The sequence below is a fragment of the Mustela lutreola genome, chromosome X (genome assembly GCF_030435805.1).
Source record: "Mustela lutreola isolate mMusLut2 chromosome X, mMusLut2.pri, whole genome shotgun sequence".
Taxonomy (NCBI): Eukaryota; Metazoa; Chordata; class Mammalia; order Carnivora; family Mustelidae; genus Mustela; species Mustela lutreola.
Window position 1 is genome coordinate 42,826,962 of NC_081308.1, and position 112,191 is coordinate 42,939,152.

Genomic DNA, 112,191 nt, shown 5'->3' on the forward strand with positions numbered 1-112,191 from the left:
CAACCTACTGAATAGGAGAAGATGTCTGCAAATTATATACACAATAAAGGGTTAATATTCAAAATATATAAAGAACTTATACAACTTAAATGCAAAAAACAAATAATCCAATCAAAAACGGGCAGAAGACTTGAACAGACATTTTTCCAAAGAAGATACACAGATGGCCAACAGACACATGAAAAGATGCTCAGCATCATTCATCAACACAGAAATGCAAATCAAAACCACAATGAGATATCACCTCACACCAGACAGAATGGCTATTATTGAAAAGACAAGAAAGAACAAGTGTTGACAAGAATGTGGAGAAAAAGGAACTCTTCTACACTGTTGGTGGGAATGCAAAGTGGTGCAGCCACTGTGGAAATAGTATGGGAGTTTCTCAAAACGTTAAAAATAGAATTACCATATGATTCAGTAATTCCACTGGGGCGCCTGGGTGTCTCAGTCGGTTAAGTGTCTGCCTTAGGCTCAGGTCATGATCTGCTTTTCTCTCTCCCTCTGTTGCTCCCCCTGCTTGTACTCTCTTTCTCCGTCAGATAAATAAATAAAAATCTTTTAAAAAAATTCCACTACTGTGTATTTACTCAAAGAAAATGAAAACACTAATTCAAAAAGATATATGCACCCATATGCTTATTGTAGCATTACTTACAATAGCCAAGATACGGAAGCAACCCAAGTGTTCACTGATCAATGAATGGTTAAAGAAGTTGTATATGGGGCATCTGGCTGGCTTAGTTGGTGTAGCATATGACTCTTGATCTCAGGGTTGTGAGTTCAAGCCCCACTTTGGGCATAGAGATTACTTAATATTTTTAAAATAAAAATAGAAATTAAAAAAGAAGAGGGGCTATAATTGAATATGGAATATTACTCAGCCGTAAAAAAGAATGAGATCTTGCCATTTGCAACAACATGGTTAGAACCAGAAGGTATAGTGGTAAGTGAAATAAGCCAGTCACAGAAAGACCATTACCGGGGCGCCTGGGTGGCTCAGTGGGTTAAGCCTCTGCCTTCGGCTCAGGTCAAGATCCCAGGGTCCAGGGATCGAGCCCAGCTCTGCTCAGCAGAGAGCCTGCTTCCCCCTCTCTCTCTGCTTGCCTCTCTGCCTACTTGTGATTTCTGTCTGTCAAATAAATAAATAAAATCTTTAAAAAAGACCATTACCATATGATTTCACTCCTATGTGGAATTTAAGAAATAAAACAAAGAGACAAACAACATGAACAATAACAACCCAAACCCAGATTCTTAAATATAAAGAATAAACTGGTGGTTGCCAGAGCGGAGGTGGGTCGGAGCACGGGTGAAATAGATAAAGGGGATTAAGAGTACAATTATCATCAGGAGTGCTGAATAATGTATAGAATTGCTATATCATTATACTGTACACCTGAAACTAATATGAGATACCTGGGTGGCTCAGTTGGTTAAGCATCTGCCTCTGGCTAAAGTTATGATCCTAGGGTTCTGGGATCAAGCCCCACATTGGGCTCCCTGCTGAGCACGGAGCCTGCTTCTCCCTCTGCCTGCTGCTTCCCTTGTGTTATCTCTCTGACAAATAAATAAATAAATAAGATCTTTTTAAAAAATAAAACTAATATAACACTATATGTTAATTATACTTCAACAACAACAACAAATAAAAGACCATTAGATGTATAAAAAAAATTCTCAACCCATTTCTAAATTTAGATAAGATTGCACTAAGCAGGGGCACCTGAGTGGCTCAGTCAGTTAAGCATCTGCCTTCAGCTCAGGTCAAGATCCCTAGGTAATGGAATTGAACCTCAAGTCAGGCTCCTGCTGAGAGCATGGAGTTTGCTTGTCCCTCTCCCTCTACCCTTCCCTCTGCTCGCGCTCACTCTGTCTCTCAAATAAATAAATTTTTTTTTAGATTTTATTTATTTATTTGACAGAGAGAGAAAGATCACAAGTAGAGGTAGAGAGGCAAGCGGGGGGCGGGGGGAAGCAGGCTCTCTGCTGAGCAGAGAGCCCGATGTGGGGCTCAATACCTGACCCGAGCTGAAGGCAGAGGTTTTAACCCACTGAGCCACCCAGGCACCCCTCAAATAAATAGAATCTTAAAAAAAATAAAAGATTGCACTAAACAAAATTCGTGAATCACTTTTAGAAGATCTAAACATAAGGTTGAATTTATATTACAAATTATTGATTTTACATGCTGCTTCAAACTATTTTGGATAAATTTCTGCAGGACTTAGATCAAAATATTAAGAGCTAAGTCAATGGCCTCCTTTTGTAAATCAGATGTATTTGTAGAAAATAACTTACCTCTGGATAGAATCCAAAATCTGAAGCCACTAATTTTTCTTATTACCATTTGATATGTGAAATTAGAGTATCTATGATTTCATTAATTTCTGTTTGATATGCACTTTCTCCATAATATGTGATATTCTCAGTGATTCATACATTTGCAACTTCTTTTTTCTTTTTACATTTTCAAATTCTGTACTATCTTTTTTAGTTTATTTTAAAATTTGATAGTTATAGGATACCTGGTTGGCTTGGTTGATGGAATGTATGACTCTGGATCTTGGGGTTATAAGTTTGAGCCCCACATTGGGTATAGAGTTTACTTTCAAAAAATTAAAAGAAATTTGAGAAGTACATTCATATCTTGTGCTCCCATTGTACATTCAGTAAAATTTCTTTCGAAGTCACATTCTCTTATTTGTTCTAAGCAGAAGAATGGGCCATCTACTAAGCATGCAGCTTTTTATATAGTCATTTTTAAAAAGACTTTATTTATTTATTTGAGTGAGGCAGAGAGGGAGAGCCTGAGCAGAGTGAGGGAGAAGCTGACTCCTTGCTGAGCATGGAGCCCAACATGGGGCTTAATCCCAGACCCTGGAATCATGACCGGAGCCAAAGGCAGATGCTTAATGGACTGAAATACCCAGGCATCAAGTCATGTTTTTTAATTTTGTTTTTTGTTTTTTTTTTTTTTTATTACAGAACTTTACTAACTTTTCCCACTTGGCTCAAAATATCACTCCACACAGATTAGTCCCATACAAAATTGTAACTGATTTTCACCAAGATGCTTTTGTTTTCAGAATAATATATTTCATCATTTCATAGTATATATCTTAATATATGATAAACGTTTTTTATTTGTGAGCAAAATGCCTTGATTATATTTGATCTTGGTGCCCATTAAATACCTGTACCTGTTTTTGATGTTGTTTTTAGGCCAGACATAAGGATATCCCATCTACTATTTGGATTCACAAATCATTTCACAGTATATACATATAGGACATAATCATGTTGTATACCTTAAACACACACCCAACCATCCAGGCATCTCAATTTTGATTCATTTCTTAACACATTTTTCTCCTGAACACTGTACCACTTGATTTTTTTTTAAAGAGATGAGGTGTTTTTCTTTTTTAAGATTTTAAAAATTTATCTGACAGACAGAGATCACAAGTAGGCAGAGAGTCAGGCAAAGAGAGAGGGGGAAGCAGGCTCCCCTGCTGAGCAGAGAGCCCGATGTGGGGCTTGATCCCAGGACCCTGGGATCATGACCTGAGCTGAAGGCAGAGGCTTTAACCCACTGAGCCACCCAGGCGCCCCTGTACCACTTGATTTTTTTAGATGCCATATTTGTCTAGAATATTTTTAGTATAAATTTAAGATATTTTTATTTTTACTAACAATGTTTTGAGTAAATATATGTAATATATGATTAATATATATTAAGATCCTACAAATTATAATATTTAATAAAACAGGTATGCATAAACACTTATAAATACTTATAAATACATAAACATAAATGCATAAACACATAAATACAACAATCAGCCATTACAAATAGCAGAAAATGATGTACCCTATTTCCAGACAATGTTGGTGAGAAACAAATATTGAAAAATAATTTTGTGGGGTGCCTGGGTGGCTCAGTCGGTTAAGCATCTGCCCTCGGCTCAGGTCATGATCCCAGGGCCCTGGGATAGAGCCATGCGTCAGGCTCCCTGCTCAGTGGAGAGTCTGCTTCTCCCTCTGTCCCTCCCCCGCTCGTGGTCTCTCTCTCAAATAAATAAAATCTTTTTAAAAGAAGAATAATAAATTTTTTATGAAAGAATTTAATAATAGCAAACCTTCACTATCTTAAGTGTATAAATGTTTCCTGGTCAATTATTTTTCCTGGTAAAAAATACTGTTTGTTCAGCAAATGTTTGATATTTGATCAGATTTAATTGGTGAAAAGTCAAATATATCAATAGATCAAATTTGTATTACTTTCCTAAGTGCTCTTAATATTTAAAAAATCACACAAGCATCTCAATTTTGATTCATTTCTTAACACATTTTTCTCCTGAACATTGTACCACTTGATTTTTTTTTTAAAGAGATGAGGTGTTTTTTTTTTTAAGATTTTAAAAATTTATCTGACAGACAGAGATCACAAGTAGGCAGAGAGTCAGGCAAAGAGAGAGGGGGAAGCAGGCTCCCTGCTGAGCAGAGAGCCCGATGTGGGGCTTGATCCCAGGACCCTGAGATCATGACCTGAGCCGAAGGCAGTGGCTTAACCCACTGAGCCACCCAGGCGCCCCCAAATGTATTTTAAAATTCAATTGTTATTCTTCTATTGGCTTTTCACCTGTCCCTGTTTTCATTATTTTCTTTAGAGGTAGCCTTGATAATTACAAAGTACATCCTTAACTTATCACAGTGAACTGAAAGTTCATATTGTACCATTTCACATGAGATGCAAAATCCTTGCAATGGTATAGTTTCCCAAATTCTGTCCTTTGTGTCATTGTTATGTATATTACATCTACATACATTGTGAATACCACAATTCTGCTTGAGCCTTTTTTTTTTAAGTAATCCAATACCCCTAATGAGAAACAAACACCCCAGAAAGACCATGCCTCAAGAGTAGGCCAGTTCAGCCCTAGCTAGAGTAAGAGTTACTGTAGATCCTCTCTAACATATCCTTAAAACATGTCTTGAGACAATAAAGCTGGGAAATGCCTATCTGGCTCAGTTAGTAGAGCATGAGACATACCTACAGCATTTGTCTACTCAGGCTGTCCAAGACTTCTGTCTCCCTGAACTGTGCGAGTATCCATTTAGTTCACAGAATCCCAGGACTGATCTCTGCTAAGCCTCCCAGTGTTTTGTTTTTTTTTGTTTTACTTTATTTTAAAAGATTTTTATTTATTTATTTGACAGAGAGACAGAGAGCACAAGTAGGCAGAGTGGCAGGCAGAGGGAGAAGGAGAAGCAGGTGCTGCATCAAGCAGGGAGCCTGATGCAAGACTTGATCCCAGGAGCCCGGGATGATGACCTGAGCCAAAGGGAGTCGCTTAACCTACTGGGCCACCCAGGCGCCCCATCTCCCAGTGTGTGTTTGTTTTTTTTTTTTAAAGATTTATTTATTTGACAGAGAGAAATCACAAGTAGACAGAGAGGCAGCCAGAGAGAGAGAGGGAGAGGGAAGCAGGCTCCCTGCTGAGCAGAGAGCCCAATGCGGGACTCGATCCCAGGACCCTGAGATCATGACCTGAGCCGAAGGCAGCGGCTTAATCCACTGAGCCACCCAGGCGCCCCTCTCACAATGTTTTATTGTGAGCCTGCATAGCCTAGCATTTGGCCAAATACCTACAGCAATGCCTATGGTGATTTCTACAAAGCTTCTTTTTCTCCAGTAGATTGAAATCCCAGCTGCCCTGCAATCTGATCAGTCCCTCCCAGATCAGCTCCATTGCTTTCCTCTGCTTAAGCTCTACTTCCCTACAGGGAGGTCCTGAAAATGACCCAGGTGGAAAGAAGGTACAGTCCAGGCTCACTGCGTGTTTCTCTTCTCTCAGCCATCATGTTCCAACCAGTGGAGCATAGGACAGCAGATAGCCTTGATAAACTTATTCGAAGAATGACGCCAGCTTCTGGGTCTCAGCACCTCGCCTCAAAAAAAAAAAAAAAAAAAAAAAAAAAAAAAAAAAAAAGCCAGAATTGACATATGGAGACAAACATGATTGAGTTTGCTTAAATATAAGGCCAATCTTTCTTTGTCTTGTGTGATCTTGACACTTGAAGAATGCGGGTAAAATATTTTGTAGGATGTCCTTGTCCCAATTCATTTTTTCCCTGCTATTTTCTCATCATTACACAGGGGTTATGGGGTTTTGAGGAAGAATACTATGAACGTGAAATGCTTTCTCATTGTATCACTTCCAGGGATACCTGACAGCAATGTGTCTTAGAACTGGTGATGTTAACTCATCTTTTGGTTAAGGTGGGGTCTGTCAGATTTTTCTACTGCAAAGTTACTGTTTTTCACTTTTTTTACTCTTGTCTTTTGATGCAAGTGACTGAGCCCAGCTTAGATTCAAGAGGAGGAGAATTAAGCTCCAACTCTTTTGGGTGTGTGTGTGTGTGTGTGTGTGTGTGGAATCAAGTATTTAATAAAAATTTGGGGGACACCTTGATGGCTCAGTCAGTTAAGTGGCTGCCCTCAACTCAGGTCATGATCCCAGGGTCCTGGAATCAAGCCCCATATCAGGCTCCTGGCTTGATGGGGAGCCTGCTTCTCCCTCTCCCTCTGCCTGCCTGCCTGCCACTACCCCCGCTTGTGCTCACTCACTCATTATCCCTCTCTCTGTGTCAAATAAATAAATAAAAATCTTTTAAAAAAATTTTGGAGTGATACTTTATGGCCTTGCAACTATCCTGTTCACCTTAAAGTTTTGCCCACTAATATTTGCATTTAGTGGATCAGGTCCGCAGCAGTTATTACTATGGTATTTTAACAGTAATTTTCTATTTCCCTCATTCCTTCTATAATTATTATTATTTGGAATTCTTATGCATGGAGTTGTCCAGTAGCCAGCATTTATTTATTCAATCATATCACTGATTTATATAAGTGTGGCATCACAGATATTTCATTTTGGGGACTATAAACCAATACTATCATTATTTTTTTGTTGCTCAAGCTGGGCCAGCTTTGGCCATTGGGAGCTTTCAGGATGGCTCTTCTATCCTTAAGACATGTTCCTTTTTTTTTTCTTTCTGGTACTTCCTTACTCTGTGGGACTATAGGAGGCTCCAGTCCCATCCTGTACTTCCCTACCCTGGCCTTATGACCAGCCATTTCTCCAGGGATCCCTGGTTCCTTTTACTGGATAATGTCATGTAGAAACCAAGATCTGGGTACTAAAGATGCTCATTGTTTTTAGAAGAGCAGCTTCTAGCCCTTCTCTGTGGACAAAGCACGAAACTGTCAGAGGAAACCAAGATGTGGCTGCTAAGTGCAATGCGGTAGGGAGCTGCTAAGATGGTCCCTCAGTGGTCCCGACCTACTGATATTCATGGTCTTTTGTAATCCCCTCCCCTGGAGTAACTTGATTCTAACCAAGAAAATGCCTTGCCTTTGAGGAGATGTCACTTCCTGTGATTACATTACAAGAGACTGCAACTTCCATTTTGCTAGTTGACTCTCTTGCAGGTTTGACAAAGCAAACCACCATGCGTGAGCGCCTCATGGAAGGAAAGGAACACATGTGAAGGACTGGGAGCTCCCCAGCTGATAACCAACGAGGAACAGGGCCCTCAGTTCAGCAGGCTACAGAGCTGAGACCTGCTCAAACTCATGGGAGCTCAGACCAGATCCTTCCTTAGTCCCGCTTTCCAGAGGAGTCCTGAATCCTGCCCAATACCTTCCTTGGTAGTATCCTCGGGAAAGCCACTGGAATAGAAGACCCAGCTAAGCCAGCCTAGATTCGTGACCCACAAAATCTGGGAGAATGTGAACGTGTGTTGTTTTTAGTCACTGAGATTGTGGTAATTTGCTACACAGGAAGAGATAACAGAGTTTCCTTACTTGGATCCTAGAACAGAAAAAAAAAAAAATTCTTGGAAAAATCAGTCAAATCCAAATAAAGCCTGAAAGTTGAGTTCCTGGTACTGTGCCAATGTTATTTTCTTAGCATTGATAAATATGCCATGGTTCTGTAGGATATTCACATAAGAGGATGCTGGTTGATGGGTCCAGGAACGTCAATGCTTTCGCAGCTCTTCCGTTAAGTAAGCTCAACTTCCTTCAGAATACAAACTTGGAGAAAAACATTTCTGGGCGTTATGTGTTATGTTCACAAAATGAAAAAGAGAACACAGCAGATTCGAGGAGGAGGAAGTCCAGAAAAGGTTATCAGGGACACATCAGTCTGGTGCCAGAGGCTCGGCAACCAGGCCTTAATGGTCAGTGTGACAAGCCAGAAAGGACTAGGAAGGGTGGCGGTCACAATCTGCTAGGGGAGATGCAAGGCCAGGCCTGATGCCCATCCTGGGAGCCAGAGTCTGGTGGAGGAGTTCCAAAAATAATATTTTTTCCCCAACTTTCAAGAAGAGTATTTGTGTTTGTTTACCTCCATTTAAACCGCCCCCCCAATGTCAACATTTGTCCCTAAACGGAACTGCTTGCCTGTCCCTCCACCCTTATGGTTTTTGTTTGTGCCCTTTGGACCATCTGGCAGACCTCTACCGCCTGCCAGGAGTTATCCTCATACGCTTCCTGATCGGTTTCCAAAAGTGAGCCTGCAAGAAAATCTTTGCTGCCTCTGCCCTCAGTGATGACATGCTTCACAGCAGATCTCTCGCTCTCCTAACTTTACCATTTAGCTCTTCGTCCATCTACTAGCTATGTATCTTCAGGGAGTTAGTTAAACTCTAGTTCTCAGCTTCTTCCAACATGGAATGGGTCTGAGAAGTGGCACTTTCTTCATAATTAGTCCTTGGATTAAACAATTAGGGGAAACATAACAGGAGGGTGCCTGGCAGGTAGTTAAGGACTGACTGCTTTTGCTCGCAGGTTATTTTCCTCCAACCCCTCTAAGTTCTTTAGTCCATCCCACATAAATGTTTCTTCCAAGAACCTTCTTCCTCCTGGCCAGCCCCAACCGTGCTCACTGTACAGTCAAAAGCAAGGATAGGAGACCCTCTGCCAAAGTTAAAAGCGCATCAAACACGCCTAGCATTTATTATTTTAATCACAAACCTACAGACCCCTTAGTACACCCTCCTTGGGGCTTGACCCCAAGGATCTGAAGCTGACAACCTTGGGTGTATGTGGTAGGAAGGGTGGGCATGGGCAGGGAGTGTCTCACAGCTCTGAAATGGGGAGGAGTCCTCCCAAATGGAGAACGGGGTGGATGGAGGCCGGAGATTGGAGGTGACCTAGCTTCTGAGAAATGGGGGTGGGGGTCAGTAAAAAAAATCAGATAAACAAAAGAGGTGTACATATGCTTTTGCAACCCTCCCTCCAAGCCTCTGCTTTGGTGGGATAGGCTTCCACTTTTCCCCGGGCTTGGGAACTCCCCAGAAAGGCCCCTTCCTTCATCCTGCTCCTCTATAGACTGCAAGAGTGCTGCGGTGCTGGTTCTGGGAACCTGGACTCCGTACCCTCTAATTCCCATCACCTCCCTAAACTGCCCTTCAAAGTAGGGGGCGGGACTCTACCCAAGGGTGAGGGTCTAGTTCTCCTGATCGAGGTCTGGAATGTCGCCCCACAAGATTTCAAGATCGGCCCTCTTCTCCAAGGGCAAGGTTGGCTCAGAGCCCTCCTGGGTTAGGTCCCATTGGTCCCAGGTTAAGGCTGGGGAGCCAAAGTACCACTCTCCCCCCTCCCTGCAGCGTGGAATGCTCTGATGGGATGTTGCTAAGGGACAAGGTCTGATCTCCACATGGCCTGATCTCACGGACTCCCCCATGTTTGAAATACCTGCGCTCTGCTGAGCCTATAGGGAAGGGGCGGGGCCTGGCTCCCGCACGGCCGGAAGGCCAGGACTGTGCTCCCAGGTGAAGGGCTCTCCTCACGTCTGTTCCTTGGCTGGACAGGGCAGGGCTGAGAGGAAAGGGCAGGGCTTAAACCCCCAGGGTGAGACCTCTATTATTTTGACTCCTCTTCCCTGCCCGGATTGACTAGACTAGTGGTTCCAAGAGAGGGGGTGGGCCAGTATCTTGCTATCTCCTTACCCCAGGAGACCTGGCTAGGAGAGTCCCTAAGCAAAGGTGGGCCTAGCTCATGCTGCCTCCTTCCCTCACCTGGGCAAGGGCGCATCCCACAGGGCGGGGCGAGGCTGCAATCTCCAGGGGAATGGCCCGAGGTTACCGCCTTCTCCATTGCTGAAACGCCTCACCGGCTGGTCTGGTGGGGAAGGGGGCGGGGCCTCACCTGACTCCTCCTCCTTGCCTGGTTGCAGGGGTGGGACCTCATCATGTCTGCTCTTCCCCCCAACACCTGGGCAGGGCAGTCTCACGGGAGGGTGGGGGGGAAAAGGTGGGGCCTCATCCTGAGGCATCCTCCTTTCCTGGGTGGGGATGTCCCAGGGGAGGGGTGAGGCCTGATCAGGACTCCTCCTCCATGCTGAAGCTGCTGCGGCGACTGCTGGCCTTGGAGACAGCGGGGGAGACCGACGAGAGCAGGGGGTCAGAGGCTGCCCGCAGTGGGGACAGGGCGCCCGACAGTCCCCCCGCCACCCCTTCCTCCTCCTCCTCCATCAGAATGTCCTCCAGCCCCAGGTGGAAGGGGTCCCCCAGATCCCCCAGGTGGTCGCTGGGAAAGTGCAGGTCCAGAAGGGCATCCGAGGGTGGCGCTGGGGGCTGCTGATGGGGGGCACTCTGGGCAGATCCCCCTGCTGCGTGAAATGCTGCTGTGCCTGGCCTGCCCTCCTCCTCAATGTCCAGCTGCTCTGGCTTGAGGCTGTCAGAGGCTGAAGTTGTGGCCAGGGAGAGCAGCCCCGGGGTGGGAGGTACCGGCAGACCGTGGATCTGTGCCTGCAATTCTAGCTCCTGCGAAAAGTAGGGGGGGGGCAGGATCAGATGGGGTTCATGGTTCCTCAGAGGCAGAGAAGTCTGATGGTGCCAAGGGCAGGCTGCTGCTCACGGGTTGTGTGACTTGAGGCAAGTTTTGCTTAACGTCGCTGGGCCTCAGAGTCCCACTCTGTAAAACGAGTGGAATAACGGTCCCTGCCTCACGGAAGCATACAGAGGGTTACCTTAGCAAATGGAGATAAGGCTCCTGTTGCCGTGCGCTGCACGAGACAAACACCATATACATTAGCCAGTATTCGTCGCTGTTCTAGGTAGGGTTATGATTGCTACTTGTCACTGTCGTGTGAGTTGGGGAAGCCTGGGGATCCCCCAAGTAGGCCAGGAAATCCCAGCCTGCTCTTCCTCTGCCTCTGCCTGTAGGGAGCCCCCGTCCCCTCTGCCACGGCCTCCTTGTCCCAAACCTGAATTCGGAGCTGCAGACTGCGGTTGGTCTGTTCCAGTGAACGTTGCCGGCTCTCCAGGTCTTTCGAGCGTTGCTGCTCCTTCTGCAACTTGCGGATGTAATCCACAGAGGCTTTCAGGATGGTGCCTTTGTTCCAGCGCATCTCCCTGTAGGGCCCGACGGGGAGGAAAGGAGGCAGTGTTGCGTAGGGGGGCTCTCGGGAGCTGATGGGGCAACTGCACCAGCACAGGCCTAGACCAGAAGTTCAGGGGTGGGGCATACCTCAAGGGTATGGAATGCCCTTCCCACTTGTTCTGGGGGAAGAACAGATTCATGCTCCTAGAACATGGAAAACCACTCCCACCTCAGGGCCTCCAGGCCATCAGTGCCCTCCGCCGAGAACACTCTTCGAAGCCCAGACACCAAGATGGCTCCTGCCTCACCGCCCATGTTTGCTTGTCAGTCCAGGCCTGCCCTGTGCCCACCCCTCCTCACCCTAAGTTGTAACCCTTGCCAACATTCCCCGATCTTCTATTCTTTTTCTTTTTTTTTTTTTTTTTTTTTTTTTTTAAAGATTTTATTTATTTTTTTGACAGACAGAAATCACAAGTAGGCAGAGAGGCAGGCAGAGAGAGAGGGGGAAGCAGGCTCCCCACTGAGCAGAGAGCCTGATGCGGGGCTCGATCCCAGGACCCTGGGATCATGACCTGAGCCGAAGGCAGAGGCTTTAACCCACTGAGCCACCCAGGCGCCCCTTCTATTCTTTTTCTAAAGTCATCTCTATGACCAACATGGGGCTTGAACTCACAAACCTGAGGTCAAGAGTCACACACTGGGGAGCCTGGGTGGCTCAGACGGCTAAGCGTTTGCCTTTGGCTCAGGTCACAATCTTTAGGTCCCTTGCATCGAGTCCCGCATCTGGCTCCCTGCTCAGCCGGGAGTCTGCTTCTCCCTCTCCCCCTGCTTGTGCTCTATCTCTCACTCTCTCTCAAATGAATAAATAAAATCTTTAAAAAAAAAAAAAAAAAGAGTCACACACTCTACTGAGCCAGCCAGGCACGCCCCCATTTTCTCTTTATTTTTCTCCACTACAATCCTTGTAACCTCCCAGATTTTATTTATCTTGTTTATGGTCTGTCTGCCTCCACTAAAGTATCAGTTCCAGGAGCTCAGGGATTTTTGTCTATTTTGTCCCTCTGATATCCTCAAGGCCTAGCACAGTCCCTGACACAAAGCAGCTCGATGCGTCCCTTGAATGAATAATTCGGAAGTACTAAATGAACCCAAAATGAGTGCCTATGTCAGATGGGGACCAGATGAGGCACACTGACTGCAATGTCATGCACTTAAAATTGTAGGTTAGGGGCTACAAGGGGCTATGCCCCTATGCAGGGTCCTGAAAGCTGGATGGACCCAGAGCAGAAATGCCAGGCGCTTCCCACCCAGGAACAGCTTTAGGGGAACAGGGCCCTCATCCCACCTTCTGCCAGCCCAAGGCCCTCCCCCCATCCTAGACTCACGGGTCACTGGACTTTGGGATGAGGGTACCCAGCTCCTTGATCCTGTCGTTAATGTTGAATCGCCGGCGACGCTCGACTTTGGGGGTGGGGTGGGGAGAAGAGTGGGAAAGCTGTCAACAGCCTGAGGAGGGAGGAGGAGCTGGGGATGGGGAGGCTGTTGCAGGGACAGGCCCCCCTCAAGGAAGGCCAGGGCAGGGAGTGAGGCAGGGCTGGAGAGCATGCTGGCAAGGGCACGGGAGCCCACTCACTTAGGTTGTGATTGTCTTTCTTCTGTCGTTCCTTCAAAAGGGCCTTGGCCTCCGTCTCTGGAAGAGAGGTGGGGGTGGCGGGTAGTCAGGACCTCTGGGCGTGGGAAAGACAGAGGGCAGCATGTACGGCTGCGGGGGTAGGAGATGGTGGGTGGAGACAGGGAAGTGACTTTTTTTTTTGAAGTGCCACTTTCATGACTTTTTTAAAAAGAGCCCTGGTGACTGGTCATTTGTTAAACCCAAGACAAGAGGAAATGGGGTGAAAGCTAGCCCATAGGCCATGTGGAAGGAGAGGGCAAACAGCCCCTTTCTGTCTGCTTAAGTCCCTTCCCCCAGCATCAGGCCCACCTGGTTGACAAAGGGCTCACCCCGGGGTCCAGAATGGGCGCCTGGGGCCAAGTCCCTGGCCCTTACCAGAGATCTCCCGTTTGATGTTGGGCAGCTCAGCCGGGCAGGAGTTGCTGACAGTGATGGCTGGTGTGGCCACGCCCTGACTACTGTACACATCAAGCAGATTCCCTGACACAGGCAGCTGGGGGCAGGGAGGGCAGAGAGACGACGGCTCGGAGCAGCCCCAGGCTTGGCCCCCTTCTCAGAACCTGGCCCCCACCCTTCCACACGCTCCACAGATGCCCTAACACAAAGACTGGCTGGCTCAACACAGGGACCCTTCCCTCTCGTTCAAGGGAACTTTGCAGGGCGACTCAGTGGGGAGGACAGGATCACGTGGACCCACCCAGCTTGGTCAGGGGACCAGAGTCTGCTGGACCCTTTCCTTGTGCCCCTGAGTGCCCCCAAATACCTCAGCAACCTAGGAGGCCCCTCTCCCCAACTCTGGGGTTGGCCCTGAGAAGTGCTGGAAAACCACTCCTCCTCAGGTCTTTCTCGGCTACGATGCAACCTTCCAGCCCGTCAGCCCCTCCTAGCACAATGTTCCAAGTCGGCATTCTTGGAACACTCCAGCTCAATCTTCTCATGGTAACATTCTATCCAAAATATGGCCTTTCAGAGAGTTCCAGCCCGATCTCTAGCCTTCTGCCGTGGCTGTTGTGTTCCACCACCTTATCATGTACATGGTCATGCACCGAGCTCCTGACTTCTGGTATCTTCCTACGCATTCCAATCTCTCAGGATTTCTTGTCCAACTATTCAACAAGCACTGCTCTTTTATGCCAGCCTTGATTTTTTTGTTCTCTTTCCTTCACCCTCTCCTGGATATACTCCAAGGTAACACACTAAACCCTGAATAATTAATCCCACCTCTTGATGAGTTATCATCTCTTGAAACCCCTGCTAGTCTGCTGGATCCACGTTAATATAAGGTCCCAGTCCCTAGCTGTGTCCAAATCAATAAAAAGTTCTGATAAGCTGGTGCCGTATTTATACACGCTTCTGTCCTTTTGGTGTGTTGGAAGGAAACAAAGCCACAGCCCCCTTGGTATGTCCCAAAGCAAGTTATAGGACTCCTGGAATGTTCCAGAACCAGAACTGTATAATTTATTGGCACATCCCTTGCTCCAGAGAGTTTTACCCACTCTCCACAAGGATCCAGCCTCTTGGCATGGTTCACTGAAAGAAATGTACTTTCCGATCACCCTGAGGTTCAACCATACCAGGTTTTTAAGACTTTTGATATGTTCCAATCGCTACATGGTCTGGCTATATCCCAATGACCTGAATCTCTTGCTACAAGAGTCCCATTCCTTGGTCCCTCCCACACTGCAGTTTGACTGCCTAGGTATGCCTGATTACCTCCCCAGAGTCCCTGCCCTTGTATCTCTCAGAATCCACCAGGACAACCTCTCCACACAGCCTAACACAAGGTACCAGGGCCCTAGTGTGCTCTCTTCTCATCCCCATGGCGTGCTTCACTATCTTCGTACAATCCAAAGTAAGGGTCTTATATACACAGCCAGCCTGGGTGTCGTGTCAGGGACAGAGGGATGCGACTAAGCCTCAGCCAGCCTCCCATCTCAGGGCCTCACCGTGCTGGGGAGCTGCAGCCCTGCAGTGCCTCCGGGCAGATAGCTGAGCATCTCATCATTGTAACTGGATTCCAGGCTGATGATCTCATCAATGACATCGTCAATCTGAGGGAAGAAGGGAATATGGACAAGGGTTAGAGGAAGCTGGACGACGGGGAGTGTGGTAAGGTTGTCTGCAGCTACTGACCTCCTTCTCTGAGCTGGACCCAATGGTGAGGAGCGCCATGGGGCTATTGGGGGCGCTGCCTGTGGGGCCGGCAGCATGGGCAGCCTCGGGCGCTGGGAGCGGCTGGGCGCTAGCAGCTCCCGGTGGTGGCGTGAGGGCCTGGGAAGCCAGCTTGGGGCCGAGTGTGGTGGACAGGTACTGTTTCACCTGCTGCCGGCGTGCCTGCTGGAGGTGGTAGCGCGTCGGGTTCTCTAGGTGGGTCTGCACCTGTTGGAAGGAAGCAAGGAGGGGTGGAAGGGGACAAGGTAGGATGGGCTGACTATGTGCCCCAGGCTGACCCTCAGAGGTCACCTGTTTCTAGGCTCAGGCCAGCAAACCCGGCCCAGAATCAGAAACCCCTCCTACCTCCCCCAATACTGGGAAGTCTTCCCCAGGGGCCCAAACTCTTTCTCAGAAATCCCTCAGTTTCTGGGGCACCCTGGCACAGGTCCCAAGACTCCCTCTCCAGTCTCTGACATCACCTAGGAGACGTAGAAGCCACATGTGGCTTCCCAAGTCACTCCAGTGGCCAAACTCTTAATGTATGACATACACAGGAAACTCTTCCTATGAATTTCTTCCTGGGGTTACTTCATAGGAGGCCCTAGGGCCCACTCGAGGCACTTACAACCTTCCAGGGCCCACCCAGACATCCTGTGCCTCCTAAGAACCCCTCATGGCTGCGCGAGAATGCCCTGGAACCCCTAAATATAACGGGACACTAACACAGCCTATTTGAACAGTAACTGGGACCTTCCTGAGAGCCCCTAGGACCTTGGCTGAAAAGCCACCACGACCACTCCTCAGTCACCAAGACCCCTCCCAGGTCCTCTGGATGTCACCTTACCTTGAGCACCTCCCTGGGCACCTGAGCAGGGGGAGGACGGCCCAGTGTGTGGCCCCCTGCAGAGACGCCCACAACTGAGATGGCAGGAGAGGCAGGGGCAGGGCTGGGGAAGGAAGAGGCTGCGGCCTGTTCCCGTCGCTCACGCCTCTCCTGCTCCTGGGCCTGGGCCCGCATGAGCTGCTGCCGCAGCAAGACCCGCGATGAAGAAGAGGACGACATGGCAGGGGTCCTGGAGCCCCCTGCAGAAGATGATGCAGAGAGTGGAGCTGGGGTGGCTTGCAGTGATATTGGGAGGCTGTGGAATGGGAAATATGGGGCCATAGGTAAGCTAAAAGTCTTGTCCTGAGCCTAAGTAGTCACCGTGGGAGGAAGCGGATACTGGAATTAGGCCTGTTTTCTGCCTTCAGGGGCCACAACGTGGAGGGGGACACCCAGGAAGCACACCTGCTCAGGGCTCTCTGGGTTCACAGTCTGACGGGGGAGATACTGGGACCAGGCCGAGTCCCAGCCCTTAGAGGTCACAGTCTGGTGGGGGAAAGGTTTAGCCTTCGATCCTTATGGTGAAGGCTGGATCTGGGCCTGTTCAAACACTGAGGAGAGATGCCATTGCTAGGCTGTGGGAGAGGGGGTCCATCCCATTTAAAGGAGAGCAGAAGGATGCCAAATGGGGGCCATGGCAGTAGGTTAGGGTATAGAGGGCTCTTAAAGCTCCGTTTGGGGCTGAGGATGCTCAGCTCCTGGTCATGGGCATCTGGCTACAGGGGTAAGTGCAGGGCCTTCCTCAGCCCCAGCCTGGGCCTCTAGACCCAGGAGCTAGGCAGTCTTGAAAATCTCAGAGATTTCACAATCCTCTCTTCCTGCCCCTCTTCCAGGTCCCCTCCCCTCTCTCAGAGCCCGGGCCGATGACTCAGCACATTTAGACTTCCAAGCTTGGGGAAAGAAGAGACCAGCAGGGGTTCCTCAAGGGCTGGGGGGGTGAGTTTGTTGAGTGGGGAAAGGGGTGAGCAGGGATTGTGGGTACAGCTCCGCCCACCTGGCGGCTGGGCACCCGCAGGCCAACCGAGGCTTCCAGCAATATTTGTGTATGAATGGGTGTTCGGGTTGGGAGGAGGGAGGCAGGGGAGGTCTGGTTCAAGCTAATGGAATCCCAGCGTGGCCACCTGCTTTCCTGTGTGACGTACACTTTCAGGCCCTTAATTTTACCATCTGGAAAATGCACTCTGCCGAAAGGGTTGTCCTGGCACTGAGGGCCTCTGCCTGTCAAGAGGGGATGGAGGGGCCTGAGGAATTGGGAGGGGAGTCAGGGGAGACAGACCTTGAGCGTAGGGGTAGGGGCTGGCTTTTGAGCTCGTAGAAGCTGTCCGGATCGAGGACGCTTTCTAATTCGATGTCAGCAACAATCCCAGATTCCGGAAGCAAAGAGTTGAGGCTGAGGGTGGAAGGGAGGGAAGGGTGATTGTCAGTGAGTATGTGGAGACCTCACTCCCCTCCAAGAGAGAAAGAAAGAGTGGGCAGTGGGAAGGAGAGAGACACACATCAGGGGAGAGGGGACCAGAGCGCAGGCCGCAGAAGAGGCTACTCCTTGGTTACCACCATCGGGAATTTCCAGGTTTTCCTCTCTCCCCACACCCCTCTTCCCTCCCCACTTGCTTTTGCTGTTACCCATAGTCCCTTAGGATTCAAAATAGTAACAGTGCCTGGATCCCAACTCCTCACTCTAACACAGTCACGTGTAATAACCTGGGTTGGAGGGAAAAGAGAAGCAAAGAATTTAGGAAGGACAATTCACTTTGCAGGAGTCCTGACCTCGCAGTCAGAGTTGTTCCAGCCCCCATACCTCTTCCTGGGGTCCTGGCAGCTGAATGTGAGCCCACATAGGTCTACACACTTCCAGCACTGTGGGGGCACCCTTCGGCACAACAGCCCATTGTAACAGAAACTGAATGCATCACAAAGAACTGGGGTCGATGATTCACAGGACGGAAGGATCCACCATTTTTGCAAATAAGTAACCCCCGCCCCAGCCCGAGTTCAGGGGAAGCCAATACACACCCCCAATACAAAACGGAAATATCAAGGGCTCCCCTCATTCCGGTAATTTGGATTTAAAAGAGGGAGCGCTGGGGTGGGTGATCCGCTTCCGCAAGCAAGCATTCTTTTCTTGGCGGGAGGAGCCTGTCCAGCGCTCTCCTGGATTTTTGTGACAGCGCGCGCGCGCGCGCGCGCACACACACAACCCTACCTCTAAAACCAATATCCACTGACACAAAATAAAAAGCTGTACACCCCTCCCTTTCAACTATTCCCACTACTGTGATGAGCCAGGTTGTTTCGAAGTCGTCAGAAAATGGGCAAGCACTGGGTGCAAAGGCTCTCTCTCACTCAGTCCTCCAGGCCAGGGGCAAGACCCTAGTGTGTAGGAAGCATTCACATGCACGTGAATGGATATGCATCCTGAATCGAGTCAAAGACTTAGAATCCTGAAACACTGTGGGTGACTTTGCTTAACAAGAACTCTCTCCCGCGGCTCCGAGGATCTGTTTTCTACCTTCCTTTCCTCACCCTCAGTTGGGGACCTAAAACCACCCAGGAAGTCGAGAAGAGGAAGCTTGGGGAGCTGCTGAGCTCAGCACAATCCCAGGAAGAAAGCAGGCAAAGCCCCATCCCTGCTCACACACCCATTGCACTGAAGTTTGAAGAGATGGGCACTGGGGTGGGCAGGGTGAGAACAGAGTGGGCTGGCGCTTACAAGCCTGCTGATCGAAGTGAGGATGTGAAGAGGCCACAGAGGACCCACCCAGGCAGGGATGGTGAACCTGGCCCTCATTCCAGCTCTAGGGACAGATTCGAGATGATTGATTTCCAGGGTCTGACTGTCTGACGGGCAGGGGGAGAAAAAGAATCCAGGCACGCGCAGAGGGTGAGCCAGGCTGGCTGAGAGGCTGGGATGGTTGGCAGCAGGAACGAGACCCTCCTCTGGGTTCCCAAGTAAGGTCTGAGGCCTTCTCCGAGCTAAGAAGTAGGACCATCTCTGTTGCCTCTGTCTGTCTCACTGTCTCTCATTCAAGCCCCTGTGGGGGTGTGGGAAGAGGGCTTTTCCACTATCCCTGACCATGATCTGACCCAGCTGGGTGGGTGGGCAGGGGTAATAAAGTGATTATTCTGGTCAAGCCTTGATGAATGTTGCTTCTCTTGCTCACGCACACACACACACAAAGCTGGTCCCACGTAGCATATCTGAGATACCCCCAAATCCCTCCAGATTCCTGTTATCCCCAAACATAGTCAAGCAACCGGCCACTGGGAATCATCCAGCTTCCAAGACAGCACTTCTGTCTTCCAGGACCCCTTCTCTGACACTGAGGGGAAAATTCCCTTCACATCAGTGCCTTGCCTACAGAGTACCCCCTCAAATTCATTCCCCTCACGCCTAACTCAAGGACCCCAAATTCAGCCCCAGTCCCCCAAGTTCAGTTGCCCCAGACCAGGCTCGGGACACAACAGAATCTTACCCCTCTAAACCCAGTCAAGTGCCCCCCAAATTAGAACCAGGCCTCCCTTAAGGCACTTCCATGACTTCTTTAAGCCTCAGTTCAAGCAGGCCACCAGCGGATTCCTTAGGTACCCTCCCAAGACCGGCGCCCCGACGTCCTCCAAGCCTAGGCCGAGGGCCTGCAATCCCAGGCCCGGGCTCCCGTTGTCCCCCCCAGAAACCCCAGTCGGCACTACCGGTCGCAGGCGGCCCCGCACCTGAGCAGCTGGGCCGAGTCGGCTGGCCTGCGCTCCTCCAACAGCACGAACACGGCTCGAGGGCCTTCCGCGCTGGCCTCTACGCCGTCCCGAGCTGGCTCGGCCGCATGAGACATGACGCCCGGCCCCGGGCGAGCCCTGCCAGGCCGGTCGGGCCCCGGCCCGGTCCCCCTAACAAAATAAGAGTCCCCCTCCCCCCGTTCGCCACCGCCTCCTCCGCTAAGCCATGGAGCGAGCTCTGCGCGGGCGGGCGGCGTCGGGACGATGGGATGGGCCGTGAGTCATCCCCCGCCCTGAACGGACCAACACCCCCCCCCAGCCTAACCCTGGACGACCGCCCTCCTCCCCCTCGTCCTCTTCCCCCTCCTCCCTGGGCTGGGGAAACTCCACAGGAAGTGACCGCACGGAGGATGGACGGCTCGCTGGCCCACCCCCTCTGAATGAGGCGGCCAATCATCGAGGGGTGGCTCGAGGGCCCGCCCTAAACTACGCCTCCGACACAGAGGGAAAACTCGATTCGGCCGGCCCTCATTCCGAGAAGGACGCTCTAGGCCACGCCCCCAGGAACAGTGGCCAATCAGCGAGACATACTTTGATTAAGCCACGCCCCCGAAAGCGAGCCCTCCGCAGGATTTTTTTAAGCCGCTTCTTGCGTCCTCTGCGCCTGCGCACCGGTGGCCTGTCTGCGCGCATAGGGTCTCCAGGCCACGCTTCTAGCAGCAGGACCGCGCCCCCTCTTGGCCGATATTTGTAACGACCGCTCCCTAGATCGCGAGGCAACCTCCATCCAGCCATGCCTCCTCAGCAGAAGCCTTAACTGGGAGGCCTAGGCAGCTAAGTTCCCCCGAGGTGCGAACCAGAAACCCCGCCCTTTCGGTACCCACAAACTAACCGCCCAGCTGGTCTTCCCGGGAGCATTCCGCCTACTCTGTGTCACCTAGAGCTATTGCTGTACTAGGTCGTTGTACTACATAGTGAGTGCTTAATAAATCCCTGACAGACGAATGAATGAGTGAAAGGATGGAAATCTGGTCTCTTCAGTGAATGACTTCGAGAATAATAAAGATCCGGGTTTGGATTTGAGCAAGGGACTGCCCCTCTCCGATCCTCAGCTTTCCTGGCCTGTCAGATGGGGGTCATAATTACCTGTCTGGCAGGATTGTTATGAGGATTAGAGATAAGTTATGAAAAGTGCTAGCAGGTTGTTTGGCATGCAATCGGCTCTCCAAAACTTGATTCACTCATTTGTGCACTGGCTGAACAAATATTTATTGAGCTAGTCTGTGTTCCAGATACAGACAAGCTAGCTCACACACAGCAAAGATGCCCCAGCCATACACGGTCAGCTCAAAGAACACCTGGACCCTTCCCTTCCCTTCCCCCTTCCCAACATCCCAAGACCCTACCCAGTTGTTGGACCTCAAATAACTTCACTGAGTTCTCATCCGTCTTGCGCGTTACTGTATTGGCCCAGGACGTTGGCTTAGTAAATACGCACCTCCCCACATGCTTGCACAACCCCAATCCCATTATCCACATAATAAAGATGACAATTAGGTCCCAAATTAGTCTTTTTTTTAAAAAAATATTTATTTATTTATTTCAGAGAGAGAAAGAGAAAGAGAGGGCACATGCGTGGGGCAGAGGGAGGCGGAGAGAGAGTCTCAGCTGGTCCTGGGGCTTGATCTCAGGAACCTGAGATAACGACCTGAGCCCAAACCAAGAGTCTGGTACTTAATTGACTGCGCCACCCAGGCCCACCCCCTCCATTAAACTTAAAAAAAAAAATCAACACATTACTAATAAAAATTCCAAAATGGAACTGGTAGACCTGTTGTTAAAGTTCTTATGGTGCCTTAAATATGTAAGAATATCTAATTTGAGGGGCTCCCGGGTGGCTCAGATGCTTAAACTTCTGCCTTCCACTCCAGTCATGATCCCAGCATACTGGTATGGAGTCTCAGCGGGGAGTCTGCTTCACCCTCTCCCCCTGCTCATGCTCTCTCTCTCTCTCTCTGTATCTCTCTGTTTCAGATAAATAAATAAAATCCTTTAAATAAAGAATATCTAATTTTATGAAAGAGGAAGAAAGGGGGAGGCATAATCTTAACAAATTCAGAGTATATCACAAAGCACTAGTAATTAAAACACTGTGATACAGGAGTTGGAATAGAAAATTAGATCGATGGCACAGGAAAAATCCAAAAATCGACCTAGGTACTTGTGAGAATTAGTAAATGATATTTTAAGAATGATATTTCAAGTAACTGGGAGGGAGATGGACTAATTTATCTAAATGGTTTGGGGAGAAATGATTATCTTTTGGGAGAGGGATCAGACTCCTAATTTACACAATTCAGAAAAAAATAATTCCATGGGGCACCTGGCTGTCTCAGTTGGTGGAGCATGCGATTTTTGATCTCGGGGTTGTAAGTTCAAGCCTCATGTTGGGTGTAGAAGTTACTTAAAACTAGGGTGCCTGGGTGGCTCAGTGGGTTAAGCCGCTGCCTTCGGCTCAGGTCATGATCTCAGGGTCCTGGGATCGAGTCCCGCATCGGGCTCTCTGCTCAGCGGGGAGCCTGCTTCCTCCTCTCTCTCTCTGCCTGCCTCTCTGCCTACTTGTGATCTCCCTCTGTCAAATAAATAAATAAAATCTTTAAAAAAAAAAAAAAACAACTAAAATATTTTGGGGGCACCTGGGTGGCTAAATGGGTTAAAGCCTCTGCTTTCAGCTTGGGTCATGATCCCAGGGTCCTGGGATCGAGTCCTGCATCAGGCTCTCTGCTTAACAGTGAGCCTGTTTCCCCCCCCCTCTCTGCCTGCCTCTCTGCCTACTTGTGATCTCTGTCTGTCAAATAAATAAATAAATAATCTTTAAAATAAAGCCTAAAATTTTCTTTAAAAAGCGAAAAGAAAAAGGAATTTCAGATTAGTTAAAGACCTAAACATTAAAAAAAAAAAAACTATAAAAAACATCAGAACAGGGGCACCTGTGTGGCTCAGTCAGTTAAGCATCTGCCTTCACCTCAAGTCATGGTCCCAGGATCCTGGGATCCAGCTCCACTTTGGGCTCCCTACTCAGGGGGAGTCTCCTTCTCTCTTTGCCTCTGCTCCTCCCCTTGCTCATGTTCTCTTTCTCTCTCTCAAGTAAATAACATCTTAAAAAAAAAAAAAAACACATCAGAACAGAATATTTTTGGAGAATGTGTTTAAAACCTTGGCAAAAAAAAAAAAGCCTTCTTGGGGCACCTGGGTGGCTCAGTGGGTTAAAGCCTCTGCCTTAGGCTCAGGTCATGATCCCAGAGTCCTGGGATTGAGTCCCGCTTCAGCTCTCTGCTCAGCAGGGAGCCTGATTCCCCCTTTCTCTCTGCCTGCCTCTCTGCCTACTTGTGATCTCTGTCTGTCAAATAAATAAATAAAATCTTTGAAAAAACAAAAACAAAAACAGAACCTCACAACAGTAAGGTTCCATTTATTATCCCAACGTCTAGATCAGGAAACCAGGGTACAGCTAGGTTAAGTCATTTTCACTAGGTCACCCCAATTTATAAAATCTGGAATTAGAACCCAGGTGTTCTTTACCACCCCGCTGCACCATCTCTCCAGTTTGATCCCGTGGAAATATAAAACTGTAGTCCATTGCAAGATGCTACAAAGTTAAAAAAAAAAAAAAAAGAAAACTTACAGCTGACTGGGAGGAAAAAAATCTACAGCATTAGACCCCCACGTTAATTATCCTGTCACACACCCCAGTTCTACAAACACCAGCTTCATACACATACCCCAGATATGTCCATGACAAATGCTTCCCCATCACCTGCACAATAAACCCATTCTTCATCTCCCTCAGTCTCTTTCTTAATCTCTTGCTCACATCTTTCCAACTTTTTCTTTTTTTTTTTTTAAGGTATTTGGTTTTTTTTTTTAAAGATTTTATTTATTTTATTTGACAGAGAGAGAGATCACAAGTAGGCAGAGAGGCAGGCAGAGACAGAGGGGGAGGCAGGCTCCCTGCTGAGCAGAGAGCCTGATGCGGGGCTCAATCCCAGGACACTGAGATCATGACCCGAGCAAGGCAGAGGCTTAATCCACTGAGCCACCTAGGCGCCCCTTTCCAACTTTTTCAACACGGCTCTTTCTCTCTCTCTCTCTCTGGTGCGTATGGGTTCTCATTGCAAGGCGACTGTGGAATGGGATTAACAGAAAATATGGAGAGAAAAGAAGGCAATTGGAGGGTGACATTGGGGATGTCTAGAGACAGATGTGAGTGGAGATCAAAGGTGGCTTGGGGCGAGGTTGGGATCTATTACAGGACAGTTTGTAGGCAACTAAAGGATTACGTGAAGGGCTTCAGGAGGAATGGGGCTACTAGAAGCAAGTTTAAGAGTGCAGGCGGGAGCCACTGAAGGGTGAACTGGGAATACCATTGGAGGATTGGAAGGGACTATGGGAAGTTGGTGAGTGATTAGAGACAAAGTCCGGTCTTCTGTAAAGTTATTATGTTCACTCTCATACGATGGTGTGATCAGCTGACTAATGGCTCCCCAAAATACGTCCATGTCCTAATCCCTGGTACCTGTGAATATTACCTTGTGTGGCAAACAATGCGTTGCAGATGTGATTTAATTACGAATTTTGAGATGGGGAGATTATCCTGGATTATTTTAATAGAATCTGGTTGTAATCTCAAGTGTCCTTATAAGAGAAAGGCAGAGGCAGCTTTGATAGAAAAGGAGAAGGCAGGGCTGCCTGGGTGGTTCATTGGGTTAAACATCTGCCTTCGGGTCAGGTCATGATCCTCGGGTCCTGGGATCGAGCCCCACATTGGGCTCTCTTTCTCCCTCTCCCTCTGCTGCTCCCCCTGCCTGTCCCTCTGCAAATAAATAAATGAAATCCTAAATAGAAGAGAAAGAAAAGGAGAAGGCAATGTGACCACTGAGGCAGAGATCTTAGCGATGTAGCCACGAGACACAGAATGAAAGCAGCCACCAGAAGCGGGAAGAGGCAACAAGAAGATTCTCCTCCAAAGTCTGCAGAGAGAGTACAGCTCTTCTGACACCTTGATTTTGACCCAGTGAAACTGATTTTGGGTTTTGGGCCCCCAGAACCGTGAAAGAATACAGTTCTTATATTTCAAGCTGTCAAGTGTGTTGTAATTAGTTATAGCAGCCACAGGAAATAAACACAGATTTTGGTGCATTCATGCACACAGATTGTGGCTTTGTCCTAGTCTGCTTGGGGTGTCCTAATAGAATACCACAGACTGGGCACATTAAACAACAGAACTGTATTTTCTCACCGTTCAGGAGGCCAGAAGTCTGAGACCAAGGTGTCATCTGGATTCATTTCTGATAAGGTCTGTCGGTCTCACAGGCAGATAGTTGCTTTTTGTTGTGTCCTCACATGGTCTTTTCTTTGTGCACACACACTCCTGGTTTTTATTTATTTATTTTTCTTTAAAAAAGATGCTATTTATTCATTTGACACACACACACAGAGAGAGAGAGAGAGAGAGAGAGAGAGAGAGAGAGAGCAAAAGCAGTGGGGAGAGGCAGAGGGAGAAGCAGACTCCCCACTGAGCAGAGAGCCTGATGCGGGGCTCGATCCCAGGAACCTGGGATCACGACCCAAGCCAATGGCAGATGCCCAACTGACTGAGCCACCCAGGGGCCCCCTTCCTCTTTTTTTTTTTTTAATTTATTTGAGAGTGAGTGTGCGTGCATCAGGAGGAGGGGCAGAGGGAGAAGGAGAGAGAAAATCTCACGCAGACTCCATGCTGAATGCAGAGCCTGACCCGGGGCTTGATCTAACGACTCTGAGATCATGACCTGAGCCAAAATCAAGAGTCATATGTCCAACAGACTGAGCCACCCAGGCACCCCAATCCTTTTTATATATATACAAGCAGAAAACTTAGTTGAACTATGTCCTATAGTTGTGTGAAAAGCAGAGCTTCTCAGTGATGATCTTGGATATTCAGCTGAGGAGATTTCCAAGGAATGTGTCAGAGGTACTGCTTGATTCTTCATACTGCTTTTAGTAACATGTGAAAGGAAAGAGATAAATTGAGGGAAGAACTGCTATGCAAAATGGATCCAGGATTTGGTGGTCTGGAAACTTCTCTGGCTGTCCAGATTGCAGAAGATACAGAATTTAGGAGATTTACTTTCAGCTAAGTATGCTCTGGAGAGAGAACCAAAGGTGTGGCTGGACAGCCTTTTGCTAGTACTAAAGAGATTAGATGTGTGACTCATGGATCCTCTCAACCATTTCAGCGGAAGTCTGGAATGAGGATGGAACCTTCCATGAAGGTTTTGTGGAAGACTCTTTGGTCTACTGGTGTGAATCCTTGGGACTTCCATGAAAACCCACAAAATTTTTGAGGATGAATGTTATACTGACAGAAACACTGGCCCAGTTGGCTTGTGAGAAATGGAGATAGGATGAAATGAAGGAAGGATGTTGGACTCCCAAAATTCGACTGGAAGGACACAGGGCTAAAGCTACTTAGCAGCAAACATGTGCTACCCTTCAAAAGAAAGGATTAATGATTCTGAGGGCAGAGTGATGGGCCCAGAGGTGGAGCCCCACGTCACTGTGAATTAGTCCCAGGTCTTGAAACCTAATGGAACGTGCTCTGTTGGTTTTCAAAATTACTTGGGACAGTGATATCTTGTTTCTGTCCATTTTTCCCCCTTTTGAATTAAGAATGCCTACAACTCCTATCTTTTTTTTTTTAAGATTTTATTTATTTATTTGACAGAGAGAGATCACAAGTAGATGGAGAGAGAGGCAGGCAGAGAGAGAGAGAGAGAGAGAGAGAGGGAAGCAGGCCCCCTGCTGAGCAGAGAGCCCGATGCGGGACTCGATCCTAGGACCCTGAGATCATGACCTGAGATCATGACGTGAGCCGAAGGCAGCGGATTAATCCACTGAGCCACCCAGGCGCCCTACAACTCCTATCTTATGTCTGTCCCACCACTGTGTTTTGGGGACAGATAATTACTTTCTAGTAGCACAAGCTGGGTGATGGAGAGGAATTTTGCCTCAGGTTGGATCATACCCAGAGTCTCACTTATACCTGACTCAGATGATAAAATTTGGAACCTTTGGGCTGATAAAACTTAAGTGAGGGAACGCCTGGGTGGCTCAGTTGGTTAAGCAGCTGCCTTTGGCTCAGGTCATGATCCCAGCGTCCTGGGATCGAGTCCCACATCGGACTCCTTGCTCCGCAGGGAGCCTGCTTCTCCCTCTGACTCTGCCTTCCACTCTGTCTGCCTGTGCTCGCTCTCGCTCGCTATCTCTGACAAATAAATAAAATCTTAAAAAAAAAAAAAAACAACTTAAGTGAGATTTTGAGGGGCTCCTGGGTGGATAAGTTGTTAAGCATCTGCCTTCAGTTCAGGTCATGATCCCAGAGTCCTGAGATTGAGCCCTGCATCGGGGCTCCCTGCTCTGCAGGAAGCCTGCTTCTCCCTCTCCCACAACCCCTGCTTGTTTCCCCTCTCTCGTTGTGTCTTTCTCCGTCATATAAATAAATAAAATCTTTTGTTAAAAAAGTGAGATTTTGAAGTTGAGTTGATGCTGTAGTGGATGAAAGTTGGGGGTATTGGGATGAGGTACATGTATTTTGCATGTGGGGTAGATGTATATCTTTGGGGACCAAAGAGTATAGTGTTGAATGATGCCCCCCCAAAGATATGCACATCCTAATTCCTGGAACGTGTGAGTGTACTTTAGATGGCAAAAAAAAAAAAAAGGAAAGGAAAAGAAAAGAAAAAGGACTTTGCAGTTTGCAGATGTGATTACGATGAGGATTTTGAGATGGGGAGATTATCCTGGATTATCACTATCACGAGGGCCCTAACTGTAATAACAAGTGTCCTTATAAGGGGAAGCAGAGGCAGATTTCAGAGATGGAATGGATGGCAATTGCCACCATAGCAGAGATTGTACTGATGTGGCTACAAGCCAAGGAATGCTGACAGTCCCCATTGTAAGAAGTGGTGACAAATTCTCCCGTAGAGCCTCTGGAGGGATTATGGCCCTGCTGGCACCTTGACTGTGGTCTTCTGGCCCCCAGAACTGTGAGAGAATACATTTCTTAGGTAGTAAGACACCAAGTATGTGGAAATTCATTACAGCAGCCACAGGAAGCTAATGAAAATGGCTTGGGGTGGATTTGGTGATTGTTGGAGGGATGATGCTCAGAGATTATTAGAGACACTTTGAGGGGCGCCTGGGTGGCTCAATAGGTTAAGCATCTGCCTTCAGCTCAGTTCCTAATCTCGGGGTCCTGGGATCCAGCCCAGCATGGGTGGGGGGGGGAGTCCCTGCTCAGTGGGGAGCCTGCTTCTCCCTCTCCCTCTGCTCCTCCCCCTACTTGTGTTCTCTCTCTCTCTCTCTCTCAAATAAATAAATAAAATCTTGAAAAGAAAAAGACAGTTTAGGAGCTGTCATAATTAGGAGCCATTGGAAAGTGTCTGGGGATTGTTGGAGCCATCAAAGGGAAGACTGAAGGGGTTTGGTGGGTCACTGGAAGGTGGTTTGGAGGTGTAGTTGGAAGACTGGGAATGTAAATGAGGAATGTTTACAGATAACATTGGGGACTATTATAGGGAAGTTTAGGGTGTAGTTGGGAGTTTTGGGAGGGTGGTTTAGGTGGTATGGAAAAAACTGGGAGACTTTTTGTGGGTATCGTTGCATGTAATTTAAAACAAGGTTGGGTATAGTGATCATTGAAGAGTGGTTTGGAGGCATAGTTTGTGCTGCAGAGTATGGTTGGGAGGATACATGGGGAGCGATTTGGGGTCCATGGGGGTGTTTTCAGTGCATACTGGGGGTGGACGGGAGAGTGACTTGGAAGTGCTCTTTGGAGGTTAATGGTTTCATGGCTGATTGCAGATGGTTTAGGGGAACAGGTTGGGGGGTAGTGAAGGGTAGTTTATTCCTACAGTTCGGGAGTCCACGGAGGTTGGATTGGGGGTACTGCTTGGGATCAGTGGATCATAGTTTGGGGATGCAGTTGGGGGGATGATGGAGGGTGGTTTGGAGACACACAAGTTTAGAGGACAGTTTAGAGGTGTGGTGGTCGCTGATAAAAGGCAGTTTGGGGTACTGATTGGGGGTCCTTTGGGGGGTGACTTGGAGTGAGGGGCGCCAGTCCGATCACGGAGGGAGCGTGGCCTCCATAGGAGAGCGCTCCACCACCCCTCGAGAAAGCGTGTGCGCACGCGCTCCCAGCTGGTTCGCTCCTAGCGCTCCGAGGGCAGGAAAATCGAAGACCCAAACTGGCGCCTGCGCACTAGGTCTCCGCCGCTGCTGTGGTCTCGCGCCCCGCCCCCCGTCCCCCCACCTCCCCCAGGCTCGCGCTCAGCGGCGGCTGTGTCGGTGCCGCCGGGAAGGGACGGACCCGAGGTGAGGGTCGGGGGGGCCGGGGTCCACCGGCCGCGGCCGAGCCGGCGCGCCTCTCCCCCCCCCCTTCCCGCGCCCCCCGTCTGGCCCCCACGGCTAACAGTCGCGCGGCCGAAGGCGGCCCACGGGCAGGGCGCGGAAGGGGGAGTAAGCGCGAGGCCGGGACGAGCGGGGGGGCTGCGAGGGAGGGGCGCGCCCACCACCCCTCCTGGCCTGCAGCGACCCCGCCTACGTCGCGGGACGCGGACCTTCGGTGAGTAACGCCAGCTTGGAGAAGAAGGGAGGAGACAGGGCGGGGTGAGGGCTCGGAAACGCCAACAGGGGATGTACTTGCGCGCGCACCCGCGACCTCTGACCCTGTGGTCTCACTCCAGACCCCTACCTGACCTGACTACATCTTTTTTTAACCTCGAGCTCTGGCCAGTCTTGGCCCCAGGACCTCCGATCTCACCCCCAACCTAACCATATTCTGGCCTGGCGTGATCCTCAATCCCTGTTTTGTTCCCTTAAACCCAGCCCTGACCCCAAACCCCACCCAGTTCTGTTCTCGGGATCCTTGGTCTGCCCCTGCTCCATCTCTGAAGCTCACCTTGCCTTGTCCTGATCATCCCAGTTTCTGGCCTGATGCTTGACCTGTCTGTTCCCTATACTCTTGTCCAGCCCCTGATCCCCTTCCAGTCATGTCCTGTCCCCCTAAGCGCAGTCTGATCCAGGTCTGTCCGGATTCCTGATCTCTGATTTCTAAACTTTCTCCCCACCCTGTGCTATCCTCCTGGTCCCCTCCTGACTCCCCATCTCCCTCCTGGCCCACCCCCTTTAGACTGTCCCTCTGTTTCCTGCCCTGTCCCTGCCCCCACCCCTGTGCTGTTTTCCCCTGTCTTCTCTTGTCCTATCACTGTCCTCATTCCTCTCCTTATTCTGTCCCAGTCTTTTCCTGTTCCTTACCTCCATCCTGAACCGGTCCTTTTCCCTCTCCCCTTCCTTGACCACCATCTTGGCCTGTCCCCCATCATGTCTTCTGACTACCATTCTATACTGACCCTCCCCTGCTCTTTTGTTCCTTGCTGCTCTCTACGTTTTCCTCTGACCCTTGTCCACAACCTCACTCCATCCCATCCCCTGGCCAGTGTCTTGGCTCCTTCTCTGTCCTGCCTCCTGTCCTCCATCCTATGATGACTCTGATTCTGTCTTGACCCCTACACTCCTTCCTGTTCTCTTCCTTCCTCCCCTCCCAACTCCAGGCCCTTGTCCTACCCCTCAAAACACCCCTCCACCCTGTTTAGATCTCCCTCTTCCTAACACCCACTTTCCATGTCCTCTCAGCCCAGAAGAACTAGGGTCCTGTTATACCCTGCCCCTCAACTTAGAGGTTCTACTATTTCCATGATTGCAAGTTCATCCCAAATGCTTCTCTTAGTATGAGCAAGAGCAAACAGCCTTGGCCCTGTGTGGCTAAGGGAGTTTTCATATGTGATGCCCTTCACCCTCACCCAGTGATCTCACACACGGCTTGCATTTGTCTCCCTGCCCCAGGAGGGCATGTAACTATTCCTATGTCCCCCCACCCTACCCAAGTGTGAAAGAACATCCTAAATTATTCAGTGACTCTCTGGGAGTCTGTGAGGTCTGGATCATGTTTCCAGCCTGGCTAGGTTGGGGGCTGCCCCATGTCAAGGTGGGGGGTGTGGTGAGCAAACATACAGGAGTGGGAGACTCAGGAGTATGTGTGACTCTTCCGTGTCATGTTAACCCCCACGTGCTAGTCCTGATCCTGGGTGTGCATGATCTCTGCTTTCCTGGCCTGAAAAAATCCATTCCAGGCCAGAGGCTTCAGGGCTTGATGGGGGTGGGATGGGGGTCAGAGGGGTTCTATCCCCCCCCTTTCTCTGCTGTAAGCAATACAAATTTCGATGCTAAGTCCATCCCGTCTGTGTGTGTGTGTGTGTGTGTGTGTGTGTTGGGGGCATGTGTGTCGCTGGGTGTTAGAATTAGTCCTATCCTGTAGTGACAATAACAGCTAGAGCAATACAAGTTTCTTTCACTGAATCTCAGTGATTCTGAGGACAGGCAGGGAGAATTTGGATAGCAAGAAGGTAACATGTTATTCAATTGTGTTTTGTTCCTGCGTTTGTCACAGAGAGTAGTAACAGCTTGAATAATGAGATACTGGACCCCTCTCATTTATCTGAAACACTTATCCAAACCTATTTTTTTTGAGCCCAATGCGAGGCTTGAACTCATGACCCTGAGATCAAAACCTGAGCTGAGATCAAGAGTCAGACGCTTAACCAACTAAGCCACCCAGGCGCCCCTGTCCAAACCTACTAATAACAACACAAGCATTCTTCATTGTTCCAGCATCTGTCTAGCACCTGACTTCTGAGAGGGAGCGCTCGGATAATTCAGACAGTGAAAGGTACCAAGTTATCTGAAGAGGTTTTTTGTTTGTTTGTTTTTGCATTTTACATAGTGGGGAGGGTTCAGATGATGAGGGATAATGGCTCCAACTAAAAGATATATTCAAATCGATTCATTTCCTTGAACTCTAGTGGCAGGAGTTGGAACAGTAAGAGGACTGTGTTGTGTGAATATATTTGGTTCCTGCATTTTGCCTGGTGAGTAAGGGAAGCTCAGAGAGTATGGGACGCCAATTCTATCTCAAAGGTGTATCCAGATCCATTCAGTTCCTGTATGTGGATAGTGAGCTTTTGGAGAATGTGTCTGAATAGGTTTGGTTCCTGCATTTTTGATGTTGAGTAGCTAGAGGTCTGATAATGATGGAAAACAGCTCTTTTCAAATATGTCTGGTTTGATATTTAGGGAGGGTTCGATGTCTGGGTGATAAGTAGGGAGGCTGTGGAGGCTGAGGGATACCAGCTTTGTCTCAGCAGTGCATCTGCATACATTTAGTTTCTGATTTTGGATAGTGAAGAGTTTGGACACGCTTATTTGAGGGAAAACAGCTCTGTTTGAAATTTATCGGGTGGAGCTGGGAGTACCAGCTCTGTCTCTCTCACACACACACACACACACACACACATATATGATTCCCAAGTTTGGATTGGGAGGAATATTGTAATTATGACAGCCAATATATATTGAGCACTTACTTACCAAGGGCCAGTTACTATCCTAAACAATCTTTAAGTGTCTTAATTCATGTCACGCTCACAACAGCCCTGTGAAGTGCATATTGTTGTCAGCACCCCTGTTTTCCAGATGAAGACATTGAGGCACAGAGAGGATAAGTGACTTGTCTGGGCAGCCACATAGCCATAAGTGGCAGAGCAGGGTTGAATCCCAGAGCCATGGTTTCCTACCCCTACAGGCCACATGGGGCTCAAGTCCCGGCTGTGGTGGGATCTGGAGGTTGGCCATCTTGCAGGACGACGATGTGTGTGGGTGATTCTACCCCACCTGTTGGCCTGGCCCAAGAGGCCCAATTACCTGGTCTCCCCTCCTTACTCCTGCCCTAGCCCATCTCCACACGGGATTATGATTGTTGTCATTAACAGACATTAATGACGTGGTGTGAGTTTCCTTGTACTTTGAAACGCCTTCCAAAGTGACTCTGGTCTCTGTTGGCCTTGGAAATGCTGTTTACCCATTTTACAGATGAGGATAGCTAAACCTTGGTCTGCATTGCCAGCCAGATACCCTTGGCCCTCACAGCTCTGGTTTTATAAGTGTCCCTCTTCCCAGTGTTCTTGCTGTCCCCCAAGAGGCAGGAGAGAGGCCGTGGCTGAGGGGACACTCCCCATTGACACTCAGCCACCCACCTTATGGCTGCTGCCTCCACCAGCCCTAGGCAGTGGGGGCGGGGGAAGGGGGCGGATGAAAGGAGCCTTTGTGTCCCATGCCAGAAATCTCACTCCCAGGAAGAAAGGTGGGCAGGGTGGCAGGAGGCCTTGCATTGCGTGTCTACATATACGGGGCAGGGCATTGCTGGTACAGTGCTCCCCTCCAGGCTTGGCCCCCCTACCAAGTGGGGAGGGAGCTTTCCTCACTCTGCTCTTTCACATCACAGCATGGGCTGCTGCAGGGGCCCTGGTTGGGCTTGGGCCCTGAGGTCACAGAGCAGATGGTCCCAAATGGAGCACAGGATGTGTGGTATGTGCCGGGGCAGGCCAGAGCCCTCAATTTCCTTGACTCCCGGCCAGAAATGCTCAAGGGGGAGGGGTGGGGCAGAACCTGCCTGGATGTGAAGAAGCATGAGCCCCCTCCCCACTTTTCCTCCCTTGCAGGAGTAGCCCCTGTCCACCTCCAGCCCAGGACCCGGCCCCCCAAGTTCTGAGTCCACCTGCTCTTATGCATCTGTGACCAGAATCAGGCCTCCTCACCTCTCCGAACCCCAGCTTCCACATCTACGAGCTGGCTATGAAGAGCTGGGTCTGCGTCATCCTCCCAGGTTTGTAGGGAGCGGTAGGGGTGAAAATGTGCATGATGTGGTCAGTTGGCTGGGATGATTTCTTCTGGAGATGCAGAAGGTGGTAGGGTCTTGACAGCCCAGTCTTTCCTTGGAGAAGCTGGCCTCCTCTGTCCTGAGTTGGGCAAACTGTTACCCCAGTGAGGGTGGTGGTTGCCCCAAGACCTTCTCCCACCTGTGCCTTGCCCTGGGAAGGAAAGGTAGGGGCCTCAGGCACGTGATGCTTGCTGCCTAGAGATACACACCCGATTTATACACATGTGCTTAACAAGTCCCCAGAACTCCGTCCTCAGCTCCCAGGCAATGCCCTTGGGTGGGCAGGGTCTGATGTGGGCTCCTGGGTAGCACTAGAGGCAGCTCCACTCCCACGACCCTTGGCCTCTCTTCCTTTGTTCTCTACTAGGTGACTGGGGTGAGCAGGGACATCTGGGCTCTTTTCTTGGTCATGCTGAACGCCCTGAAGGGACCTGGCCCTGAGATTGTCCCTGAGGGTGTCCTGAGCCCTGGTGACAGGCAGGCAAGGGTTAAGAGGTATGGGCTGGCCCAGGCCCTGGCCAGGTAGGCTGGGCTATTGCCTAGTGGGAGGCGGCCTAGGCATCCGCCACCGTGCTCACAGCTCACTGCCACTACCATCTGGAACAGGGCCTGATTGAGACAACTATTTTTTCTTGAGGTACCTGAGGCCACCCCACCGCACCTCTCCGGCGTTGGTGAGCACCTGGGAACAAGGGGCCTGGGGCGGGGTGGCAGGGAGAAGGGTGTAGGGTGTACTGAGCCTTCCCCTGGGAGAAAGCCAGGTCTGTGTGAGGAGTGCAGTGAAGAAGGAGGGCCTGAGTAGAGGAGTGAAGCCCCAAATGTTCGATTTCCTCTCGTGGCATGAAGCCGATTCCTTGCCGGAAATGAATGAGGAGAAAGGATGGGGGAGAAGAGAAGCCAGAGTCCTCCTTCTCCACTGTCCCCCTACTTCCTCTCCCCCTTTCTCCCCTGGGGCATAGCCTCTGCCTTCCTGCAACCCCGGGGCCCTGGGGGAAGCCCAGACAGGGCTATTGAGAAACTGCTTCCCGACACCTGCCTGCCCCCGCTCTGTTCACCCAGAGTGGAGGCTGGGAGGGGCTCTAGGGCAGTGTGGGGAGCAGTCCCAGACACTGGGAGTTTGTATTTGCCCCGCTAGTGGCAAGGTAGGGAAATTGGGGGTCCCCACTGAGGTGTTAGGGTGCCACCCAGGTGAGGTGTCTTGGTTGTAAACAGTCATTACGGCCAGGCCAGGAATTTCTTTCTCGGCTGTGGTGTCAGAAGGGCAGACCTGAAAAACCTGCTGGGCCCGCCTCTGGGTGTGTGTGGGGGGTACCCTCTCAGCTCTCCTGCTGCGGCCCAGCCTGGGACAGGAGTCAGGGGCTGGGGGGAGGGAAGTTAGGGAAGGGGACTGCTGGGATCCTCCTTCGATCCCTGTCTAGGTGGGGACAGGGCAATTCTGGACCCCAAGGCAAATGTGCAGAGGGCAGGCAGGCAGAGGCTGAGGTTTGGGAGCTGGCTGTGGGGGTGTGGGGCATTGACCCTGTGTCTAGCCTACCCAGTGACCCCGTGACTCAGGCCCTAGCTATGTCCCCGAGGTCAGGCTGGCAGGGTGGAGTCAGGGTTCCTGTCTAGACCCCATGGTGACTTCCAGGATGCCATAAGCTCCCAGGGAGGGAAAGCTCAAAGCAGCCAGCATGGGATGTGGGACCTATCCTGGTGAATGGGCCCACCGGGGAGGAGTTGAAGTTCCTGTTAGGGTGGAGCCCTGGGAGAGTGCCTCAGACTCAGCTGGGAGCTGGGGAGGAAGGAGCTCCGGGAGCTTTGGGGCCCAAGAGGTTGAGCCCGGACCTCAAGGAAGCTCTGCCATGCCGGGCAACGTCAGGCCGCTTCAGAGTACATGCTGCTGCCTGGCTGTGCAGAAAGGCTCTCAGGTCTGACCCCTGTCCCTGAAAGCGAGGACAAGGGGCCACCGTTTGCCGGGAGCCGGTAGCAGGCCTAGTGGCCCTATGTTAACAGTTTGGCCGCATTCCACAGCAGATAGACAGGGAGGGGGCTCGAACCCTCACCTCCTTGGCTGCCTTGGTCTCCACCAGACCTGGCCCCTGCAGCAGGACAAGCTGGGATGAGGAAGGGAGGAGACCTCTGTGGCCTCGTGAGGCCCTCCCAGTTTACTGCCGCCCGCCCGAGGTCAGGCCAGGTGGTGGAAGGTGATGTCACCTGGCTCCCCAGCTGGGGAATGAGCAGGATGTGGGAGGGAAGGAGCAAACTCCAGAGGAGGGGATGAGGGCAGGGCTGGAGGCCAGCCAAGGCAGGCTCTGTGGTCAGCCAGGGTGTTTGGGGGCAGAGAAGGAAGCAGGAGGCAGGAGGCTTGTTATCTACAGCTGTGGACTTTCCAGCAGGGTGACTCCCTTCTGCCGGTACAGGACTAGAACTGACTGGGGTGGGCACAGGGACTGGAGGGGTCGCGGGGCTAAGTGAACACTCTCCCTGTAGCACCGGGGCCACAGGATGGAGTCGGGATGAGTAGAGACCCACAGATCTGGGCTAGATCCATATCTCAGCTCCCTTGGCATTCTCTCACTTACGCGACAGCCATTCATTGAGTGCTCACTGCTGGCTCAGGAGTGTTCTGAGTGCCAGAGATATGGTGAAAACAGGACAGGTATGTTTCTTGTCCTTGTGAACGTGCAGGGGAGGCACAGTCTCTTATTGGACAGCAGTTGTGAGGGGACCTGGGCAGGGGCCCACCTCTGGAAGTGACATGCAAGTCCCCGTGTGTAAGCTTGCCCCCTGGGGCCGGAGGGGGAAGACATGGCAAGAGTGTTCCAGATAGCAGCCGCAGCCTGGGCAAAGGCCCTGAGGCCTGCTGGGCTGGGAGCTTATGAGGAATTGATGGGCTTGGGGCAACTCCAGCTAAGGAGGGTCAGGCCCAAGGGGTGGGCCTGGGCCGCATCCTTAGCCAGTGGGCAGGTTATTTACCCCTCTGTGCCTTAGAGTCCTCATCTCAGAAATGGGGGCAGTGATCACAGAACTGCTGTCAAAGGGTGGTTGGAAGATTGGGTGTGGCAGGGAGGGTGACTGTTCCAGGACCCAGGTACTTCATTAGTGCCCACCGTTGTTAGAGTTGGTTGAATCTGTACAGTTTATTCTCCCTCCCTAGGCAGGACTCCTGGCTGCGGCCCATGGGCCTCTGAGGAGGCGTCGTAAGTCCGCCTAACTCCCCACGTGCTGTGCATCCACTCAATGGGAAGGGGACTAAGGTACCAGGGCCCAGTGGGGCCAGACACGGATACGGATTCTGAGAGGGCAGGTTGATCAGGCGGGCAGGGTCAGGGTTCCCCTTACTCCCAGCTGGGGTGCAGGGCGTTGGGCAGGGGCAGGGGTTGGGGGAAACGCGGGATGCACTTCCTTAACAGCTCCTGTGCATCACTGCCAGGCCTTGTCCAGCCATCAGCCACGGCCTCTCCACAGCACCAGGATGGAAGTCAAAGGTCAGCTGATCAGCTCGCCCACCTTCAATGCCTCAGGTGGGTGGTTGGTTCCCCTTCTCTGCCTCTGCCCCCATGTCTGAGTCACCGCCTGCCTACTTTGAAAGGGTTGGTCCTTGGCCCCACAGCTGTGCCAGGATGCCCTGGCTGATCTTTGCCTGGAACTTTGCTCCCTCTGTGTCCAGCTGCCCTGTTCGGAGAGGCTGCCCCCCAGGTGAAGTCAGAGCGTTTGCGGGGGCTGCTTGACCGGCAGCGGGCCCTGCAGGAGGCCCTGAGCCTGAAACTTCAGGAGCTCCGCAAAGTGTGTCTGCAGGAGGCGGTGAGGGCCGGGCCCTGTGTCTGGTGGTGGGGCATGGTAAGGACCCAGAGGCCCTAGGCAGGCAGGTTGGAGTGGTGAGTGCCGAGCCACATGTCTGGGCGGTAGATTCCCTATCACCCTCTAGCTCCTCAAAGCTCAACTTCGATGTCTTAGAGTCAGTAAAATATGGCAGAGCAGGCCCTCAATTCCCTATCAGCAATTTGAAATCCCCCAAACCCTTCTAAACAATAGTCATTTCCAAAATCTGGCAGTAAAACCTGGCCTGAACTAACAAGGGGTGAGTCACCGTTTTGATTTACCCCTCTTGGTGTGAACAGCTACGCAGTTGGCCAGAACCCATAACTGGCCAGAACCCATAACTGGCCAGAACCCATAACGCAGTTCACAGCATGCAGCCCCCGCCCTGAGGGGAGCGTGATGTCATATGCAGTATATAGACCTGTGGCCTTTATGAAAGAGAAGAAGTTCCAGATTCCAGAGCAGGTCTCCTGACCTCCCATGCCCACTGCCCCAGGGATTTGGGCCACCGAGGGGCTGAGAGTCCATAGCACCCCTATTGGGTGGCATACTGGGAGGGAGGAGGAGAAGTAACAGGCATGGGGTGCTGAGCATTACTGAGCTCCTAGTATGACTAATGTAGCTTCTGTAGTCATTCCTGCTTTGCCCCATTCCCTAGCTAACCCTCGGTAGTCTCTGACCCCTGCCCCTTCCAGGAGCTGACTGGCCAGCTGCCCCCCGAGTGCCCGTTGGAACCTGGGGAACGGCCCCAGCTGGTCCGCCGGCGGCCCCCTGCAGCCCGTGCATACCCTCCATCGCACCCCAACCCAGCACACCACTCCTTGTGCCCTGCTGAGGTGAACAGACGGGCCTGGGGGGCAGGATGGGGGTGGGATGGGTACAGGTTGCTGCCTCAGGGTTGCAACCAGGGGAAGGAGAGGCTAAGGTGAGAAGGGAATGGCTTGAAGAAGGTGCGTTCTGGCTCTGAGGGAGGAGGCTGGGCCTCGTGGTGGTAAGCCTCTCATTCCCTGGAAGCAGAATCTGTCTAGTCCCTCCCCGAGACGGCTCTGCCTCCTGGAGAAATGAGCTCCACCCCAGAACAGGCCCTGCCCCTGCGCTGGCTGGCTCTGCCCACACTTGGGCCCGGGCCTTGGTCCCCTCCAACACTGACACTGGGTCCTGTCCCACCCTCTCGCCCACCTGCAGGAGCTGGCTCTTGAGGCCCTGGAGCGGGAGGTGTCCGTGCAGCAGCAGATTGCAGCCGCCGCCCGCCGCCTGGCCTTGGCCCCCGAGCTGAGCATTGAGCAGCGCCGGCGCCGGCGCCAGGTGCAAGCAGATGCGCTGCGGAGGCTGCACGAGCTGGAAGAACAACTGGGGGACCTCCGGGCCCGCCTCGGCCTCCCGGGGCTCCCCCCTCCGCAGCCTCTGGCCCTGGCCCCGGCCCCGGGGGCTCTCATCACCACCCAGGGAGTATGCCTGGGCACACGCCTCGCCCAGCTCAGCCAAGGTGAGCCGGCCCTGTCAATGCCCAAGTGTGGGCATGGGCTGAGCAACGTGGCAGGGAGGGGTAGATGGCCAGTGAAAAGTGGGAGCTGGGCGGAGCTGAAGGGACTCAGCCCGCAAGAGGAGTTGAGATAAATGGGCTCAACAGCGAGGGTGGGGATGCTGGGAACTTGACCAGATGGCACCAAGAAAACCAGGAGCCAAGCCTCAGGTAGTCTTGGATTCAGGTAAAGGTGGGTTCTTGGGAAGGAACGGGCCGGGGAGGAGACCATCCGGGGTTGTAAGGGGACTGCACCCAGGCCTTGCCTTGATGGGCCTGGGTCTGCCCTTCTCACCTGTAGAGGACGGAATCCTGCACTCGGAGAGCAGCTCCCTCTCGGAGTCTGGGGCCAGCCATGATAATGGTGAGGACCTCTGGCTCCCAAACCCACCCTTGCTTTGATGCTTAGCCCCTCCACTCTCTCTTTAACTCCTCCTGAGCCATGCCCCATCCTCGCATGGGGCCCCCGTCTTTCTTGCTTCACGCTGCCCAGCTCCTCATCCCCAGTTCCAGCCTTGTGCTTTAGTTCCCGCCTGTCCTGCTGCTGCTACCTGCTTCACTCCCCCTGCCCCTGCCCACAGCTCATCAGGCCCCCTCTCTTTGACTTCTCCCCCACTTTCCACCTTCCTCCCAGAGGAGCCCCGTGGCTGCTTCCCCCTGGCCGAGCGCCCCTCACCACCCAAGGCCTGGGATCAGCTGCGGGCCGTATCTGGGGGCAGCCCTGAGCGGCGAACCCCATGGAAGCCACCCCCGTCAGATCTTTACGGGGATCTGAAGAGCCGGCGGAACTCGGTGGCCAGCCCCACCAGGTGAGGGTGAACCCCTTCCCTTCCCCGGGAGCCGGGAGGGGGATCCTGAGCCTGGGCGGGCAGGACGGCTTGCTGGTGGTTATGGTGTCTAACCTGGACCCCCACCTGGTCCTGTCTGTTTCTGCTCAGCCCCACACGCTCGCTGCCCAGGAGTGCCTCCAGTTTTGAGGGGCGAAGCGTGCCTGCTACCCCTGTCCTCACCCGGGGCGCTGGCCCCCAGCTCTGCAAGTAAGGGGACTCTGAGGGTGGACTTGAGGACCAGAATAAGTAACTGTTCATTCTGACAATGGGGGGCATTACTAAAGGGTGTGGGATGTGAGAGGTTGGGCTTTGAAAGGTATATTTGGAACAAGTCACTTCCTTTCTCTGAGTCTTGGCTCCTCATCTGTGAGACGGGTATGATATCTGCATCTGGAGGACACTGTGGGCATAGTAAGTTCTGGTTCACATGCACTGAGCGCCTAACACCTGCTGGGAATCCGTGCTCTGCGAGGTGTGACTGCGGTCATTGCCGTAAGGTCTTGGCTAGGTAGATGCTGTCATTATTCTCAATCTGTGGATGAGGAGCCTGAGGCACAGAGAGGTTAAGTGACTTGGTAGTAAACAGAAGACCTGGTGTTCAAACCCAGGCTGGTTTGACTCTAGAGTCCATACATTTAATCACTGCACCCTCCTACTTCTCAAACAAATTCTTGCTAAGCACCTGCTTTTCCAGGCTGTGAGTAGAAAGTCCCTATCCTTATGGCACTCGCCTCCTGTGAATCGTGGCTGTGGGGCTGATAGTTCAGGGTGGCTCAGACACGTGGGGGGTGCGGGAGGGCAGAGAATTCAGGAAGTTGGATTCCAGGCCCAGGGCTTAGGACCCTACTTCGTGAAAGCTAGGAGATACACCCTCACAGGGCATGTGTTGGGAAGAGCCCTCTGCTGGCCTTCCTCGGTCAGTTTTCCCCCTCCAGCCCTGCGCACGCTTACATCTCCCTTGGCGCTAACACCCCCCCAATATGTCTTCTGTCCCTCTGCCCCCCAGCGTGGGACAGAACCTCCACTGCCTTTTACATGCCCCCACCTGACCTGTTTATACAAGAGGTCTCTGATCCTGGGCCTCCTTCAGAGATGCACAAGTGGAAGCTCAGGAAGAGGTGGGGCACAGTGGGCCAGGCACTCCGCCTGAGATTTCTGATCAGTCATACTCCCATCACCCCCACCTCTGTGTCCCCAGACCGGAAGGCCTCCATTCTCGCCAGTGGTCTGGCAGCCAGGACTCCCAGATGGGCTTCCCCCGGGCAGACCCTGCCTCCGACCGTGCCTCCCTCTTCGCAGCCCGCACCCGTCGCAGCAACAGCTCTGAGGCCCTGCTTGTGGACCGGGCGGCCAGTGGGGGAGCTGGCTCCCCGCCTGCGCCCCTGGCTCCCCCTGCCGCTGGCCCCCCGGTCTGCAAGAGCAGCGAGGTGCTGTATGAGCGCCCACAACCAACCCCTGCCTTCTCCTCCCGCACAGCTGGCCCCCCAGACCCTCCCCGGGCTGCCCGGCCCAGCTCAGCTGCCCCTGCCTCCCGTGGGGCTCCCCGGCTCCCACCTGTGTGCGGGGACTTCCTCTTGGACTACTCCCTGGACCGGGGCCTGCCCCGCAGCGCTGGTGGTGGGGCGGGCTGGGGGGAACTGCTGCCTGCAGCTGAGGTCCAAGGACCCCTCTCCCGCCGGGATGGGCTCCTCACCGTGCTCCCGGGCCCACCACCCGTGTACACAGCTGACGGCAGCAGCCCCCTCCTCCGCAGCAAGGACCCCCACTCCCGTGCCACCCGTACCAAGCCCTGTGGCCTATCCCTGGAGGCCGCCGAGGGGCCCGAGGTGCATCCAAGCCCTCTGCTGTGGATGCCTCCCCCCACCCGTGTCCCCCCGGCTGGTGAGCGCAGTGGCCATAAGAACCTCGCCCTGGAGGGGCTGCGGGACTGGTACATCCGCAACTCGGGACTGGCTGCTGGGCCCCCGCGCCGGCCTGTGCTGCCCCACGTGGGCCCGCAGCACCCGCCCTTCCTCCATGCCCGCTGCTATGAGGTGGGCCAGCCGCTGTATGGGGCCCCCAGCCAGGCGCCGCTCCCGCACTCGAGGAGTTTCACGGCACCCCCTGTCTCCGGCAGGTATGGGGGGAGCTTTTACTGACGGGTAGGGGTCTCTGGAGGCAGATGGCAAAGGCATCCAGGCTGGGGAGCAGCCAGTTACGGGAGTTAGTGACTCCGACTGCGAGAGAACTAGCCGCAGCCTCGCCTCAGGGTCCTGGGCCCTGCCTGACCTGCATGAATCCACGGGGTCTTGGAGGGGTGTCTTGGGCCCTGGCAGCAGCAGCAGCAGCTGTCTACCAAGCTGTAGAAGAATTCTGATATTTGAACAAAACAGTGCATGTCTGCTGAAAATGAGCCTTCAAAGCAGGGTGCTGGGAGGAAGGGCCTCCCAGGCCCCTCGCCTCTCTCTTCTTCCTTTTGCTGTGCCCCCATGCTTGTGAGTCTAAAGGTGCTGTCCTGTGCCTGCCTCCACCTCTTTAACGAGCCTCTTTTCCTCTCTCTCTGTGTCTTGTCCGTCTTTTCCTCTCTTCTCTGTCTTGGCACCCTGTCCGGATTCCTGCTACCCCTTCTAAAGATACTACGCGGACTTCCTGTACCCCTCGGAGCTGAGCTCTCGTTTAAGTGACCTGACGCTAGAGGGGGAGCAGTCTTCCAGCTCTGACCCCCAGACCCCGGGGACACTGGTCTGACCCCTTCTTGTTGTCCCAGGCATGACTTTAGTCGGGAACACACGGCTGACCTCGCTGAACCCCGGGGTGTGATTGCTCAGTCCTGGGGGGGTGCCGACCTGATCTTCCAAGGCCCCTGGCTCCTTGTGGACCCACGAAGGTGTCTGACTCCCTGCTTCCCCTCTTACGCTGTGCTGGGAACTGGGGCCCTCAGCCAGCTGAAAAAAGAGGGGATGGTGTAATGGGGGCTCCAGGCCCCTTCCTCCGTTTCTGTTTACACTTGTGATTTAGGTATTCACTGTCTTCCCCCAACACTAGACCTTTTATAAAAGGGAAACTGTGATCTCGTCCTGGTTGGGTTCATTCCTATCCCCATGCCCAGCCTGTTCCATTTAGGAACCCCCCCCCAAAAAAAAGCCCAGACAATATAGGGTCTCAGGGCCCTGTTCGGGGCAGCCAGGAGACTGGTGTGAACAGAACTCCCTGCCACCCCCCCACCAGGGTAGTTCTTGGAGAGGTGGGCTCTCTGCCCACATTCGGAAGGACTGAAGTCTGGCTAGGGGGCTTGGGTTCATTTTCCTACTCCCAGGCGTGCCCAAGGGAGCCCCAGTCCTTGTCTGCCTGTCTGTGCCCGCTGCCTCTGCCCACAGGTTGAGAATGCCCAGCCTCTGCCCTATCTATCCCGGTCAGGAAGCCAGCCCTGCAGGAGGGCTAAAGGGCAGAGCCGCCGAGTGTGTTGTGTCCTGGGATGCTGCGGTGGTGGAACCTGGCATCGGCTCGATGCCAGGAAAATCCTCAGGTGACGTCTGGCCACAGGCTGCGTCACGTCTTCCTTGGCTTTCTTTCCATCCACCACTTTTTAAACAAATCTACACAAGCTGTGTTTTCTATGATACCTATCTGTGACTTTCTGGAGCTAGGGGTCCCCTGACCTCCTTTACCTGGTGTTAAACTTTTCTTTTTCTACCAATGGATCTGGGCCCGAGACACTACCCACACTGGAAGGGGATTTCTATAATAAATGTGTAAACCGAACCCATGTGTCACTCCGCTGTCTGCCTTGCCTTGGGGGGCCACACCTGTAGTTAAGACCAGGTTAAGATATTTTTATGAATCAGATTATCCAACGAACACTGGGAACAGCCTAATGTCATCAACTTGGGCTTCACTTGCTGTGATGTGGGGCAACAGCTTCGCTGGTCTGTGCTCCGATTCCTTGCCAGCCCTGGACAGGAGCCGTCAGTAATACAAATGATAGGAAACACTCTGCCTTTAACTGCGCTGTGCTCTGCCCCAGAGGGAGCCACTTGGATGAAGGAACGCAGAGCTTCCCTGCTCAGTCTGCATACTTGACAGAAAGAGACCTAGTCTAAGTCCAGCAGAACTGAAAAGCAGAAGGCCACTTCTGGCCCCTGAAGCACATGGACGTGACCCCAGAAGCCCACATTGGCTTGAGCGATGCACCAGCCTTTATTGTTGCAGTAACACTGATTATAGATGCCCCATTCCGGGTCTACCCCCACCCCTCCCCACCCTACCCCTTGGTCCTCATCACTGGAACTTTGGAGAAGGGGGCAGAACCCCTAAGCAGAGCTGGAAAGAGGCAAGTGGGACTGGTGAGTGTTTGGGTCACACGGAACCAAGGAACCAAGGGTTCAACAGCATCAGGATGCCTGAATTCTCTGTCCTGATGGGCGCTGGGAACACTGGGTCCCAGGTTCAAGATTTGGCAATGCCCTAACCTGGTTTCAAAGCCAGGATAGGGTCTGAAAAAGCCTAATATTAGTCCCGGGTTCAAGAGAATGCCTTGGTCCCAGATCCCAGCTTTGGGGCTGAGCATGGGAGATGGGTGGGTCCCAGATTGGGGGTGGGGGGGGGGAGTATCTCTGGGTCCAGAGTTTGAGGTTGGCCGCGGATGCTCTGGGCTCCACGCCCCAGGTTCAGGCCTGGGGAAGTGTGGTCCCCTAGGTAATAGGCGCTGGGTAGCAGGGATATCCCAATTTTGGACCTGGGGTGTGCAGGGTCGCTGATGTCCTCTGCTTTTTGAACTGGACGGGGCCCTCTATTTCAAGGGCTGGGAAAGGGCTTTGGGTCCCTCTACAGGGCCAGGGTGGGGGTGGCGTTCTCCAGGTCTTGGGTACAGATCCCAGACCCCTAGGATCCAGCCTCCTGCTCTTGTCCCAGCGCCTCCAGTAGCAGGCCCATGGGCGTCCGCTTGAGACCAATACTCTCAATCTTGTTCTCGATCTTGTTCTTGAGGTTTCGCAAGCGCAGCGAGGCGTGCACCAGAATCACTGTGGGCAGTGCCGAGAGGAGCAGGGTCAGTGGGATGAGACCTCAGCTTTTAGCCAATGGGGGCCCACAGAGGAGAACCGGAGCACGGGCAGGCCAATAAAGTGGTCAGCGGCCAGGATGCCTGCGATCTGAAAGCGTGGCCGAGTAACGAGCCTTGCAACAGGGGCGTGGCCAGGGAGGGCTCAGGGTAACCCGGACGTGGCCCGGGGAGGACGCTCAATACTCTGAGCGAGGCCCGAAAGAGCGGTAGTAAGAGGGGCGTTCCCAGAAGAGGGAAGGCAAAGCCCGGGAAGGCGCTTTGCGAAGGCGGTGTGGCCACGCCCGCCTGGGGTCCCCGCCCCCTCTTAGGGCGGGGCTGGCCTGGCACTGTGCGCAAGCGCCGGTCATTTATTGGCCTATCTACGGGTAGCGGATACTTACGAAGCACGGGCCCGGCGATGCTCAGCAGGAAGGTGCAAGCGCCGCCCACGGCCCAGAGAACAAGGAGGCCGAAGGCAAGCACTGCGGCCAGGCAGGCGGCGGGGTGGCTGCGGCGGCAGCGGCGCACGGCTGCTTGAGTCTCAGCCGCCCACACCAGCGCGCCAAGGGCCACCGTCACTACCAGCGCGCTTAGGAGGGTGTGCAGCGGGCGCACGTACCTGCGAGGACAATGGAACTGAGCTAGCCTGGGCGACGGCAAGAGGGCTGCACAACCTCCAAGCCTCCCCATCCACCCCGTCCCGTACCCCATGATCTTTGGTTCCCCCCTCTCAGGGACCTCCAGCCCGGCAGATAACTCCTGCCAGCCTGTCTCCCAAAGGTTCCACCCACCAGGGCTTCTGACTCCCAGGAGCCCTGGAGGTCCTAATTTCCTTTCCGTCAATCCTACAGTCCCATCTTCCTCAGCTCTCCCGTTTCAGGCCCTCTCAGTCCGCTAGGCCTTCAGGCTCTCAGACCTTACCAGCTCTTTTTCTTCCAGCCCTACCCCGGCAGGGCCCCTCTCCAACCCCTCAGACTCCACCCCAACCCGCCCCCAAATCCACCCTTTGGGCCCATCCCTGTAGATTCCTCTTTCAGGCCTTCTGTCTCCAGACATTTCCCTCTCCGCGGGCCCAGAGTCTTTACAGGACCCGTTCCAGACTTCTCCCCTTCAAATTCCCCATCCAGGTTCCCACTCCTTGTACATCTCTCCCCCCATCATTGCTAGCACCCCTTCCATGCTTTCAGTACCACTCTTAACATCCTACCCTGCCCAGGACCCTCCAGGTTCTTCATCCTTCTCTGGTCTCAAGCCTTCCACCACTGGGCCCTCCCTCTCCGTTCAATTTCCCCAAGAGGTACATGCTCCTGGAATGTTCCAGTCACAACCAGGCTCCCCTCCACGCCTAGTGCCTCCACAAGCCCACCCTCCCAACCCTGTCCCTGTCTCTGCCCGAAGTCCTCCAAGGCCGCTTTAATCTGGCCCCATCACTCACGTCCTCCCCCTCCACCCCCACTTTAACTTTCAGGCCCTCCTTATCTTCTGGTCCACCTCCTTACCCACTTTCCTCTCCAGTCCCACATTCTCCATCCTCCCGACCCGCTAGTATCCCACCCAAAGCACTCCTTATAACCACGTTCGACTTCCTTCAAGCATCCCCTCCCAGGCCCCGGAGATTTCCCATCTCTAATGAACTCGCCCTTTCCGCCTTCATCCCCCTCCCATTCCTCAAAACCCCACTGGTCCACCCTTCCAGCCCGCAGTAGTCCCTGGCCAACCGGACTCCCCCTCCCTCCCTCACCCAGCCAGAGCGAGACCGAAGACGAAGCACAGAAGGTAGTTGGTTTGGTAGTAGAGGAGGTTGTTGATGACGCGGTGGCACCATCGCTGCGGGTCGCACGGATCCGGAGCCGCTAGACGCGCGGACCCCAGAACGAAGTCGTCCAGGGCACGTAGCGGTGGCAGCCGCACCTCCGACATCCTGCCGGTCGATGTAGCTGGACCAGCCAGAAGAGAGGCCGGACTACAACCCCCGTTATACCCTGCGCCGCCGCGAGGGACACCGGGAAATGGAGTCTGGGTCCAGCAGTTGCTCTTTCAGCCACCTCGGCGGACTACGTAGCAGCAATGCACGTGACCAGAAATGCCAGCAACACGCCGGAAGTGTAAGGCAGCAGGGGCTGCCGGGAAATCAAGTCTTCGCCGCCGGGCGAGGCGCTCCCATCAACCCCCAGGTGGGGGCGCCCAAGGGGCGGTTCCTAGCCGTGCTGACAGCTCAAGAACACAGTAATCCCGACGTTCCAGGACATGCAGTAACACATTCTGGGACAAACAGATAGGGACTGTCAGACTTGGGCAGGATTGCAGGATCCCACTGTTAGAGTTCAAGAGGGCCACACCTACTTGGAACTCCCGCAGGTCTTTTTCAGCTGCATCTCCTCCGGCCCCACCCCTGCACCCCAGGTCCAGCCATAAATACTCTTGAGGGCCTTTTTAAAAATTCATATTCACCACATCAGAGATGTCTCTTTCTGGGAAGGTTTTTTAATCCCCACAGGTGAATTAGGGCACTCCCTCTAGGTTGCTAGCAGTCTTCAGGCTGGGAGTCCCAGGGGGGTCTCCTCCCTCCATGGGTCCCTGGCCTGGTCCTGCAGGCACACAGTCCCCAAGCTTTTTTGGGGGAGAGCTGTGTAGGCATTGCACTGCTGTTTGGAAGGTGGGCACCTGCCCCATTACTGCTTGCTGGCTGGCAGCTTCCACGGCACTCCTGATCCCTTGAAGGCTTTGCAATCTAGCACGGCAGGTCCCTCACACAACCCACAGTGTCCTCAAAAGTCATCGTCATCACAGATGTCAAGGTACACATCAAAAGCCTCTCTGTTGCAGTTTCCATCAGGAGTGAAGACATATTTGTGGAAGGTCCCATCTACACAGATGGCTGAAAGCGGGGAGGGTGGGGTGGGAGGGGGGGAGAACGGGTGAAAGGTTAAAGGCTGCCGAAGCCACCCACTCCAATTCTCGACGGTGTCCCATGGCCTACAGTCTACCTCCAAGCCTTTGTTCAGGCCATCCCTCTGGCGATGGAGTTGAGCTGCCCGCTCTAGCTCTCTCAGGCTTCCCATGCCCTGAAATTCCTGCAGGTCCAAACTGCAGGACTTTGCCCATGCAGCACCCCTGGTTGAGAGGCAAGAGCTATTCCCACTCACCAATGACAGAGTTGACGTTCTTGGAAGTATTGCGACCGAAGGCGCAGATGCAGGCTGACTCGGCAGGCACGGTGAAGCTCGCCAGGCTCCACTGAGAGTCCACGTACTGCCCAATCATAGGCCCCACCTTGCCCACGCGAGCCAGCCTGCAGGCAGCACTGGCTGAGCCCAGGTGTGGGACACAGGCAGGGGGATGGGGGACAGGGTAGGGCCGGGCAGGGAGTACTCACGCGGAGCGGCGGTTGAGGCGGGTGTCCTTTAGAGCAAAGATATGGACTGTGCCCTTATCACTGGAAGCGCAGAGGAACGAGGAGTCATGGCTGAAGTTGATACTAGAAGACACATTGGCAGTGATGCACACGGGTCAGGTGGCAGAGGGTCACAGGGTCACGCAGCCCGCCGCACATACCCTGTGCTCACCAGTAAAGGGTGGCAGGGTCAGTGCCTCGGCGCAGTTCTACCAGTTTCTCCTTGGACTGTGTGTCAAAAAGGCGAATCAGGGTGCCCTTCTGGGAGGCAGAGGCCACTACCGTGCCTGGCTGGTTCAGGGACACGCAGGCCACATCGCTCTGATGGGCGTTGATGGTGAAGGGAGCAGAGGAAGTGCCAGGCTTTGTGCTCGCCAGGTCCTGTGGGAGGAGGAGCAGTCTGGGCTTGGGGTAGTATGGAAGGCGGAGGCCAAGCGTCCACGGAATGGGCCAGCCCAGCCGCCCACACACCTACACTTGCCCCCTGGATGGCTCACCACAAGTTGCAGGCTCCCACACTTGTGTCCAGGGAACACCAGCAGCTGCTTCTCCAGGCTGGGGCAGAGGTCACAAAGCCCTAGGGTGTGAGGACAAAGTGTTGGGGGAGGGGGTAGGCTGGTAAAGGGGAGGCAGGGCCCGGCAGGGTCTCGGAATAGAGAGAAGCTGCGTAAGGCCCAGACTTTGATCTTCCGTGATATATGGCCCCCAAAGAACTCTCAGGGGGGCCTGCCATCTGCCTGGCTTGCCACCAGTGAGGGCCCAAGGATCCCTGGCACAGCCACGCAATGTCCTTACTGGGTGCTCCTTCCCTGCTCTCTGGGGCCCCCAGGCGTGGGAAGACAGAACTGCCTAATGGATGGAAAGACAGACAGACTGGGAATATGAGCCTCTCTGCACAGGGACTCTCGCCCTGCCCCTTTCCTAGCTTCTCTGGGCGCCCCTGGCATTCTCTCACTTCCACCCTGTCCACTGCCTCCTGCCCTCACACCTGCACATCCGGGTCCTCTCACCCTTGGGGTTGTCTCGAGTGTCAAACTCGAACAGCTTTCGGGGATTGTCGGGGAAGGAGTACACATAGATGCGGTTCCTCAGCACGATCACAATTCTGTGGGGATCACACAGTAGAGGAGGTCCATGAGGGGAGGGCAGGATGCCCATGGAGGACTAGCCCTCTTGCTGCTGTGGGGACCTCCTACCTCCCCCAGCCCAGTCCCCCCCAGGCTCACTTGTCATGGCGCATGCGCACAGCCAGCACTGGCTTGGTGAAGGTGAACTCCAGCACCAGCTTGTCCTTGGAGTCCTTGCCCTCCCGGGCATCGTCCCAGATCAGCACTGCTGGGCAGGTGGGTACGTTGTCGGGGCCAAGGTTTAGGGTGCGGGGCAGCCCTGGTGACACAAGACCCACCCCTACTCCCCATGGGACCTCAGCCCACTTGCTTAACCTTCTGCTGACACCAGTGTGAGCCTCATGCAGCATGAGCACCTGTGGGTGTGATTCCTGAGGGCGCAGGTTTCTCAGACTGTTATACTCATTTACAGATGAAGAAACCGATGCTCGAGGGGGCTGAGTTATTGGGCCAAGGACCTCACTGCCCGTTAGCAACCAAGCAGGGATTCACACCCAGGCCTGGAACTTCCCATCAGTAACTAGCTCTGCCGCCGGGCTCCCAGTCCATACCCCTAAGAGACTTCCGTGATGAATCCTAGGGCTCTGTGACTCGCCTAGGGCCTCTCCTGCCATGTCCCAAGGGGATTAGCAAAAAGCCTTAAAGCAAGATGGCTCCTGAGGCCCAAAGCAAGAGGGCACAGCTGAGATGTCTCCAAGATTTTAAGACCTATTGGTTGTGTGACTTTGGAAAAGTCCCTTGACCTCTCTGGACGTCGGTTTCTTCATTGTAAAAATGGGGATAACAATACTTCCTGCTCCATAGAGGTACCGTGAGGATTAAATGAGTTAGTATCTGTAAAGTGCTTAGAACAGTACCAGGCTCACAGCAAGTGCTCTGGAGGGAAGGACAAGGCATACATGAGGCATTCAGTTAGTGTTAAGCAAAAGCAAAACACCAAGCTTCTCAAGCAATGAGCTCCGTGACTTCCAAGCTGTAGGCCTCACTGTGTGACTCTGAGGTGCTCTAACATCTTCATCTGCCCACGCCTTGGGGGTGCCTGGAGGAAGCCAGGATTCCAGGGAGTCGGGGCCAAGGGCAGGAGGGGATGAAGGCACTTACCTGAGATCTCCGAGAACTTGGGGCTGCTACCACCACCCACTAGGGCCAGCAGGTTGGAGCGGTGCAGCATTTCCACCAGGCCCATGCTGCCCACCTGCTCGTGGTCTGGACAAGGACCAGGGTGTCAGTAGGGGTGGGAGCCAATGCCCGACCCACCCCTTCTGCCCACTGCCCCTCCCCCACCAACAGCTCACCCAGATGCCCCTTCTCCATCAATGGCTCCACGTTGTAGATGCGCACACCGGTCTCCATAGCACAGCAAAAGCAGCCTGGTGGAAGGGGGAAATTCTGGCTGCCTCGGCTGATGCCCAGGTGGAAGCTAGGGGCTTAATACCCACCTCTGACCATTCTTTCCCTTCCTCCCTCCCAACTACAAGGGTGAAAGCACGAGCCTCTCTCACTTTGGTCTTGGTTGAAACGTAGACTGGTCACTCCTCGAAGCGGCTGCTGAGTCATGGTCCAGGATTGCTTCCCTGAACACAAATGGGGATAGAGTTGGGAAGAGTCTGGTGTTTGCCCTCCAAGTCCTAGAACTCCTTTCCCCAAATGATTTCTTCTTCTTCCTCCTCTGCTACTTACTGCCTCCAGTGCAACTACAAAGACAACAAAACTGGGGGATAGTTCTGGGGTCTCCACTCTATGCTCCCGAGACCCCAAAGGGCATGGAGGAACTCCTCCATCTTCTCACACTTGGTTGACCCCAGCTCCAGGTCCACCTTGACTTTGCTGGACTCCCCACCTCCCTCTTACTCCATGGCCCTCACTGAGTGCCAGGAAGTAATGGGGTAGAGGGTGCCCTAGTGATATCTTCTCCCCACCGCCAGTCAACCCTGGCCCTAATGGCCTGCAACCACCCCCCATTCGTTTCTCATCTTCACACCTGGACCTACCATCCAACTCCACCTGTCAATAAACAGAGAAAGGGGCTAGGACCCCGAACCTCCCTGACCTGGCCCTGAGACTTGCCATGTTTGGTCTACCACCCACAGGCCTTCCCCTTCTTATGCCCGGCTGAAGCTCCCAACCTATTCCACCATCTCAGAGTCCTCTCACACCTTACTCCTCCCAGGCTTCTCCAAACCTCTTGGGGACCCCTTGCCTCTCTCCAGATGACCCCTTCTCGTGCCATGCTAATTTCTGCCTAACCAGGGCCAGCCTGGATTTCCTCCCAGACCTCCTTATGCCCTAATGACCCTACATCAGATTCCCCTATCACTCCAAATCACACACCCCGGGACATCCCCTCCTGTGTGCTTTTCTGTCCCTGACTCCAACATCGACTGGCTTGAACTTACTCCCAGGAATCCCATTCCCCTTACATTCCTCCTACAGATTCTCGACCCTCTTCCCCAAACACCCTGCCCCAGGGCAACCCCTCCCCATCAAGACTTGCCCAGGACACACCTCCCCAAACCCATACCTGGCACAGCTCAACCCCACCAAGACACCTGCCCCAGACCCCTCTAAGATTCCTGTCCTAGAGCACCCATACAGCCTTCAAACTCCCATCTCCCCAAGATCTTTGCCTAAGCACACCCCCTCCCCATCCTCCAAGAGCGCAAACCTACCTTCCCCCACTTTGTACCACCTCCACTGGACTGCCTCTGTCCCCAGAGACTCATTCTTTGGAGAGCCCCACCTTCCAAGACCCTTTTTTGGACGCCCATTCCAAAGATCTTTAACACTTAAGAACCCTGCCCCGGGATGCCTCACTTCCCTCCACTTCCTCAAGTCCAAGACCGCCCTCATACTACTTCCAACCCAGGCACCCACTTAAGCTTCCTGTCTGAGCCGCGCCCCCATCTACCAAGATCTCTGTTCAAGGGCCCCTCCCGCCCCAACCCTCCCCCAGACTCCAACCAAATCTGGGATCATGCCCCAGTTCCCCACTGCCTGCACTGACCTGACCTCCGTGCGTTCCCGATCCCAACCCCTGCTGTCGGTGCCGCCCGCGGCCCGGTTTTCTGACCTCCCGGGCCCTGACGCCCGGCTCCGGTGTTTACATCAGGTCTCACTTCCGGGGGGAGGGAGTCTGTAACCGGAAGTGACTCATCCCGGCCGGAAAACGCGGCCACAACCTTGCTCACCCGGTTTCCAGGCCTTTGGAGCAACGCGAGCCATAGCTGCATCCCCTGGCGAGGCTCTGCGAGGGCCTGGCTGTCTGAGGGAGCCGAGGCGGGTGGGCGACAGAGACTTGGCGTCGCTGAGCGGAGTAGGGCCGACCATTCCCCAGCTCGCTCCTGCTCTGAGAGCGAGAGGCGTTAACTTTCTGGGCTAACAAGACTTGGGCCTCCGAGGTGGGCTAGAGTGGCCTTTCTTGTTGGAAATACTAGTCCTCCCGGATTTCTAGAGAGGCGAGTGGGGGAGGCCGGAGGCGGGCGCGGACCTGGAGACCTTGAAAGCTGAAACTCCTTTTGCCCAAGGGAAGACAGCCCCTCCCCTCGCTTGATTTTGTTTACAGAATGAAAAATGAGGTTTTAATGGGGAGAGGTACACGTGCTTACTGCGGAAAAAAAGCCCAATGGTGTGCATACTGGAAATACTTTTTAATTCAGCTTTTAACTTTGGAGGTAACTGGATTCACACGTAGTTTTGAGAAATAATACAGAGAATTCAGATGTACTTTTAAGGGTTTCCCGCATTACATTACGTTTCCCGCATTTACATTAACATGCAAATGATGGTAAAACGTTACAATGAGGTTGTTGACATTGATACCGTCTACCCATGCTTTACTTTCTCTCAAGTATTGCTTTGATGCTTTTTAAAGTTTCTATTAATATATAATGGATATCTGTTTCAATTCCAACCTTTTTTTTTTTTTTTTAGAGATTTATTTATTCATTTGTCAGAGAGAGAGAGAGCACAAACAGGCAGGGCGGTAGGCAAGGCAGAGAGAGAAACAGGCTCCCCGCTGCGCAAGGAGCCCAATGCGGGACTCGATTCCAGGATTCTGGTTTCATAACCTGAGCCAAAGGCAGCAGATCCCCAAGATCTTTGCCTAACCAACTGAGACACCCAGGCATCCCATCTTTCTAACTGATTCATGGCATTCCATGGAATAAATGTAGCATGGTTCAACTCTTCTCGTACTGATGGCCATCTAGGCCGTTTCAAGTATGATGTCAACATACTGTGAATTTGGGCTCCATATCCTGTCCTAGGTGTGACTCCACTACTATGATCCTTGGCAAAGCCAATTTTCTGGCTTTCTTCAGTCTCTACTTCCTCGTGTCCCAGATCATATTTAACTTAATTCAGTTTGGGTCCTGCCACTCTCATGTCTCTGAGATTGCTCTTAACCAGATCACCCGTGAATAATAATCCTGTTAAACCAGCAGTCACCTCCCTAACGGCAGGCACCCTCTCCTGTGACTGGTGCATTCCAGTTTCTTACTCTCACTCTCTTGGTTTTTCTCCTACATTTCTTTTGTTGTTATTATTATTATGAATGTACGATCTATTATTTGTTTCAGGGGTACAGGTCTGTGAATTGTTAGGCTTACACAATTCACAGCACTCACCATAGCACATACCCTTTCCAATGTCCATCACTCTTCTATATTTCTTGCTACTCTTATACCTTTATCCGATTCCCAAATATTAGAGTATCCCTGGTTATGACTCTAGCCCTCTTGCTTTTTTAGGCAATATTCCTTCCCTAGGTGACTTCATTTTGTCTCATAGCCTTAATTATTGGGAGATCCACTAATTTAGGCCTCTAGCCTAGACCTTTTTGCTGAATGCCAGACTTACATGTGTTGTGGCCTGTTTGACATATTCCTGTGGATGTCTCATAAAGTATGTCAGACTTAACACATCCCAACAGATCTCTCTGAGTGCCTGGGTGGCTCAGTTAGTTAAGCATCTGCCTTAGGTCAGGTCTTGATTGCAGGGTCCTGGGGTGGAGCCCCATGTTGGGCTCCCTTCTCACAACAGGGAGTCTGCCTCTCCTTCTGCCCCAACCTGCTCCCTGCTTATGTTCTCTTTATCTCAGATAAATAAGTGAAATATTTAAAAGAAATACAGGCCCTAAAAAAGTAAAATTTATGATGTCTGTTTTCCAAACAGACATGACCAGGCATAAAAGGAAGCAGGAGGTAAATATCGCAACATGAAAAAACCTTGAAAATAGTTTGCTAAGTGAAAGAAGTCAGTCAGCAAAGAACCTCATACTGTGTGATTCCATTTATGAAATGTCCCAAACAAGTAAGTCCATAGAGACTGAAAATAGATTAGTGGTTGCCTAGGACCTATGGAAGCAGCGAAGGGGGCATGGGGGCAGGGGTGGGGCATTGATTGGGATGAAAAGGGCACTGATTGCTAAGGGGTATGGGGTTTCTTTTGTGGGGGATGAAAATGTTCTAAAACTGATTTTGGTAGTGGTTGCACAACAGTATACTAAGAGAATTGTACACTTTAAATGAATTATGTGGTATGTGAATTACAGAAAAATACACTGAATAGGATTAATGACTAGACATAACAGAAGGAAAACATGGGTGACTTGAAGTCATAACAATAGAAACTAACAAAATGGAACAGGAAAATAAAGAATCTAGGGGCACCTGGATGGCTCAGTTGGTTACATGTCTGCCTTTGGCTCAGGTCATGATCCTGGGGTCCTGGGATCAAGCCCCACATTGGGCTCCCTGCTCAGCAGGGAGCCTGCTTCTCCCTCTCCCTCTGCCTGCCGCTTCTCTTGCTTGTGTTCTCTCTTTCTCTCTCTCAAATAAATAAATAAAGTTAAAAAAAATAAAAATAAAGAATTCTAAATAAATAAATAAAGAGGGCATAAATAAGCTATGGGACAATTTCAAATGGCCTTATATGCAGGGAAATAGAATCCCCAAAGGAGAGGAAGGGGGACAGAAAAAATATGTGAAGAAGTAATTTCCGAAGGGTGTGGTACATAAACAATGAATGTTGGAACACTGGAAAAAAACCTTCCCAAAAATAGTGAAAAATATAAACCTGAAGATCCAAGAAGTTCAAAGAACTCCACTGTAAGAAACATGGAAAATATTACACAAAGGCACATTGTGATGAAATTACTCCAAACCAATAATAACAGAGAAAATCCTAAAAGCAGCCAGAGAAATAAGATGTATTACATAAGGGAGAAAAAAGAGAAGAATGACATCAGATTTCTTATTAGCAATAATGAAAACAAGAAGACAGTAGGGCAATATGTTTAAAAGAGAATAGCACAGGGTACGTGGGTGGTTCAGTCGGGTAAGCGGCTGCCTTTGGATCAGGTCATGATCCTGGAGTCCCAGGATCAAGTCCCACATCTGTCTCCCAGCTCCACAGGGGTCTGCTTCTCCCTCTGACCTTCTCCCCTCTCATGCTCTCTCTCTCTCAAAATAAATAAATAAAATCTTTAAAAAAAAATAAAAGAGGATAGCACTTTCTGAATGGTAGAGTAAGGAACCCCCAAATCCATTCCTCCTTACAAGTAGTGAAAACACTGGCCAACAACAATAGCAAAAGAAAATCCAAATTAACTTTCTGGGAGTTGTAGGCAGTTAGCCAATATAGGCATCAGCTTGAAACAATCTGAGGAGCATTTATTCAAGAAAAGTGTCTGAATCTTGGTAAGAATGAGCTTTGTGACATTTTAATGGCTTTATTCCTGTCCTCCTCACCCCACTCCATCATACCAACGAAAACCAGCAGCCTAACAGGATGAAGGGAGGAAAATGGGCTCGGAGCTCCCCTAAAAGCTACATTCTTAAAGAATTGCCATCCTTTTTAGTTTTTGGTTTTTGTTTCTTTTTTAAAGATTTTATTTATTTGACAGAGAGAGAGAGAGGAAGCCCAGGGAGCAGGTGGAGCGACAGGCAGAGGAAGAAGCAGGCTCCCCACTGAGCAGGGAGCCTCATGATGCTGGGCTCCATCTCAGGATCCCAGAATCACGACCTGAGCCAAAGGCAGAATCTTAACTGAATGAGCCACCCAGGTGCCCTGAACTGTCATCCTTTTTTAAAATCACATGTTGGGGTACCTGGATGGCTCAGTCGTTAAGCGTCTGCCTTTGGCTTGGGTCATGATCCTGGGGTCCTGGCATTGAGCCCTGCATTGGGCTCCCTGCTCGGGGGAAGCCTGCTTTCTCCCTCTCCCACTCCCCCTGCATGTGTTCCCTCTCTTGCTATGTGTCTCTTTGTCAAATAAATAAATAAAATCTTTATAAAAATCAAAATCAAAATCACGTGTTAACATAAACAGCATTTTCCAAAACAGAACAAAAAATATTTAGTTAGAAGAATGGCATCATTTTACATGTCTGCAAATTTCTTTAATGTCTGGTTTAATAGAAAAAAGCTAGATTCTCATATATGTTCCTGAGTTCAATCTCTTGTGGTATCACATATTTGATGTCCTCCCAAAAACTCTACTATGCATTTGTGAGAGAATGAGTGTGAAAAAGGCAAATAATGTCTTAGTATCGTGAAAACACTGCTGACCTCCAGACCCCTTGAAAGATTCTCAAGGACCTCCATAAGAGATCCCAGACCACACTTAGAACAGTTAATCAAAGCTGTTAAACTTTCTGGTTATAAAGGTATCAACCCATCCTCGCCTCCACAATGAATGTTTAATCTCACCTTTACACTGAAACAAATAGGGCTTTACATCTTATTTGAATGAAGATGGGTTCCTAAGTGTTTAAATCCTCTTCAGTTTGCTTCTCAAACCAGTGGTCTGTTTATTTACTTAATGCTGTGTTTTAATCAGACAGTCACCAGAGAGTGAAGAATGATGCACATTCCTGTCATACAAAGTTGTTATGAGGAAGGGTTTCAGGATCAAAAGGACCAAGTTTCAATGACCAAGTAACCTGATGAAGAAATCCAAACTTGGATGAATGTTTAGGCATTCCAGATTTGTGGGACCAAGTTTTAAGTACTTACATCTCTGTCAACATCTTGTTCAAAGTGTGGATCTTGAAGCTAACATGACTGCTCGGGTCCATTTGGGCCAACTTCAATATTAAGAGTCTCTCCTCAAACATTTCATCTTCTTTTGTGAGTGTGGCTCACTGAATTCATCTTTCTCTTTAATGCATCCTGGAAAATGGATTATTTGTGGCTTGAAGAATTGTTTAAGTTTTACTCTGGTGTTTTGAAAAGTAGCATCTTGATTTCCACAGGCCTCCATTTCACAACAAATCGTTGAACATTCAGTCATTCATTTATTAAATCCCTACAACACATCGGGCACACTGTATGAAATGCTGGGAATAGAACTAGAAGCAGAACAATATCCTTGTCCTCTAGGGAGTAAGCTGATGAACATATACTTAACTGCTAATGGAGGGGGAAAGGATTAGGAGATAGGAAGAGCTGGGGTAGAGGTAGGGGTTGCTACTTTATTTGGGGTGTCAGAGAAGCTTTTGTGATAGGGTGACATTTGAGCAGAGACCTGAAGAGAGGGAATGAGTCATATGGAAATTTGGGGGAAGAGCAGTGTGGGCAAAAGGAACAGCAAGGGTACAGCTTGAGAGAGGAGGTCACAGAGTTATGGGGTCAGGAGCAGATCATGCTAGGCTTCATAGGTCAAAATTAAAAAAAAAAAGTGAAGGCTTTGGCTCCTGTTCTGAGTGAGATTGGGAGCCACTGGAGAGTCTGGAGGTGAGGACAGAGACATGAGCAGGCTTGCCTTTTCAAAGAGCGTTGCCTGCTTTGTGAAGACCAAAGGAGAGCAGGGAAAAGGTAAGCAAGGAGGGCAGTTAGGAGGCTGTTACAGTAAATCAGACAATGGTTTCTGGTGGCTTGGATACTGGGCAGTGGAAGTGATAAGATGCATTCTGGAATTATTTTGAAGGTAGAGTTGAAAGGACATGTTGGACTGGAGATAGGGTGTGAGAAAGATAGGAGTCAAAAATGATTCAAAAGGCTTTAATTCACCTAGGAATCAGCTGGAGAAGCAGATTTGAGAAGGGAAATTGGGAGTTTGGTTTTGTTTTTCCAGAGTCTGAAATATTTATGAGATAATCATGCAGAGATGTTGTGTAGGTGGTTGGAGAGGACAGAAGATCAGGAAGAGAGCTACAGGCTGGAGGGAGATACACATGTAGGAGCGGCCAGAATATCAATGTTATTTAAAGCATGAAACTAGAGAAGATACTCTAGGGAGTGAGTGCAGATGAGGTCCTCAGGCATTCCCAAGGTACAGGAGTCAGGGCAATGAGCAGGAGTCTGCAAAAGACCCAGTAGGAACAGTCAGTGAGGCAGGAACAGAACCCAGAAGGGATTCCTGGAAGTCAAGTGAAAACGCACTTCAAGAAGGTGATGACGTGTCAGCTGCCAAGTGTGCCTGAGAGGGAAAGACCAGGGGTACCCACTATATGCAGACACTGGGTATCCAAACAATGCCAGACACATGGGGCGCCTGGGTGGCCCAGACGTTAAGCTTCTGCCTCGGGATCAGGTCATGATCCCAGAGTCCTGGATAACCTCGCATTAGGCTCCCTGCTTAGTGGGAAGCATGCTTCTCCCTCTCCCACTCCCCCTACTTGTGTTCTCTCTCTTGCTGTCTCTGTCTTTGTCAAATAAATAAATAAAATCTTAAAAAAGAGAATGCCAGGCACAGAGTAAATGTTCATGTACTTTTAATTGTAAAATACACACAATGTAAATTTACCATCTTAAGCATTTTTAAGTGTACCGTTCAGTGGTGTTTAGTATTTTCTCAATGTTAGGAAACAGTTCTCCAAAATAACAAGTCCCCATCCTCTCCCTCCTCCCCACGGACCCTGGAAACCACCATTTGACTTTGTGTTTCTATGAATTTGACTACTCTCATAAGAGTGGGAACATACAATATTTGTCTTTTCATGATTGACTTCTTTCACTCAGCATCATGTCTTCAAGGTTCATCCATGCTGTAGCATATGCCAGTACTTCCCTTTTTTAAGGCTAAATAGTATTCCATTGTGTTTGTATATATCTATATGAACACACATATAGATATGTACCATGGGGAGTCTGCATCTCCTCCTAACCCTCCCCCACCTTGTGCTCTCTCTCTCTCAATCTCTCAAATATATACATAAAATCTTTTTAAAAAACACATTACTTATTTATTTGACAGAGAGGGAACACAAGCAGGGGGTGAGGGAGAGGGAGAGGGAGAACAGGCTTCCTATGGAGCAGGGACCCCAGTGTGGGGCTTGATCCTAGGACTCTGGGGTCATGACCTGAGCTGAAGGCAGACCCTTAATGACTAAGCCACCCAGGCACCCCTAAATAAATAAAATCTTTAAAAAAAAAAAAGAATACAGACTTCACAGAATTGCTTCATAAAAGTCACTAAACGAACAGCAGAAACAAAACCAACAAATAGCAGCCAAAACAAAGCCCAGGGAGGAAATAATCTGAATTTCACATTTTAAAAATTTCAAAGAAACTAGAAAGTATGGATCATACATAGGCAAAAAATAAGCAACAAATAGAACGTGTCCCTGAGGAAGCCCAGATATTAGGCTGCACTAGACAAAGATTTTTTTTTAAAGATTTTATTTATTTGATGGACAGAGATCACAAGTAGGTAGAGAGGCAGGCAGAGAGAGTGGGGGAAACAGGCTCCCCGCTGAGCAGAGACCCCCGATGTTGGGCTCGATCCCAGGACCCTGGGATCTTGACTTGAGCAGAAGGCAGAGGCTTTAACCCACTGAGCCACTCAGGCACCCCTAGACAAAGATTTTTAATCACTAGTATAAATATGCTCAAGGAACTAAAGGAAACCAAGTATAAAGAACTAAAGGGAAGTTTAATAACAGTGTCTTACCAAATAGAGAATATTTAAAAGGAATGAGGGGCAGCTTGGTGGCTCAGTCAGTTAAGTGTCTGCCTTTGGCTCAGGTCAGGATCCCAGGCTCCTGGGATTGAGTCCCACATCAGGCTACCTGCTCACTGGGGAGTCTATTTCTCCCTCTCCCTCTGTTGTTCTCTCTCTGTGTCAAATAAAGAAAATATAGGGGCGATTATTACCTGGGGAGACAAGATGGCAGAGAAGAAAGAGGCGCTGTTTCACCCAGTCCCCTAATGTGAGCTGATTTCCTACCAAAGAACTCTGATCACCCATGAAATCAGCCTGAGATTAGAATTATATACTTCTGGATCTCTATGGGGGAAGAAGACACAAGTGGGCAGGTAAAGCAGAGTGGAAACATCAGACTGATGATGGAAGATAAACAAAAGGGGGAGGGTGCCACCAGAAGCGACCCATTGGAAAGTAATACCCCAATACAAGAGTGCCCTGTGATTGGGGATTGTTGAGGCCGAAAAAAACAAGGCTGTACCCACCCCAAGCCTTGACATAAGTACAGCCATCTTGGCCCCAGCAGCCATCTTAGGTCTCTGGGACCGGTAAATGCCCCCTGGCTCTGGGAAGACTGACCAGAGCAATTACAATGAATAGGACAGCTCCAGGAAGACTGACTGGAGCAAACACAAAGATCAATCAGAAATAGGATGGCTTATCATTGTAATAGCTCATGTCAGGAATAATATGGCTTGATGTTATAATAGATCATGTCAGAAAGAAAAAGGAAAAAACAGGAACAACATGGTTTGACGTTGTAATAGATCATGTCAGAAAGAAAAAGGAAAAAAACAGGAACATAGGGCTAGTAGTCGTGGCTGAATCACCTACTGACACCCCTGCTCTGCCTTTAAAAACTCTGACTGTAATCTGGTTCGGGGTCCAAGTCCCTACTCCACGTCATCGGGTATACTTGGGCCCAAGCTTAAGCTTGTCAAATAAGCCCTTGTGTGATTGCATCGGTGCTTGGCTCCTTGGCGGTCTCTCAGACACAAAAACTCGGGCATAATAGGGACCAGCATTAACTTGGAGTCTGGTTGAAAGCACTCAAAAAGAGCAAAAGATCTTAAGGGGAAATTGGTGGAATTGGGTGGTTAGGGACAGGGACTTAAGCCCATGGACCCAGGATGGCCCCTAAGCCACAGGCACGCCTGAGAATGTCTGGGTGGTGGCGCCCATGAGGGAGTGGACACCAGCCAGCAGAACCACAGCCTTTTGCAGTCTGCACGCACGCTGCACGACCAGAGTCTGAGTCACGCCCCACACCGTCCCCTGAGAGAGGTGCGTGCAGGTGCCAGCCCACGCTCTCTCAGACCCGGAAAGTCTGAGCACTCCCAGCCAGGGGCCAGCTGGAGGGAAAGTCTCAGTGCGCTACATGGCTGCTTGGGACCTCTCTGGCGGTCTGGACCTGCCCAGACAGCCGTGGCTAGGATTTCTCATGGTTTGGGGTACAAGCGGGAGTTCCTGTGACCCCAGAGACCGTGACTGGGGACATGCTCTGCCAGCGGCGGAGGGGGGAGTTTATGTGCTCCGGTGCACCCAGAGGCGAACAGACTAAGGCTTCTCTGAGAGGGAGCTCTGGGTGCAGTTTGCTTTCCTCTGAATCTCCAAAGAACCACCAAAAGCCACCAAGTGGGGAAAAAACAAACTAACAAACAAACCAACCAAAAAACCTCCAGGGAACAAAAGCCTGAAAAACCAGTTTCTTCAGAGCCCAGCCCCTTGATGGGGGGCGGGAGGACTTAACTCTAGCAAGACTCCCTGAAAAACCACATGGCAGGCCCCTCCCCCAGAAAGTCAGCCAGAAAACAAACAAACAAACAAACAAACAAGAGGACAACCACCACTACTTCATAGATACAACTTTTATTTTTAATTTGTTCCCACTATTCTTGTTCTTTTCATTTTATATCACTTTTTAACCTATTTACCATCACAAAGAGATGATCAGTACATCAAATTCCATAGTAACCTTTTAACCTGAACGTTTTTTGAGACGTATACCTGTGTTTTTCTTTTGCTTTTCTATTTTTCTATTTATTTTATTTCATTTTTAATATTCATATAGAGATAGGCTTCGAGGTCCCCTTTCCCCAACCAATGCTACCCCTATATATAAACCAGTTTTTTTTAAAGATTTTATTTTTTATGATTTATTTGACAGAGAGAAATCACAAGCAGATGGAGAGGCAGGCATCGAGAGAGAGAGAGAGAGAGAGAGAGAGAGAGAAGCAGGCTCCCTGCTGAGCAGAGAAATCCCAGGACCCTGAGATCATGACCCGAGCCGAAGGCAGTGGCTTAACCCACTGAGCCACCCAGGCGCCCCTATAAACCAGTTTTAATCCCCATTTATCTCAGGAAAGTTGAGTCCTTTAACAAAGCTATCAAGATACATCCAGGAAGAATCAAAATAACCGTCCTCGCCCACACTGAGAATTTATAACCACTCTCCCAGTTTTTTCTTCTCTCAGCATTTCTGTGTATGTTTTTGTTCTGGTAGTATATAAATCTTATACTTGGGATTCATTTTCGCTGAGTTCTTTTATTTATTTATTTATTTTCTTGTCATCTACTTTTGTCGGTCTTTTGCTTTATCTGTTTTTTGTTTGTATACTTCATAAATCTTACCTTTGGGGCCCATTCAGGCTGGGCCTTCTCTTTTATTTTTTCTTTCTTTATTTTTCTCCTGTCTCTCTCTTTTTTTCTTTTTTCTTTCTTTTTGGTGGGGACTCTCGATTGCTCAGAAGCGTTCCAGAGGGCACCTTGCCTGCACCATCGTTGATACATTCAGCTACACAGCCATTCAGCCATGTCTCACCAAAATGACTAAGAGGAGGAATGCCCAACAGAGGAAAAATTCAGAGACTGGGCCCTCTCCATCAGAGCTATTGGATATGGACATAAACAGTATGTCAGAAAGGGAATTCAGGCTAACAATTACCCAGGCAACAGCTAGGTTGGAGAAAGCCTTTGATGACAAAATGGAATTGATTGGGGCAGAAGTGAAAGCCACAAGGGATGATGTTAACAATGCTCTCAATGAGTTCCAATCTAATCTAAATTCTCTATAAGCTAGAGTAATGGAGGCAGAAGATAGAATTAGTGATCTGGAGGACAAACTGATAGAGAAGAAGCATCAGGAGGAAGGCTGGAATAGCTTAGAAGCCATGAAAACAGAATTAGGGAAATAAGTGATGCCATAAAATGTTCCAGTGTTAGAATTATTGGGATACCTGAGGGGGAGGAGAAAGAAAGAAGACTAGAGGATATAGTTGAACAAATTCTCCATGAAAATTTTCCCAATATGGCGAATGGAACCAGCTTTGTGTGCTAGAGGCAGAAAGGTCTCCCCCCAAGATCATAGAATCTAGAAAGACCTTAAGACACCTGATGAATCATAATTTTAGACAGGAGCTTTTGAAAGCAGCTAGGGGTAAGAGATTCCTTATGTACAGAGGAAAGCCCATCAGAATAATGTCAGACCTGTCCACAGAAACCTGGCAAGCCAGGAAGGGCTGGCAAGATGTATTCAGGGCACTAAATGAGAAGAACATGCAGCCAAGAATACTTTACCCAGCAAGACTGACATTCAAAATGGATGGAGAGATAAAGGGCTTCTAAGACTGGCAAGGGTTTTTTTTGTTTTTTGTTTTTTGTTTTTAAGATTTTATTTATTTACTTGAAAGACAGAGATCACAAGCAGGCAGAGAGACGGGCGGGGGCGGGGGGCAGGCTTCCTGCAGAGCAGGGAGCTCGATGTGGGGCTTGATACCAGGACCCCGGGACCACGACCTGAGCTGAAGGCAGAGGCCCTAACCCACTGGGGCAGAAGTGAAAGCCACAAGGGATGATGTTAACAATGCTCTCAATGAGTTCCAATCTAATCTAAATTCTCAAGGTGCCCCAAGACTGGCAAGGTTTAAAAGAGTATGTGAACACTCAAGCCAGCACTGCAAGAAATATTAAGGGGGGTTCTATAAAAGAGGAAAAAACCCAAGAATATCATTGAACAGACATATATGGAGACAATCTATAGAAACAAAGACTTCACAGGTAACAAGATGTCAATAAAAATGTATCTCTCAATAATCACTCTCAACATGAATGGCCTAAATGCACCCATAAAATGGCACAGGGCTGCAGATTGGATAAAATGACAGAACCCATCCATATGATGTCTACAAGAGACTCATTTTGAACCTAAGGATACATCCAGACTGAAAGTAAAGGGATGGAGAAGCATCTTTCATGCCAATGGGCCTAAAAAGAAGCCTGGGGTAGCAATTCTCATGCTCTCAGGGTCCTGGGTTCAAGCCCTCAGGGTCCTGAGATTAAGCCCCACATCCAGCTTTCTGCTCAGCAGGAAGCCTGTTCCCCCCCTCTCTCTGCCTGCCTCTCTGCCCACTTGTGATCTCTCTCTGTCTGTCAAACAAACAAATAAAATCTTTTAAAAGAGAGCTTGTGCTCTCTGTCTCTGTTTCTCCTTTAAATAAATGAATAGATAAATCTTAAAAAAAGAAATATATACTATAAGTTAAATCAGTATACTATAAATTAAAGATGTATACTATGAGTTAAAGAGGTATACTATAAGTGCTAACTCAACCAATAAAATAACAAATCCAAGACATATAAATATCAAACTAACACAGGAGAGAAAAAGAAATCGACAAAAAAATTTGATTACTCCAAAAGAAGGCAGAAGAAGTAAGAAAAGGGAATAAAGAAGAGATGGAATAAAGAGAAAGCAGCAGGATGACACACTCCCAAGTTTGTATCACATTATCCTGTTTTATCATATTAAGGTAAATGACCTAAATATCCCAGTTAAAAGACAAAGATTGTCAAACTGCATAAAAATCTACTAAATGCTAACACTAAAAAATGATATGCTGAAATAAAGATTTTATTTATTTTGACAAGAGAGAGACATAGTGAGAGAGGGAACACAAGCAGTGGGAGAGGAAGAAGCAGGCTTCCCTCCAAGCAGGGAGCCTGATGCAGGGCTCGAACGCAGGACCCTGGGATCATGACCTGAACTGAAAGCAGACACTTAACCACTGAGCCACCCAGGTACCCTAACACTAGCTTTTCTTTAAAAAAAGGTGGGACTGCTATACTGATATCAGACAAAGTAGGTTTCAGACTAAAAGCTATTATTAGGGATAAACTTTTATCTGAAGCATTCATACACATAATAACAGAGCTTTAAAATACATGAAGCAATAATTGATAGAACTGCTAAGAGAAATGGACAAATCACAATTACAGTTGCAGACTTCCTTATTCCTATCTGCATTATTCGTAGAAAAAGTAGGCAGGAAATAAGCAGGAATATGGTAGATTTAAAACAACAGTAGCAACCAACTTGACCTGACCAGTATTTATAATATATCTCATCCAACACTAGCAGAAAACAGTCATCTCAAATGCACACAGAACATTTGCAAGGCTGAAATATTTGGTGAGTCAAGAAACAACAAACCTTTGCTAGATTCAGACAGTTTATTACTTACACGGATTGCGTAAAAAGAGTAGCAAAGATGTCAGCTCCCCATATCTTTTGGCCCATAGGACAACATCAAAACAAAAGGGGCCAGATGATTTGCAAGAAAGAGTTTATTGTGGGCCCCCAAATTAGTCTCAGCAGATGCAAAAGCGTTCAGGTTATACAAAGTATTTACTCTGACTACAGCGGAACTGAATTAGAAATCCATAACAGGGGGCGCCTGGGTGGATCAGTGGGTTAAAGCCTCTACCTTCAGCTCAGGTCATGATCCCAGGGTCCTGAGATTGAGCCCCGCATTGGGCTCTGCTTAGCAGGGAGCCTGCTTCCTTCTCTCTCTCTCTCTTTCTCTCTTTGTATGCCTCTCTGCCTACTTGTGATCTCTGTCTGTCAATAAATTTTAAAAAACTTTTTTTTAAAAAAAGGAAATCCATAACAGGAAGATGTCTGGAAAATTGCTAAATATTTGGAAATTAAGTAACATGCTTCAAAATAACTAATGGATCAAAGAAGAAATCAAAATTGGTCTCAGAAAACATCTTGAACTGAAGGAGACTGAAAAGTGAACATATTAGTATTTGTGGGATACAGCTAAAGCAGTACTTGCAGGTGAATTTATAGCATTAAATGCCAATATTAGAAAAGAAGAAAGGACTAAATAAGAAAGGTCTAAAATCAATTACCTCAGCTTCCACCATAAGAAACTAGGAAAAGAAAAAAAAAAAAGAAACTGGGAAAAGAAGAGCGAAGTAAATGTAAAGTAAGCAGAAGAAAGGAAATAATAAAGATCAAAGTGGAAATTAATGAAAATAGAAAACAGGAAAACAATGGAGAAAACTAATGAAACCAAAAGCTGGTTAGTTGAGATAAATAAAATTGATAAACATGAAGACTTACAAGAAAGAAAAGAATGAAGACACTACTTACCAATATCAAGAATGAGAAGTGACATCACTACAAGTTCTAGTGAAACTGAAAAGGATAAAAGAATATTTTTAGAGGCACCTGGATGACTCAGCTGGTTAAGCAGTCAGATTCTTGATCTCAGCTCAGGTCTTAAACTCAGGGTTGTCAGTTCAAGACCCATGCTCAGCTACCTACTGAAAAGAAATAGACTATTTAGAAAAAATCTTATGTCAGTAAATCCCACAACTTAATCAAAATGTACAAATTCCTTGAAAGATACAAATTACCGAAGCTCACTTGAGAAGACATAGATAGTTGTGGTGGGGAAGGAAAGAATGAGAACTAATTAATGGGCACAGAATTTCACTTTTGCAAGATGAAAAGAGTTCTGGAGATGAATGGCAAATGATGGCTGCTCAACGGCGTAAGTATACTTAATGCCGCTGAATGGTACCCTTAAAAATGGTCAAATGGGAGGGGGCGCCTGGGTGGCTCAGTGGTTTAAGCAGCTGCCTTCGGGTCCTCGGATCGGGTCCTCGGATCGGGTCCTCGGATCGGGTCCTCGGATCGGGTCCCGCATCGGGCTCTCTACTCGGCGGAGAGCCTGCTTCCCTCTCTCTCTCTCCTGCCTCTCCATCTACTTGTGATTTTTCTCTGTCAAATAAATAAATTTTTTAAAAAATGGTCAAATGGGAAACTTTATGCTATGCATATTTTGCCACAATTAAACTAAAGAAATAGGTAACCTGAATAACCCTATATCTATTAAAGAAATGGACTTTACAGTTAAAATCCTTCCTACAAAGAAAACTCCAGGCCTAGAAGTTGTCACTGGTGAATTCCATCAAGCATTTTAGGGAAGAAATAGTAACAACTCTACACGAACTCCTGCAAAAGTTTGAATACTTCCTAGCCATTCGATGGGACCAGCATTACTACAATACCAAAACCAGATAAAGACATCACAGAAAAAGAAAATAAAGACCAATATCCCTTATGAACACAGATGCAAATTCTAAAAATTATTTTAGCAAATTTATTCCAACAATATATTAAAAAGATAATATATCACAACCAAGTGCAGTTTATTCCAGCAATGCAGGTTGCTTTAACTTTCAAAAATCAGTCAATGTAACTTCCCATACTAACAAACAACAACAACAACAATATGAACATCTCAATAGGGGTAGAAAAAGAAGCTGATAAAAGTAAACATGATTTCCTGATAAAACACTAAGGAAAGTAGGAATAGAAAATAACTTCCTGGGGCACCTGCGTGGCTCAGTGGGTTAAGCCGCTGCCTTCGGCTCAGGTCATGATCTCAGGGTCCTGGGATCAAGACCCGCATCCGGCTCCCTGCTCCCTCTCTCTCTCTCTCTCTCTCTCTCTCTGCCTGCCTCTCTGCCTACTTGTGATCTCTGTCTGTCAAATAAATAAATAAAATCTTTAAAAAAAAAAAAAAGAAAAGAAAATAACTTCCTGTATGTGCTATGGTGAGTGCTGTGAAGTGTGTAAACCTGGTGATTCACATACCTGTACCCCAGGGGATAAAAATATATTATATGTTTATAAAAAATAAAAAAATAAATGAAACTATATGCTTAAGGAAAAAAAAATCTTCACAATAACCCAGCCTATTGGGTACTATCTCATCCCTACTATACAGAAAAGGCAACTGAAGGTCCTGGAGTCTAAGTCACTTGCTGTGGGTAGGGAAGAACTGGGTGGCAGAAGTCAATGGACTCCTGGGTCTGTGCTTATAACCACTGTGCATCAGCACCCTTGATTCATAGTACTAGTCAGCCTCAGTAGCAAGGAACAGGAGTCCACTGACACTATCTTAAGAACACAGGGGTTTTGTTACAAGGAAGGATATCAGGGTGTCACAGAATCCACAGGCAAGGAATTAGCTGGACTGCAGGAATCACCAGCAACTAGACGTTGGTTTGCCACAGGAACCAAAAGGATCATCTGTCGATTATGGATTCATTGTTTGTGTCCTCCCCAAAAATTATATGATGAAGCCCTAATCCCCAACATGACTGTATTTGGAGTTAGGACCAGTAAGAAGATGATGAAGGTTAAGGGAGATCGAAAAGGTCAGACCCTAATTTGATAGGGCTGATGTCCTTATAAGAAGAGAAGGCATCTGTCTGCTAGGCAAGAAGAAAGCTCTCAAGGCGGGGGGGGGGGGGAACACCCCTGCCAGGACCTTGATCTTGGACTTCCAGCCTCCAAAACAATGAGAAAATAAACTTCCATTGTTTAAGCCAAAAAAAAAAAAAAAAAAAAAAGAAAGAAAGAAAGAAAGAAAGAAAATAACTTCCTTAACCTGAAGGAGAGGATTTATGCAACAGGTACATGAAAAAGTACTCATTGCCACTCATCATTAAGGAAATGTGAATCAAAACCATAATGAGGTATCACCTCACAACTGTCAGAATGGCTAAAATAAAAAAAAAAACCACAAGAAACAACAAGTGCTGGTGAGGATGTTGAGAGAAAGGGGAACTCTCATGTACTCTTGGGGGGGAGTGTAAACTGGAGTGGTCATTGTGGAAGACAGTGTGAAGGGATCTTGAAAAATTAACAGTAGAACTACCGTATGGTCCAGCAACCCCATTTCTGAGTATTTATCCAAAGGAATTGAAATCAGGATCTTGAAGAGATATACGCAATCTTGTGTTCCTTGCAGCATTACTTACGGTAGCTAATATGTGGAAACAACTTGCATATGGGTTGACAGATGAATGGATAAAGAAAATGCAGCACATACATACAATAGAATACTATTTAGCCTTAAAAAAGAAGGAATACTGCCATATAAGACCATGTGTATGGGCTTGAAGACATTTGTTAAGTGAAATAAGCCAGACACAGAAAGATACATGATTCCACTTATGTGAGGTGTGTAAAATAGTGAAATTCATAAAATCAGAGACTGGAATGTTGGTTATCAGAGGTTAGAGGGTGGGGGAGTTACTAATCCACAGGTATAGAGTTTCAGTTAGGTTAAGATGAGTAAGTTTGGGGCCCCTGGGTGGCTCAGTGGGTTAAAGCCTCTGACCCCGAATTGGGCTCTGTGCTCAGCAGGGAGCCTGCTTCCTCTCTCTTTCTGCCTTCCTCTCTGCCTACTTGTGATCTCTGTCAAATAAATAAATAAAATCTTAAAAAAAAGAAAAGAAAAGATGAGTAAGTTCTAGGGAAGCCTAAAAAACAGTCTAAAAAAAGATGAGTAAGTTCAAGATCTGTTTTGTAACATTGTGCCTATAGTCAACAATTATATAAAGAGGGTAGATCTCATGTTGTGTTCTTACCACAATAAAATTTTAAAAAATAAAAGCTCCTTGAAGGAAAAAGAAAAGATGTGGATTGGCTAAAGTTTTTTTTTTTTTAAGATTGTATTTATTTATTTTGTCGGGGGTAGCGGAAGAGGGTGAGAATCTCAAGTTGATACTCTGCTGAGTGGGCCGATCTCACAGCCCTGAGATCATGACCCCAACTGAAACCCTAAAGTTCTTCTTCTTCTTTTTTTTTTTTTTTTAGATTTTATTTATTTGTCAGAGAGAAAGAAAGAGAGAGCACAAGAAGGGGGAGCAGCAGGCAGAGGGAGAAGCAGGCTCTCTGCTCAGCAGAGAGCCTGATGCAGGACTCGATCCCAGGACCCTGAGATCATGACTCAAGCCAAAGGCAGATGCTTAAGAGACTGAGCCACCCAGGCACCCCCCTACAGTTCTTTTAAAAAAGATTTTATTTATTTTAGAGAGCATGTGCGTGGGGAGGGGGTGTGGTGGTAAAGGCAGAAGGAAGGGAAAGAGAGAATATCAAGCAGACTCTGACATGGGGCCTGATATGGGGCTCTGTCGCACGACCCTGAGATCATGACCTGAGCAGAAATCAAGAGTCGATGCTTAACGGACTGAGCCACCCAGGCACCCCTCGCTAAAATATTTCTGAGGCCCTCTCAATCTTGCATTAGACGTGAGAATCTAGTTGTCACTATGGACTTTGTCCTTAGTCTTGTTGCCCATGACTTGACTCTGAAACAGACCTACCTCTGCTGTTTTTTGTTTGTTTGTTTTCAGAAGAGCATTTCTTAACTGGAGCTCATATTATAACTCTTCGAAGGCCTCATTATAATAGAATGCTGGTCTCTAACCCAGAATGTCAAATTCACATCCAGAAGGTTGCCTGAGAATTTGCATTTCTACACTGTTTCAAGATGATGCTGGTGCTGCTGGTTTGGGGTCCACATCAAGCATCTCTGGTTGTCTGATAGTACAAAGTAATAGAACTCTGCTCCTGGAGTATTGTTGGATCTGCCACAAAGGAATTCTGATTCAAGGTATGACCAGAGTCCCTAGAAGGACAGGAAGCTGGGACTTTGGTGAGTTTATAGCTTATGATTAAAATATGTTGAGCTTACTTGGTAACAAATGGTTGTTTAATAAATGACAGGTATGTTGGAGAGGAGGAAAAAAACCCCACCGTTAACATTATACTTAATGGCAAAAGACTGAATGCTTTTACCCTAAAACCAGGAGCAGATATCTATTCTCACCATTCTTATTTTACTAAAGATTCTAGTCAGTGCACCAAGGCAAGGAAAAAAAAAACAAGGCAACCAGATTGATAAGGAAGAAATAAAAGTGTCTTTATTTGAAGACAGTATGATTATCTAGTAGAAAACCCAATGGAATCTAAAAAAATAGCTACTAAAATGAATGTTTTGCAAGGTTGCAAGATATGACCAATGTACAAAAAGCAACTGTATTTTTATATATTAACAATGAACAACTGTAAATTGAAATTTAAAATAATATATACAATAATATCAAGAAATATGAAATACTGGGACACCCGGCTGGGTCAGTCAGTACTGCATGTGACTCTTAATCTCAGGGTCATGAGTTCAAGACCCACATTGGGCAAGGAGACTACTTATTAAAAAAAAAGAAACATGAAATACTTAGGGATAAATGTGACAAAAGATGTGCAAAACCTATATATTGAAGACTACAAAAACTGCTGAAATTGTAGGGTCATAGGGAAGTTCTATTTTTAATTTCTTGAGGAATCTCCACACTGTTCTCTAAACTGGTGCACCAACTTGCATTCCCACCAACAGTGGGAGAGGGTTCCCCTTTCTCCACATCCTTTCCAACACACGTTGTTTCCTGTCTTGCTAATTTTGGCCATTCTAACTGGTGTAAGGTGGTATCTCAATGTGGTTTTAATTTGAATCTCCCTGATGGCTAGTGATGATGAACATTTTTTCATGTGTAGGATAGCCATTTGTATGTCTTCATTGGAGAAGTGTCTGTTCATATCTTCTGCCCATTTTTTGATATGATTATCTGTTTTGTGTGTGTTGAGTTTGAGAAGTTCTTTATAGATCCTGGATATCAACCTTTTGTCTGTACTGTCATTGGCAAATATCTTCTCCCATTCCATGGGTTGCCTCTTTGTTTTGTTGACTGTTTCCTTTGCTGTGCAGAAGCTTTTGATCTTGATGAAGTCCCAAAAGTTCATTTTCGCTTTTGTTTCCTTTGCCTTTGGAGACATATCTTGAAAGAAGTTGCTGTGGCTGATATCGAAGAGATTACTGCCTATGTTCTCCTCTAGGATTCTGATGGATTCCTGCCTCACGTTGAGGTCTTTTGTCCGTTTCGAGTTTATCTTTGTGTATGGTGTAAGAGAATGGTCGAGTTTCATTCTTCTACATATAACTGTCCAATTTTCCCAGCACCATTTATTGAAGAGACTTTCTTTTTTCCACTGTATATTTTTTCCTGCTTTGTTGAAGATTATTTGACCATAGAGTTGAGGGTCCATATCTGGGCTCTCTACTCTGTTCCACTGGTCTATGTGTCTGTTTTTATGTCAGTACCATGCTGTCTTGGTGATCCCAGGGTCCTGTGATCATGACCTGAGCCGAAGGCAGAGGCTTTAACCCACTGAGCCACCCAGGGGCCCAATAAATAAAATCTTTAAAAAAAAAAAGTATAGATTGCTCTAGGCAGTATAGACATTTAAAAAATGTTTATTCTTCTGATCCAAGAGCATGGAATGGTCTTCCATCTTTTTTTGTCTTCTTCAATTTCTTTCATGAGTGTTCTGTAGTTCCTCGAGTACAGATCCTTTACCTCTATGGTTAGGTTTATTCCCAGGTATCTATCTTATGGTTCTTGGTGCTAGTGTAAATGGAATTGATTCTCTAATTTCCCTTTCTGTATTTTCATTGTTAGTGTATAAGAAAGCCACTACTGGGTATTTACCCCAAAGATACAGATGTAGTGAAATAAAGGGCCGTCTGTACCCCATTGTTTATAGCAGCAATGGCCACGGCAATGGCCACACTTTTCACCAAACTGTGGAAAGAACCAAGATGCCCTTCAACGGATGAATGGATAAGGAAGATGTGGTCGATATACACTATGGAGTATTATGCCTCCATCAGAAAGGATGAATACCCAACTTTTGTAGCAACATGGACGGGACTGGAAGAGATTATGCTGAGTGAAATAAGTCAAGCAGAGAGAGTCAATCATCATATGGTTTCACTTATTTGTGGAGCATAACAAATAGCATGGAGGACATGGGGAGATGGAGAGGAGAAGGGAGTTGAGGGAAACTGGATGGGGAGGTGAACCATGAGAGACTATGGACTCTGAACAACAACCTGAGGGTTTTGAAGTGGGGGGTGGGAGGTTGGGGAAGCCAGGTGGTGGGTATTAAGGAGGGCACGTATTGCATGGAGCACTGGGTGTGGTGCGAAAACAATGAATACTGTTACACTGAAAAGAAATTTTAAAAAACCTGCTGAAATTAAAGAACGCATAAGTAAATGAACCTTATTCAGGGGTCAGAAGGCTAAATATTATTAACATATCAATTCTTTCCAAATTGACCTGTAGATGTGATCCAAACCCAGTAGGCTCTTTTGTTGTAGAAATTGACAAACAGTTCTTAAAATTCATATGGAAATACAAAAGCTCTAGAATATACAAATCAACTTTGCAAAAGAATAATAAAATTGAAGGGCTAACACTACCTGATCTCAGGAATCATTATAAAGCTACAGTAATCAACACAGTATGATATTGACATACAGGTGGACAAATATATCAACAGAACATTATAGAGTCCAGAAACAAATCAATACATATATGGACAACTAATTTCTTTTCATTCCGGTGGATAACTGATTTTTTTATAGTTTTTTTTTTTTTTTTTTTTGACAGAGAGATAGAGATCACAAGTAGGCGGAGAGGCAGGCGGTAGGGGGGAGCAGGCTCCCTGCCGAGCAGAGAGCCCAATGTGGGGCTCCATCCCAGGGTCCTGGGATCATGACCTGAACCAAAGGCAGAGGCTTTAACCCACTGAGCTACCCAGGCACCCTAGATAACTGATTTTTGACAAAGGTTTAAAGCAATGCAGTGGAGGAAGGATAGTTTTTTCAACAAATAGTACTAGAACAGTTTGATATTCATATGCAAAAGAATGAGCTTGGATCTGTACCTCCCACCATGCCCCCAAATTAATTCAAAATTAACTAAATGTATAATTTAAAAACATAAGACTTATAGAAATCCTTTGTAACTTTGGATTAGGCAAAGATCTTTTTGATATGACATCAAAAGGACAATACAAAAAGAATAAATCAATATATTTGACTTCATCAAAATTTAACATTTCTGCTTTTTTAAAAAAGATTTTATTTATTTATTTATTTATTTGACACACAGAGAGAGATCACAAGTAGGCAGAGAGGCAGGCAGAGAAAGAGAGGAGGAAGCAGGTTCCCTGTTGAGCAGAGAGCCCCATGCAGGGCTTGATGTGGGGCTCCATCCCAGGACCCTGAGATCATGACCTAAGGTGAAGGCAGAGACATTAACCCACTGAGCCACCCAGGAGCCCCTGCTTTTCTTTTTTTTTAAAGACATTTTTTAAAAGACATTTGTTTATTTGAGAGAGAGAGAGAGAGAGAAAGCATGGGGGGAGGGGTAGATGTAGAGAGGCAGGCTCCCCAGTGAGCATGGAGCCTGATGAGGGGATCCACCCCAGGATCCTGGGATCATGACCTGAGCCAAAAGCAGGCACTTAACCGACTGAGCCACCCAGGCACCCCAGCATTTCTGCTGATTCTGTGAACATTCTTACACATATCTTTTTGTAGTTATATATGTTTTTTAAAAGATTTTTAAAATTTACTTGTCAGAGGGAGAGAACAAGGAGGGAGAGTAGCAGGCAGAAGGAGAAGCATGCTCCCTGCGGAGCAAGGAGCCTAATGCAGGACTTGATCCCAGGACTCTGGGATCATGACCTGAGCCAGAGGCAGGCACTTAACCGACCGAGCCACCCAGGCACCCCAACATTTCTGCTTTTCAAAAGACATTACTGAGAGACTAAAAAGACAAACCATGCACTGGGAGAAAATATTTGCATCTATATGATAAAGTATCTCTATCCAAAATATATAAAGAGCTCTAAAAACTCAATAAGAAGACCAAGAGTCCATTTTTAAAAGAGAGGCAAAGGGGCGCCTGGGTGGCTCAGTGGGTTAAGCTGCTGCCTTCGGCTCAGGTCATGGTCTCGGGGTCCTGGGATCGAGTCCCTCGTCGGGCTCTCTGCTCAGCGGGGAGCCTGCTTCCTCCTCTCTCTCTCTCTGCCTGCCTCTCTGCCTACTTGTGATCTCTGTCTGTCAAATAAATAAATAAAATCTTAAAAATAAAACTCAAAACCTTAAAAAAAAAAAAGAGAGGCAAAGAGTTTTACCAGATACTTCATCAAAGAAGGTACACAGGTGGCAATTAAACACAAGAAAAGATGCTCAGTATCATTGGTTGCTAGGCATATGAAAATTAAAACCACAAAGAATGTGAGAAACAAATATTGGAATGGATAAAATCTGTTTGACTGACCATACCAAAAACTGGTGAGGAAATAGAAGTCATGTACACTACTGGTAGGAATGTAAAATGGTACAACCACTTTGGGAGACAGTTTGACAGGGTTAATGTTTTTGGATTTTATTTATCTATTCGACAGAGAGAGAGAGAGATCACAAGTAGGCAGAGAGGCAGGCAGAGAGAGAGGGGGAAGCAGGCTCCCCGCTGGGCAGAGAGCCCAATGTGGGGCTTGATCCCAGGACCCTGAGATCATGACCTGAGCTGAAGGCAGAGGCTTAACCCACTGAGCAACCCAGGCACCCCAACAGTGTTTTAAAATATTAAACATATACTTATTATATGATCCAGTTATTCTGTCCCTAGAAGTCTACCAGGATAAAGGAAACATATGTCCATTCATAGACTTGTATGCTAATGTCCAACAACAGATAAGTAAATAAACAAAAGGTGGTATATCAATACAATGAAATATTACACCGTAAAAAGGAACGAAGTTCGGATACCTGCTGTAGTGTGTCAACCTTGAAAACATGTTGAACGAAGGAAGCCACACACAAAAGGTCACATATTGTGTGGTTCATTTATATAAAATATCCAGACTAGGCAAATCTATAGAGACAGAAAATAGATTAGTAGTTCCCAGGGGCTGGGGGAAGGGGAAAATGGAGAGTGTGTACTAATTACTACGGCGTTTCTTTTTCTTTTTCTTTTCTTTTCTTTTCTTTTTTTTAAATTTTATTTATTCATTTGACAGCGAGAAATCACAAGTAGATGGAGAGGCAGGCAGAGAGAGAGAGAGAGGGAAGCAGGCTCCCTGCCGAGCAGAGAGCCCGATGTGGAACTCGATCCCAGGACCCTGAGATCATGACCTGAGCCGAAGGCAGCGGCCTAACCCACTGAGCCACCCAGGCGCCCCTTCTTTTTATTTTTTTAACATATAACATAGCCTTTGTTTCAGGGGCACAGTTCTGTGATTCATCAGTCTTATATAATACCCAGTGCTCATTACAACACATAACCCTCCCCAGTGTCCATCACCCAGTCACCCTCTCCCCAACCCCCTCTGGTACGGGGTGATGAAATGTTCTGGAATGAGATAGTGGTGATCGTTGCACAACCTTGTGAATACACTAAAACCACTGAACTGTATACTTGAAAGCGGTGGATTCTATGGTATGTGGATTTATCTTACAAAAAACCCCCTTTGGAATGGAATAGGGAATGACCTGTTGATGTATGGAACTACATGGATGAATCTCCAACAATTTTCTAAGTCTGTCAGACAGAGAAGAGTACATACTCAATGATTCATTTATAGAAAACTCTAGAAAATGCAAACTAGGGGCGCCCGGGTGGCTCAGTGGGTTAAAGCCTCTGCCTTTGGCTCAGGTCATGATCCCAGGGTTCTGGGATTGAGCCCCGCATCGGGCTCTCTGCTCAGCGGGAAGCCTGCTTCTACCTCTCTCTCTGCCTGCCTCTCTGCCTACTTGTGATCTCTATCTGTCAAATGAATAAATGGAATCTTAAAAAAAAAAAAAAGAAAATGCAAACTAAACTATAGTGACAGAAAAGTGAATCAGTGGGTGCGTGGGGTTAGGGCTGGGACGGGAAGTAGGGATTATAAAGGGGCAGAGGAAGCTTGGCGGTGATGATATGTTCACCATCATGATTGTGGTGATGTTTTCATTGGGTGTATACCTGTTATTTTAGAAATAATACAACCCCTCTTCTGCCTTCCTGGGCCACCACCTTCTCCTGTGCACGTCTCTTTGCAACGTTTCTGACAGAGGGCATAAAAAGTCATCTCTTAGGTCCCAAATATGACAAGTTATTTTATTCTTTTCTGTTGATATTCTGAATCTTTGTATTAGTGCTTTCTGAAAACAGTCTATACATAGGATATGGTAAAGACACTATGAAGACATATTCTTCAAGCACTTTTCATTTTTTTATTTTTATTTTTTAAAGATTTTATTTATTTATTTGACAGAGATCACAAGTAGGCAGAGAGGCAGGCAGAGAGAGAGAGAGAGAGAGAGAGAGAGAAAGACAGGCTCCCTGCTAAGCAGAGAGCCCAAAGCAGAACTTGATCCCAGGACCTTGAGATCATGACCTGAGCCAAAGGCAGAGGCTTAACCCACTGAGCCACCCAGGCGCCCTTCAAGCACTTTTTTTTTTTTTTTAAGATTTTATTTACTTATTTGACAGACAGAGATCACAAGTAGGCAGAAAGGCAGGCAGAGAGAGAGAGGAGAAAGCAGGCTCCCTGCTGAGCAGAGAACCCGATGTGGGGCTTGATCCCAGGCCCCTGGGATCATGACCTGACCCGAAGGCAGAGGGTTTAACCCACTGAGCCACCCAGGCGCCCCCTTCAAGCACTTTTTAAAAGGGACTAAGCTCGGGGGACCTGGGTGACTCAGTCAGTTAAGACTCTGCCTTCAGGGCGCCTGGGTGGCTCAGTCTAGTTGTGATCTCTCTGTCTAGTTGTGATCTCTCTCTCTCTGTCAAATAAATAAATAAAATGTTTAAAAAAAAATTCTCCGCCTTCAGCTCGGGTCGTGAACTCAGGGTCCTGGGATTGAGCATGCTCAGTGGGGAGCCTGCGTCTCTCTCACCTTTACCCCTCCCTGTTTGCATGCTCCCACTCAAATAAATAAAATCTTAAAAAAAAAAAAAATAGTGCCATCCACCCACTCCAAATCTGGTTGACCCTGCTGCTCTTCCTTTCTCCGCCATGGCTCTTCTCGACTTCTAGCTGACTAAATAAGTTACTTCTTATACTTACTGCTTGTCTCTCTGCCCCACTGGAATATCAGGCCCACAGGGGCAATTATCTTTGTGTTTCGTTAATGGCTTTATCCCCAGTACTTAGAATCATGTCTGGCATATGGTAGGGACTCGTCTGTTGAATGATTTACACTCTACTGTATCCCAAGCATGCAGAATGGTACCTGGAAGACAGCGAAAGCTTAAGAGACACCTGTTGAATGGATTGGGGAAATAGGGCACTAGGTGAGGACTGATTGCCCCTCATGCAGCTTTCCAAGTTGGATCCTTCACCCTCCCGCATGGTACTAAAACATGGAGCTTAAGAGGGCCCAACGTGGGGAGTGGCGGGGAGGAGCCCCTGGCTGAGGAAAGAATGTCAGAAGAGGATCTAACTGCCTGTTCTCTGCCACCAAGCTCAGCCCTGGGCAACAGTCCTAATTGCCCCCCAATAATTCGCTCCTCTCTGAAAGGCAAAGAGGCTGCTTCTTGCGTCTGCTGCCACTGGTCCCGTCTGCGCTGGTCCATCTCTGCCCTGCAGTGTGGCATAACCTGGCAGTTTCAGACAGTCCCTTCCTCTCCTCCATATGCCATGATACTTAAAACAGATCTTTCATCAGATTTTAGTTTCGTGGAGTTGACTTTTCTCTGGAGCCTGCCTTCAAATGCGGGGCCTTAAGTTCTTAAATACACCCCCGTGTCCAGAACACACAGCCCTAGCAGAGCATCTGGCCCCCCAACAGACCATCGTGGTTTTGTGTGCTTCTTTTGAGTGGATCCCTCCTGATCCCTCAGTTCCAAGACAGGCTCCTCGTATCTCAAGAACTGTGAACAGGATCAGGAAGCTTTCCCGATCTGTCCCTTGTCCATTGGGCACAAGGAGAGACAATAAGGCTGCGCAGTTCTCTCTTGGCTCTCTGCCTGGTGCTATTCGGCTGCCAAGGTTGCCCCTTTGGCCACAACAACAACAGCTGCAACAACAGCTGCGAGTCTGTGAATTCTCCCCAGGCCACGCACAAGCCAGGGACCATGACCATAAAATTTGTTCAGACTGGCCTCCTCAACGTCATGGGGGATGAACAAGATGTAGGAGAGAAAGCATCTGCCTTTCCTGCAGTCTTTTGAAGACAGGCTCGGGAGAAAACAGAGAAAGTCTTGCTGTCTTCTCCTGAGCCTGTTCAGCTGAAAGTCTTTCAGCTCTTCTCAAGGATATTACCAAGATGAATTTATTTTGATTTGGAGGAGAGAGGCGGCCTTCATGACAGAGCATAGAACGTACAACAGGACTACTGGACATGTCAGATTGGGAACCTTGAGAAGGCATGACCCTTCCCCACAACATGAAAAATATAACCCAGCCAGGAATTCCAGGGGCAGTGTCGACAATCACCATTATGACTCAGGAACTGGAGCAGTTGGGGGTTAGAGGTTTCCTCTGCTCCCAATCTTGAAAATAGATGAGTTCTGGAATTAATTAGGGATGACAAATCAGTCCGTAAAGTTCGTCTTTGCAAGTGTACTTCACGCTGCGGGGGTATGAGACTAGAAGGTTTTCTGGTCCTCCATTTCCTTACTCGGCATATGACCGCTGATTTGGCCAACTCACTGCTTTTTTGTACTTGCTCGATTCTGGCTCGAAGCTGCAGTCTGCCTCTGCTTGGCAGGGACAGCAGCTGAGCTTTTATTGTCATGCTCTGGGGGATGCTCCAAGAGGATGGCAGATGGGCAAAATATGTGAAGGGGGTTAAGAGGTACAAACTCCCAGTTACCAAAAATAAATAAATAAGTAAACGGATAAACAAATAAATAAATAAGTCGGAGATGAAAGGTATACCATAGAAAGAATCAGTAATGTTATAATGTCTGGTGAGGATGCTCTGCGTGCTGGGCATGGCGTCATGTATAGAATTGTCAAACCACTACACTGTACACCTGAAATGGAGATCACACTGGACATCAGTTATACTTCAACAATTAAAATTTTTTTAAAAAAAGATTTAGTCAGAAAAAAAGAGTTGTAAGAACTTTAATGTGATAATTCAATTATTAAAAAAAAAATTCTCCAGTGCTGTGCCATGTTCTGACCTGTCGTGAGTTTATACCAGTAACGTAGATCTAATTCCAACGCCATTTATTACATCAACTTAGTGATCGGGGGTGATTTAGAAGCAACTGTACCTAAAGTTCTGGCTTCCCTTGCTGCTTTTCTATCTCAGCCTGTTAAACAGGAAAAAGTTGAAGGATTGTCTAATAATAACTTTTCTCAGAGTCCAGTTACCTGGAGGAATCAGAGAAGTTTTACCCAGGACACACAACATTTTTTACCATCAAGCCAAAGTTTGGGGACTAAAATGGGGGCCCCAAAGTTAACTGGCTGCTCTCAGAGGTAGAGCAAACACATCCTATTTGTGGGTAGAAGCCTCCCTTTCCTCTGGACTCTCTTGTCACAGGCTCAAGATAGCCTCTGGACATCTGATCTGGACCAAGAGTAAAAGCAGAGCCACCGCTGGGATTCTCACTTGGAAAGCTGTGCAGAGACGCGGCATTCCAGACTCCTTAGTATCTGCTCAAGGGACACACTTCATAGCTTCGGTGTTCTGAGAATGAGCTCGTGGGCAGGCAGATCCTTTGGCTTGTCTGTCAGCCCCACAGGGTGGTGGGGCTGAAGCCCTGCATGGCTCCCACAGCAGTCAGCCCAGCTCCCGCTTCCACTCAGCTTAGCACACATTTACGATCTCATCATTCTGCTAAGTTTGGGAAATGATTTTTATTACATGCTAACTTCTGGAAAAGTCTCGGCCGGTTTCGAGCCTCCCTTCTGGTCCATCTGTTTCATGCCCTGTCCCTGTCCTTGTCCTGGAGCTGTAGTGCAAGCAGATGGCAGAATGACAACCTCCCCACCTCTGCGAAGACAGGCTTTGCACACTGTACAGTGCTGGCAGCAGCCCGGGGGTGGGGCTGCAGGTCAGTCTTCGTCTGAGTCATTGGGGCCCGTGTACTGGCAGACAGCATCATAGTGAAGCTCCACCAGCTGATTCTCTCTCCGCAGCTGCACCAGGGCCTGGTTCCGTTCTCTGTCCCAGCCCAGCAGACGGCCCACCTGGAGCAGTGGTGGGTAGAGTCAGCAAGGCCAACCCAGACACCGAGATGGCCCTGGCATGCCCCCACCTCCCCCATACCCAGGTCTGGGACTCACCCTTCCAGCCTGTGGCCCCAGCACCACCATCACCCGGTTGCCCTCGACCTTGGGGACGAGGGTCTCCAGCATGCCTTCCTTCACGCCTGCAGATAAGGAAAGGGGACTGAGTGAGGCCCTCAGCCAGGGCCAGCCTAGCCAGGGTCCTGTCAGAAGGACCTGTATTCCCCAGAGACACCCTGCACCCTGTTGACAAGTGGGGTCCCACCACCCCATTTCACAGGTGAGGACACCTAAGGAGCAGGTCCTAGAAATAACTCAATAAAGGGAGCACTTATGCATGAAGATGATGGGTGATGACAACAGATCCCATTTACTGTGGGCATGTCAGCTGCCTGCCCTGCTCAGGGTGTTCCATACAATCGGCACAAGGCCCAGTCCCCAGAGGGAGAAAACAGCTCATTTCCATGCCAGTGTTTGCCCGTGGGGGGAGAGAGGCTCAGATAATCACCATCTCAGAAGCGCCTTGTGCTCTGTCAGAAGATTCTGGGCCTTGCAAATTACCTGAGTTCTGCCCAACCCCCAGCCTTTGCCCACGTCAGCCTCTGGGTTGAAGACAGGCTTCCCGTTTGGCCTCCAGGAGGATAACAACCCAGTGGTCACCCTCACATTCACCTTCCAGGATCCGGCCTTCCTCTGTTCGACACACACAGGTATCTGGGCTGAGGACATCTTCAATCGTCATCTGGGGAGAGGGTCGTGGGTGTGAGAATGTCAGACTCATGAGGCCTAGTCCCTGGGGGTGGAGGGGGCACCAGGTTGCAGGGTTCCCACCTTGGTGTTGTAATACTGGCCACCCTTGTGCTGCTTGTCCACAAAGCGCACACGCAGGTCCCTGTGCAACCAGTGCTGGCTCCGGGAACCGACCTTCTCAGTCTTGGCTACAGGCTCCCCCTCTCTGTGCGAAAAGGGGCCAACGCGAGGCTTAACTGATCATAGGCATGTTCTGGTCACCCCACCTTTGCGGCTGTGACACCCAGCCGTAGTGCCGTCCCTAGTTTCTTCTATGTGCCTGCCTGGCCCTGGAAGCCTTCTCTGGCTGCTAGGACCTTTCCATAGCCTTGCCTTCTCCCCCTATCCCAGATGCCCAGGGTCCCACCGGTTGGGAAAGTGTTTCCGCTTCCTCTCTGAGTCTTCCCGCCGGCCGGGGAGCTCCTGATCCTGGAGGGCCTTCCATGATGACGAGGCTGTTCCGTTCTGTTGTCCTGGGGAAATTTTGTTCATCTGGCCTGTACAAGGGTATGTGGAGGAGAACCAGAAAGGAACCTCAGTGCGTCATTCTCTTACCAGGGAGGCTACACCTTGGCCTCCGGCCACCTCCCAGCTGCCTCAGTGTCCCCTCCCACCATCACAACTTTGTCGGTGCCATTAGAAGGCTCTTCCCTTCCCCTCAACTGCTGGGCTTCCTTCAGGACACCTTCCTCAGCTACTCCAGCATGTGCTGCCATGCCTAGAATGCCTTCCTCCTTGGTCATGGCCTAGTCCCAGCTGTTCTCATGACCTAGAAGAGGGGCTTATCACCTTGAACAGAAAGACCTCCTGAGGACGGGCATAGGTTTCCAAACATGTTTTTTCTTTCTCAGAAAGAGGCTAAAGCGCCAGCATCAATTTTTCTTCAAATCACTTATCTTCATTCTCACCTCCTGACTTCTGACCAGAAATCACACCTGCCAGGCAGACCACTGCCCTTCCCCCCTGCGGATCTCACACCTGCCCCCCCCCCCCCGCCCAAGCCTTGCCCCCTGAGACAGGACCTACCACCCCTGGAATGCTTCTCCAACTCTCCCAGCAAGGTAAGAGGCTCACTCACTGAGATCCAAGGAGTTCTTCTCAAACTCCTGCTGGGAGACAGGCCGCAGGCAGTACTCACTAACTGTCACCATGCGGTTCCCCACGGCCAGGCGAACCATGGCCCGGACATTGTCAGGATCAAGGCCTTCTACCTGAAGTGTTGCGGGGAAGAAGTTAGGCAGGAGTTGAAAGGACTAAACCCACATTCCTTTTATTTTTTTAAAGATTATTTATTTATTTCTTTATTTGCTAGAGAGAGAGAGAGAGAGAGAGAGAGACCACAAGTAGGCAGAGAGGCAGGCACAGAGGGGGAAGCAGGCTCCCCGCCAAGCAGAGAGCCCGATGCAGCACTAGATCCCAGGACCCTGAGACTATGACCTGAGCCGAAGGCAGAGGCTTAACCCTCTGAGCCACCCAGGTGCCCCTAAAACCACATTCTTAGGACCAAGCTGTCTAGTCTTACCTCCAATAGGCCTAACCCCTGTGTCTCCCCCACCAGACTGGCCCAAGGTCTGGAACTGGGCCTGGTCTATGTGTCTCCCCCACCAGACTGTGTGCTTAGGATAAACTTTAAAGAATTTAAGCCTCAGGAACATGTGGCATATGTCATTCCCTCTTTCAGTTGGAAACCGAGGCCGAGAAAGGCCCAGCAGGTGGTTCTGAGTTAACCAAACGAGGCAGCAAGCCAGGCAGGCCTCAGAGACAAGAACCCCACCCAGCCTTTCCATCCTAAACCCAATTCTCCCTCCCTCTGACCCTTCCCATCAATCTTCTCTGCTGCCTGTTTGGGGCTCTAGGCATAGCCTGGTTCCTTACCTTCCCATAGAGGCCTCGGTGAGGGCCAGAGAGAACCACCACAGCCCCTCCAGGCACCAGTCCTTGAGGCTGGTCTTCCTTATTTTTCTCTTGCTTCTCATCTGGCTTTGGTAGGTGGTGGGTGCCAGTGAAGACCAGGGCCTGGACCTCATTCAGGCTGGCGCCCAACCCTAACCCCTTCGGCCTCAGTGAGTTGACACGGGGCTTCACCACTCTGCAGGGAACACAGTGTGTGAGCTTGTTGGCCTGGGGGCATGGGAGGTGAGGGAGAGACACAAGTCTTCCGTGTCCCCCTGCCCAACGCCACCCAAATCCCAACTGTCAACATGTTCAAGAATATCCTTCCTGATCTCACATTAGGGCTGTTTTTGATCTATAGAGATAGCAATTTCATTTGGTTCAACCTAATAACACTGGGTATACCATCTACTACATATTATCTATAGTGGGATCTGGGGCAGAGCCCTGAATTCAAATATCCTAATAATATTTCTACAGGGGAAGTCATACAAATATTCATACCAAGCAGGAGAAATCAACTATAATATGCTCTGTATCAATTCAGGTCATCTTTGGCTAAGTGGTTTATGAAAAAAATGTGTGATTTTCAGAATTCTTCAGAGTTGAGAACTGAGAAGAAGGGCTCCTAAATCTGTGTGATAACAGCAAACATCTCGTCTATGTTTATCTGGGGCCAGGCCCTGCTGTAAGTACTTTATGTGGATAATTTCACATAATTCTGCAACAGACCTGGGAAGTCAGTATTGTCACTATCCCCATGTTGCAGATGAGGAAGCTGATACTCAGGAAGGTAACCAATACATAAATGGGATCCTGTTATAATTTCAAAGGGCAAACAGGAGACTGAAACAGTAGTGGAAAGGCTTACCGAATTACTTAGGGTGGTAATATGCCCTCTTCGTACCTGGATGGTTCTGGATGGGCAGTAACCCAAGGGGGTCTTGTTCACTGCCCTGTCTGCTGCCCCATGCCCCTACCCTAGAACTCACTGATTGAAGGTGCGGCCAATGCCCTCGCCAGGTTTCCAGCCCATGCCTCGTAACATGGCCAGCCCATAGGCCTCTACGGGGACTGCCTCGTAATCAGCTTCCTCCGGCACCTACAGGTTCAGCAGAGAAAGGATGGTCAGGCTGGGCCCATGGTGGGCCCTTGGAAGCATGCTTACTAACACCCAATGGGTGATCCTCAGTGCTTTACCAGGAGTTTACCAGCTTCTTTACCAGGTACTTCTTTACCAGGGAGTCCAAGCAGAGAAAACAGTAAGACCAAAGGCCCTGAGGCAGGGCAAGACTGCTGTGTGGGAAGAGCATCATGAAAGTCAACCTGACTGAAAAAGAGATGTGGAGGCAGAGAGGGGCGGTGAGGGATTGATCAGGACGTCTGGGCTGGAGCTGCAGGACGGGGGGCCGCGAAAAGGGGGTCCGTGAGGAAGTTACTACAACAGTCCAGATGAGAGATGCTGGCTCAGACCAGAGTGGTAGGTAGGTGCTGGTGAGAAGTGGTTAGATTCTGGATGTATTCTGCAAAGGGAGATGACAGGATTTTGCTCAAAGACTGCATATGGTGTATGAAACAAAGAAGAGAGTTAAGAGTGACTCGAAGGTTTTTAGGCTGAGTGAGAGGAAGGGTGGATGGAACTGTGATCCACTGAGATGCTGCAGGCTGGGGAAGGAGAGGAAATGAGAGAAATGAGGCCAAAGTGGGAACAGGATGGAAAGGGAAGTGAAGGTCTTTTTTTAAGATGAAAAAAACCAGGGCGCCAGAGTGGCTCAGTGGGTTAAAGCCTCTGCCTTCGGCTCGGGTCATGATCCCGGGGTCCAAGGATCTAGCCCCACCACACTGGGCTCTCTGCTCGGCGGGGAGCCTGCTTCCTCCTCTCTCGCTCTCTGCCTGCCTCTCCGCCTACTTGTGATCTCTGTCAAATAAATAAATAAAATCTTTAAAACAAAAATTAAAAAAAAAAAAAAAGAAGAAAGAAACCAGAAGACAGCTGAAGGCCAATGAGAACAGTTCAGTTGAAAGAGGTGATCTAGGGCTGTGGGAGAACTAGGCCCCAAAGAAACACTGCTAAAAACTGTGAATAAAGTGGTGAAAAGGAGGGTCCATGGGTATGACAGACAGACTTGGTTGCTTCTTTAGACACACCCCAGGGAAGTACCCTATTACCTACACATCCCATCCTCACTCCCTCGACTCCTTTTTATCCCCCAATTCTTTATACTCATTCTAGACACACTGCAGGTTGCTTCACTGATGGACCCACACCACACTGACCCACTGCCACTGTGCCACTGCTCAGGTTGCTGTTGCCCTAAGTACTCACCCTGTACCTCCCTCACTCACTAAAGCTGACCTGTCCTTCCAGGCCTCACTCCTACCACTCTGGTCTGAGAGGCCATCCTTTCCAGCCTGTGCTACTGGTCTCCTTGCTTCCGCCTTTGCTTACTACTCTATTCTGCTCATAGTAGCCAGAGAGATCCTGTCAAATCTTAAGTTCTGATCCCGCTCTGCTCAGAAGCCTCTCATGGCTCTCACTTCATTCAGGGTAAAAGCCAAAGTCCTCACCACGGTCCATAAGGCCCTGCTTAGTTTAGCCCCTGCCACGTCTGACTTCGTCTCCTCCTCCTCTTCATTCATTCCACTCTAGTTACACTGGTCTCCTTGGTGTTGTTAAACATGCCACGCTGAGTCTACCCTCAGGATCTTTGCATTTCCTGTTCCCTTAGCTCCTCATCTTGCTTAGATAATCCCAGAATGCAAGTGTCTTCCACATCTTAGCATCTGGATTCATTTGTTAATGCTTCCCAAAAAGGGCAGAAAAAGAAAGGGATAGGCAGCAGGCCTCTAGTACACACACAGACTTTCCCTGCTATGTGCAGAGAGGCAAGCCTGGCAGACGGGGCAAAGAGAGGCTGGGGTAGGAGGAGTTAGGGGCCAGCTCACTGTCTCAGCCCGGGGCTCGCTGTCTGCCCTTTCCCCGTTAGGGATGCATCCTTTCTGGATCATGGGGATAGCAAGCGTGGGGTCGACACCCGAATTCTCTCTCTCCTCCAGGGACTTCTTGGAGTCTAAGGAAGAATGGGAGGGTGCAATGAGGTCCCACCCTATCCTTCCATTTTCCTCCCCCTCTTCCTTCACTGGGGCAACGCGAAGAGCGGCTCACTCACCCTCAATGAGCTCCTTCACAGCCTGGGACAGCACTCCATCCACCAAGGTCTCAGTATTTGTGGATGGCCCAGGAGCATGGGTCGGTGGCTGCCTGCGACGGCCATTCTTGATCAAAGGGATGACGAGTTCCTTGGGGGTTTCTGAGGGCTTCACACTGATGTGGACACAGAGTCGTCAAGTTGGGAGAGTAGCATGGTCAGTGGGTTCTGAGCCACACTCCTCCCTCCAGAGAAAACAAAAGAGCCAAACTCACCCCCACCCCAGATGGACCACACCCTCTGCTCTCCTGTAAGGCCTCTAATGGTGCTTTCCTGGGATTCTCTCCCTCACCCAGAACTCTTAAATGTCAGTGCCTTTGAGGAATCAGCCTTCAGTCCTGGACCCTCCTCTGCTCATCCCAAGACTCACTTCCATGACCTTCAAGATGCCTCACAAATCACCGTCTTCAGCCCAGCCTCTCCCCAGATCCAGGGTCCACATCAATCTCCTAGATGGCTGATTTTCTTCTGGAAGCCTCTCCCTCTGACTCTTTTCTTTCTTTTTTTTTTTTTTTTTTAATTTTTAAAAGATTTTATTTATTTATTTGACAGACAGAGATCACAAGTAGGAAGAGAGGCAGGCTCCCCAGTGAGCAGAGAGCCAGACACGGGGCTCAATCCCAGGCCCCTGAGATCATGACCTGAGCTGAAGGCAGAGGCTTAACCCACTGAGCCACGCAGGCGCCCCTGACTCTCTTTTCTGAATTAAGCAGATGATGGCCTCTCCTAACCTGAATCTGCCCATTCCACCCCGTCCCCATACTAGAGAAGCTTCACCACTTCGGATGGGACACTAGGGGCCCTTTCGTTCTTCACTCTTTTCCTTCTCTCAGAACGCACACACTTCAGGGTCCTCAAGTCCTCAAACACCCCCTCTCAGGAATACATCCTCTTTACTCAAACGCCACGGCTCTCAGGCCCAATTCCCCCACCTCTCCTGTTCCACACTGCCTGCTTCTCGCCTCCAGGAACTTTGCCCAAGCTGTGTTTCAGGAGTTCCAGACCACTGCCACCAACACAATCAACTTACATTCCACCCTCCCGCTTGCACCCACCGCACCGAACTCCAAGGGATAAAAGACCCGACGCTTCACCTTTGCAGCTCCCTCCCTTCCACGGTCTTTAAGAAATCCTTCTCCTCTGGAGCCGCACCCGCGTCGTCTGCCAGCCGTCTCCGGGCAGATGTGCGACTGAAACTGAATGAAATTGGGGCAGCGGAGGATCCCGACCGTCGCAGAGCGTCCTCTTCGGCATCCGCCATCTTGCCCCCCTTTCCCAGGCTAGTGCGTTGCTTGCTGGAAAGTTTAGTTTGCGCTCAATTTGACCACGGCCAGAGGACGAGCGCTAGAACTACCTTTCCCACAGAACACTGCGGTATCAGCCGCGAAGTTGAAAAAGGGGCCTTAGAAAGTAATTGTCGCTCTTTTTACTTCACAGGAGCGCGTCGCGCCAAGCGTAAAGGGAAATGTAGTTCTTGGGTGAGGTAGGTGGGGCAGAAGTCAATACATTCTTGCAGGTATTCCTTCCTCGGAGATCAACAAGTATTTATTAATTACCTACTGTGTGCATGTTACTGTGCCCTGCTGGTATGGGGAAATGTAGATAAAAATACATCATTAAGAAAAAAATCTGTGAATGCCAGTTGTGTACAATAACAGACATTTAAATTGTGCCTACCAATGCCAGGTTTAATACACAAGCTCTGGATTCAGATATTAGTAAAATAGACATCCTCCTTTCTAAATATTCCAGTGGGGAACAATAACACTTAAACAGATATTTTACACACACACACACACACACACACAGTTGACCCTTGAACAATGCAGGGGTTAGGGGGGTCAATCCCCTGCCCCCACAGGGGAAAATTTGAGTAACTTTTAACTCCCCAAAACTTAATTACTAACAACCTATTGTTAACTGGAAAGCTTAATGATAACATAAACAGTAGATTAACACATATTTCTCATCTTACAGGTAATATTTTGGGGGGGGGGGTTGTTGATGATGATCGTTTTTAAGTAGGCTCTATGCTCAGCATGGAGCCCAGCAGTAGGGCCTGAACTCACAACCCTGAGATCAAGACATGAGCTGAGGGCACCTGGGTGGCTCAGTTGGTTGAGCGTCTGCCGTCAGCTCAGGTCATGATCCCAGGGTCCTGGGATCGAGCTCTGCGTCGGGCTCCCTGCCCAGAAGGAAGCCTGCTTCTCCTTACCCAACTTGCCCTGCTTGTGTTCCCTCTCTCGCTGTCTCTGTCAAGTAAATAAATAAAATCTTAAAAAAAAAGAAAAGAAATGTGCTTTGGATAAGTAGTGCTGGTCAGGCATAGATTACAAGATGATCAGGGGCCTAACTTGACTTTTCTCATGTCAAAAAAAAGCTATGCCTTATTTTTCTTTTTCCAGGGATCCCTAACTACTTCTGCTTATATTACCACCATTAAATATGTTGTGAGAGCGAGGTTCTAAGGCTCTGAAAGATTAATGGAACAGATTCCTCTTGTGTCAGACCATAAAGAGATATGGAAAATGAAAGGGCCCCATGAAAGGCTGTTTTCTGAACTGCTGTTTTACCCCTTTTCCTGCTTCTATTGCTAGGATCAGCACACCTGCCTTACACATTCCTTGTAATACAAACAACCTATGTTCTCACTTTGTAAGGACTGAGGAGTTAATAATTTCTTTGGAGTCTTCCAGCACAACAGATAACTTCTTCTTTTAATATTATTTATTTTTTAAGATTTTATTTATATACTTGACAGAGGGAGAGTGAGAGAGAGAACACAAGCAAGGGGAGTGGGAGAGGGAGAAGCAGGCTTCCCGATGAGCAGGAAGCCCAATGCAGGGCTCGATCCCAGGACTCTGGGATCATGACCTGAGCTGAAGGCAGCTACTCAACGACTGACACACCCAGGTGCCCCACAATAGATCACTTCTAAGAAATGACTAGGTGAGGCCATTATGTGTATATCCTAGACCACACGGGAGCTAGAATCTTGATGCCGAGACTCCTTATTAGTGACTTATGGAGGACACCTGGACCCTTATAGTTCTGACCAGTTTCCATGCGTCTGAGGGGACACTTACATCAGACTACAATCCTCAGTAAAAGCCCCAGACCAAGCAAAAACAAGACACTCTCCTTCCCTTCTGAGTTTCCCAGACGCTCTGTATCTGCATTCTCTTTATATCTTCAATAAACTCTGCTTTTACATCCTCTTGGCTCACATTTGATTTCTATCCTGCGTGACACCAAGGACTCTCTTGGCTGATCCTGCAGGAACCCCTCTGGGTCCTCAGACCCAGCCTGCATACATCATTAAGAGCTTGTAAATTAGGGACGCCTGGGTGGCTCAGTCCTTAAGCGTCTGCCTTCGGTTCAGGTCATGATCCCAGGGTCCTGGGATTGAGCCCTGCATCAGGTGCCTTGCTCAGCTGGAAGCCTGCTTCTCCCTCTCCTACTCTCCCTGTTTGTGTTCCTCTCTCACTGTCTCTCTCTCTCTGTCAAATAAATAAAAATAAAATCTTTTTTTTAAAAAGAGCTTGTAGGGGCGCCTGGGTGCCTCAGTGGTTTAAGGCTCTGTCTTCGGCTCAGGTCATGATCTCAGGGTCTTGGGACTGAGCCCCACATTGGGCTCTCTGCTCAACAAAAGCCTGCTTCCTCCCTTCTCTCTGCCTGCCTCTCTGCCCACTTCTGATTTCTCTCTGTCAAATAAATAAATAGTCTTTTAAAAAATACTTTAAAAAAGAGCTTGTAAATTAGAAGATTGATATTTAAATAGTTACCAGAAAGAATACGAGGTATCTGCCAAAAATTCATCCCAAGGAAATCATTAAAGATGTGTGAAAAGATTTTTCTAAGTTTATTTAACAACTCTCTATACTTGGGACACCTGGCTGGCTCAGTTGGAAGAGCATGGGACTCTCGATCTCGGAGTGGGGAGTTCAAGCCCCACGTTGGGGGTAGAGATTACTTTAAAAACTAAAATCTATATGGGTGCCTGAATGCTTCAGTTGGTTGAGCATTTGGCTCTTGATTTTGGCTTGGGTTGTGATCTCAGGGTTGTGAGAACGAGCTGCGGATGGGCTCTTCGCTCCAGTGCACAGCTGGCTTGGGATTCTTTCTCTCCGTCTCCCGTCAGCCCCTCCCCCAGCTTGTGCACACACACTCTCTCTAACTAAATAAATAAAGTCTTTTAAAAATATGTAAAAAATAGGGGCGCCTGGGTGCCTCAGTGGGTTAAAGCCTCTGCCTTCGGCTCAGGTCATGATCTCAGGGTCCTGGGATAGAGCCCTGCATCGGGCTCTCTGCTCAGCAGGGAGCCTGCTTCCTCCTCTCTCTGCCTGCCTCTCTGCCTACTTGTCAAATAAATAAATAAAATCTTCAAAAAAAATAAAAATATATAAAAAATAAAATCTTAAAAAAAAATCTCTACACCCAATGTGGGGCTTGAACTCATCACCCTGAGTTCAGGAGTTGCATGCTCCTCTGAGCCAGACAGGTGCCCCATGAAAAGATTTTTTTTTAAAGATTTACTTATTTATTTTAGATAGGTGGGGGAGGGAAGAGGGCGAGGGATAAAGAGAATCTCAAGAAGACTCCTCACTAGTTGGGGAGCCTGACAAGGGGCTCAATCCCCTGACCCCCAGACCATGACGTGAACTGAAATCAAGAGTTGGCCCCTTTACCTACTGAGCCACCCAGGTGCCCCCCAAAATATTTTAAAAATAGAAGTTCTAGTATTTTCTTTCCTTTTTTGGTAAGATTTTTATTTATTTGTCAGAGAGAGAGAGAGAGAGCACGAGAAGGGGGAAGGGCAGGCAGAGGGAGAAGCAGGCTCCCAGCTGAGCAAGAGGGGCTCCTAGGATCATGACCTGAGCCAAAGGCAGTCACTTAACCGACTAAGCCACCCAGGTGTCCCCCAAAAAATATTTTTTTAAAGATTTTATTTATTTATTTGACACACAGAGAGAGATCACAATTAGGCAGAGATGCAAGTAGAGAGAGAGGGGGAAGCAGGCTCCCTGCTGAGCAGAGAGCCCGATGTGGGGCTCAATCCCAGGACCCTGAAATCACGACCTGAGCTGAAGGCAGAGGCTTAATCCACCGAGCCACCCAGGTGCCCCAAAAAGATCTTTATATGAGATTCATCATGGTATTATTTCTTGTAGCAAAACATTGAAAAACACTTAAATGAACAACAGAAGGGGACAGGGTAAATGAATTACAGCACATTACTTAGATGGAACACATATATGAGAATCTTTAAATGTAAAGCTGTAAATATGCTTAAATTAAAGTGGGACATAGTCACAGTTTTTGGAAAGTAGAATAATATGGCGGGTCACAGGACAGTCTTGAAAACAGGAAGTACAATAATTAATCTCGTGGCCATATTTCCAGGCTTAGAAGCCCTGGGCATCCTTAAAGATACCTAGCAGATAAAGACTACAAAGCAACTTTTATAAATGTCAGTCTAAATAAAAAGGCAAACTGAGACAAGCTCAAAAAGATTAGTTAATTTGGGAATATCAGAGATTGACACTGGACACCCAAACTGTAGCAAGCTACAGATGAGTCCCAAATTCCAATTCCTCTGCTATTCCTAAATAAACTCATCATTGTGAGCTTGCCTCAGTTTACCACTTTATTTAGGTTGACATTCCTTGGAGTCAGAAGTGGGAGCCAAAAGAGTTGACCCTCAAAGAATGATAATCCAGGGAATCAAGTGAGGTACCCACATGGAACCCCTTGCCCTAATCACTTATATGAGTTACAGTTTACTTCCAAATTGGTGAGTCTCCTTTAAGATTCTGAACTCCCTCCCTTTGGTTGAGTTTTCTGACTTTATTCAGGATCTGTTTAAAGACTTCTTTTTCAATTGTTTATGTTGTGTTTTTTTTGTAATTCTTTTTTAAAAGATTTTTATTTATTTATTTGACAGAGACACACAGCTTGAGAGGCAACACAAGCAGCGGAGTGAGGGGGAGAAGCAGGCTTCCTGCCAGCGGGGAGTCCGATGTGGGGCTCTGATCCCAGGACTCCAGGATCATTACCCAGCCAAAAGAAGCAGCTCAATGACTAAGTCACCCAGGTGCCCCTAAAGACTTTGGGTTTTTTTGGTCAGTACTCATTTCTCTTAGTGAGTACTAGTTTGGTGAGTACTCCTTTGTTTTATTATTGGAAGCACATCAGAATTTTGGTGTAATTCCTTTGGAATTCTTGGGAGTGTTAAAAAGAAAGCCATAGGTCCAAGGTGGAGTCACTTGCCCTCAGGACAGCAAACTAAGAATTAATTGCAATTTCAACCTCTTCAGGAGTGTAATTTTAAACCAATCAATCTGGAATTTTCTGGTCTGCACCAAAGAGGTCACCTCTCACATGGGCCCTCTCATTCCCCAAAGCAAGATCAGCTAATCTGGATGGTAAGAAACCCCTTGTCCTACCTCTCTCCCCATAAGGGGAAGCGACCTTGCCTGAAACAGTACTTTCTTTACTGTTGCTAACAATTTCTTGCCCCATCTTCCTTCATATGAAAACCTTCCATTTTGGGGGTGGCTGGATGGCTCATTCGCTTAAGCACTGGACTATCAGTTTGGCTCAGGTCATGATCTCAGGGTCCTGAGATGGAGCCCTGCATCTGACTCCATGCCCGATGGAATCTGGGGCTTTCTTTCTCCCTCTGCCCCTCCCCCTGCTCACATGTTCTCTCTCTCTCCCTAAAATGGATCAATAAATCTTTTTTTTTGAAGATTTTATTTATTTATTTGACAGATAGATCACAAGTAGGCAGAGAGCAGGCAGAGAGAGAAGAGGAAGCAGGCTCCCCACTGAGCAGAGAGCCCAATGCGGGGCTCGATCCCAGGACCCTGAGATCATGACCTGAGCCGAAGGCAGAGGCTTTAACCCACTGAGCCACCCAGGCGCCCTTGGATCAATAAATCTTAAAAAAAAAAAAAAAAAAAAAAAAACAACTTCCATTTTGTATATCTCCTCTCAGACCTCCTCTCTCCTTGTTAGGTTAGATGCTCACCAATTTATGAGTTGCTTACTAAAACCAATTATGGGGCCCCTGGGTGGCTCAGTCCTTAAGCATCTGCCTTTGGCTCAGGTCATGATCCCAGGGTTCTGGACTGAGCCCCGCATCTGGTGCCCTGCCCAGCAGGAAGCCTGCTTCTCCCTCGCCGGCTCCCCCTGTTTGTGTTCCCTCTCTCACTGTGTCTCTCTCTCTCTGTCAAATAACTAAAAAGTCTTTAAAAAATTAAATCTTTGGGGCTCCTGGGTGGCTTGGTGGGTTAAAGCCTCTGGCTTTGGCTCAGATCATGATTCCAGAGTCCTCAGATCGAGCCCCACATCGGGCTCTCTGCTCTGCGGGGAGCCTGCTTCCTCCTCTATCTCTCTGCCTGCCTCTCTGCCTAGTTGTGATCTCTGTCTGTCAAATAAATAAATAAAATCTTTAATAAAAATTAAATCTTCACATTTAGTTGATTTTTTTTTTTTTTTTTTTTTTTTTGCTCCTTAGTGGATATTAGAACTAGTAAACAAGTTTGGCAAGGTTACAGAATCAATATACACAAAATTCCATTGTGTTTCTATAGATAAAATAAGAATGAAATTAAGAAAATAATTCCATTTGCAGTAGTCTTAAAATAATAAGATACCCAGGAATAGGTTTTTATTTTTTAAAAGATTTTATTATTTATTTGACAGACAGATCACAATTAGGCAGAGAGGCAGGCAGAGAGAGGAAGGGAAGCAGGCTCCCCACTGAGCTGAGAGCCCAGTGTGGGGACAGCCTGATGTGGGGCTAGATCCTAGGACCCCGGGACCACAACCTGAGCTGAAGGCAGAGGCTTTAAGCCACTGAGCCACCCAGGCACCCCATATTTTTTTTAATTAAAAAAATTGTATTTATTTATTTGACTGAGTGAGAGATCACAAGTAGGCAGAGCAGCAGGCAGAGAGAGAGGGGGAGGCAGGCTTTCTGCTGAGCAGAGAGCCCGGATGCGGGACTCGATCCCAGGACCCTGAAATCATGACCTGAGCCGAAGGCAGAGTATTAACCCACTGAGCCACCCAGGCGCCCCCAGAATAGATTATTTAAAAAGAACTATGAAAACTGTACTGCAAAAACTATAAAACATTATTGAAAAAACATAACAAAGACTTAAGTAAAGGAAGAGACGCGCAATACTAAGGGCCTGTGCTGGATTCTCCACCTGGTCCTTGGTTACCCTCCTGCAGCTTCCATCGTCATCTACCACCCTCTTCCTCAGCCTGTGCTACCAAGATTCATTAAGGAAGTTTCCAGCACCAGGGACTGTTCAAGTACCCAAAAGTATCCACAGGTTTTTCCACATTTTTCTGTATTTGCCACACCAGGAATTCTGTATGAGAGACGAGAGCATCCTGAGACAAGCCTCTTGTAACACGTAATCGTCCTGTTCATTTAGGAATCGCATGCTCTAAATTTACAACCCTCTAAATTTACATTCTAGCCTCGGTTCTTCTGACTCACATCCAGCCTGGACCACAATTTAATTGCCTAGACTGTGCCCCAACAAGTAATTCTCCAAGTGTCATTCACATGAATAACTACCCAGATCCCCCCCCCTTCCTAACTACTCCTGGTCCCGGCTATTTGAAAACACCTCCAGACCTTCTTCCTACATCCATCTAATAAGGCGAAGATCCTGCTCCTCATATTACACCCTTAGGTCCTTCCTGGAGCAGCGGGGTGCAATGCAAGATTGGGGTCCTGACCTATAAAGTTAACCCCATTCCGGACATTTCGAGTCCCGCCCCCTGGATTTATAGGCTCCACCCGCATAGAATGTACATTTTATCCAGGCCCGCCCCTCAGCCAACTGCCCGCCCCCAAACTCTCCAGGCCCCACCTCCTCAAAAATGCCAAACAAAGCCCCCATTGACAGAGATTACCATCTGGCCCTGCACCAACAACTAGCCAATGCAACATTAACGTACCGCAATCACTTTTCCAGGATCACCTCCCGGAGGAATATTCTCGGATAATGCCAAGGCTCCGCCCCCTCGAAGCGCCCTCCGAGCCCCGCCCCGCCGCCCGTGGCACCCTTTGGCTCCACCCAGAGAAGTAACCAGCAGTCCCGGTTCGGCCAGTCCTGAATCCTGCCCCACACACATCCCGCCCCCGCGAGAGGCCCCACCCTACCCGCCCCACGCACTCTCTCGCCTTGGGGCGTACCAGCGCCGCCACGTCGGCCACAGCTCTGGCCGCCAGGCGGCGCGCGCCAGGAGCTCCAGAGCTCTGGGGCCAGACAGCAGGTGGAGGTCAGCACCCGCCCGAGCCTCGGCGAGCCCCCACGCTCCCCGACGTCCGAAGACCGAAAATGCCCCTCAAGACCTTCGGAACCCCCCGACCACTCCCTCGATAGTTCCGCAGGCCCCTCTCAACTCCCGCGACCCGCCGCCATCGCCGGTGTGCCCGCGGACCCCCGCCCGCGCTCACGATATCCCTGGAGAGAGGTAGCTGACGGAAATATTTCTGGACACGTCCCAGCACCCTGGGACTATCTCTGGAGGTCTCCAACTGCCCCTTCGTAACCCCAGATTCCAAACTCTTCCCGCACAGGAGCGAGAGGGACCCCGATTCCCCCAGATGTCCCGACAGAAGACGGTCGGCCCCCGCTGTGGTCCTGGCACCCCCGAGTCCCCTTCCAGATCTCCTAGGCAAACCTGATGGCCCACGTAGCCCCAACTGCCGCTCCATTTATCCCCAGAGGCCCCCGCCTAACCCCCCGCAATTCACTACGGACCCTGAGTGGCCAGGCGTCCCCAGTGACCCCGGGCAGACCCCTCTGGCACATCTCCCCAGAGACTTCTGAGAGCCCCCGGGTCTGGTGCGCAGCCCCGCGGTGCGGTGCGGTGCGGGTCGGGGACCTGGAGTCTAACCCGGGTCACCGGGCACCCTCCCCCACTTGGGTGCCAGGGCTGCTTTGTTTACCACCTGTCGGAAGGAAAAGGTGAGGAGCCGACAGGCGGGGCATGGGGTGTCAGGGACGCGCCCAGTCCCTCCCCACCCAACCCCCGTACCTCCTCTGCTCCCCCTAGGGTCCGTGGCGCCCCTCGCGCGCGGCTCCATGACCCGAAGTCCGCCGGCTGGACGCAAGGCCGCCAGCGACGCGTTTGGAGTGCCTGGGCGCGCTCACCTGGCGGCCCGCCCGGGCCTGGATGCGGCTGGAGCCGGCCGGTCCGGTGCCTGGCGCCCCGACTCGCGCGCTGACCTACCTGGCCGCCGGCGAGGAGGCCTGGCAGCGGGAGCCAGCGCGAGCTCTGGGCCTCGCTCTGCCTCAGGCGCTGCCTCGGTGAGCCCGGGAGCCTGCGCTGGGCTCCTTCTCCCACCCAGGAGGGGTTGTTAGTCCACCAGCGAGAAGAGGAGGGGAAGTCGAGGCCCAGAGAAGTTAAGGGCCCCGCCTGAGCTCTGACAACTAAAAACGGGGGTGCAGAAGTGGAGCCCGCGTTTACCAGGGAATTCCGCAGCCTCCCACGGAGCTTTGCTCACAGTAGGACGGGACCTCAGCAAATTTGCAGTGAAACTTTTCTACTCGGGAAGTGGAAGAGTCTGTTGGACTGCGCAGGGGCGGGGACGGGTGGGGGGTGGCGTCGGGGAGGCGTCCTTTGGAGCCTTGGGGGCCATGGGAGGGCTTGGGGCCCTGACCATGATAGGGTTGGGGGACTCCAAAAGCCGGGAAGGGCGGGTGCCCTTGAGAGTGGAGAGGCGGTGGGGGCCTCAACTTGAGTAGGCTTTCGAGGCCCGTGGGTGGGAAGGGTCGCCAGCCAATGAGAAGGAAGAAATGAGGCCCCTCTTAGTTATTGAGAGTGAAGGGTGGCCTGGAGACAGAGGTCCGGATGGGGGAGCACTTGGGCACAGTGCTATTGGAGTGGAAGGAGGAATGGGGTGCGGTGAGAGATAGCCTGTGACCGCCACTCTGTGGAGGAAGAAACTGGGGCCACAAGGGGCTCAGACAGGGCCCCACAGCCAGCCAACCACAGTGCACGCCTCAGGTGGCTTCTCCCCAGCATTCACTGGGGCTGACTGTTTCACTCTGGGCCCTGGACGCACTGTGTCCTGATGTCCATTCTGGGTGGCCAGGCAGCCTCTGTTGTCCACCTTTCAGGGGCCTGGTGTTGTCCTAGGTGAGAGGGGTTGAATGGTCCCTGCTTCCCTTCCTCCTCCCACCTCGGACCTGACCTTGTCTTCGGAGAGGATACACTGGACCTCATTCATTGCTCTGCCCTGTTTTATGCCAACCACCTGGGGCTGTCATAACTCCCCAAATTTTGTGAACTGTTTTTCACACCATCCCTCCTTTGCCTGCACTGTGTCTTCTGCATGGGAACTCTTCCCAGTCTTTTGTTCACTGAAAGAGGACTGTATTATCAAGGCCCAGTTTTAAGGCTTTAATCTTCCATCCATCCAGTTCTGAAAAGGAATACAGAAGATGGGTGATTGGCTATGTAGAATTGTAAACCTACGTGTTTCTTTCTGTGAGGGAGAGTTTAGGTTGCTTTATTTTCCTGAGTCCTCTCAGGAGAACTGGTTTGAGGAGAAAAACCAAGGCTTATCCCAAGGATCCCCCATCCTCTCCTTCACTGGGAAGCCTTCCTACTGTCTCCTCCAAGATCCAGTCCCCTTTAACTCCCCTTGGGGACTTCCCCAGTCCTCTAGGGCAGTGCTGGTCACTGTGGTCACTGGCCTTTCTGGGCCTCTATCTGTCTGTACTGGGGTCTTTGGCTGGCTGCCCACACCTGTCCCAGCTGGAGTCTGATGTTGGGTAGGGGAAGATTGAGACCCTATATTGCAGAGTTCTCCATAGAATTCTCATTCCTTTATGTGTTCTATGGACATTCTCTAATACCTGGTCAGAGGTCAGCCCTATGCAGAGGCAGCTGGGTCCATGAGGCTGAAACAGCCCTGGGCTCCGGTATTAGTAAGCCCTCTTTCTGGAAGAAGCGACACCTACACAGACATTGACAACACAGTGATATCTGGGTTGGGAACTGCCTTTCTTAAGAGTTTGTATTGGAATTGTATTTTTCAGAGTTGGAGGGTACATTCGATTTTATTTAATAGTTACCCTGATTTATTACTTTTAGACATTTAGCTTTATAATATGTGGGCCTCCACTTGTATTCTCACACTGGGACTCACAGGTGTTGTGGGATGGGCACTGTCTACCTCAGAAACAAAGAGGAGCACATGGATTTCAGAATTTGACATGCTACAAAGACACAATAATAAAAGAGTGTCAGGCTGGGCATGGAGCATAGACAAACTAATCAATGAAACATTGGGGTTTTATATACAGGTATATATAGGAACTTGAAACATAATGTATAGATAGCACAACAAATCAGATGGAAAGGATGGAATCTGTGGTGTATGGTGGGAAAATCAACTCACTCTCACCTCAGTAGGATACTGTCTCACATCCAGAAGAGTGGCTACTATTAGGAAATTGGTAAAGAGCCTTCTGGATGGGGACAAGTTAGAACCCTTCTACCTCACAGTGACAATGTAAAATGATGCAGCCACAGTCGAAAACAGTTTGGGGTTAATTCAGAAAGTTAAATGTAGTCTTACCATATCGTCCAGCAGTTCCGTGCCTAGATGTATACACAAGAAAACTGAAAGCAGAGAATCAAACAGATACTTGTATGCAAATGTTCACAGTAGTACCATTCCCAATAGCCAAAAGATGGAAACAGTCCAAATGTACGTCAAGGGATGAATAGATAAGCAAAAGTAGCATAAACATACAGTAGAATATTATTCAGCCTCAGAAAGGAATGAAATTCTGGCACATGCTACAACATGAATGAACCTTGCAGACATTATGTTGAGTGAAATAAGTCCATTACAAAAAGGCAAATAGTGTTCGATTCCACTTGCACAATGTACTTAGAGTAGGCCAATCGATAGAGACCGAAAGTAGAATAGAGATTACCAGTAGCTGGGGAGGGGGGATAGGGTGTTATTGGTTAATGGGTAGAGAGTTTTTGTATCCGTGGATGAAGCAGGACTGAACTATTTTTTTAAGATTTATTTATTTATTTGAGAGAGCGCTTGTGAGCGGGAGAGAAGCAGAGTGAGAAGGAGAGAAAATCTCAAGCCAACTCTGCTCAGAGCATGGAGCCCAACTCAGGGCTCAATCCCATGACCCTGATACCATGACCTGAGCCAAAATCAAGAGTTGAAGGGGCGCCTGTGTGGCTCAGTGGGTTAAAGCATCTGCCTTTGGCTCAGTTCATGATCCCAGGTCCTGGGATCGCTCTGCTCAGTGGGGAGCCTGCTTCCTCCTCTCTCTCTCTCTCTCTGCCTGCCTTTCTGCCTACTTGTGATCTCTGTCAAATAAATAAATAAAATCTTAAAAAAAAAGAGTTGGACACCTAACCACTTGAGCCACCCAGGCATCCCTATAGAATGGTTTTTAAAAAATGGTTTCATTCGGGGGCACCTGGGTGGCTCAGTGGGCTAAGTGTCTGCCTTGGGCTCAGGTCATGGTCTCAGGGTCCTGGGGTTGAGCCTTGTGTCTGGGCTCCCTGCTCAGTGGGGAGCCTGCTTCCCCCTCTCCCTCTGCTCCTCCCCCTAAACTGTGCTCACACACGTGCTCTCTCTCTCTCAAATAAATAAAATCTTTTTAAAAAAGAACAAAATGGTTTCATTCAAATTAGATCATAGACATAAATGTAAAACCTCAAACTATACAATTTCTTAAAGTAAGAATAGGAGGAAAACTTTGTCACCTTGGGTTAGGCAAAGGTTGTGTAGACAGGATATCAAAAGCAAAATCCATAAAGGAACCAATGGATTAATTGAACTTCACCAAAATTCAAAACATCTGCTTTTTTTTTTTTTTAAAGATTTTATTTATTTATTTGACAGACGGAGATCACAAGTAGACAGAGAAGCAGGCAGAGAGAGAGAGAGAGTAGGAAGCAGGCTCCCCGCTGAGCAGAGCGATCCCAGGACCTGGGATCATGACCTGAGCCGAAGGCAGATGCTTTAACCCACTGAGCCACCCAGGCGCCCCTCTGCTTTTCTTTTTTAAAGATTTTATTTATGTATTTGACAGAGAGATTGCGAGAGAGAGAGAGAGAGCACAAGCAGGAGGAGTGGCAAGCAGAGGAAAAGGAAGAAGCAGGCTCTCCACTGAACAGGAGCCTAATATGGGGCTTGATCCCAGACCCCTGATGCATAACTGACTGTGCCACCCACGTGCCCCAAACTTCTGCCTTTTTTAAAAATTATTTTTTAAGATTTTTATTTATTTATCAGAGAGAGAGTGAGAGAGGGAGAGAGAGTGCGCACAAGCAGGTGGAGAGCCAGACAGAGGGAGAAGTAGGCTCACCTCGAGTAAGGAGTCTGATGCTGGACTCGGACTCGATCCCAGGACCCTGGAATCATGACCTGACGGGAAGACAGCCACTTAACCACCTGAGCCACCCAGGCATACCAAGCTTCTGCTTTTCAAAAGACAATGCAAATCACTCTTCTTAAGAATTGTATCCATTGGGCGCCTGGGTGGCTCAGTGGGTTAAGCCGCTGCCTTCAGCTCAGGTCATGATCTCAGGGTCCTGGGATGGAGTCCCGCATCGGGCTCTCTGCTTAGCAGGGAGCCTGCTTCCTCCTCTCTCTCTCTCTGCCTGCCTCTCTGCCTACTTGTGATCTCTCTCTGTCAAATAAATAATAAAATCTTAAAAAAAAAAAAAGAATTGTATCCATAATATACACATAATGGCCCAAATTTAATAATACAACCCCATAAAAATGGGCAAAATATTTGAACACATGCTTTATCAGAAAATATATATAGAAGGCAAATATTTGTGTTGACAATGTTCAATTATTATTAGCCTTTAGGGTAAGCAAGTGGAGATCATGATGAAGCACCACTGTACACGTTGCAGAATAACTGAAAGTAAAAAAGTGTGACAATACCAACTGTTGGAGAAGATATGAAGGAAATGGAATTCTCAGAGACTGCTGATAGTAATATAAAATGATATAGCATCTTTAGAAAACAGTTTGGCAGGGGGGCCTGGGTGGCTCAGTGAGTTAAGGTTCTGCCTTCTGCTCAAGTCATTATCTCAGGGTCCTGGGATCGAGCCCTGCATTGGGCTCTCTGCTCAGCAGGGAGCCTACTTTCCCCTCTCTCTCTGCCTACTTGTTATCTGTCTCTCTCTGTCAAATAAATAAATAAAATTTTTTAAAGAAAAAGAAAAAAAATAAAACACTTTGGCAGTATCTTAAGTTAAACAGGTCTATGATCCAGCCATTCCACTCCTGGGTATTTACCTAAAAGAAATGAAAGAAGGTATCTACACAAAGACTTGCATATGAATATTCATGGCAGCTTTATTTGTTGTCTTAGTCATCTCAGGCTGCCATAAGCCACCTATAAACTGTTAAACTGTTGTTTAAGCCATCTGTAGACTGTTGTTTAATGGCTTAAACAACAGACATTTATTTCTCAAAGTTCTGAAGGCTGTCAAGTCCAAGATCAAGGTGCTAGCCAATTTGGTTCCTGGTAAAAGCTCTCTTTCTGGCTTGCAAATGTCCACCTTCTATGTGTATCTTCACGTGGAGGGAGGGAGAGAGAGAGAGCGAGAGAGGCTCTCTCTGTCTTTTTATAAGGCCTCAATCATATGTGTTTAGAATCTCACTGTTATGACATCATTTAACCTTAATCACCTCCTAAAGACTATCTCCAAATAGTTACACTGGGGCTTAAAGCTTCAACACATGAATTTTGAGGCAATACAATTCATCCCATAGTATTCATTAATAGCCAAAAACTGAAAGCAACTCAAATATCCATCAACAGGTGACTGGGTCAACAAACTATGTAATATTCATGCAGTGGAATGTTACTCTGCAATAAAATAGGATGAAAAAGGGGTGCCTGGGTGGCTCAGTGGGTTAAGCCTCTGCCTTCAGCTCAGGTCACGATCTCAGGGTCTTGGGATCAAGCCCCACATTGGGCTCTCCGCTCAGCAGGGAGCCTGCTTCCTCCTCTCTCTTTGCCTGCCTCTCTGCCTACTTGTGATCTCTCTCTGTCAAATAAATAAATAAAATATTAAAAAATAAAATAGAATGAAAAAATTTGGATGGATCTGTTAAAATATAAAACAAACAAAGATCAACCTAAAAGATTTCCTGAGGACATAAAACCAGTTTGGATATATAAACAAAGTTTAGCTTATTTTTCAAGGCTAACTTGACCTGGGTCATTTCTTGTTTAGGCCTCTGGAAATCATAAACAAAAGTTAAACTGTCTCCCAAGGTAGAAATGAAGTAACCACTGACCAATTCCCTGTCATTGAAGAAAATTCTAATATTATAACCAGTCACTGTGAAGAATAAATAGTCACTCCTTTCTCACAATATAAACTGCTTTATAGCAATATACCCCTGAGCTTCATCCCATGTTTTGGTTTGAGTGCTCCTGGTTTCCAAACTATTTTCTTGGTGTGTGCACAATAAACTTTTACTAATTGTTACTTTGGTGATTGATTGGTTTTACTTCTGTTATTTCTGAACTTTCAGCAGATCTCAAAAAACCCATGCTTAGTGAAAGAAGCCAGAACTGCTCCCCAAAAAGAGTACATACTATATGATTCCATTTATATAGAAATCTAGATACCACTTATATGTGGGATCTAACAAAACAAAACAAATGAATAAGCATAAAAGCAGAAACAGACACATAAATATAAAGAATAAACTGGTGGTTGCCTGAAGGGAAGGGCTGGGTGAATGGGCAAAATGGGTGAAGGGGAGTAGGAGGTACAGGCTTCCAGTAAAGGAACAAAGTCATGGCAAAATAAGGTACAGCATAGGGAACACAGTCAGTGGTATTGTAGTAGTGTTGTATGGTGACAGCTGATAGCTACACCGGTGGTGAGGAATCACTATGTTGTGTGCCTGAAGCTAATGTAACATTGTGGGTCAAATTCGATTTTATTTATTTATTTATTTGACAAGGGAGGAGGGGAGAGCACAAGCAGGGGGAGCAGCAGAGGGAGAGGGAGAAGTAGACTCTCTGCGGAGCAGGGAGCCTGATGCGGCACTCAATCCCAGGACCCTGGGATCATGACCTGAGCTGAAGGCAGATGCTTAATCCGTTGAGTCACTCAGGCGCCCCCAACTTCAATTTTATTTTTTTTAAAGATTTTATTTATGTATTTGACAGATAGAGATCACAAGTAAGCAGAGAGGCAGGCAGAGAGAGAGGGGGAAGCAGGCTTCCCACTAAGCAGAGAACCGGATGCGGATGCGGTGCAGGATCCCAGGACCCTGAGATCATGACCTGAGCTGAAGGCAGAGGCTTAACCCACTGACCCACCCAGGCACCCCACCAACTTCAATTTTAAACATCTAGAAAAGTGCAAACTAATGTGCAGCGATAGAATACATCAGTGGCTGGCGAGAGCACGACACGGGAAAGAGGAATTACGCAGTAGGGAAGGTAACTTTTGGCAGTAAGAATTATGTTTCCTACCTTGATTGTAATGATAGTCTCACAGATATAAACACAGTTAAAAACTTATCAGATTTTGTCAAGCCTCAATCCATTAAAAAAATAAAAGGATTGATTAAATTTTTCAGAATTGGGTAGGGCTATGGGAAGAACTGACTTAAATCCAAATAAAATCTTTAAAAAAAAAATCCATGAATGAGGGGAGGTAAAAAGGGGCATTAGGTGTATATTCATGAATGGACAAAGCTAAGGCATTGGTTTAAACCCACGCTTGAGCGAGACTGAGAGTGGGTTTGGCTCTGTCCCTTCTGGTAGTAATCAATATAGATTAAAGATAAACACTGCTGGGCTGCTACCACACAGCTTGATTGGCCCCAATGTAGGTGATTTGGAAGCTTTATTCCTAAATTCTTGATGATTTTATGATGTACACCTTATTACCGGCACTTCCCAGAAGAGTACACTGAGGCTCTAGGTGCAGTGGTGGCTATGGTCCCATCTCAGGGAACCAGGGTTGGCCTTCTGTCTGGACGCTCCTACCCCTCAACCCTGACAACAGCCGTAGTGACCTAAGATCCGTTGCTTCATCCCAATCCTTGCCCTTGTCCCCAGATTTGTGACCCCACTGTCTTCAGCTCTCAGTGAACTCCCACCCATCATCCAGGGTCCCTGCTACTACAATTCATCCCTGAGGCTTCCTTGGACACCCCATTCATGTCCACCAAGACTGAGCATCTCCCAGTCTGGAAGCTCTTCCCCATTTTTAGACCCTGGAACCCTCATCCACTTAGCAAGTTCCCTGACCCATTTCCAACGCACTGAGGCTGCCAATGTCTGGAAGCCTCCCCTTACTATCCCCCTATCCTGACCTTTCAACAGTGCACGGAGCCTGCAAAACCTACCATCCACCAATCTACGGAGCCTCAAGCTCCCTTTCCCCAGAACGTAAGTACCCCTCTATCTCAACCACCAGTTCCCAGAGCCATGAGCCCCAGATTGGAAGCTATGCTATCCATCCTCAGTGCTTAAAGTCTCATCTAGAACAGGGAAAGACAATGAATGAGGTCCAGTGTATCCTCTCCGAAGACAAGGTCAGGTCCGAGGTGGGAGGAGGAAGGGAAGCAGGGACCATTCAACCCCTCTCACCTAGGACAACACCAGGCCCCTGAAAGGTGGACAACAGAGGCTGCCTGGCCACCCAGAATGGACATCAGGACACAGTGCGTCCAGGGCCCAGAGTGAAACAGTCAGCCCCAGTGAATGCTGGGGAGAAGCCACCTGAGGCGTGCACTGTGGTTGGCTGGCTGTGGGGCCCTGTCTGAGCCCCTTGTGGCCCCAGTTTCTTCCTCCACAGAGTGGCGGTCACAGGCTATCTCTCACCGCACCCCATTCCTCCTTCCACTCCAATAGCACTGTGCCCAAGTGCTCCCCCATCCGGACCTCTGTCTCCAGGCCACCCTTCACTCTCAATAACTAAGAGGGGCCTCATTTCTTCCTTCTCATTGGCTGGCGACCCTTCCCACCCACGGGCCTCGAAAGCCTACTCAAGTTGAGGCCCCCACCGCCTCTCCACTCTCAAGGGCACCCGCCCTTCCTGGCTTTTGGAGTCCCCCAACCCTATCATGGTCAGGGCCCCAAGCCCTCCCATGGCCCCCAAGGCTCCAAAGGACGCCTCCCCGACGCCACCCCCCACCCGTCCCCGCCCCTGCGCAGTCCAACAGACTCTTCCACTTCCCGAGTAGAAAAGTTTCACTGCAAATTTGCTGAGGTCCCGTCCTACTGTGAGCAAAGCTCCGTGGGAGGCTGCGGAATTCCCTGGTAAACGCGGGCTCCACTTCTGCACCCCCGTTTTTAGTTGTCAGAGCTCAGGCGGGGCCCTTAACTTCTCTGGGCCTCGACTTCCCCTCCTCTTCTCGCTGGTGGACTAACAACCCCTCCTGGGTGGGAGAAGGAGCCCAGCGCAGGCTCCGGGGCTCACCGAGGCAGCGCCTGAGGCAGAGCGAGGCCCAGAGCTCGCGCTGGCTCCCGCTGCCAGGCCTCCTCGCCGGCGGCCAGGTAGGTCAGCGCGCGAGTCGGGGCGCCAGGCACCGGACCGGCCGGCTCCAGCCGCATCCAGGCCCGGGCGGGCCGCCAGGTGAGCGCGCCCAGGCGCTCCAAACGCGTCGCTGGCGGCCTTGCGTCCAGCCGGCGGACTTCGGGTCATGGAGCCGCGCGCGAGGGGCGCCACGGACCCTAGGGGGAGCAGAGGAGGTACGGGGGTTGGGTGGGGAGGGACTGGGCGCGTCCCTGACACCCCATGCCCCGCCTGTCGGCTCCTCACCTTTTCCTTCCGACAGGTGGTAAACAAAGCAGCCCTGGCACCCAAGTGGGGGAGGGTGCCCGGTGACCCGGGTTAGACTCCAGGTCCCCGACCCGCACCGCACCGCACCGCGGGGCTGCGCACCAGACCCGGGGGCTCTCAGAAGTCTCTGGGGAGATGTGCCAGAGGGGTCTGCCCGGGGTCACTGGGGACGCCTGGCCACTCAGGGTCCGTAGTGAATTGCGGGGGGTTAGGCGGGGGCCTCTGGGGATAAATGGAGCGGCAGTTGGGGCTACGTGGGCCATCAGGTTTGCCTAGGAGATCTGGAAGGGGACTCGGGGGTGCCAGGACCACAGCGGGGGCCGACCGTCTTCTGTCGGGACATCTGGGGGAATCGGGGTCCCTCTCGCTCCTGTGCGGGAAGAGTTTGGAATCTGGGGTTACGAAGGGGCAGTTGGAGACCTCCAGAGATAGTCCCAGGGTGCTGGGACGTGTCCAGAAATATTTCCGTCAGCTACCTCTCTCCAGGGATATCGTGAGCGCGGGCGGGGGTCCGCGGGCACACCGGCGATGGCGGCGGGTCGCGGGAGTTGAGAGGGGCCTGCGGAACTATCGAGGGAGTGGTCGGGGGGTTCCGAAGGTCTTGAGGGGCATTTTCGGTCTTCGGACGTCGGGGAGCGTGGGGGCTCGCCGAGGCTCGGGCAGGAGCTGACCTCCTCTTTCCACCCGCGCAGGCCGGGACCTTCCCCTGCAGTCTGGCCCCAGAGCCCGGCAGCTCCTGGCGCGTCTGGACGCGCGCCCCCTGGCGGCCAGAGCTGCGGCCGACGTAGCGGCGCTGGTACGCAGGACGGGCGCCACATTGCGTCTGCGCCCCAAGGCTGGTGCGTTGCGGGGGGCGGGGTGTGAATGGGGCCGGATTCGGTAGTGGCGGACCCGGGATTGCTAGTTACTTCCCTGGGTGGGGCCAATGTTGGCGGGGCGGGGCTCGGAGGGCCCTTCAAGGGGGCGGAGCCATGGCGTTATCCTAGAATATTCCTCCACGAGGTGATCTTGGAAAAGCTATTTTGATAGATTAATGTTGCATTGGCTAGTTGTGGGTGCAGGGCTGGATGGTTATCCCTGTCCGGGGGGTTTTGTATGGTATTTCTGAGGAGGTGGGGCCTGAAGAGTTTTGGGGGCGGGAGGTGGAGCTGAAGAGTTTTGGGGGCGGGCAGTTGGCTGAGGGGCGGGTCTGGAAAAAATAAATCCACTCCAGAGGTGGAGCCTACAGTTGCCAGGGGGAGGGATCGAAATGTTAGGAATGGATTGAAATTTATAGGCCACTTAGGGGGCGGAGCCTGAAAAGTTTAGGAGTCCACAGTCTTGGAGTTGCACCCCCCAGAGAGTGCCTAAGGGTGTAATATGAGGAACAGGATCTATGAGTTATTGGAGGACTATAGGAAGGTCTAGAGGTGTATTCAAATAGCAGAGCCCAGTATTATTACTTAGAAGTCGACCTGAGGTCAGTTACTCATGTGGGTTGAGCCCAGTTAAATAGGTGGGCGTGCCAGTCTGCATTCTAGAGGTAAGGAAATGAGGTGAAGCTAGAACGTTAAATCAGGGGCACGTCCTAAGTGGTTTCCCTGGAGTCCCCCTCTTACTGCCTTTTTCATCTTCCAGCCGTTAGTGTGCTGGATTCTGCAGACATAGAGGTTACAGACAGTCGGCTGCCTAATCCCACTTTCGTGGAACACCGGCTACAGGTACCACCTCGCCCTTTTATTGAATGCCACCCGCTTTGAGACTGGCAATGTACGTAGGCTTGTGTTTTTACTCCAGCATCATCGGTCAGTGACCTTGGGTACAGGTACTGCACCGCCACAAGTGACCCAGTCTAAGGCATGTTCTGCTTCGAAGCTGCTCCAGACCTCTGGACGGTTCTGCGTGGAACTGGTTCGAGATTCCACGGGCTTTGGCCTCACATTAAGCGGAGGCCAAGATTCATCCGGGGATGCTCCTCTGGCGGTGCGCGGGCTGCTGAGAAACGGGCCAGCACAGCGCTGTGGTCGCTTGCAGGTGAGGTATAAGACGCCCTCCACTCAACAGTGCTCGCCCACTCCTCGCCCTTTGTTGGGGTGCTCCCCATCTGCTCATTCTACAATACCCCTCTCCTTGCACTCTTGTAGGCTGGCGACCTCGTGCTCCACATCAACGGAGAATCAACTCGGGGCCTCACCCACGCCCAAGTGGTGGAGCGCATTCGCACAGGCGGCCCCCGTCTCCGTCTTGTACTAAGAAGGCCCCTTGAAAGCCACCCTGGCGAGCCTGAAGGGGCAGGAGGGCCCGAGAAAGGAGATGGTGGGTTTCCCAAGGGAGAGGGTTCAGAGAGCTGTGAGGGGATGGAGAGTCTCACAACATGGAGAGGCTGGGGTCCAGGGTGGGAGGTGTTGGTGGTATCTATGGGGAGGAAATCAGAGTTTAGTGTCTGTGAGGTGTCATGATATTCTCAAAAGCACGATCCATGATGGGGAAGAGCAGGGTCCCAGAATAGGAATAAAAGTAGATTTTAGAGGGGAGGTTTTTGAGGTACTAGGAGAGGAGAAGGGGGGAAGGGTCTGGGGTAAAAGCAGGTGTTTAGAAGGAAGAGTTGTTCTCGCATGAAAAGGTGGAGTGGGTCTCAGGAAGGAGAGGATGGGATGGGGATCCGGAGGGTGGGCGGGGGGTCTAGTTCCAAGGCTGAGGGATCCATATGCAAACGGTTGGGAGTTGAGGGAGGTGGGTTAAGGAAGGGGATAGTCTGCGGTCCTAGATAGGAGGGGTTTAGCATATCGAGGTCAAGGTCAGGGTTTGATTTCCTTTGGGATTGTGGTGAAGTATTTGTGGGGGCATGTTCTGGATCCAGCTGGGGAGAAGTCTTGGGACAAGAGGCCTTGGAGGGCGGGGAGTCTTGAGGGGGTGGTAACGTTCCTGAATGGTTTGTCCAGGCTTCAAAGGTAGATTTCTCTAAGGAGGGGTCCCTGTCTCCTGCAGGCCCTGGAGTCTGCCGGCCCCCCTCAGCCAGGGGGCTCGGTTTTCCATTCCCCATCCTATCCCCCAATCTAACCCGCAGGTCTGCCATCCCCTGATCGCAGCCCAGATCCTGGTGGACCAGAGGTGGTGAGGTCTCACACCGTCAGTGCTTCTCCACTTCCGCACCGTCGGGGCAGCCCTGAGCCTAGCCCAGAGCCGCTGGCCGACTGTCCTGCGGTTCCTCCTCCTCAGCGCCGCACAGACGACCCTAACGACCGAACCCCGGGTTCCCCGGGACCCTGGCTGGTGCCGAGTGAGGAACGGCTTTCGCGGGCCCTAGGGATCCCCGGGGCGCCGCAGCTTGCTCTCGAGATGGTCGCTGGAAGGCGGAGGCACTGAGCACGTATGGGACCGCCCGATGCTCACTTGGTACTGCCGGACCTGGATTCAGTGTGCTCCGCTGACGGCACGCTAGCTAGCATCGCTGGGAGAGCGCACACTCGGTCTCGTCCCATCCCCGCTCCGGCTGCGCAGCGGACCAGCCCGCGCTTCCCTCGCAGTGTCAGTGGTACAGCCCTCCAGACGGGCCAGCCCTGCGCTTCTGGTTTCGAGCGGGGGAGGTAATAAAAAGGTTCGACCCAGTCTTGATTTGCCGGGTGCTGTAGGCCGGGTGGGGCTCCTGCGTTCACCCCGCAGAAGAGAAGGTGGGTCGATCTGGTTTCAAGCAGGGCCTCTTCTTGTAACGATTAAAAAGCTTACTTCATGCTGTTTCACCCGTGTCTCTAGCGGGGTCTGCCTGTGCCGATCCTCAGCCTGGCGTGCTTTCTCCCCACTCGGTTTTTCTTCGCCAGCTCCTGCTTCTCTCCGCGTTCATTCATTTCACTTTTTGGGCGGTGTGCGGGGCTCACAGATAATCTTTGCTCCCGGCATAGGGAATGCAGAGGTGGGCCGTTGTAGCGGGAGTGCGCCTGAATACCCACAGCCCCGATCAGGAATCGTCCTGATAGCCTGATAGCAAGGCTAGAACCAGGGTGGCGTCCTTCACCGGGAGCCTGTGGTCTCTCACTTCCGGCCTGGTTGGCTGGCTCTCGCTGGCACGCAGACTGCCACCCTTAGGACATGGGCTGGGGCCCTGGAGCCCCCTTTGGGGCGGAGCCAGGAAGGTGTGAGTCAGCGGGTTGCGCTAAAAAAAGGCTGTTAGAACCTCTCAGCCGCGCCCCCTCTTCCATACATGGTGACGAACAGCGCCAGGCTTGTGCGCACACGCCACATGCTGGGCGTTCCTGGTCCTGGAAGAGGCCAGAGTTTCCTCCATCCTGGGAGCAGAGCCCTGAAGGCAGGGCTTATGTGGCCAGCTGGACTCCTACCGGGATAGCCCCAAAGCCAGCGCTGGCCGAGGCAAGAACTGTCTAGTTACCTTCGTTTGTCACCACACCCCAAGCACTTGACCCTCCCCCCCCCTCCATGAAGGAAGCTGTGGTCGGGTGGGAATGGGCAACTCCCACCGGAGAGGGGAGACAAATTAAAAGATGGGCATGTGAATTTCTAGGCTGACGCTGGAAAGAGAGGGGGACCTTAAAGCCAGGCTGGGAGCTGGTGAATGCTTCAACGGTCAGCACTGTGGACATTGTGGGGTAGTGCGCTGGGGCTTCCAGCTACCCTTGACTCAGAGCCTAGTGGAGGTGTGGCTCTAGGGAAGTGAAGGAGCTTCAGTCCTATCAACACAGTCACACCCCGGAGACTAATAATAGTAACCCCAGCCACCATTTACTTAGCCTTATTCCTACTACTGGCTCTACTTGCAGTATCTATTTTCATCTACTTAAACATCTGCTCAACAATCCTGATATGTCCATTTCATGGGGGAGGGAAGTGAGGCCCAGATAGTATAAATGGCTTGAGGGAGGAGGTTGAAGCGAGATTTAATCAAGGCCGGATTCCC

The 112,191-nt window shown here is 49.6% G+C and overlaps 6 protein-coding genes across 12 annotated transcripts; 2 read left to right on the forward strand and 4 right to left on the reverse strand.

Annotated features, from left to right (window-relative positions):
- Nucleotides 1-8,993: 8,993 nt before the first annotated feature.
- Nucleotides 8,994-20,151, reverse strand: TFE3 (transcription factor binding to IGHM enhancer 3). Its single transcript, XM_059157638.1, has 10 exons — nt 19,819-20,151; nt 17,384-17,497; nt 16,069-16,363; nt 15,204-15,449; nt 15,017-15,121; nt 13,446-13,563; nt 13,032-13,088; nt 12,784-12,859; nt 11,283-11,430; nt 8,994-10,839 (listed from the first exon to the last, which is right to left on the reverse strand). Exons 1-10 carry the CDS (start codon nt 19,932-19,934, stop codon nt 10,396-10,398), a joined length of 1,719 nt encoding a protein of 572 aa, XP_059013621.1. The 5' UTR covers nt 19,935-20,151; the 3' UTR covers nt 8,994-10,395.
- Nucleotides 20,152-29,188: 9,037 nt separating this feature from the next.
- On the forward strand, nt 29,189-43,591 carry CCDC120 (coiled-coil domain containing 120). Of its 4 annotated transcripts, none has more exons than XM_059156927.1 (14): nt 29,189-29,485; nt 33,260-33,342; nt 33,477-33,640; nt 34,301-34,368; nt 36,834-36,933; nt 37,110-37,200; nt 37,347-37,480; nt 38,194-38,334; nt 38,684-38,984; nt 39,322-39,384; nt 39,655-39,829; nt 39,959-40,057; nt 41,049-41,966; nt 42,463-43,591. In XM_059156927.1, exons 6-14 carry the CDS (start codon nt 37,152-37,154, stop codon nt 42,575-42,577), a joined length of 1,995 nt encoding a protein of 664 aa, XP_059012910.1. In that variant the 5' UTR covers nt 29,189-29,485; nt 33,260-33,342; nt 33,477-33,640; nt 34,301-34,368; nt 36,834-36,933; nt 37,110-37,151; the 3' UTR covers nt 42,578-43,591. The 4 variants fall into 4 exon arrangements, with proteins under 4 accessions (XP_059012910.1, XP_059012911.1, XP_059012913.1 ...); XM_059156928.1 differs by having other exon boundaries at nt 34,332-34,368; XM_059156930.1 differs by lacking the exon at nt 34,301-34,368.
- Nucleotides 43,592-44,065: 474 nt separating this feature from the next.
- On the reverse strand, nt 44,066-47,187 carry PRAF2 (PRA1 domain family member 2). The gene is made up of 3 exons (XM_059156935.1): nt 46,612-47,187; nt 45,272-45,489; nt 44,066-44,850 (listed from the first exon to the last, which is right to left on the reverse strand). Exons 1-3 carry the CDS (start codon nt 46,788-46,790, stop codon nt 44,711-44,713), a joined length of 537 nt encoding a protein of 178 aa, XP_059012918.1. The 5' UTR covers nt 46,791-47,187; the 3' UTR covers nt 44,066-44,710.
- Nucleotides 47,188-47,334: 147 nt separating this feature from the next.
- WDR45 (WD repeat domain 45) lies at nt 47,335-52,744 on the reverse strand. Of its 3 annotated transcripts, none has more exons than XM_059156932.1 (11): nt 52,580-52,744; nt 50,894-50,965; nt 50,687-50,761; nt 50,493-50,597; nt 49,491-49,599; nt 49,275-49,369; nt 48,762-48,841; nt 48,437-48,645; nt 48,247-48,348; nt 48,017-48,162; nt 47,335-47,748 (listed from the first exon to the last, which is right to left on the reverse strand). In XM_059156932.1, the coding sequence occupies exons 1-11, from the start codon at nt 52,716-52,718 to the stop codon at nt 47,639-47,641; spliced, it is 1,242 nt and encodes a 413-aa protein (XP_059012915.1). In that variant the 5' UTR covers nt 52,719-52,744; the 3' UTR covers nt 47,335-47,638. The 3 variants fall into 3 exon arrangements, with proteins under 3 accessions (XP_059012915.1, XP_059012916.1, XP_059012917.1); XM_059156933.1 differs by having other exon boundaries at nt 49,491-49,596; nt 52,580-52,740; XM_059156934.1 differs by lacking the exon at nt 52,580-52,744 and adding an exon at nt 52,396-52,535.
- A 27,675-nt stretch (nt 52,745-80,419) lies between these two features.
- On the reverse strand, nt 80,420-97,641 carry GPKOW (G-patch domain and KOW motifs). Of its 2 annotated transcripts, none has more exons than XM_059156955.1 (12): nt 97,512-97,641; nt 88,535-89,023; nt 87,402-87,556; nt 87,178-87,302; nt 85,224-85,333; nt 84,214-84,427; nt 83,417-83,549; nt 82,706-82,835; nt 82,381-82,504; nt 82,222-82,291; nt 81,607-81,692; nt 80,420-81,510 (listed from the first exon to the last, which is right to left on the reverse strand). In XM_059156955.1, exons 2-12 carry the CDS (start codon nt 88,699-88,701, stop codon nt 81,376-81,378), a joined length of 1,449 nt encoding a protein of 482 aa, XP_059012938.1. In that variant the 5' UTR covers nt 88,702-89,023; nt 97,512-97,641; the 3' UTR covers nt 80,420-81,375. The 2 variants fall into 2 exon arrangements, with proteins under 2 accessions (XP_059012938.1, XP_059012940.1); XM_059156957.1 differs by having other exon boundaries at nt 88,535-89,020; nt 97,512-97,613.
- Nucleotides 97,642-107,046: 9,405 nt separating this feature from the next.
- MAGIX (MAGI family member, X-linked) lies at nt 107,047-111,022 on the forward strand. The gene is made up of 6 exons (XM_059158069.1): nt 107,047-107,212; nt 107,996-108,142; nt 108,921-109,003; nt 109,080-109,316; nt 109,427-109,598; nt 110,350-111,022. Exons 1-6 carry the CDS (start codon nt 107,164-107,166, stop codon nt 110,646-110,648), a joined length of 987 nt encoding a protein of 328 aa, XP_059014052.1. The 5' UTR covers nt 107,047-107,163; the 3' UTR covers nt 110,649-111,022.
- Nucleotides 111,023-112,191: the final 1,169 nt, after the last annotated feature.

Bases quoted from the DNA above. Each gene is read 5' to 3' on its own strand.
- TFE3 (XM_059157638.1), bottom strand. From the start codon at position 19,934: ATGTCTCATGCGGCCGAGCCAGCTCGGGACGGCGTAGAGGCCAGCGCG. The intron at 15,122-15,203 runs GTCAGTAGCTGC...TTCTTCCCTCAG, and splicing joins GGTCCAGCTCAGAGAAGGAG to ATTGACGATGTCATTGATGA. The intron at 13,089-13,445 runs GTAAGGGCCAGG...CCTCTCTTCCAG, and splicing joins CATCAAACGGGAGATCTCTG to AGACGGAGGCCAAGGCCCTT.
- WDR45 (XM_059156932.1), bottom strand. From the start codon at position 52,718: ATGGTCGGCCCTACTCCGCTCAGCGACGCCAAGTCTCTGTCGCCCACC. The intron at 49,600-50,492 runs GTAAGTGCCTTC...CCACCTGCCCAG, and splicing joins CAAGTTCTCGGAGATCTCAG to CAGTGCTGATCTGGGACGAT. The intron at 49,370-49,490 runs GTGAGCCTGGGG...TGATCCCCACAG, and splicing joins GTGCGCATGCGCCATGACAA to AATTGTGATCGTGCTGAGGA.
- PRAF2 (XM_059156935.1), bottom strand. From the start codon at position 46,790: ATGTCGGAGGTGCGGCTGCCACCGCTACGTGCCCTGGACGACTTCGTT. The intron at 45,490-46,611 runs GTGAGGGAGGGA...TTGTCCTCGCAG, and splicing joins TTCGGTCTCGCTCTGGCTGG to GTACGTGCGCCCGCTGCACA. The intron at 44,851-45,271 runs GTAAGTATCCGC...CACTGCCCACAG, and splicing joins CATCGCCGGGCCCGTGCTTC to TGATTCTGGTGCACGCCTCG.
- MAGIX (XM_059158069.1), top strand. From the start codon at position 107,164: ATGGAGCCGCGCGCGAGGGGCGCCACGGACCCTAGGGGGAGCAGAGGA. The intron at 107,213-107,995 runs GTACGGGGGTTG...CCACCCGCGCAG, and splicing joins CCCTAGGGGGAGCAGAGGAG to GCCGGGACCTTCCCCTGCAG. The intron at 109,004-109,079 runs GTACCACCTCGC...TTTTTACTCCAG, and splicing joins TCGTGGAACACCGGCTACAG to CATCATCGGTCAGTGACCTT.
- CCDC120 (XM_059156927.1), top strand. From the start codon at position 37,152: ATGGAAGTCAAAGGTCAGCTGATCAGCTCGCCCACCTTCAATGCCTCA. The intron at 39,385-39,654 runs GTGAGGACCTCT...CCTTCCTCCCAG, and splicing joins TGGGGCCAGCCATGATAATG to AGGAGCCCCGTGGCTGCTTC. The intron at 41,967-42,462 runs GTATGGGGGGAG...CCCCTTCTAAAG, and splicing joins GCACCCCCTGTCTCCGGCAG to ATACTACGCGGACTTCCTGT.
- GPKOW (XM_059156955.1), bottom strand. From the start codon at position 88,701: ATGGCGGATGCCGAAGAGGACGCTCTGCGACGGTCGGGATCCTCCGCT. The intron at 82,292-82,380 runs GTGGGAACCCTG...CCCTCTCCCCAG, and splicing joins GCCAGTATTACAACACCAAG to ATGACGATTGAAGATGTCCT. The intron at 81,693-82,221 runs GTGAATGTGAGG...CCTTATCTGCAG, and splicing joins GGAAGGCCGGATCCTGGAAG to GCGTGAAGGAAGGCATGCTG.